Raw genomic sequence first — 121,312 nt, forward strand, 5'->3', positions numbered from 1 at the left:
CTTTCCCAAAACCGTGTATAAGGGACCTATTCCCTTACGGTAAAATTTACTACTTCGTCAAGTAGTGCTCGTTGGTAGCGAACCACTCCGAGCCATTGAGACAATCACGTTATCGCTTTCGCAAGTCTTAACAAGACTAATGACTTAACCCAAAAATACAAGTATCTCTAAAAACTAAGAATACTTGCAACATAAACTAACAATCAATCAAACAAACATTAGCCATGCATAAGCAAGACTAACACAACAACACACAACAAACTAACATGCTTCCTATTTTAATAAATAACAAATAAAACACAACATCAAACAAAACAACTCAAACTCGTCAATAACTACCAATTATTGACTTATAAATAAAACGAGCAGCATAACGGCTATAACGATAGTATAACCGATTATACTAGCATCAAAATACTCACAACAAACAAACACGCAATAATAACCACATCAAACTAAACACACAACAATGATCATGAACTATACCAAAATAGAACATGAACCTAACATGCAACACATACCTAAAGAAATTACGCTAATAAACACAACAACCACACAAAACAAACAATAACCGAACTTATCCTCACACAAAATACGGAAAATAAATCCTAGACATGTGCTACTTCGCATGTGTTCGGTACTCACAAGGTTACGCTGGAACTTGACTTGGTTCACGTCTCCGACTAGCTAGATCCGTGCGAACTCAAAAGCTCTGGATTTTGTATCATCAAGATCCGCTTAGGCTAGGATCTAATAATAAAAGCTAGAAAGGAAACTGAACTAAGACTAGGCTACTTACCTAACAACCTTGCTATCCTTCTTTGAAAACTCCTTGAGCTACTTGGAGACTTTCCTTATGTCCAAGAACAAACTAAGAACTTTAACTAAGGTTTTAGGTGGATTTTGGGTTTACTTAAGCTAATGAACGGTGGGTGGGTATTTATATTCCTCTAGGGTCGGTGATGAGGTTGATTAGTCACCTAAACAAGTGTCTTTCATTCAGTTCTCGGCCAATCACATCTCGACATTCTGTTTTTTGACCATACTTATCCAATTTCTATGCCAACACATAGCATTACAGCTTAACCACGCCCTCATCCTAGATTCTTGGCTAAAAATTGAACCAGTTGGTCTCTTATTGACCAATCAAACTCTCCCAACTGATTCCAAGCCCAACTCTCACAAACCGTTAACCGTTTCTCACTGGAAATATCCCATTTCGACCAGAATTATGTGCCATTGCCCTAAAAATAATTCTTCCAAGAAAACTCTGATTTTTCAAAATAAAATTTTCTCTTTTATCATCCTTAAGCTTCCCTAAAATCCTCAAGCTCAACTAAAATTAACCGTATCACTTTTCCGTTCGGTGATCCGCTAAAAGAGTCTCTGGCGACTTGATTTTCTAAAAGAAAATTATTCTGAGCTTCAACTTGATTTTCTATTTCTTGCTATAGCATCCTCAACTTCTTCAAGGTCCTCTTAATTTATTTTATGCTTGTCCTTAGCAAAAAATTCTAATTCTGCTCCTTAGCGCTCTTCTGAGTAGTTTCTGGATCAATTCTCTGGAAATCTGAAACTGACTGATTCTTCTTGACTAAAACCTTTCAAGCTTCTTTTCTGATTTAATCATATGCCTTAGCCCACTGAATGCTTCATTTTCTTCCTTCCAAACTGATTTTTTAGTCGCTGGACTAATTACCAGAAAAATAGCGTCTCTCGCTAAACGGCTATCAGCTCCTGTTGAACCTTAGCGTTGATCCTTAAATAATCTTTTCAGAGCTTTTTGATGCTAGTCCTCTTGGCTACTGATTTACTCTAGTCTTTCTTAGAAATTCTCTTCTTCAACAATTTCTTCTCAGCTAGGTCGTTCGGCTATCTTACTGCAAAAGACGCAGTCAGATTATTTTTCTGAGTAATAATCTATCGGGACAAGTGCTCTGGATCCCTTCTACTGAGCTTTGATCATCGTTGTTCCTTTGGTTTTTAACCAATCATCCACTCCTTTGGTTTATGTCCCTCGTTGCTCGAAAAGTCTTGTTCGCGTCCTTCCCGTATATTTTCAGGTTTAGTACGGGGTATTACATTCGCCTCGAATTCGTCCCCGAATTCTCCTTAGCTTCGCCTTGGGTCTTCTACTAAGTCAATCTCCTCTTTGGTCTCTTACAATTCGAGACTTCTTCCGTTTCCTTCATTTTCTAGCTTGGTCATTTTCATCTTGGCATTTGATGACAACTCTTGCATTAGCTTGACTGCAGTCTTTTCTTCTGCTTCTTGGATACCACTCTTAATACCACTCTTAAACCCCTTTTTTTGTAGGTCTTGCCAATAGAACTTTGATACTTCCCTCTTCCTCCTTCATCTTTAGTCGCTTCGATTACGACTTTTCTTGGTTTCTCCATCTTCGAAGTCAAATCCTTCCTTTCTTCTAGCAGGGTACTTTGCTTTGTTTTTGGGCTACATGATACAACACTTCGTTTAAATCTTCTCCATTATTTTCTTGCACCCTCTTTGAATTCTTCTGCTCTATACCTTTTCTTCTTAGTTCATAGCTTGCTCGATATTTTTCTTCCTTCTTTTGACAATCTTGGTTGGCTGCTCTCCTTATTTGACAATGGTGTCCCGTTCCATTGGTTACCATCTCTTCTCCTTCGATGCTTTACTTTCTTGAATAAGTTTACAACACATTCCATTGCGTGTAATCTGCCTTTAAAAAGGTTTCCCCTTTGCTGGTCGTAGCTATTCGCCTCTTCTTATTAATTGTAGCTCCTCCTTGATCAAACTTACCCTTAGCTTCAAACATCTTTAGATCTTATGATTTCCATCTCATAAATCTCTCCTTCAAAGATTGATGTTAACTCCCGTCCACTTCTTCTTTTTTTTTTTTTTTGGTGTTTGCTCGTGACTTTTATAGTTTATTAACTCCGTCCTTCGATTTAATAAAAATTCTTTGGCTTTGGCAAAATGATTCTTCTTCTACGGCTTCCACAACTTCTTAGCTAACTGCAACTCTCTTTGTCTTCTTGTCTTCAACTTCTTGCTTTAGGTCATGGCTAAATTTCCATTCTTTAACCACTATCTAAACCATACTCCTAGTTCTTTTTCTTTTCTGATCCATAATGACTTCAACTCTGCTAAATCTATACTGCTCTTCATGATCTTCTTGCAACTCCTTTAAAAATCAGAACCAAACTCTTTTCTTTCTAAAATATTTCTAGGCAATGCACAATGGTCTACTCCTTTAACTTTTCCATTCCTTGGCTTTCACGGGATTTGGATTATGGCGTAGAAACTCCACAGTTCTCTTTCCCTAAGGTTTCTCTACTCCTACAAGGTCTCGGGTTTCCCCTAAAAATCTAGAAACGCTCTCAACTCCTAACGAATAAAACTAACACAGCACAAACACACAAGCAAGCAACCAAGCAATAACAACAAAATATAAACACAAAACACAACCATAATATAATACAGATTTTAAAGATTTGGTTACGTACTACATACATAAAGCTCCTCGTTCAAAATCTACATCATCATCATGATCGTGCCAAAAAGAAATATACATCACCATCATACCTCCCAAAAGGCGTTAGCCAACCCACTAAATATACACATACCAAAAGGGGTTAGCGCCTCACACCTCTCTCACGTCATGCCTACGGAAAGATCCTACCGAGCACGCAACGAGTACACGAACAGTCTGCAAACACAACATGGGGACCATAGCGACTACCGGAACGGGTGCGAGATGAGGAAGCTCCATCGGATGTCGCTCCTGCACAGAAGCTCGATCCTCCAACAAAGGTACCTGAACGTGTCATAGGACAAGATGTAGCGTAATGACCGCGCTCTCCACAATTCAAGCAAACTATACTGGAAGGCATGTACGCCCTGTAGTACACACAGCTCCCTGGATAATGTCCCAACTGATTACAAGTGAAACAATAAGGCTCTCGGTCACTCGGTACAGACGTACGTCCCGCATAACTACCCTGCCCAATAGCCACTCCTCCTCTAGCGCTCAAAGGTCCCTACGAAGGCGAAGTCTCTCTCCCCCAAGTGGAGATGGGACTAAAGGATGGCGTAGTGGGTGATGGGTGATATGGTGAAGCAAGCGGAGATGATGGAGGGTGAAGATCGTACCACTCTGGTACTAGAGGTACATCAAGAACGGAACCGGCAAACGTCAGTGGCGACTTCGGACTCTCTGCAGGCACTGAGTGGCATGAGTAAGAAGAAATACTAATGTAATCCTCCACTATGACCACCTCAGGACTGTTAGGAATGTCCTCCACGATCACACAGTCGTCATCCTCGTCTGCGGGTGCTGGCACAGGTGCGGGTACAGCTGGATCTCCGGCTGATGCTGGGGTCTCGACTATGATCTGCTCCTCCTCGCCTTCGGATGGGTCTGTCTCTATCGGGCTGCAAGGTACTACACTCTCCGCACTCACCATCTCACTATCACCACACACACTACCAACACTCGATGGTATCACCGTCTCAGGAACACTAGGTCCACTGCCAACGTCAACAACGCTTGACATGACCACAGAAACAGAGCTTGGACCCACCTCGTCCATTGCTCCAAGTCCCTCTCGAGTCTCTTGCACAACTGGCTGTATCGGGGCCGCTCGCGGTGACTCGTCAACATGTGCCCGCCAAACTACACCATTCGGACGACCACGCTGATACGCCTCACGTATAGCGAGCATCCTCCTGGTCGGCGGTCCCTAGGGGAGTCCGCCCCTCATCCTCATACCACGTCCACATCTCGTCGTCCGCAGTCACAAAGACACAAACAAAGGGTGAGTTCTAAATCCTAACAAGAAAACTAGACATGCAAATGATCAAAGATAACCAGATTTTCCTAGACAGCTTTTGCGACACATTTTGACTCGATAAAATATTAAAAAAGAAATTCCCATGAGCATGAATAAACCATGCTCTGATACCACGCTTGTAATATCTCCGAACCGTTCTATAACTAAAACAGAACAAGGGCGTCACGTATGACGCCCGTAATCAGTCAACAAAGGTTCCTGGAACGATTCTGTTTGCCCAAATCAACCGATCTCGAGTATCTTTACCTCTCTATCATGGCCTAAGGCTTTTCAACCCATACCACGGTCGCGAGTTGTGTGAGTCCGGACAGGACTAATATATCATTTGAACACTTTCAGGTTTAAATAAAACCGAATCTTATTTACTATAGTATCATACTTTAAATCGTTACAAAACAAGTATAGTTTCCTGGGCCCATAAAGAAAACTATACATAATATATTTATCAAGTTTTTAGCAAAAAGCTGTTAAACATCTAATCTGGGCAGCCTATGATCACCGCGGCAGCTAAGGGTTTACCTAAAGGGAATACCTGCAAAACAAAAGGTAGCATCATGAGTAATCTAAGTTTACTCAGTGAGCCCGCCTAACTAACCTCTAAACAACACCCGAACTTGGACTCTAACAACAAACAAGCAACTAACGCAAGCAACGCATGCATTATGTAAATCAGAGAATCACGCAATCAAACAAATGGTTAAAGAAGCTAAAGTACTCAAATAAAGAGTACCTGCACAACGACTCACATTACCACTTGTAAGATACTAATAAACTTTGCCACTTTGCCTTAAGGTCTTTAATCTTCTGCGATACGGATTTCCCACCAGGCAATGCTTCCCCGACCCTTAGCCACAAAGGCTAGAAGGATCACATCCCTTTCCCAAAACCGTGTATAAGGGACCTATTCCCTTACGGTAAAATTTACTACTTCGTCAAGTAGTGCTCGTTGGTAGCGAACCACTCCGAGCCATTAGGACAATCACGTTATCGCTTTCGCAAGTCTTAACAAGACTAATGACTTAACCCAAAAATACAAGTATCTCTAAAAACTAAGAATACTTGCAACATAAACTAACAATCAATCAAACAAACATTAGCCATGCATAAGCAAGACTAACACAACAACACACAACAAACTAACATGCTTCATATCATAATAAATAACAAATAAAACACAACATCAAACAAAACAACTCAAACTCGTCAATAACTACCAATTATTGACTTATAAAACGAGGAGCATAACGGCTATAACAATAGCATAACCGATTATACTAGCATCAAACTACTCACAACAAACAAACACTCAATAATAACCACATCAAACTAAACACACAACAATGATCATGAACTATACCAAAATAGAACATGAACCTTACATGCAACGCATACCTTAAGAAATTACGATAATAAACACAACAACCACACAAAACAAACAATAACCGAACTTAACCTCACACAAAATAAGGAAAATAAATCCTAGACATGTGCTACTTCACATGCGTTCAGTACTCACAAGGTTAGGCTGGAACTTGGCTTGGTTCACGTCTCCGACTAGCTAGATCAACGCGAACTCGAAAACTCTGGATTTCGCATCATCAAGATCCGCTTAGGCTAGGATCTAAACATTAAAGCTAGAAAGGAAACTGAACTAAGACTAGGCTACTTACCTAACAGCCTTGCTATCCTTCTTTGAAAACTCCTTGTGCTACTTGGAGACTTCCCTTATCTCCAAGAACAAACAAAGAACTTTAACTAAGGTTTTAGGTGGATTTTGGGTTTACTTAAGCTAATAAACGGTGGGTGGGTATTTATACTCCTCTAGGGTCGGATATGAGGTTGATTAGTCACGTAAGCAAGTGTCTTTCGTTCATTTCTCGGCTAATCACATCTCGCCATTCCGTTTTTTGACCATACTTATCCAATTTCTATGCCAACACATGGCATTACAGCTCAACCACGCCCTCATCCTATTTTCTTGGCTAAAAATTGAACCACTTGGTCTTTTACTGACCAATCAAACTCTCCTAACTGATTCTAAGCCCAACTCTCACAAACCGTTAACCGTTTCTCACCGTAAATATCCCGTTTCGACCAGAATTATGTGCCATTGCCCTAAAAATAATTCTTCCAAGAAAACTATTATTTTTCAAGATAAAATTTCCTATTTTATCATCCTTAAGCTTCCCTAAAATCCTCAAACTCAACTAAAATTAATCGGATCACTTTTCCTTTCGGTGATCGGCTAAAAGAGTTTCTGGTGACTTGATTTTCTAAAAGAAAATTATTCTGAGCTTCAAATTGATTTTCTACTTCTTGCTATAGCATCCTCAACTTCTTCAAGGTCCTCTTAGTTTATTTTATATTTTTCCTTAGCACAAAATTCTAATTCTGCTCCTTAGCGCTATTCTGAGTAGCTTCTAGATCAATTCTCTGGAAATCTGAAACTGACTCATTCTTCTTGACTAAACCCTTTCAAGCTTCTTTTCTGATTTAATCATATGCCTTATCCCACTGAATGCTTCATTTTCTTCCTTCCAAACTGATTTTTTAGTCGCTGGACTAATTACCGGAAAAATAGCGTCTCTCGCTAAACGGCTATCGGCTCCTGTTGAACCTTAGTGTTGATCCTTAAATAATCTTTGCAGAGATTTTTGATGCTAGTCCTATTGGCTAATGATTGACTCTAGTCTTTCTTAGAAATTATCTTCTTCAACAATTTCTTCTCAGCTAGGTCGTTCAGCTATCTTACTGCAAAAGACGCAGTCAGATTATTTTTCTGAGTAATAATCTATTGGGACAAGTGCTCTGGATCCCTTCTACTGAACTTTGATCATCGTTTTTCCTTTGGTTTTTAACCAATCCTCCACTGCTTTGGTTTATGTCCCTCGTTGGTCGATAAATCTTGTTCGCGTCCTTCCCGTATATTTTTAGGTTTAGTACAAGGTATTACACTGCTGCTGTCAACTTCATGGTTTTCCAGAGTGGTACTTCGAACAAAAAGGTGGAACTCGTTCCGACAATAACCCGGCTACACGTCCTGTTCAACGTGGTGGTCGTCCGACAAGGGGACTTGGTCGAGGCCGAGGACGTGCTAACACCGAAAATGTGGCGTCCTTATCTGATAGTGGCTCCAATAATCAGATCACACAACTGATCAACCTGCTTGGAGCTCAATACTCCAACACCTCCTCAGAAGAACTGTCTGGTAAAACGCACTTAACTTATGTCGTTTTAGATACTAGGGCTTCTCACCACATGACCGGTGATCTCTCTATTTTGGTTGATGTTGTTGACATTCTTCCTTCACCGGTTACCAAACCCGATGGCAAACCATCTCCAGGCACCAAGTGTGGTTCTCTTCCGCTGTGTTCCGCATATTTGCTTACTGATGTGCTCTTTGTTCCAGACTATAATTGCACCTTAATCTCAGTTTCTAAGCTTCTAAATCAAACTGGCTCCATCGGCATTTTTACTGACACATTGTGCTTCTTGTAGGACCGTTTTTCGAGGACTTTGATTGGAGCAGGTGAAGAGCGTGAGGGAGTGTACTAATTTACCAGGGTCTTGGCTGCTCGGTCTTACAGCGTATCGGCGAATCATCTTTCTTCTGGTGCATTGTGGCATCGTCGTCTGGGTCACCCGTCGGCTGGTGTTTTAGTGTCTTTGTCCGAGTGTGTTACCTCTCCTAGCGATGCTGGAGATATCAAAAGTTGTGACATTTGTTTTCGTTCTAAACAAACAAGAGAGGTTTTTCATGATGGTAGTAATAAAGCTTCCGATTGTTTTTCTCTTGATCACTGCGACGTCTGGGGTCCTTATCGCACTCCATCCACGAGTGGTGCCACGTACTTTCTTACGCTTGTTGATGATTACTCTCATGCCGTATGGACATATCTCATGACTGCTAAGGCAGAGGTTCCTCAACTAATCCAAAAATTTTGTGTTATGTCCGAGCGACAATTTGGTAAACCAGTCAAATCATTTCGCATGGACAACGGCACCGAATTCATGTGCCTCACTTCATATTAAGAACATGGTATATTGCATCAGACTTCTTGCGTCGACACTCCACAACAAATCGGTCGTGTCGAACGCAAACAATGGCACATTCTTAACATTGCTCGTGCATGTCTCATCCAAAGTCACATGCCCGTCAAGTTGTGGGGTGAAAGTGTCCTTACCGCTACCCACTTGATCAACCGCACACCATCATCGGTTTTAAAGAACAAGACCCCATATGAAATATTATTTGGACAGCGCCCATTGTATGACATGATTAGAACATTTGGTTGTTTGTGTTACGCTCATTATCGTTCGCGTGACAAGAAAAAATTTGGACCTCGCAGTCGGAAATGTGTATTTGTAGGCTATCCCTATGGCAAGAAGGGATGGCATTTATTCTACCTTGACACTCAAAAATTCTTTGTATGTCGAGATGTGAATTACAACAACCAGTTGTTGTTGATAATCATTGGACGCCACCGGCAATAGAGGTTGTGTCTACACCTACACCTTTGGTCGAAGTTGCTGCCTCACCGGGTTTTCAACCGCTCTCTGTATTACAGCCAGATGTTACCACTTCTATGACATCTACTACCGTCTCTTCTACTGATGTTGTACCAGTATCCCCTTCTCCTTATCCTACCTCTCCAACACCGGTTTTGGTCCCGGAGGAGGATCCACCTACACCTACAACCCCTGGTCTACCAGAACTTTTGGGCAAAGGACATCGCAAGAAATTTCCCTCAGTTCTCCTTAAAGATTTTGTTGTTCCTCCGTTAGACTCCTCCTCTCACGCTCTCGCACCTGATCTCTCTTACTCATTTTCCTCATCTATGGTATCTGGTTAGGTTTTTTACCCTATCACTAAGTTTTTGTCTAATGCGAGTTTTTCTGCAAACCATATAGCCTTTATGGCTGCGATCCTCGACAGCAATAAACCAAAAAATTTTAAGGATGCCATCAGAATAAAAGAATGATGTGCAGCGATGCAGAAATAATTTGATGCTTTGGAGTCTAATCACATTTGGGATATCACCAATTTGCCACCAGCCAAGAAAGCTATTAACAACAAATGGATTTACAAGTTGAAGTTTCAAGCAGATGGTTCTCTCGAACGTCACAAGGCACGCCTAGTTGCCATGGGAAATCACCAAAAAGAGGGTGTAGATTTTAAAGAAACTTTTGCTCTGGTTGCCAAAATGACAACGGTCCGCTCTCTTCTTGGTGTTGTCGCTGCTAAACATTGGGAGGTTCATCAAATGGACATTCATAATGCGTTCCTTCATTGTGACCTCGATGAAGAAGTTTACATGAAGCTCCCGTCGGGTTTCCAATCAACCAATCCAAATAAAGTGTGTCATCTCCAGAAGTCTTTGTATGGTCTAAAACAAGCTCCACGTTGTTGGTTTTCGAAGCTCTCAACGGCTCTTCGTGATTTTGGTTTGAAACAGAGTTATCAAGACTACTCTTTGTTTACGTTGTTACGCGGGAAAACGATAATACACATTCTGGTCTATGTTGATGACTTTGTCATTGCGGGAAATAATTTGGAGGCTATTAATCAGTTCAAGGATCAGCTTAGCAAATGTTTTCACATGAAGGACCTTGGCTAGCTGAAATACTTTCTTGGTCTAGAGGTTTCTCGTGGGAAAGATGGTTTCTACTTGTCCCAACGGAAATACACCCTCGACATCATTCACGAGGCTGGACTTTTGGGAGCTCAACCAGCTCCGACACCGATGGAACTTAATCGCCAGCTCAGCTCAGTGACTAGTCATGCGTATGACGATCCAGAACAATATCGTCGATTGGTTGGCCGCTTTATATACTTGACTATCACGCGTCCTGATTTGAGCTATCCGGTTCACATTCTGTCTCCATTCATGAAAACTCCGCTTGTTGCCCATTGGGAAGCAGCTCTTCGTCTTGTTCGCTATCTCAAGGGTTCCCCTGCTCAGGGTATTCTTCTTCGCTCTGACAGTCTGCTAACAACTCAACTACCAACCAAGTTGCTGATCTACTGATCAAAGCCTTTCCAACTCCACAATTTCAACGACTTTAGTCCATGTTAGGTGTTCGAGATTTCGTTCCACCAACGTGAGGGTGTATTAGATTTAGGATAAATGTAAATCTTCTGTTTCCTATGATTACGTAGATACGACGATATCTCTTAGTTAGGCAAGTTCTTGTGTATAAATACTTTCTTCCTATCTTGAATAAGACACACACATATTCATCAGTTCAAGGATCAGCTTAGCAAATGTTTTCACATGAAGGACCTTGGCTAGCTGAAATACTTTCTTGGTCTAGAGGTTTCTCGTGGGAAAGATGGTTTCTACTTGTCCCAACGGAAATACACCCTCGACATCATTCACGAGGCTGGACTTTTGGGAGCTCAACCAGCTCCGACACAGATGGAACTTAATCGCCAGCTCGGCTCAGTGACTAGTCCTGCGTATGACGATCCAGAACAATATCGTCGATTGGTTGGCCGCTTTATATACTTGACTATCACGCGTCCTGATTTGAGCTATCCGGTTCACATTCTGTCTCAATTCATGAAAACTCCGCTTGTTGCCCATTGGGAAGCGGCTCTTCGTCTTGTTCGCTATCTCAAGGGTTCCCCTGCTCAGGGTATTCTTCTTCGCTCTGACAGTCTGCTAACAACTCAACTACCAACCAAGTTGCTGATCTACGGATCAAAGCCTTTCCAGCTCCACAATTTCAACGACTTTAGTCCATGTTAGGTGTTCGAGATTTCGTTCCACCAACGTGAGGGGGTATTAGATTTAGGATAAATGTAAATCTTCTGTTTTCTATGATTACGTAGATACGACGATATCTCTTAGTTAGGCAAGTCCTTGTGTATAAATACTTTCTTCCTATCTTGAATAAGACACACACATATTCGAGTACATCGTATTTCAACACTCGACCCTCTAGTTCCTAACGGTGTGTCCGGATTAGTATCTCGGATTCGGCATGTTGCCCAATTGTTTTCGTTTGAAACCGGCTCTACACCTGGCACCACATCAACCTCCACGGTGACTACCTCACTAAGTGGCGTCACCTTGGCTTCTGCAACTTTGGCATCTGACTTCGCTTCTTCGTGAGACACTGCTTTAGCATTGGGCTCTTTCTAGATACTAGTCGCCTTTTGATATTTTAAATCTAAATTTCTTTATAATAGATAATTTAAAATAAAATTAAAATCTAGTTTACTAAAACATAACGTAGATTTTGTAAACTTAATTATCAATATTAATATATTTAACTCTAGTTTTTGCTTTCTATATATGGAAAACCGAAATACAATATTGATAATTTATCTAAACTAACAAACAAAATAAAACATTTAATGATGAATTCATCACTAAGTAAGAGTACAATCATCCTTAAACAATGACCTAACTTGAAAAAAAAAAAAAAAAAAAAAAAAAAACAATGCCCTAACTGTTCAATATATCTACTTTAAGCAAGCCCACCACCATGTGCTCTTATTTATTATTATTGTTTTTGGTTTTTCTATCAATTGTATATTTATTGTTTCGTTACCGACCACCATGTGTTTTTATAACTTTTTTCCAATGATGACCCGAGCGTTGTCCGACTAAAGGAATTTCTAACTATTTTTAAAGTTGTTACCGACCACTATAGAAAAAAAATTTAAAAAGTAATTTTAATATATGAATTATATAATTGCTATTAATAAATGACCTACTTACTTGAAAACAGTAATAACATAATTTAGTTTGTGCATACTTAATTGATTATTAATGTATATATAAATATTATTGGGTCATTTACAAAAATCTCTTTTTTATACCCTTTTGTAAAAAAAAAAATTTGGTCTATTTTTAATAATATCCTTTTTTAATTTACGAAATGATTAAAATCTAAAACTTAAATTCCAAATACTAAACCCTATCCTCTTAAAAATATATTCTAAATGTAAAACAGAAAACCAAAACTTAAAAAACATAAAATTTCATTTAACAAATTATAATTGTGTAAAAGATGTCATAAATGAAAATAGCCAAAAATGATAGTTTTGAGAATATACATTTACAAAAACGTATTTCTATAGATTTATCAAAATTGAAAAAATAAGATATAAAATAATTATCAATCTATAGTAGAACCTCTATAAATTAATATTCGCTATAAATAAATAATTTATTCCGGTTCCGAGTTAGACCGGTGCAAAAAATGACACAATTCGATAAACTAATAAGATAATAATTTTTTTGAAAATTTTATGTAAAAATATGGTCCCATCAATATCATAAATTAATAATAATATAATATATGTATATATATATATTATAAATTTTAGTGAAATATGAATATATTGTTTTTTGCCTATTCTTGAATTTGCATTCTATTTGGAGCTTATTATAATTTTTTTCATTGAATCAAAAACTTTTAGTCTTGTCTTCTCAAATCTTATCTAAAAATTATGGAGAGTTATAGATGCGATTATTGTTTTTTACATGCAACTAGTTGTAAAGGTACCAGTAATTTCTTCTAAACTCTAAGCTTCTAATATTTATCATTTTTACCTTGATAAATCTATTAAACTATTGACATCCATCATATTATGATAGTCAATATTATAAATCAAAATTTTTTTATAAATATGTGAATGATAAAAAAAATATATATCTTTTATCTTATTTTTAGTAGAAATTTTTCAAAACTATGAAAATGAAAAAAACTTCTTTATAAATTAATACTTTATTAATTTATCGATAAATTAAAACCTCTATAAATTAATAAAATTTCATGGTCCCGACCTTATTAATTTATAGAGGTTTTACTGTATTTTTATTAAAACATATAAACAAGTACCATATATATGTAATTCAATACAAACATACAATACTCTCCTTTTTTTGTAAATTTTTTTTCTTTCTAAGTCGTTGCGTTGCTTAATTATTTTGTATCTCTTGGGAGATTTTTTATATATTTAACTATATCTTATTATACATAAAATAGAAGTAACAAGTGGAACAAATCCCAATAGGAATATAGAGAAATCATTTTATTTATAAATGTGACACCCCGATTTCAGGAGCATGTGGAGAGGTTTAAAAGAATTGGCCACCTATGTCACCAAAGTGCATTTATATTTTCGGTCAAAGATATTGAGAGAACTCTAAAGTTAAGGTGCTTGAGATGCAGTAGTCTCAGGATAGGTGACCTTCCGAGAAGTGATTGTCAGAATTGTGCGAGTGAGGACAAAACACTGAGAAATATCATATGGTGATTTGTAAGGACAGTAACAAGTCTTTAAAAACCTCCTTGACGTAGCTAACTCACTATCGGATATAGATGGATTCACGGGCTTAGTGAGAGGACGTATGACCCATTAAGGAAGGTGGACCCACTGAAACCACCGCACCCAGATTACCAATCCTCTCACAGGATCCACGGGAAAACGATCTCACTGGAACCCCATAATTCCAACAAGAAAAATGGCGTAGAAATCGCTCCTTAAAATTTTTATCATAAATATACCAAACTCCACCTCATCTAGTTACTGAGTCGCACAACCAACCACCCCTAGCGACCGAGTAAAAAGAGAGGTGGGCTGAAATATTTGATTCCGTCCAGCCACAGAAAACACTTCCCCACAAATTCTCTGATTCACTATCAAATCCTCTAGTGTCGATCAGCACCTCCATTTGGTGTCGATCGGTACCTCCATTTGGTGTCGATCGGCACCTCCATTTTGGTGTCGATCTTCACCCATCGCACCACTTGCGAACCAACACACATAGCGTCGATCAACACTCTCCTAATGTCGGTCGATACCAACGCCTACAGCATCACCTCCGTCGATAGTTCCTCCACAAGTCCTCAATCCAGTCATTTTCCTACGACCCAAACACACAAGAACATGTTGGTGTCGTTTGACACCCCAACATTCCCACAACACAACCTTGGAACACGTCCATAATAACTCCCGAATTAAACACAAACTAACCGTTCATTCCACATATTCACCGTTGGATATGGATCTTGTAGTACCACGAAGCTCCCCACCAAATGTTAGCCATATTGGACTCTGTTTCATCCTCCAAACGTTGCTACAAAGTAGCCATCTCAGACCAGTCTGTGAAGTCCATCTGTAAGTACGTGTGTTGACCGACAACACCATGGTGTTGAACTACACCAACCCAGAAACCACGACCAGAGCCTTTCGTCGAGCCCCGTTTCGCCACAAAACTCTAATCCTTCACAACTATTGATTCCCTAATCGATTAAGCACATAAACTACGCATTCACAGAGACAATAGCAATAGAAAACAACACATGGATTCTCACAATCCATCTTACCTATCACAAATCCATATTAACCATCACAATCCTCTAGATGAGCACCATAACATCTACTAACCTTGGATTAGGAACGAATCTGGGAAAGGAACAACACTACACAACCAATGGTGCTTCCCTTCCCTCATCCACGTCTCAACAACACATTTCAGCCTCTTTCCTTCCCATGTCCAACCCCAAACAATCTCCTTTGTTCCTCCTTCCAAGAGAGATAGCCACAACTATCTCTTCTCCTTCAAGCGCAGGAAACGGTAGGGAGCGGAACACCCAAAGAAAGAGAGACGTTCTCCTTTTATAGGGAAGGTTTAGGGTTCCCTTCAAACCACACTAAACCACCCCAAACCGGAGATGAAACTAACCAACTAACCCGAAACGTTGCTAGTGTCGACCGACACCCCTTTGGTGTCGACGGGCGTTACAATTCTCTCCCACTAACAATAGATTCGTCCTCAAATCTGACACAACAGCAATCTGACTGCAAAAAGTTTCCACCGTCACAACGGTCCACACAACCAATCACAAGATTGAAAACCAAAAACCTCTGAGGTCTACATCTAGTCACTATGCTTATACTTCACGTTTTAGACAATATTTTCTCCCAACTCATCCACTCTCAGGTCGCAACCTTAGAACCATACCGATCTCACTCTTAGACCACCGTCTCTAAGTCATACCGTCTCACTCTCAGATCACAATCCTTAAGATCTCGGTACCAAGGGAACTATTCATCTTCTTAGGAAGACTAATCATCTCCTTTGACACTCTTAGGACCACAGTCCTTCAGGCTATTGGTATCCAGGGGAACCACCATTCCCTCAGGAGAAACAATAATATCCTGAAGAGTTGTTCAGGACCACATATCCTTAGAGAAAAACACGTCTTAACGTCTATAAGCTTCTCCTGACCAGATATACCTCTCGTGGTCCGAGTACGACATCGCACTGTCATACATGCCCACACAAATTCCATCTCTGGAATATCATCTCATTCATGACCACAAACAAGTCAACAATTTTCACGAGTAGCCTTGTCAGCAAATCCGCAAACAGATCATCTCGGGTCGGAGCATAAACTTGTTATCCAACCGACAGCCTCTAGACCGGCTCACTTACCAGCTACACCGATGCCCCATCGGCCTCACCCTCAGACCCCCTCCTGATTTGTATACGAACTCCTAACATACTCAACAGTTGTACTCCGACCACACACTCGTCCCTAATGGAACACAGACCCAACCACACAACCAAAACAAGAGGCAAATGGAAAAACTTGCTTTTAGGGAAACTTCATCAAGACGGCTAAACCCAAGATAGCTTTCCGCTTAATTGTTGCTCACAGTGAATCGTCCCTACGAGCGTAATAAACAGATAAGTACCATACGTCCGCATATTCCAATTCACTGTGTTGAACGCTTTGCGAGCCGCCAACTTAAGCCTCTTGACTCGCTTCCCCTAACAAGCTTAACAAGTCCTCGAGTTTAGCAATACCGACCATCAGTCAAGGATCTCCCGTGCTTCCAACTCTATGGCTTGCACATCCTACGATTAAACTATGAAGGCTCTCTCTGGACAATAACCTGCGTCTCTTATAGTAATAATGACTCTCAACTCATGCATGTCCCCCGTTCTAAGGTCTCAACCTTCGAGTCTTACCGATTTGCCATTAGGCCTAAGCCTTCAAGCTACGGTATCCAGGAAGTCTCATCTTTCTCGCGGGTTGCCACCCTACAGCGTGCCTTCGGATCGTCACCCGAAGTCGATATACCATTTAAACTCTCAGATCACAAAGTCTTTTAAGCTAAATGGTACACAGGAACCTAACCGTCCCCTCATGAGTTGTTCTAGATCTCATACCTCTAGAGTCATAATACTGAGCTCGTCCGAGTATCACGCTGGCCAGAACTACCTTTATGGCTCTCGCAGGAATATCACAATATCATACGGCCAAACATTGGTCACGCAGGAACATCGCAATGTCCTACGACTAACAATCACCAGAAAAGCCACCACTAAGGCCACAAAAACGTCACAAAGATCATAGAAATGTCCAGTAGGACCGCCACTAAAGCCAAACAATGTCACCGGGACCACCACCATGGTATCCGACGTCACTAAGACCACCACCAAGGTATCCATCATCCCAAGACTACTATCACTAAGAACTCTGTCACCAAGACCACCATCAGGGTACAAAAATCATTAAGACCCCTACCACTAACAAGCATCACCAAGATCTTTGTCACCAAAATTACCGTCAGGGTACAAAACATCACTAAAACTACTACCACTGACAAGCTTCACCAAAACCACCGTCAGGATATAAAACGTCACTAAGACCTCTATCAAGGCAAAAGCGTCACCAAGACCACTTAATAGTTAATACCATGATAACCAATGTCATCAAGACCGCCACCTAGGCAAACATCCCACAGGATCATCACAAAGATCATCACACTTTCCCAAAATAGCAAAGTTCTAATTCCAATAAAACTTTCCATTTTTAGAAACTTTCTATTTATGGAAACATTCTATTTATAGAAACTCCGAGCTATTTTCTTTTCCAAGACATCACAAGTCAAATGAAGAAAATTGTAACGCCCCAACCGCCACCCCTCAGTGGGCCCTATATCCAATCCCAATTCATTGGCCCACCTTCCTTAATGGGCCTCACGTCCTCTCACTAGGACCGTGAGTTTATCAATATCCGAGGGTCGGTTTGCTACGTCCGGGAGACTTCAAAAACTTGTTCCCGTCCCTAAAAATCACCACATGATATTTTCCTGTGTTTTGACCTCACTCGCACAGTTCCGATAATCACTTCCCGGAAGGTCATCCATCCTGAGACTACTCCAGCTCAAGCACGCTTAACTCCGGAGTTCTCTCAGGACCCTTGACCAAAAAGATAAGTACACTTTCGTAACATAGGTGGCCAAATCAATTCTTTTAAACCTCTCTGCATGTCCTTGAAACCGAGGTGTCACAATTCACCCCCACTAACAGATCGCAACGTCCTCGTTGCGCACCAAGACCGTCACCCCCGACGATGTGAGCCCACTCGAGTCCATACTCATCTGGGTTTGGCTCTGATACCACTTGTAACACCCCGATCGCCACCTCTTAGTGGGCCCCATGTCCACTCCCAGTCCATGGGTCCACCTACCTTAATGAGCTCCACGTCCTCTTACTAGGTCCGTGACTCCATCAATATTCGACAGTCGGTTTGCTATGTCCGGGAGGCTTTAAAGACTTGTTCAAGTCCCTACAAATCACCACATGATCTTTCCCTGTGTTTTGTCTTCACTCGCACAGTTCCGACAGTCACTTCCCAGAAGGCCACCCATCCTGAGACTACTCCAGCTCAAGAACACTTAACTCCGGAGTTCTCTCAGGACCCTTGACCGAAAAGATAAGTACACTTTGGTAACATAGGTGGCCAAATCAATTCTTTTAAACCTCTTTGCATGTCCCTGAAACAGGGGTGTCACAATTCACCCTCACTAACAGATTGCAACGTCCTCGTCGTGCACCAAGACCGTCACCCCCGATGGTGTGAGCCCACTCGAGTCCATACTCATTTGGGTTTGGCTCTGATACCACTTTTAACACCCCGACCGCCACCTCTTAGTGGGCCCCATGTCCACTCCCAGTCCATTGGTCCATCTTCCTTAATGGGCCTCACATCTTCTTACTAGGTCTGTGAGCCCATCCATATCCGACGGCCGGTTTGCTACGTCCGAGAGACTTTAAAGACTTGTTATTGTCCCTACAAATCACCACATGATCTTTCTCTGTGTTTTGTCCTCACTTGTTACTGTCCCTACAAATCACCAAAGACTTTTAAACCTCTCTGCATGTCCCTGAAACATGGGTGTCACTAAAATACTCATCTTATTAATCATAAAATATCATAATCGTTGCATTCTCACATCCATAACCACCAGTTGTAGCAGAGGAAGTAGCAGTCAGTGGCTTCTCTTGGGGCCCTACCCTTGCTCTTTTCTTTCTCGGGCTAGCCCATGTAGGAACAAGGATTAATTTCACTTCCCCACCTAGCCACTTTAGGATGGGGGGTAGGTCCTGGCCGAAAAGAAGGAATTGTGCATATTTTTCGTTGGGGATTTCCTGGAAAAAAAGAGTCTTAAACTATGGACCGAGACTACTCTAAGAAACAAGGAAGCTTGACTAAGCAAAGAAGTCAAGGAACAAAGCTGCTTTTCTAATAGTCCCGTTGAATAGGAAGGAATACATAATGAAAAATAAGATACAACGGCACTAATCCCATAACACTCATCTCGAAGGACCGTCACAAAGGTCACACAACTGTCTCGAAAGATGGCCACAAAAGCCACAAAAATGTGTCGAAAGACAATCACAAAGGCCACACAAAGGTCTCGAAAGACCGCCACAAAAGCCACAAAAATGTATTGCAAGACCGCCACAAAGAGCATATAGCAATCAACCCCGCCACTTAGGCTACTTAATCATGTATTTTCCAAAAATAGAAAATTTCTAACTCATCCATAGAAATTTCCATTTATCGAACCACATAACCAAATTGAGGTTGAACCCTCTCAACCTCATATGCCTCGTGTACAACATCACCATGTCATATTTGCACTCAAAACATAGTAACCGTCTACCACATATGTGTCTTTGGCGAATTCCCCAAGTTCACGCAAAAAACAACCACATCTCAATGAACTCTCTAAGTTTTCGTCGATGCAATCTCGTCAAGCATGATTATCCAAGATTCTGAGCAGTTTTTCAAACATCCAGAAAACCTTTGTGGGTACTCGACCCCCAAAGATGTTAACTAGTCATCACAATCATAAGTATTTTCGAGAAGTCTCTTAATCATCAAACAAGTCTTTGGCGTGAACACCTCACTCCCAATCTCTTGCTCTATTTGATCTCAACTCTCCAACCATACTTATACTACTTGTTCCAGTTAACCTATTCACATCTATGATTAGTCCCCTAGTCCAAATATGATTTACTCAATCTGGCTATTTCGTTCCAGATGATCCGACGATGTAAGATCAACAACTATACATCTCCGTCCACACATCTCCTGTGAAGTCTCCCCCACTTCACTTTTCTGAACAACTCATTTGCGTTTACCATTTCGCAGTAAAATTCTCAGTCTCAAATTCTAGAACAACTTGTCATCAGTAATTTCTAGAATCACTAGACCACCGTCTAGATTTTCCGTCAATCGTTCCATTGAGTTTATGATTTCCTTACCCGGACTCACTTGTCCATTCTGACTCTAGAATGTTTGTGTTTTGACTAAACATTCTCTCCATACCTTTGTCGATAACGCAAGTTCCTCGAACTTCAAAACTCATTAATCTAAATGTAAGATCTCCATCTAAACATTCATAAAATTTCACCACAAATCAATTCTCATCCTGGCATTCCATTGCCACCCACATTACAACCAACTTGTACACACCATTTACTTGAAATACTATATATCGATCTAGAAGCTTCATAACATCACTTTCTGGCAACCATTGCCTTAACCAAAAAAAAAAGAATTCCACGAATATTATCATTTGCATTAAATCGCCCTCGACGAATTAAGTCTCCAACTTAACTTCTCTGAACTCCATCCTTGGAGTAATCCATAAAACATTTTCCTTTTGGGTCACTTATGGATCAATCACCTCAACAACACGTCTGTGCTTTTCCTTAACACTTACTGCGTCTCCACGACCAAGACAAGACTATTTCCATTCAATAAAATGTCCTAGAACCGTATACACTCTGATACCAATTGAAACAACTGCACCCATATTCCCAATCCTCTCACAGGATCCACGGGAAAACGATCTCGCCGGAACTCCATAATTCCAACAAGAAAAATGGCGTAGAAATCGCTCCTTAATTTTTTTTATCACAAATACACCAAACTCCACCTCATCTAGTTACTGAGTCGCACAACCAACCACCCCTAGCGACCGAGTAACAAGAGAGGTTGGCTGGAATATTTGATTTCGTCCAGCCACGGAAAACACTTCCCCACAAATTCTCTGATTCACTATCAAATCCTCCAGTGTCGATCAACACCTCCATCTGGTGTTGATCTTCACCCATCGCACCACTTGCGAACCAACACACATAGCGTCGATCGACACTCTCCTAGTGTCGGTCGTTACCAACACCTACAACATCACCTCCGTCAATCATTCCTCCACAAGTCCTCAATCCAGTCATTTTCCAACGACCCAAACACACAAGAACATGCTGGTGTCGACTGACACCACCTTGGTGTCGCTAGACACCCCAACATTGCCACAACACAACCATGGAACACGTCCATAATAACTCTCAAATAAAACACAAACTAACTGTTCATTCCACATATCCACCGTTGGATATGGAGCTTGTAGTACCACAAAGCTCCCCACCAAATTTCAGCCATATCGAACTCTGTTTCATCCTCCAAACTTTGCTCGAAAGTAGCCATCTCGGACCAGTCCGTGCAGTCCGTCTGTAAGTGTTGGTGTCGAACGACACCAACCCAGAAACCACGACCAGAGCCTTTCGTCGAGCCGTTTTGCCACAAAAATCTAATCCTTCACAACTATCGATTCCCTAATCGAATAAAGACATAAACTATGTATTCATAGAGTCAATAGCAATAGAAAACAACACATGGATTCTCCCAATCCATTTTACCTATCACAAATCCATATTAAAACGACCCGATATGATTTTTTTTTTCAATTAATAAATAAAAAATATAAGTATAATATAAACTACAACTAGTGGTCTCATATCCACTAGCCACCTATCCACAACCACAAACAACAGCGGAAATAAAAATACCAATAAATATCCAATAATAAAATAACCAATAGTAATCCATAACAACAATCCAATAATCAAACGTCATGAAACATGAAACCGGCAACCTAACAATGTTTCTAAAGACCCAACTCTAGCACCCTAGCAACGCCAGACAACATATAATCGAGTCCCTAGAACATCCTCCTCTTCATCGCCTTGATTCCACTATCACACTTTGCCTTTACCTGCACCACAAACACATATTGAGATGCATGAGTATTTGATAAACACTCAGTGAGGCAATCCTTCCATCTACTGGGTTATACACACAAGCAACAGTGATACCAAAGTTCCAAACAATCAACTTATAAGACATACAAACCAGGAAATCAAACATCATCTCGCTGGAAGGGAGGTGTCGACAGACACCAGCCAAGTATTGACCGACACTGGCCTTGGTGTCGACCGACACTACCCCACAGTATTGATCGATGCCTAATTTGCTGGTGTCGACCGACACTACCCCACACTCCCTCTGCAACCATGATCCGCTCGAAGCCGAGAGTCGAATCTCGCTTCCCAACCTCTTCCAAATCGTCCAATACTCAAAACTCAAGCCAAATACGTCCATAGGAACCTGTAGCAACCAATCCTAGCAAGAAAAACACACAAAATAACAACAAACAAGGAAGAACAAGAACAGCTAAGAAGATTCAGAGCAATAGCAACGAATCCCACCCTCCTAGCAAGCCTCTAGCTCCTTTCTAACTCCAAATCTCACAAGAACAGCTAAGAAATTCACAAATCTCACAAAAAATCTCAAGAACTCTCTTTTTCGTCTTTTTCTCTCAAAAGCGTTAAACGGCGACAAGAAAAACTTCCCAAAATCCTTCTGGTCGACAAAACACTTAAATATCTCGGTTTAGTGGTTTTTCCTAAAACAAACTGATCCAAATCGATAATTAAATCGAACTGGTCGAACCAGAAAACATTGGTGTCGACCGACACCCCCTTGGTGTCGATCGACACCCTCCCCCAAAACGCACATTTTTGGTTCACGGGTGTTACAATTCTCCCCCACCAACATAGATTCATCCTCGAATCTCAACCAAACATCAATCAAGGACTCCCGTGCCACCGTCTCCACGGCCCGCACTCCTCCGACCGATCTACGAAAGGTCATCTCTAGGCGATGGACTCACGCTCCAGGCATTATTTGCTCTCGACTTTTGGACTTTCTTTTACTCAAAGGCCTAAACCTTGAGTTTTTATTGGCTCCTGATCAGACCTAAGTCTGCATGCCATAATGTTGGCTCCTCATCGGGTCTAAGCCCGCATGCCATAATATATAAGGAAAAATCCAATACTCGTCTCTCGGGTTGCCACCCTACAGCGCGCCCCCGGATTGTCATCCGAAGTCGATATACCAACCATACTCCCAAGCCACAAAGTATCAGAATATGGCGGTACTAGGAGAACCTAAGTTCCCCAAGAGTCGCGAGCAAACAATTCTGAACACGTCTGAGTCCTATCCCTATCCAGGTTTCCTTCCCGTGGCTCGCGTAAGACATCTCAATGTCCTACCAACCACATATCCCCTCACTGGAATACCTCATGAACACACATGGATCATCTCACTGCCACAAGGGCCGCCACAAAGGCCAAACAAATGTCCTAAACAGGACCGCCACCAAGGCCAAACAAATGTCCTAAACAGGACAGCCACCAAGGCCAAACAAATGTCCTAAACAGGACCGCAACCAAGGCCAAACAAATGTCCTAAACATGACCGTCACAAAGACCATCTATCCCGAAGGACCGCCTAAACAGGCACTCTGGCTAAATAGCCCGCCACAAAGGCCACACAATGTCTCTAAAGACCGCCACTAAGGCCACACAATGACTAAAAAGTCTGCCACTAAGGCCACACAAGCCCCTCCATGGCTTTCTCCACTAAAATGGAAAAATTTTAACTCACGTAAAACTTTTCACTTTTTCCACTTTCAGAAACTTTCCACTTTTAGAAACTTCCAATTCAGGAAACTTTCCTCCAAAAACCCCCGCCTCACGGAAACTTTATACCCCGAGCACCACCTCATCTTGTTACTTAGTCGCATAACCAACCACTCCAAGCGACCAAGTAAACAAGAGATATGGGGTGGAATACTCCATTCCCGCTCCAGCCACGAATTATAGATGGGACCAGGCTAGACAAGCACAAGTCGCGGCTTGCTTCTCATACCACTTCTTAAACCTTGCCTTCATCCTCGCCGCAGGCTCCCAACTCTGCTCCTCAACACAATCACAGTCCCAAAGGACTCTCATCAAAGGAATCTTCTTCTTCCGAAGTTCATTGATCCTCCTCCCAAGAACCTTCACTAGTCTCCCCTCCAAAGTCATGTTAGGCTAAAGATCCTCAGGAATCTTAGCTAACAGCTGATCATCCTCACGGAGACACTTCCTCAACATAGAAACATGGAAAACTTTATGGAATGCACGCATAACCTCAGGCAACTCCAGTCTATAAGCCACTGGTCCAACACGCTCAATCACTCTGAATGGACCCATATACCTCAGACTCAACTTAGTCTCAGTCAATGACCTGTTCGGACCCCGCAACATGGCCATCTTGAGGTACACTCTGTCTCCTACCTGAAACTCAAGATCTCTTCTCCTCCAATCGGCAAAACTCCTCTGCCGATCCAGAGCTTCCTTCATGTTCAGCTTGAGAACCTGAATCTTCTTTGAGGTCTCCTGAACAAAATATACCACGTAAATGCTCCTCTCCCCCACCTGATTCCAGCATAACGGTGTATGACACGGCCTCCCATACAAAGCCTCATAAGGAGCCATCTTAATACTCGCCTGATAACTGTTGTTATAAGCAAACTCTACCAAACTCAAATGATCTGCCCAATGGCCTCCCCAATCCAACACACACATCCTCAGCAAATCCTCCAGCGTTTGAATCGTCCTCTCTGCCTGTCCATCTGTCTGGGGATAATAGGTTGTACTCATATGCACCTTAGTGCCCATCTCCGCCTGAAACGCTCTCCAGAACACCGAAGTGAACTTAGAATCCCTATCAGACACAATGCTCGCTGGAACCCCATGCAACCTGACAATCTCCTTCACATACTTCTTAGCCAAGACCGCTGCTCCATCAGTCTTCTTAATGGCCAGAAAATGTGCTGACTTAGTCAACCGGTCCACAATGACCCAAATAGCATCAAAAGTCCTGGACACTGGCAAACCCACCACGAAGTCCATAGTAATCATATCCCACTTCCACTTTGGAATGGGAAGACTCTTTAGTAACCCTCCTGGAACCTGATGCTCAGCCTTCACTAGCTAGCACACATCGCACCTTGCGATCTAACTAGCTACATCCTTCTTCATCCCGACCCAATGATAGACCTCTTGAGGTCACGATACATCTTAGTCGCTCCTGGATGAATATAAAACTTGCTCCCATGAGCCTCTCTCAGGATCTCCTGCCTCAACTCCTCATCCTTGGGCACACAAACCCGACCGTGCACCAAGATAGTACCATTATCTGACACTTGATACTCTGAATCCACATCCTTTGAGGCATTCACCAGCCCCAAATCCTTCTCCTGAGCCAACCACACTCCAATCAGAAGATCTGCTCTATCAACCGCCTCCAAACCCAACGGCTCCTGAGACACAGTACACAAACTCAACGCACCGATCTCTCCTACCAAAATCTCCATCTCCTGCTCATGAGCCGAAGCTACCCTCTTCCGACTCAGAGCATCTGCAACTAATTTAGCCTTACCAGGATGATAGGCTATCTCCAAATCATAATCTGCCACCATCTCCATCCACTGCCTCTGCCTCAAATTCAGCTCGGACTGAGTGAATATATACTTCAGGCTCTTTATGATCTGTAAACATCTGTACTTTTGCTCCATAAAGATAAGATCTCCAAATCTTCAGGGCAAAAACTACAGCACCCATCTCACGCTGCCAAAAAAAAAAAAAAAAAAAACTACACATGCTCAACTTAGCAAACAACGTCTGCTCTCAAATGCATTGCATGCTCCTCGGGACTCTTAGAATAAACCAGGATGTCATCGATGATGATGATGACAGACACGTCCAGAAACTCCTGAAACACGCTGTTCATCAATCTCATAAACGCTGCTGGTGCGTTAGTCAACCCGAAACGGCATCACCACAAACTCATAAACCCATACCTCGTCCTTCTACTTGACGACCAACACCGATGCTTCCCACGTAATAAAACAAATGAATCCCCTATATACCTCCTCAGTTCTACTAGACTAATAATCAAGTATGTTGACATCAACTCACCACCACCCGAATATCAACATCTCTTGTCCATACAAGAACCTCTAGTAACTTGTCTCTTAGGGAAACTTTCACAAGGTAACTTAATCCAAAATTAGCTTTCCGCTTAGCAATTCTCCACAAAAAATCATCAATACGAGCGTAATAAAACAAACAAGTACCAAACGTTCGCATATTCTGATTCGTCGTATCAAATGCTTTGCAGGCCGCCAACTCAACCCACTTGACTTATTTTCCCCAGCAAGCTTACCAAAACCCAGAATCTAGCAACCATGTCCATCTCCAATGAACTTCATCCAGCATCGTCGCAACGATTAGTTTATCCTGCCATGAAGGCTTCTCGTGAAATTATGTATCTGGCAAACATGCCTTTCCCGGTTCAAACCTGCTGCAACTCCCCTTCCCGGGACTCCAGCACCACCGGCCTTACAATCCTGGCGCAACAGCCAAACATTCATAACCGCTCTGGTCATAAAACCCTGATCTATTGGTCAACACATCCAAACCCCAAGATTAAACCACCGTCAATCTCTCGAGGTCTACATTCAATCTTTATGTTTATACTCACGTCCTAGGCATTGAATGCTCCCAACTTTCCACCCTTAGGTCGCAACCTTCGAGCCATACCGATCTCACTCTCAGACCACCGTCTTCGAGTTATACCGTCTCACTCTTGGACCATAATCCTCAAGATCTCGATATCAGAGGAACTAATCATCCCCTCAGGAGAACATCTTCCCCTCTGCCACTCTCGGAGCCCACAGCCCCTCGAGCTATCGGTATTCTAGGAAAACCACCATCCCTTCAGGAGCAACAATCCTTAACGACTACAAACATCTTCTGACCAAAAGTACCTCATGTGGTCCGAGTATAACATTGCAATGTTACACCCACCCACTCAACTTCTAACATCCAACTGGATTAACCACCAAGCAGCAAAAATATCTGCTCCAAAAACATATGTCCACCTATCCGCCTCTCTAGGCTCGGTACCTCTCGCGAAGAATCTCGTACCGGTCATCTACAACTGCTCCATCCTCCTAACATAAGATGGAGAAATCCTCAACCTCCGCAGCCCTCGGCTGCACCCCGGAACATGCGGTACAACTGGAGCCTACACTGGTACCCCTCACGGTCACCGCTCCAACAACACGTCAACAGATCTGCCAAGCGATCATCTCGACCCTGGGCTTCAACCGCTGCAACCCACACCTCGGTTCCCAGCACATCTGGCATGCTCACCGGCTGAAACACCCTCTGGTCCCTCCTGATACGCTTGCGACCCTCTGACATACCTCCTCGTGGAACTCTGGACCACACACTCGCTGGCCTCGGGAACTCGCCCGACCACGGCCACGAAAACGCCCACGTCCACGACCAGCAACTCAACCACCTTTAACCACTGATCTTCCAAGAACAGAGGCTAACAAGCATAGAACAAATCAAAACCACACAAAGAAACATAACAATAACTCACTGTTGAGTCTCATTGAAGGCTCGAAGAGGATGTTCTAGGACTCCATGCCACACACAATTGACTAACTCACATAATCAATCAAGACATGCAATCCCAAACATCACAACAGAAACCTAGTGAACCCAAATCTAGAACCGTAAAGGCTCTGATACCAAACTGAAACGACCCGACCCATTTTTTTTTAATTAATAAATAATAAATATAAGTATAATATAAACTACAACTAGTGGTCCCATATCCACTAGCCACCTATCCACAACCACAAACAACAGCGGAAATAACAATACCAATAAATATCCAATAATAAAATAACCAATAGTAATCCATAACAACAATCCAATAATCAAACGTCATGAAACATGAAACCGGCAACCTAACAATGTTTCTAAAGACCCAACTCTAGCAACCTAGCAACGCCAGACAACATACAATCGAGTCCGTAGAACATCCTCCTCTTCATCGCCTTGATTCCACGATCACACTTTGCCTTTACTTGCACCACAAACACATATTGAGATGCATGAGTATTTGATAAACACTCAGTGAGGCAATCCCACCATCTACTGAGCTATACACATAAGCAACAATGACACCAATGTTCCAAAAAATCAACAAACAAGACATACAAACCAGGAAATCAAACATCATCTCGCTGGAAGGGAGGTGTCGACCGACACCAGCCAAGTGTCGACCGAGACTGGCCTTGGTGTCGACCGACACCAGCCAAGTTTCGACCGTCACTACCCCATAGTGTCGATCGATGCCTAATTTGCTGGTGTCGACCGACACTCCCTCTGCAACCACGATCCGCTCGAAGCCGAGAGTCGAATCTCGCTTCCCAACCTCTTCCAAATCGTCCAATACTCAAAACCTAAGCCAAATACGTACATAGCAACCAATCCCAGCAAGAAAAACACACAAAACAACAACAAACAAGCAAGAACAAGGAAATCAAAGGCTTAGATTAGCCACGGTCATGCACTCACCTCTTTGCAGGAAGATTCAGACCAATAGCAACGAATCCAACCCTCCTAGCAAGCCTCTAGCTCCTTCCTAGCTCCAAATCTCACAAGAACAGCTAAGAAATTCTCAAATCTCACCAAAAATCTCAAGAACTCTCTTTTTCCTCTTTTTCTCTCAAAAGCGTTAAACGAAGACAAGAGAAACTTCCCAAAACCCTTCTGGTCGACAAAACACTTAAATATCTCGGTTTATTGGTTTTTTCTAAACCAAACCGGTCCAAATCGATAATTAAATAAAACTGGTCGAACCAGAAAACATTGATGTCGACCAACACCCCCTTGGTGTCGATCGACACCCTCCCCAATACGCACAGTTTTGGTTCACAGGTATTACACATATTAACTATCACAATCTTCTAGATGAGCACCATAACATCTACTTACCTTGGATTAGGAACCAATATGGGAAAGAAACAACACTACACAACCAATGGTGCTTCCCTTCCCTCATCCACGTCTCAACAACAAATCTCAGCCTCTTTCCTTCTTCTGTCCAACCCCAAACCATCTCCTTTGTTCCTTCTTCGAAGAGAGATAACTACAATTCTTTCTTCTCCTTCAAGCGCAGGAAACGGCAGGGAGCGGAACCCCCACAGAAAGAGAGACGTTCTCCTTTTATAGAGAAGGTTTAGGGTTCCCTTCAAACCACACTAAACCGCTCCAAAACCGGAGATGAAACTAACCGTCTAACCTGAAATGTTTAATGGTCAAAATATATCTTTCATGTAATCTTTATTTCTTATGTAACTTTAAAAAAGTTTTTATAACCGTTTATTTATTTATGTTACTTTATCATACATATCATAATTAGTATGCCATTAAAATTTATTTATAACAGTTTAATCTTTTGGAAATAAATTTATCAGTTTGAAACATCTTATAATTTTGTTCTCCATATTTTTGACGTATATAAAATCAAATTATCGGTGTCATACATGAGTTGTATTCTCCACATTATATTGATTTGAATAAGTATGCAAAATATACAAAAAGAAAAAATATATATTGAAAGCTTAAATAATATAGGAAAATTGTTAATTAATTTATTTATATTTGGGTTAGGATGTGGAGATATTAATTAGTTTTGGTAAATTGATGTGAATGATTAAAAACATTGATAATATATTTTGGTAAAGTTAGATAGCAAACTCTCTCATCTCTCATATATATATATATATATATATATATATGCGCGTTACATTCTAACTTCAAACGCACTTCCTTCAAACTTCTTCCAGTATTAGCTCAAGTACCTTTCGATGGCGTCGAGGCCGGGAGTTCTGACGGAATGGCCATGGAGTCCCCTTGGTGACTTTAAGTACCTCTTGGTGGTTCCGTTAGCAATAGCGAGCATAATTTCGTACATGACAGCGGAGGAGGAGGAGAAGGATCTAGGGCGTATGCTGATAGTGGCACTAATGCTATGGAGAATAGTTCACAGTCAGATATGGATCAGCGTGTCACGTCAGAAGACGGCCAAGGGGACGAAGAAGATCGTGTACAAGCCCATTGAGTTCGAGCAAGTGGACCGAGAACGCTCTTGGGACGACCAAATCATCTTCAACACTCTCTTTATGTATCTCCTAAACAGCAAACTCCCAGGCAGCTCCCGCATCCCCATCTGGAGACTAGACGGAGCCATCCTTATTGCTCTAGTTCACGCTTGTCCCGTCGAGTTCTTATACTATTGGTTTCACAGAGCTCTCCACCACCACTTCCTCTACTCCCGCTACCATTCTCACCACCACTCCTCCATCGTCACCAAGCCCATCACGTGTAAGTACCTTCATCCAACATTTTCTTCTATTTTTATATAATGTGTATATATATTTACACATCAATCCATTCTCAAACGTGTCAGCTGTGGTGCACCCCTTCGCGGAGCACATCGCCTACACAATACTCTTCGCCATACCCATAGTAGCGGCGTCCCTTTGTGGGATCCTCTCCATTTTTTCCGTCATTGCATACATGACATATATTGACTTCATGAACAACTTGGGACATTGCAACTTTGAGTGTTTCCCTAAACGTCTCTTCCACCTCTTCCCTCCCCTCAAGTTCCTCTGCTACACCCCCTCGTACGTTAACACTATATATACTTACACTATTAAGATTTCAGTTCATATATATAAGTACATAACATGGACATCAAATATGTTGAAGGTTCCACTCGCTCCACCATACTCAGTTCAGAACCAACTACTCTCTGTTCATGCCCATCTACGACTACATCTACGGGACGACCGACAAGTGCAGCGAATCCTTATACGGAAATTCGTTGGAGAGAGAGGAGGAATCACCCGACGTCATCCACCTCACTCACCTCACTACACTCGACTCCATCTACCAAATGCGCCTTGGCTTCCCATCCTTCTCCTCTCGCCCCTTGTGGTCTCGATCCCCATGGTACCTCACCTACTCCATGTGGCCCTTCACCCTTCTCTTCTCTTTCGTCCTCACCTCCGCTGTCTCCTCATGCACCTTTGTCTTTGAGCGAAACCGTCTCCGCAACCTCATCCATCACTCTCACCTCCTTCCCAAGTTTGGATTTCACGTAAGCATTTTTAATAACCTTTTAAAGAATACGTAGCAAGAAAATAACACTTTTATTTACACAAAATAACCTTTATTAAAATTTAATACTAATTTTTCCACATAAACACGTGGCGGCAGTATAAATCACAGCGCCATCATAGGTCCATAAACAATATCATTGAAGCAGCTATCATAGAAGCAGATGAAAAGGGTGTGAAAGTAATGAGTCTTGGCCTGATGAACACAGTAAGTTCATTAATTACTTCAGAGTCATCTTATATATATATATATTACTATCTCGGATAAGTAACTAATTAACTCATGATTAATGAGTCGGAGGAGCTAAACGGGTATGGAGAATTGTACGTGCAAAAGCATCCAAAGTTGAAGATAAGGCTAGTAGATGGAAGCAGCATGGCAGCTGCGGTGGTGGTTAACAGCATTCCAACGGGGACCACGGAAGTTGTCTTTAGAGGCAATCTCACCAAGATTGCTTCAGCCATTGTCTTTTCTCTATCTCAAAAAGGCATTAAGGTATACTTTGAATATTTGTGAAAATAGAATCCACTGTTCGGCTTCTCAAATCAAACAACAATTAATGTGTGTGTATGTATAGGTGGTTGTGTTACGAGAGGAGGAATACACCAAACTCATCAAATCTGGGGCCGACGAGAATCTTGTATTGTTCTCAAGCAATAACTGTTACTCCTCAACGGTATGGTTGGTGGGGGATGGGCTAGGGAAAGAAGAACAGATGAAGGCAAAAGAAGGAACCCTTTTCATTCCCTTTTCTCAGTTCCCACCTGATAAACTCCGCAAGGACTGTTTCTACCACCCCACTCCAGCTATGCTTGTTCCCAAGTCTGCCCAAAACATCGACTCGTGTGAGGTATATAGCTTAGAACACTACAAAAAACACCGTGCTTGACGTCAGTTGTTATTGACCTTGACGTCGACACTAAACCCATTTTTAATCCAAATAGCATTAGTTTGAAAAATGTAGTAATAAGGTGTGACATGAAGTATTTTGACATCATTTTAACAAACGACATTTACTTATACGTTTAAAAAAACACAAAACAAAAAAAAAACATCAACGGAGAAGCATAACAAGTGAAATAAGTCTAATGAAATAATAGTTGGTTTACAAACCGACAACATATCCCTTGTTTTCAAAGAAATTTAAGTCGGTTTAGATTACATTGAAAGATGTGTGCATAATCTAGCGAATGAATGGTTTATTCCAGAATTGGCTGGGAAGGAGGGTGATGAGTGCATGGAGAATAGGAGGCATAGTGCATGCCCTGGAGGGTTGGGAGGAGCATGACTGCGGCAACACTTGCAAATTTTTCCGTCTCCATGCCATCTGGGAAGCTGCTCTCCGCCATGATTTTCAGCCTCTCCAGCTCCCACCATCGCATCTCTGATCTTTTCATATTTATATATCTCCCCTCTGTTTATCATATACTTGTCTCCCCTCTATTTACAATCTCTGATATTTTCATATTAACAAATTTGAATTATCTCTTTTATAAAATTGTTAATCAATATAAAATGACATGAGTTAAGATGTGTAACGTGATAATCTAAATTAATTAACAACGACAAAACAAAAAATATTTTCTTTGTTACGCTTGCTTTATATTGCTTCATATATGACAAACAGTTACGTCGATTATTATACAACATTGATTTGATATATTACGTCTTACCTAAATAATATTTGGGTGCATCATCATATCAAGACAGCTACAGAAACTTCGCGAATTACGTTTTACTTAAAATGGTCCTTAGACTCTTTTACAAATGCAGCGTCCACTCGTTACCTACTTAAGGAGCGGCTGGTAACCGTGTACGTACCGGTACCACCAACTACCGAGAATATAATCTGTGCCGGTGAGAGGGATTACTAAAAACAAAAAGTATAGGTACTATTAATGCCCTCATACTGTCATTGTATATAAATCTTTTTTATTTAGCGTTGGACCGACGTCAAACACTTGCTGGCGCTTACAAGTATGATCTTGATTGGCCGGTAAGTATTTGCCAAGCACCATTAGTACTTTAGAGCATTTAAATTGGGAAACTTCTAACGAGTTTCTCAGCATTTAGAAATGAAAATAATAAAATAGTAAGAGTTGGTATATATCTTTCAGATAATAATATTTTGATTCAAGCCTCCAGGCAACCGCTATGGACTCCAGATCCATCAAATTTGTCGTATGTGATACATGCTCTTACAATATTACACACAAATGAGAATGTAATATTTCTTCTGTTTCATAAAAAAAAAAATGTTATTTTATATATTTATTTGAAATAAAAATGTTATTTACAATTAATATATTACATTTAATGTAAAGTTACTATTTATTAAACACTTATAAAATAAGAATAATTTATTAATATAAACTTTAATTTTCAAGGTTAGTCATTAACAAGATATGAGATTTATAGCATGTGTAAGAAAACAAAAAAGCAAAAAATCTAACATGATCGAGACAAATTGATAACATGATCACGTCATATTACGACACGTATAAAAAACAAAATAAATCTATTTTTATTGTTATATATCTTAAAAATACACAATAATTTTATATATGTTATGATATAAAAAATAATAATAATATAGTTTTACAAAATATTGTTGGGGAAACAACGCACAGTTGTGTAGCGGAATAAAGTTTCACCTTAACTTATGTAAACTCGTGAGGAAAATATAATAAACTTGGCAGAGCATAAAATAAATGAGACATAGAATTATATATGGAAAACCTCACTAATGCGAAGAGTAAAAACTACGGGACCGTAGTCCACTCAAAATTCCACTATCACCAATATATTTGAGTACAACCACGTCCTCTCCAGAGATTAAGGCTACAAGTAGCAATCTCAATAAGAAAACAACACAAAAGAGAGAACACAAAAGTCTAAAAATATGCAGTTCCAAACAATCTTAGATTTACTAAGATTCCGGCAACCTATTCAGATCTCCACCGTAAAAATCCTACATAAACAGATCAGGAACAACTCTGCAAAATTTCAGCTCAAACCGAGAAGATCTTACTGTTGGATCTTACAAACAATTACGACAGATGCTGCACAAAAATCTGGAAATTCCAGACACGACCAACCACGCTAAAACTCAGATTTCTCACAAACCAACCATTGAAACAAGATCTCCACAGTCAAATATGTAGAACACTGAGTCACGAAGCCACCCTCCAAAAATCAGCCAGATCGGAGCTTGTTTGAATGTCCAAACGTGCAAAATACCAAACCCTAAAGGTTCTGTTTTTCTCTTCTCCTCTAGATCCGAAAATCAACTCTCTCCTCTCTATTTTTTCTTATGCCAATAATTAGATTATATAGTGTCTCATAACCCAAAGTCCAATATTAATCTCATGGACTAATATAATGGTCCAAGTCCAGGTTTGGTTAACCAAACCCAATTGGTTTCCCCACTAGGAGGAAAACCCAACAAACTCCCCCTCCGACTAGGTAGAGGAAACAGCCATCCCGGCTATCCCTCGGCAAACTTCAAGCTTCCCCCTCGGCAATGACTTTGTCATCATATCAGCTCCATTATCATCCGTATCAATCTTTTCAAGTTCTACTTCTTTAAAAGCAACCACATCATGTATCCAATGATACCTCCTATCAATGTGCTTTGAACGCGAATGAAATGTAGAGTTCTTTCCGAGACAAATTGCGCTTTGACTATCACAAAACAGCACATACTTATTCTGCTTGAAACCGATATCTTCACAAAAACCCTTCATCCACAACAACTCCTTACAAGCTTCAGATGCAACTATGAACTCAGCTTCAGTGGTAGAAAGTGCAACACACTTTTGCAATCTTGACTGCCATGCAACAGCTCCACCCGCAAATGTTACCAAGTAACCCGAAGTAGACTTACTAGAATCAACATCTCCTGACAAATCTGAATCAGTATAACTCACAAGTAATGCATTATCACCTCCAAAGGTAAGCTTCAAATCAGAAGTCCCTCGAAGATATTTCAAAATCCACTTCACAGTATTCCAGTGTTTTCTTCCAGGATTGGAGACAAAACGACTAACAACACCAACAGCGTGATCTATATCTGGTCTTGTACAGACCATGGCATACATCAAACTACCAACTGCAGAAGCATATGGAACCCTTGCCATATCTTCCTTTTCCAACTTTGTTTTTGGACTCTGTTGTTTGCTCAATCTAAAGTCTGTAGGAAGAGGAGTAACAACAGCTTTAGACTTATCCATGTGAAACCTTTTAAGTATTTTCTCAATGTACTTCTCTTGAGACAAGTGAATCAGCTTTTCACCTCTGTCTCTAACAATTCTCATACCAAGAATCTGTTTCGCTAGACCCAAATCTTTCATGGTAAAGGACTTGCTAAGTTGCTTCTTCAGCTCCTCAATTCTGCTCAAGTTCTTGCCCACAATCAACATGTCATCAACATACAACAGCAAGATGATAAAATCATCATCACCAAACCTCTGCACAAACACACACTGATCAGAAGTAGTCTCTTTATAACCATGCTCCCCCATAACAAACTTAAACTTCATGTACCAATTTCTCGGTGCCTGCTTCAATCCATAAAGGCTTTTCTTCAAGCGGCAAACTAAATCCTCTTCACCTTTTTTCACAAAGCCTTTTGTTTGTACCATGTAAATCTCTTCCTCCAAATCACCATGAAGAAAAGCAGTTTTTACATCCATTTGCTCAACCTCTAGATCAAGACTTGCTGCCAATCCAAGTACAACCCGAATGGATGACATCTTCACAACAGGAGAAAATATTTCATCAAAATCAACTCCTTTCTTTTGGCTGTATCCTTTCACAACCAACCTAGCCTTGTATCGAGGTGACAAACTGGTCTCATCATGCTTAATCTTATACACCCACTTATTAAGCAAAGCCTTTTTACCCTTAGGTAACTTCACCAACTCAAGAGTATGGTTCTCTTCAAAAGAATCCATCTCATCACCCATGGCATCATGCCATTTATCCTTGTGTTCATCCTCCAAAGCTTCACTATAGCTTTCAGGTTCTCCCCCATCAGTAAGTAACACATACTCACCAAGATTATACCTAGTCGACGGTATAAGACCTATCTCAGATCTTCTAACAATAGTTGGATTCTTGGTAGTTGGTGTCTCACCATGATCGTCACCATGATCACCAGTACCATCATCATGTGCGGGAGCATCTGCACCAGGTGTATCAACATGAACCTCACCCTCAACCTGACTGTGGACCAATGTAGAAGGAATAACCTCTAAATCAATCAAACTCTCATTATTCTGAGCTGGTTTTCCGGACTTGTTAATGTCCTTTATCGTTTGATCTTCCATGAACACAACATCTCTGCTCCTAATGAGCTTCTTCTCAACGGGATCATAAAATCTGTACCCAAACTCATCCTGACCATAACCAATGAACACACATTGTCGCGACTTCATCTCAAGCTTTGACCTCTCATCTTTGGGAATATGAACAAATGCCTTACACCCAAAGACCCTCAAATGACCATAAGAAACATCCTTACCAGTCCAAACCCTTTCTGGAATATCACCCTCCAACAGAGCACTCGGTGATAAATTCAACACGTGAACAACTGAGCTCAAAGCCTCACCCCAGAAAGTCTGTGCCAAACCTGATTGTGAAATCAAACATCTAACCCTTTCGACAATTGTCATGTTCATTCTTTCAGCCAACCCATTCAACTGTGGAGTCTTAGGTGGCGTGAACTGATGCCTAATACCATGTTCTTTGCAATAAGCATCAAATGGTCCAGAATATTCTCCACCATTATCACTTCGGATACACTTCAACTTCTTTCACGTCCGTCTCTCAACCAATGCCACAAAATGCTTAAAATATCCCAGAACCTGATCTTTCGTCTTCATAGTAAAAACCCACAACTTTCTTGAATGATCATCAATGAATGTGACAAAATATGATGCACCACCAAGAGATTTTGTTTTCATTGGACCACATACATCTGAATGCACCAAATCAAGTACCTGAGGTTTTCTAGAAGTCGCAGAAGACTTAAAAGAGACTCTGTGTTGTTTACCCCGCAAACAATGCACACACTTCTTCAAGTGCAAATCAGAGCTAGTTGGAATAACCTCTTTCTTAGACAACACAGATAATCCTTTCTCACTTATGTGACCAAGTCTCTTGTGCCACAACTCCATGGCATCATCCTCCAAAGCATTAACACTGTCTTTGGAAACCTTAGCCTGCATCCAATAGAAAGATGAAAGCTTCTCACCTCGAGCCACAACCATAGAACCACGTGACAGCTTCCATTTACCACCACCGTGTAAACTATAGAAACCTTCATCATCAAGTTTTCCCGTAGATATCAAATTCATCCGAAGATCTGGGATATGCTTAACATCCTTAAGCACAAGTCTAGTCCCAAGACTAGTCTCCAAGCAAATATCACCAATGCCAACAACCTGAGCCAAACCATCATTCCCCATCTTCACAAAACTATAACTACCCGAAGTATAGGTAGAATACAAATCCCGTTGGGATGTAGCATGAGTAGTAGCTCCACTATCAACCACCCAGTTGGTGTCATGGCATACATTACTGGCATCATTCTCAAGAAGAATGAGAAACTGATCGTCAGTGATTGTCACTCGATCTACTTCTTATTGCTTCCCTTCCTGCTTGTTATCTCTTTTCGACTTCCAGCAATCTTTCTTCAAGTGCTCTTTCTTGTGACAGTAGTGACACTCCATATTCGCAAATTTATTAGATTTGCTCTTGCTCATGTTCTTATCATTCTTGGGCTCTCTAAATGTACTCCTCCCCCTTGATTCAGTAACCAACACATCTGAACGCGAGGAACTAGCATTAGACTGTCTTCTAGTTTCCTCATTCAAGATACTGTTCTTCACTACATCCATCGAAATAGCACCATTCGACGCGGAGTTACAAAGAGACATCCTAAACACCTCCCAAGAATCTAGTAATGTACCAAGAAGCCACAAACCGTGAATCTCATCCTCAAACTTGACTCCCATATCAGAAAGTTTATTAAGCAGCCCCTGAAACACATTTAAGTGATCAGTCATCGGAGTTCCCTCCTGATACCTCAACTCAATCAACTTCTTGATCATGTACATCTTATTATTCCCGGTCTTTCGAGCAGACAGTTGCTCCAGCTTCAACCACAAAGAACGAACATTAGTCTCTTTTCAATATAATTCAACACATTATCATCTACCCATTGCCTTATCAAACCACACACTTGGCCATGCTGCAATTTCCACTGATCATCAGTCTTATCTTCAGGTTTCTTCTCCTCAAAGACAGGAACATAAAATTCCTTCACGAAAAGCAAATCTTCCATCTTGCCTTTCCATAGATGATAATTAGAACCATTCAAGCTTATCATTCTACCCTTATTTTCCATCGTTCACAAAAGCAACCAATAACCAAAGTTATTAAACCAGTGCTCTGATACCACTTTGTTGGGGAAACAACGCACAGTTGTGCAGCGGAATAAATTTTCACCCTAAATTATGTGAACTTGTGAGGAAAATATAATAAACTTGGTAGAGCGTAAAATAAATGAGACACAGAATTATACGTGGAAAACCTCCCCAATGCGAGGAGTAAAAACCATGGGACCGTAGTCGACTCAAAATTCCACTATCACCAATATATTTGAGTACAACCACGTCCTCTCCAGAGACTAAGGTTACAAGTAGCAATCTCAATAAGAAAACAACACAAGAGAGAACACAAAAGCCTAAAAATATGCAGTTCCAAACAATCCTAGATTTACTAAGATTCTGGCAACCTATTCAGATCTCCACCGTACAAATCCTCGATAGACAGATCAGGAACAACTCTGCAAAATTTCAGCTCAAACCGAGAAGATCTCACCGTTGGATCTTACAAACACTCACGACAGATGCTGCAGAAAAATCTGAAAATTCCAGATACGACCAGCCACGCTAAAACTCAGATTTCTCACAAACCAACCGTTGAAACAAGATCTCCACCGTTAAATATGTAGAACACTGAGTCACGAAGTCACCCTCCAAAAATCAGCCAGATCGGAGCTTGTTTGAATGTCCAAACGTGCAAAACACCAAACCCTAAAGGCTCTGTTTTTCTCTTCTCCTCTAGATCCGTCTTTTCTTTCTATTTTTTCTTATGCCAATAATTAGGTTATATAGTGTTTCATAACCCAAAGCCCAATATTAATCTCATGGACTAATATAATGGTCCAAGTCCAGGTTTGGTTAACCAAACCCAATTGGTTTCCCCACTAGGAGGAAAACCCAACAAATATAGGGTTCCCAAATTATAACAAAAAATTGGAAAGAACTTTTATTCTATCATACTACAAAATTTGAGACACTTTCACCTAACCAAAAATATATATTGCAAGATTTATCATATAAGATTAAGATCAAAGGTAGCTCAAATTAGCAACCAGTCAAGTCCTCAAATTTAAGTGTTGATAAGAATCAAGATTAAACTGGTTATAGAATTAAAAAAAAGAAGATCTTTAAGAGAAAAATACACAAAACAATCATGGTATAAATTCTAGCGTTAGAAAACTCTTCTTCAAAAATATTAAAAGAGGACGAGTTGTTTTACTGCGACGTCAAACACCTCCATCTTTCTTAAATAACTTGCTACGATGGTCGGCATCGTTTCGCAACAACTTATAATTATATAATTTAATGCTTATTTTTACATAAATTGAAGAAAAATTTGATTACAATATCAATTTAGAAAATGACTTTTCATTTTTCGTATATATGGTCAGAATTATCATAAAATTGGATCTCTACTCCAGTCGCAGGAGATACCGCTCATGAACTTCATGACCATGTAAATAATCTTGGAAAAAATATATATATATATTATAAGTAAATAATGTTTGACAAATACAAGGAGTCAGTTAAGGTTTTTATAATTGCTCTAGAGATAGATACAAGACTCAACAAGCGAAAAATACTTAATTAAACTAAAAAGTGTTATAGACAATTTGACCTTACACAAAGAGATGAATTTGACCTTCCACAAAAAGACAACATTGTTAGACTGGTTGTTGGTGATATGTCTATCTCTAAGTGTGACTGAGATATAATAATACATCCTAGCTAGAAAGGCTTAACCTCAATATGTTTTTTTATTGTTTTTACATCCATCGTACATGTATGTCACTAAAATATATCCTTTGTTGTTTCAGTGTTTTGAGAAAACTATAGTACTATACCATATATATAGTCCACGAGTAGAAGTTTTTTTCCAAGAAAAATAAAAGTTCAAAAGATATTACTAAAAAATTGTACGCAAAAGCATTTTGCATACCAAATACATACTTAAGCGACATCTTCAAGATCAATAGTACGTTCAGATCGCTTTTCTTATTAATATGTAGTTGAAGTATATACTGCTATCGAACAAAAATGTATACAATTATATGTAATATATTAACGAGAAACTAAAACCAAAACTGTGTATTACACGAGTCCATACATATCTAATATATATATATATATACATATAGTTTTTTATTTTTTTAATTTGTATGTAATATATCAAAATAATATTTTTTGTAAAACAGAAGAAATACTATACATATAGTTTTTTATTTTTTTAATTTGTATGTAATATATCAAAATAATATTTTTTGTAAAACAGAAGAAATACTATACATACAAAAACATCATTACTTTTTGTCAAGTGACTCGACACTAGGGACATATTCAAATTGATTTATGGTGTTGATTCACTAGAATTGTTGTCGCATAGCATTTATAGCACATCTAATTAGTTATGTACTGCCAATTGTAGATTAACACATTAAATAATTTTGCTTCATACATGTCTTTTGATATATTTATATGTTATATATTGTGCCCCATGTTAATTATGTTTCTAGATCCGCCCAGAGTCTTTAAGTTTCGGACAAGGCAGCATGTAGATACTTAAGCTTCTCTAGATCTGCTGGATCATACTTTGTGTTGATCTCATGTTCGATCTTGGCCATAACTTGAGGATGCATAGAAAGAGGCCAGAAGAACTGAGTGAGAGCTGAGCTTGAGGTGTCTCTTCCTGCTATCAACAGATTTAAAACAACATCTCTCGGTTTCAAGAGCTTGTATTTGGTCGTGTCCACATTCATATAATACGTTAACACGTCCATTGATGTCTCTCTTGTTAGTGATAATTGAGTTACGTCATCGTATAGAAATATGTAATTATGTATCATGTATGATCAGTGAAAAATGTGATTAAGGGGCATGATAGTGTTGAAAGGTCGCTTATGTCCAAAAACACGAGTGCATAGTCACGAGTCTAATCCTTCGTCATGTTTCATCATATTGTTAGTCTATAAATAGACGTTGTGATCGTATTGTAAACAGTACCAAGTTTCATGTAGATAAAAATTTCAGTTCTTGTTCTTGTCTTTTCCAAAGAGAAGAGACAAAGTCTCTTGTTTTGTTTCTTTTATTCTTCCTCTCAATATTCTAACATGGTATCAGAGCCAGGTTGGTCTTGGAGCCTGTCCAAGCAGAACAAAAATAAGAAAAATTCTGCTGCAAGAAGAAGAGAAAGATGGAGACAACAAATCAAGGGTGAGAAGAAGAAGAAGAAAATCGAAATAGGAAAAGGTGGTGGTGACAAGATCAGAGAGTACCATCAACCTTCACAAACAGAACCTTCAAGAAGAAGGGCTCCAAAGGGAAGAAGAAAAAGAAAATCTTCTCAAAAGGAAATGGAGTAAACAGATGTGGAGTTGGAGTTGTGAAACTTGTTCGAAGAAGATGTGGAGAAGATTCACGCATTGTAAAAATTGTGAGGTTACACAGATAACCGAAGAAGAGACGTCACAGAGACGTGATGATGATCAAACAGTGAACCAAGCAATAAAGAAGGATGCTTACCTCATAGAAAAAATTGAGCAGGAGCCGGTTGAAGAGTTAAACGAAGACAATGTGGAAAAGATTGCGTAAGACATCATGGAGACATTATGGTGATCAATGAAAGACACCAAGCACAAAAGGAGGAAGCTTACCTCGAAGAAAAATGGAGCAATAAAGGAGGATGCTTACTCAGAAAAAATGGAGCAAAGGAGGATGCTTACCTCAGAAAAAAAAATGGAGCACTTTATGGTGATCAATGGAAAACACCAAGCACAAGCACAAAAGAGGATGCTTACCTCGTAGAAAAATAGAGAAAAAATGGAGCAAAGGAGGATGCTTACCTCGGAAAAAATGGAGCACTTTATGGTGATCAATGGAAGACACCAAGCACAAGCACAAAAGAGGATGCTTACCTCGGAGAAAAATGGAGCATTAGACGGTTGAAAATATAACCAAAGAAGAGGTGAAAACTTTTCACTTCACGCAAGGGACGTCACAGAGATGTGAATGTGATTATGATCAAAGGAAGACGCCAAGCAAGAAAGGAAGCTGAGTTCACGCACAGATTTGGTGAAAGGGTTCACGCCCAGATTTGGTGATCAAGAGGACATCAAAAGGTAAAATCAGAGTGTTCACTTAGAAGAAAGTGAGTGGAAGAAGGTTGACAAAACAACCGGATGAAGACGTGACAGAAGTTCACAAAGGCGATGTGAAGAAGCCCACGTGGAGAAAATTTGAATGTAACAAAGGAGAAGTGTTGAGGGAAAGAGTAACTCAAGAGTTCCTATGTCAAAAGAAAGAAAATAAATAAATAAAAAAAAACCATTGACAAGAGGGTGTCAAATTGTGCAACGTCAAACTGAAGAAGCAACAAGAAAGAAGGAGTTGTGAAGAGAGAAGGAATACACGTCAACAAGGAGTTGGAGTTTGATATGACAAGAAACAAACTTTGTTCAGAGGGTAACTCAATTAAGGGGGAGTGTTAGTGATAATTGAGTTACGTCATCATATAGAAATATGGAATTATATATGATAAGTGAAAAATGTGATTAAGGGGCATGATGTGTTGAAATGTCGCTTATGTCAAAAGGCACAAGTCTAATCCTTCGTCATGTTTCATCATATATATTGTTTCAAGTCTATAAATAGACGTTGTGATCGTATTGTATATAGTAACAAGTTTCATGCAAATAAAAATTTCAGTTTTCTTTCATGTCTTCTCCAAAGAGAAGAGACAAAGTCTCTTGCTCTGTTTCTTTTCTTCTTCCTCTCGATATTCTAAGATCTCTTTCCCCACGTCTTATCTCCTCTCCTCCTGAAGATATGATCTTTGCAAGCATTTCATGGACAGTAAGCATCGAAACTCTCAGCTTCCTCTCAAGACCAATCCCAATCCATTTTTGAAGCTTCCACAAAATCATCGGTTTGAGATATCTATAGAAGATCGCTTCTACACCAACATCTACAGCTTCAGAAAACTCAAATTTTGGCATTTCAATGGATAGAGACATTGGATCATAACCAGTCATTAAAATCGAGAAAATATCAAACATATATCTCTTAAACACATCTTGTAAGTCTAAGATTATGTTTTTTTCAACAGCTTCGTCAAGCAAAGGACAAAGACCCTTCTTCAACTTACTTTAAATTACTACTCACCGCGACCTCAAAGAAATATTTATGGTGAAAAAGGGTGTGATTTGACTTCCTCAGATCCTCCCATAACTCTGAATCAGCGGCTACAGTTCCATCTCCCAAAACATCAAAGATCTTCTTGAATTCAGGTCCTTGAGGGTAATTCTGAAAGTTTGAACTTAGTATGTGATGGATGTTCCTTGGATCAGCCGTGAGTAACAAGTCTGTTCCAGTAAACCAGGCTCCTTTGAAAATAAAATTCAGATAGCTGGCCTCAAGATCCTCAACCATCAAATCATATATCCGATGGACTTCGACGACCAAACCTGGAACCATCCCGAGGAAAGGCCAGTTCTTGAACAAAGGGCTTCTGTGAGATTTCTTGTGGAGGAAGAAACATTGGAAACAAAGAAAAAAAAGGAATGCAATGATGATGAAGATTTCAAGTAAGCTTACCATCATCATTCTTACTCAAATAATATTGGATATAGAAAAAAGAGGTATCTTTATCAAATTTGTTTGCTACAGTGCAAATGGTATGTGTTACCATTCAAGTTTATATATGGAAAATTCAGTGGATTCAATTGGTTGCATGAACGTTGTGGTAGGAGTTATGTTAGAGAGTCAAGGATTAGGTACAAACTCCTCAAACTTAAGTCTTGTTTTGTGATTGTATTAACCTTGTTAACTGAATGCCACATATATGATCTATCGGCTAGCTGAATGCCACATATATGATCTTTTAAAGATTACAACAACTTTTTTAAAGGGAACCTAGTTCATCTATGAAGAGATTTCTTGTGGATGAAGAAATATTGGAATTCAAAGGAAAAAAGAAATGCTATGATTATGAAGACTTCAAGTAAGCTTACCATCATCATTCTTTCACAAAAGGATATTTGGATATAGATAAAGAGTCATTATAAAATTTGTTTGCTATAGTACCAACGCTATGTGTTACCATCCAAGTTGAAATATGAAAATTCCATGGATTCAGTTGAAAGCATGAACGTTGTGGTACTAGCCTGAATAAATCTTGATGACTTTTTAGAGACTCAAGGTCTACTTACCAAACTCTTCATTTTTTTTTTGGGCAACACCAAACTCTTCATTTAATTTGTAATTTGTTGTCTCGCTTTTAGTGTGTTCACTAAGAGCATCTCCAATGGTCCTTTATTTTTATTTCTATAATAGAGATAATCTATAATAGAGAAACTCTATAATAGAGATGAATTTTACTCCAACCCACCTCTATTCTCACTTCTAAAATAGAGATTGCTATTTTTTCCTCTATTTATAGAGGACTCTTTTTTTTTTTTTACAAAGATTCCTCTATAAATAGAGGATAAAATAGCAATTTCTATTTTAGAGGTGAGAATAGAGATAGATTGGAGTAAAACTCATCTCTATTATAGAGTTCCTCTATTATAGAGGAAAAAATAAGAAAAACCATTGGAGATAGTCTAAATGCCACGTGATCTAGTTGGCGAACAAATGTTCTTTGATTTTTTAAATAGTACACGCATCTAAAATCATTTCAGTCCTTGCAATCATTGAACCGTAGGTGATCTGGTTTCCGTAGTTGTGGTTTATTGATTCAATTGACTGCATGAACGTTGTGGTAGGAGCCCAAACAGGTTTTGAGTTATGTTAGAGAATCCAGGATTAGGTATCAAACTCATACTCATTTTAGTTTATCATTGTATGGCACATGATCTAGTCGGCTATGTTCACTGTATTTTAGACATATATCTAAAAATAATATAGATTACAACGGACAAGATTAGGCCGTTTGCTTTTCTGCGTTTTCTAATACGATTATGCAAAATTTATTGATTGGTAAACTTTTTGCACAATCGCATTAGAAAACGCTATTAGGCGTGTTAGCGTTTCAATTTTGGTTGGTCCGTGATAAAAACCATAACTAACCTAACCAATTCGTTGCCTACCCCTACTAGCCTTCTTATTTAGCCCGATAGTATCACATTATTTGATGTTTTTTGTAAGTACCTCTAATAAATCGAGTAATTAAAATATAGTAAAAAACCTGTAGATCTTAACCTTGTAACAGACGCATTACAGTTTAACAAAAGATGTAGCACAATGGTTAAGTCAATTATCTTAACAATACGGTTGAGTTACATTACGGCAAGGTACAATATCCTTCCAAAAACAAAGCCCGAGACTCCAAGGGGCGGACATAAAAGGAGAACCTTAAAGAAAAAGGGCCAAGTGAAGCAACCAAGATAAGACCAGTTTCTCTGTTTTTTTGTAAAACTCGTAGAGAATAAAGATCTCTTGTCTTCCAATGAGAGAGCTAAGAAAAAAGGTTTAGTAAATATGTAAAACTGAAACAGTAAACAATTTACTAAATCGAGATTTATTAGATTACTAAAAAGAATGGAGAATATTATAATATAAGTCAGGTAAACTGTTAGCGATTTGGCTATACAACGCAAGATCCTAAGTCCTAAGCCCTTTCTTCTAAACCAAACAAGTCTAGCAAACCAAAAAAAAAGATAAAGAAAGGGCAAGCATGGTGGAGATTTTCCCAAAAAGTTTGTTTATTATGGTTTTACTTTCTCTTAGAAACTACCAAAATATCACCTTCCATTAGCTGGAAACGAGGCTTGAGCCTGTCGGTTCTCGTCTCTCTTAGCCTTGTCGGCTTGAGCCCTTCGTACAGCTAACAAGATCTGCCTTTCATGTTCTTTCAACATCTCATCCAAGTTCCCTTCTCCTGGAATCAATGGTCCTGAGTATTGAATCCTCCCTCTCTTCTCACCATCATAACTCTGTTTTCACCAAATTTTGATCAGCCACAAAAAATATACAAACACAGAAACCTAACAACAATGTAAACACAGTTTTTTTTTGTTATTACCATTATTGGTTCTTTGCTAGAGGATGAGGGGTCATCTTTCCTGAAACCATTAGGTTTCTCAAGCAATCTTTGAGACAAATTGAAATTCTCAGAACCATCTTCAAGCCAGCGTTGATTCACTATAGCATCTCTCATACTTCCAAACTGTGATCCATCTCTAGTAGGTGCCATTGAGTTTGAGAATCTTGACAATTGGGCTGCCCCGCGTTGGACATAGGACCTTTGTGTTCTCAGTTGGCTTGATCCGTTTGAATGAACGTCTCCGTTTGTGTAGACTGGGTACGGATTTTGCGCAGTATTGCCCTTCAGTGGTTCTATCCGGAAGCCATTACCAGAATCTCCCTCAGGATTGAACTTCTCACTCACACTTGTCTGGTTAGTCTCTCCTAGACGTTTCTTTGAAAACGAAAAATTCAAAGCAATCAGATACAAGCATAGGCATACATACACACACACACACATTCATCTGTAGACTCAGAAGTGACCTGTATTGATGTCAGTAATTCAGCATTAGCACTAGGCGCCGGTACAGCTCTGGACTCTCTAGACAACCGTTTCGGTTCATTCTGTTTACTGCTTGCACCTTTCCTTCTGCACGTAAGCAAATTGGGATATATTTAAATGTTGCCGAGATAATGCTGAGAAATAACTTGTGTAAAGGGTTCGTAGATCTGAATTTTACCTTCTTGTTTCCTCCTCTCGAAGCTTGGCATCAAATTCTTTTCTTGGCGGATATCTTGGTAGACTTGACGGCTCGCTTGGAAAAGGTTTTGTTGTGAAAAACTGTAAAAAAGGAATATTGAAATGTATGTATAAGAGACAACGTTACTGATTTGCATTTCTCAATTAAAACATGAAAATTAGACAGGCAGTGAAAAAAAGGTTATTAACCTCGCTTTGAAGGGCGGAGGATGCAGTTCCACGTGCATCTGGTTCTACAGCTAGAAGAACCTCAAGGAAGGCCAAAGCTGAAGGAGGAAGATCCTTAAATGTATCAGCTACACATCGCTTGTATGGATGTTGAGGTTTAAAGATGGTTGCATGCCGCAGCCGTGATCTTCTCCAATACTCCTCAGAAGGTGATCCGCAGAGTTTAAATATCTTGTGCATCTGCTCTACCTATTCATATAAAAACAAAAGGCTCTTTTGATATTCAATTTCTGCAATGACATGTCTATATGCCTTCCTAATATAACATTTGTGCATCTGTTTGGGGTAATCAAAGCCAACATGTCAAATCATTGAAAAAGGGAAATTTTTTTGTAAAAGAATCCAAACCTCGGTTCTTCCGGGCAGAAGAGGCTTTCCAGTGAAAAGTTCAGCAAGTATGCATCCTGCGCTCCACAGATCAACAGTAACTCCATAGTCAGTTGACCCAAGCAGAAGTTCAGGTGGTCGGTACCACAATGTCACAACACGGCTAGTCAGAGGCTGCTTTCGTTGGCCCCGGTAAAAGTTAGAAAGACCAAAATCACCAATCTTAAGATTATTGTTACGATCCAGCAGAAGATTTGAGCATTTGATGTCACGGTGCAACACACCACAGCTATGGCAATGTTCTAACCCAAGCAGCAATTGCTTCATATAACATTTAATCTAGCAAAAAGCATATCAGATGTTACAAACAACTGATTATAACCACACCAAAGTCATTAACAATCGCATAGCATACACACTTAGAGATTTATCTATTACCTGTGCCTGAGAGAACTTAATCCCAGGGGTTGATGCAAGACCTGCGAGATCATGGTCCATATATTCAAAGATGAGATACATACTTCCTGAAGCCTTTGATATGATCAGCCCTTCAAGCTTCATAACATTTGGATGGTTAAGTCGACGAAGGATGATTATCTCCCTCGCCATGAACCGCACACTCTCAGGATCCATATTAGCAAACCGAACCTTCTTAAGTGCAACTATTTGATTAGTTTCGAGATCACGGGCTCTGTACACACTGCTATACGTCCCTTGCCCAATCTGCAAACGAAAACAACAACAGAACCTTAGCATCATCTAAGATTCAAAGACTCCAAATCTAATTAAAAAAAAAGTCACTCACCATCTCCAACTTCTCAAACGAATCAGCACTACGAGGAAGCCATCCATTGATAGCTTCACCAGCAACTGAAACTAACCATGAAGGCCAACCAGCAATAACTTTAGCTGCTCTATCTCCATTACTAACACTACCAATCCTACTCATTCTAGGCTGCAATGGTCCTACATTATCAACTAACTCCAAAACGTTTGCTTTCTGCAACACAGATTCACAAGCTTTCCTCTCAAAACTAATCTCTTTCTTCTCCTCCTCTTCCTCTTCTTCCACTTCCTCATCCGAGAAAGTGTCCTTGGTCTCATCATTAGGTATCAGCCTCAATGTAGCTTCGTTCCCATTCACACCTGCTTCCTCTGAATCAGATTTTTTCTTTGAAGCTTTAGGATTCTCCTTACCAATACTCACATGATTCGTCTCGATGTAATCATCATTAGTTCGTACTCCTTTTGAGCAAATACAACCCATAATTTTGAATCTTCTTCCTTCCTTCTTCACAAAAACTAATTCAACATTTAAAGATTCAACCTTTTTGAAACCCACAATGCAAAGATTTGAACTTTATATATCCGAAACAACACAATTAATTAAAAGAAGAGAGCTTTTTATAAGAAAGAGTCGAAATTTAAAGAACCCAGAAACCAATTCTGGAGGATATATAGAATCCCAGATCGGCAAAGAAGAAAAAGGTGAGAATTCTGTAGATCTAAACGAACCTTTGAAATTTTCAGATCAACATTGTTGATTACGAAACTAGTCTGACTTGGTCAAGTAAAAGAAGAAAACAAAAAAGCTAAAGGAGAGAGAGAGAGAGAGAGAGATCGTAGAATTTTTGTGAAAAGAGAGTTTTTCGGATCTGAGTTGAGTTGGTTTCATTAGTCCTAGAGTTGAGGAAAATGAAAATTGAAATCAGAGGTAAGTGGGTCGGTTGGTTAAGGGTTTACAAAAGGAAAATTTGTGAGAAAAAGGGAGAAAAGAAAATTTAAAAAAAAAAACCAAAATTGGTGAAGAAGGAAACAAATATAAGCAAAAAAAAGCAAAATAATGAAAAAAAAGAAGCAAAATAAAAAGTCAAAGGTCAGCCAGGATCTGGGATATTATTAATATAATTATAAACTACTAGATTTTCTAAGGTAAATTAATTAATTACAAATACTTTCTTTTAAATTTGCTATTTTTTTGAGATAATTGGAGTTTTAGTACATTTTTAAAACTTAATTGGAGAGTTAGGACATTCACTATTTAAAATTGGCAAAACATTTTATTTACAAATGTGGCATTAAAATTAAATATATATATTTTTTATTAAATTACCCCTTGAATCTAATAACTAAAATAATATTCAATATATATATTTTTGTAATTTTTTTACAGATACAAAAAAATCTATGTTTTTTCTTTATATTTTGATATGCATTTTGTGTAATAATATTTGATAATGTTAAATATTTTATATAAATTTTGTATTTGTACACCATATTAATTGTACAAGTGTCCATACAAATTATAGTGTGTACATATATCTGTACAGATGTCTGTACACATTATAATGTGCACAAATATTAAGTGTGCAAATGAATAATAATATACAAGTTTAACCCGTACAGTTCATTTAGTGTACTTATATATATATATTAATATACATGTTTTTATCCGTACAAATGATATATAATATATTCAATATGAATGAAACAAAAATATTTATATGTGTGTAATAAATGTGTACACTAAATATGTTGTACGGATGTCTTTTATGCAATTACCCTTTTGTAATTTTACAATAGTTTTAAAAATCTCCACCTAGCACCGATTACGCCCCGTAAAATCGCTAGGCCCATCCTCTCCGCCTGGATTAATGACTAATCTCCACCTAGCATCCATTATCCGATTATACCGTCTAATCCGATTAATTCCCGCATAATTTTGTATATACCAATTAGTTTTGGAGCTAAATATAAATCAAATATATATATTTCTGTTATTTAGACATTTAAATTAAGAGTTTATGATGTTTTACAATAACTAATGTACAAACTTTTAATTAAAATCATTCTTTTTCTTAATATTAAGTTTTTATGTTTTTACCGTAATTTTAAAGACAATACTATATCTTTATATTTTATTTGATATTTTTCTTTTCATATAAACATAATTATACATATATTTAGTACTATATATTTTTAATTTACTATTAATTTAATAAAATAACCCAAAAAGTAGTCCCCGTTTAATCTCCGATTTTTTTGCTAGGCGCTAGGCCCACCGCGACCGCCCGACTAGCGCCTAGCGGTTTCTAAAACTGCATTATACCCCACTTTCTTATCTATCTCACAAATAATAAAATTCATCTATTTATCTAATTATAAATAGTAAATGTACTACAATTCCAATTAAGTTTTGAAAATGTATTATTTTGCCAACAAACCTTTTTTTTTTTTTTAAGTTTAGATTACCCTAGTAGTTTTGGTAATATTGTCCATTGGGCAAGCCTATGCACTCCCAATAGATTAAGCAGATGCGGTAATTTGTTCTGAAAATATACCTAAAAAACGTGACTTATTAGAGACGTCTCACGACCTAATAGAGTCACAAACCCAAAACCATATTAAGGCTAATTTTTTTAAAGGATACATTACTGTTCACCTTTACTACTACGTTAAGGAAATATCAATGACATTTGAAGGCCAAAAATTTACATATTATTATCGGGTGGCAAGCACATACTTCATCAGCTTTTGCCTGGAATCGGCTCTGTATTTAATATTTACCAGGAAATACATTGAATTTGTTTTTATTATCTTTATACTTGATAAAAGATACACAAACTATTCTAATTTTCAGATTTCCTACCTCTTATGATTACAGTTTTCCAATGACATAAACATAATCGAAAACAATGTTAGACCTTTCTTCTTTCTTTTAAATCTCTACAACAACAAGATGAAAATCTCACAAAATCATATGTTAAAAAAAAAGAATTGAGTTTTACATTCTTAAGTTTCTGTCAAAATTCTCTAAGCATTCTTAAGTTTCTAAAACTAGAAAATATAAGTTTTTGACGAACTTCTGACAACCACAAGAGTTTGACCAAGTTTCAATATAGTTTGAAAATACAACATAATAATTGTTTTATAGATATGAAATTTAAGAAAAACATATTTTACTATATCAGCATATATATATATATGTGATTATTAATTTATGATATTATTAGGACCATATTTTACATGAGGATTTCAAAAAAAAAATTATCTTATTATCTTATCAAATTTTGTTATCTTTTACACTGTCCCGACTTGGGACTAACAAAATTTATTAACTTATAGTGTTTATTAATTTATAGAGGTTCTACTGTAGTTGGAAATTTGAGATGTTCTTCTGTATATGCTTCAAATCTTAGAGATCAAGATGTCCACTTTCGTAGCTATATTCCTATAAAAACACAAGTATTCTTCTCTCTGGTAAAACACAAACCAATGCAAAAGTGGAAAGAAACACAAACACGAGTCTTTTTAAAGTCATTAAGCTTAGATATTTGACTTAATGATTAGCAATCTAAGAAAAACATACAAATAAGACATTGCTTTTTGTTCAAAATGCAAATTACCAATCATCTAAACTGCAATCATCATCACACTTAAGGGGGGGGTGTATTAAAACTATGATTTTGGAGGATTTTATGGAATTTAGAAAATTTGGAATTTTGATAGATTTTAGGGAAGTTGATATGATTTATAGTAAAATTCTTTCAAATCCCACCTAAAACCATGAAATTTGGATTTCTGTATTTTTAACTAAACAAATCCTCTCAAATCCTTCATAATCCCTAAAACTTATTAAAATCCAAATCTACAAACTATTTTGAATATTAAAGTAGATTTTTAAATCATCAGTTCAATAACAGTGGATTTCAAGAGACTTTCTAAAATCCATGATTGAATAACATAGGATTTGTAACTTTTACACAAATCACCTAAAATGTCAAGTTGAATACACCCCTTCTTCTTTCTTATCACTACACGCATGGTCATCATTACCATCAAACTCATACTCATCCAATTTGCGTCTAAAATAGTTGTTTATTAACCATGGTTTATCATCTTTAAAATAACATTTAAAGATTTATGATTTAATATGATCATGCCTAATGGCCGTGCTCGCAAAGACAATATGGATTCACTTTAGTTTAATTTTTATTGTTATCTATCAATTTATATACCTTTGTACAATAAACAATCAATGAAATATGTGAAAATGATTTTTAAAAACTTCTTTCGGTGAAAACTAACTATTATGTAAGAAAATTGGCTCCATGCAGGTACATGTATATAATATATTGTCATCAATTTTAATACAGAACAAAATTATAGTGTAAACAGTTTAACGTCTAACAAGTAAAACAACTTTAGAAGAAAAAAAACTTACATATATTATTAGGATGTTTGTGTATATATCCTTCAGCTTGATTTTAGATCAACTTCGTATAGATACTGAAAAAACAATTAGATATGAGTCGCACATATAATTCTAAAGCAAAGCATACATCTAAATTTAGACAATCATTTTCAAGTAATCCGATATTTCTTTGATACATATAACAAAGTATCGGTATAGTAACAATTAGTAATTTTTAAAACAATATAGCAAAATTCATGCAAAATTCATTCATGAACTGTATTACAATAAAATGAATGAACCCAGAATCATAATCAACTTATCCAATTAATAGAATTCAGAAGGAGATTAACAAAACCCACAAACCCAAAACTAAATCCACGGAACAAGAAACGGATTATCGCTAGGCGCTACAATACACATCTGCTAGGTTTGCGAATTGCAGACTTGGGGGTTTATGTTTCCAATCGTCTCAGTTAAACTAGGATTGAACCCGCGGTATACTGCGGGACAAAAATTTATTTTTATTGTGTTTTAAATATATTTGAAAACTTTTAATTATTAAAATGTTAGTCGAACTGGTATAAATAAAATACAGTAAAACCTCTATTAATTAATAATGCTGGAACCATGACATTTTCTTAATTTATAGTGATATTAATTTATCTATAAATTAATAATTATTAATTTATAGATATATACTTTAATTTAAAAAATTTAAAAATTATGAATTGAGACAATTTTAGCAAAATAAGACTAGACTTTATGATGTTATCAGTTTAGAATTAAATTTGTAATATTTAAAAAACATTATTAACAATAAATTACAAATACTTTATAAAACTATCAAAATGAAGATGGTGCATATGTAGAAATTGAATTTTTTAAAAAAAATTTAGCTATTTTTATGACATGTTATAGAGTATTCTCTATCATTATAGTTTGAAAAGACAATATAGCCAATATTTATAGATGTGAGTTTTAGACGAAAACTCAAAACCATACATATATCAACATATATATATATATATATTTATTTACATGATTATTAATTTACGATATTATTGGGTTTTACATGGAGATTTCAAAGAAATTATTATCTTATTAATTATCAAATTTTGATATTTTTTACACTGGCCCGACTTGGGACCAACAAAATTTATTAATTTATAGTGTTTATTAATTTATAGAGTATTAATTTATAGAGGTTATAATGTATTTGTTTTTTCTTCGACATGTTTTGTAACATCCATGAACCAAATAGGGTGATTTGGGGATGAGTGTCGATCGACACCAGCTTTTCTGGTTCGACCAGATTATTTTATTTCGTGATTTTGGGTTGGTTTGGTTTATTTTGTTTGTCTAAACCGGGTATATAAGTGGATAAGCGATCCAGGTCGAGGGTATTATGTGTTTTGTCGCCGTTTAGAGAGAGTTAGAGGGAAACAAAACTGTTCTTGAGAGTTTGGAGGCTTTTTGTGAGATTATTGGCTTGGATTGAGAGATCTGTTGCTGTGGAGTGAAGACCTTGTGCTAGGAACAAAGGAGAAGGCTTCTAAGGGTTGGATTCATCATTGTTGAGTCAGAATCTTCCTGCAAAAGAGGTGAGTGCTTGACCATGGCTGATCTAAGCCTGAGATCTCTTTTGTTATGGCTGTTCTTTGTTGTTGTGGTGTTTTGCTTGCGCAGTTTGGTTGGTTTCATGTTTCCTTAGGTTCCTGAAGCAGCAGTGCCACCAGAGGTTGGTGGGCAGGTTCCAGCACTGCCGCCAGTGGTAGGTGGGCAGGTTCCAGCGGTACAGCCTGTGGCGGGTTTGCAGGCAGGTGTGCAGCCGGGGGCCGAGATAGTGGACGCTTAGTATGTGCAGATGATGGTGCAGCTGCAGCGAGTGGGAGCGGGGTCTTTCCCGGGAAGTATGGATCCAAGTGTAGCGGATGAGTGGAGGGAGCGAATGGAGTATCTTTTCCAGTCACTTCGGTGTTTCGACCAGTTTAGGGTGGATTTTGGGTGCACTACTTGTCAGGTGATGCACGTGTGTGGTGGAGGTCGGTGACAGCACGGAGGGTGCAGCGGTATATGACTTGGGAAGATTTTGTGAGGGAGTTTAACTCCAAGTATTTTCCACAAGAGGCTATTGATCGCATGGAGGTACGGTTCTTGGGGTTGATTCAGGGGGACAGTACAGTGCGGGAGTTAGATGCAAAGTTCAGTCGGCTTGTGGGGTATGCAGGCCGGGCTTTGGAGCCAGAATCAACTCAGGTGCGGAGGTTCTTGTTGGCTCTACGGGATGATCTGAGGACTTGGGTGCAGAGTGAGGAGTTATGCTACGAGAGCGGAGCTGGTTGAGGTTGCAGCTGGGTTAGAGGATGACTTGAGCTTGTCTAGCCGGGTCTAAGTTGTAGTCCGTGGCTGGAGCGGGTACGAGGTATTCCGGCCCATATCTCTTGATACTTGGTCGCTTAGGGGTGGTTGGTTGTGCGACTAAGTACCAAGATGAGGTGGTGCTCGGGATGCGTGTTGATTGCTTGGATTGTTGTATCTTCTTTTTTTTCTTATGTATTTTTCATAGAGGTTGTGACGATTATGACATTTTTGAGATTAATAAGATGAGTTTTTTTTTTTCTTTATGTTTGACTGTTGTTGTCATGGGAAAAAGGGAAATAGCTTGGGTTTCTATTTTTTTGGGAAGTTTCCACAAAAAGGAGGTTTCCAGAGTTAGAAAGTTTCTAAAAAGGGAAATTTTTGTGGAAAGTGTTGAGGTAGATCTAGTCGGAAGATACTCGATGGCATCAAAACTTGTTTGCTCAAGGACATGTGGGCCCAACTCTTGTGATACCGATAGCTCGATGGACTTTGTGGCCAGAGAGTAGGAGTGGTATGTTGCTTCGGATGACGATCCGAGAGAGTGCTTTAGGGTGACGACCCAAGAGCAGGATTTTTAAGACTCCCTGGATACCGTAGCTGTGAGCCGCGGCTCGGCAGTGAGCCTGTGTCTCGAGGGTTATGACCCGAGAGCAGGGGGAGTGTGTGTGAGTGACTACTTGGATGCCGTAGCTTAAGGCGGTTGGCCTAATAGCGAGCCAGCATGATTCGTTGGTTGCGACCACGGACGGGGGAAGCACTGAGTTGTGAGAAAATAGTGTCTTGGATGTGAGTATATTGGCTAGAGGGAGACCTCGGAGTTTAGTCGGAGGTGTGCGGACTGTTGCGATAGTTGCACAGGAAACCTTGGCTGACGGTGTTCAGTCCGGTCGGAGGATGTGCGGGTCGTGTTGAAGGTGGCACAGAGGCCCTTGACGGATGGATGGTGCTGCGGGATTTGAAGATGAATTCTTGTTGGTGGGGGAGAATTGTAACATCCATGAACTAAAAAGTGTGATTTGGGGATGGGTATTGATAGCAGATGATAGACCAGACATAGTTGCTAGAATTTTCAAAATTAAGTTGGAGTCGCTAATGAAAGATTTGACAGAAAAGCGGTTGTTGGGAAAAACAAAGGCTGGTAAGTATTGTTAATATATATTTAGACTATGATCTATTTTTTAAATTAAATTGAATCCTCCAGAAAACTCTGCTAAATTAGCTATACACTTGCAGCTATGTATACCATTGAACTTCAGAAAAGAGGAATTCTACATGCTCATATTCTATTGTGGATGGATGCTAAAAGTAAGCTACCAACAGCAGATGACATTGACAAGATCATTTCAGCTGAGATTCCAAATGAAGATGAAGATCCAGAACTTTATGAAGTCATTAAAGATTCAATGATTCATGGGCCATGTGGTGCAGCAAATCCAAAATCACCGTGTATGGTTGACGGGAGGTGGTCTAAACTATTCCCAAAAAAATACGAAGATATAACTAAGGTTGGGTGTGATGGTTATCCTATTTATAGGGGGCGTCGTTCAAAACATTTTGTAGAGAAGAGTGGCATAAAATGTGACAATAGGTATGTTGTACCTTACAATGCTAAATTATCTCTTCGTTATCAAGCTCACATAAACGTGGAATGGTGCAATCAAAGTGGTTCAATCAAATACCTTTTTAAGTACATCAATAAGGGTCCAGACCGTGTAGCTGTCATTGTGGAGCCGTCTAACAAAACCACTAAAGAAGATACTAATGATGGTGGACCAACAGATCAAACTGAAAAGAAGAAGAATGAAATCAAAGATTTCTTTGACTGCAGGTTACTTCTTCTAATTTTACAAGATTGTATATCTCTAATTCATTATTAATCTGCGCAAATATCTCAATGGGTTTATATTATACAGGTACATCTCGACATCGGAGGCTATATGGAGGATATTTAAGTTCCCCATCCAGTACAGATCAACCCCTGTCCAGAAGTTATCTTTTCATGTAGAAGGAAAGCAACCAGCCTATTACGATGAAGATGAAGAAATAGAAGATGTTTTGGAACGTGTGGCTAATCAAGATTCTCAATTCATGGCTTGGATGACTTTTTGTAAGAATAATGCTGTTGGAAAAAATGGAAAATCTGCTAGAGAACTCACCTCTGTAGAAATCCCCGGATACTTCACTTGGGATGGGAAGAATAGACAATTCACTAAAAGGAGTAGTGGATTTTCATTAGGGAGGATTCATTATGTGCCCAGAAAACTAGAAGACGAGTATTTTTTTAGAGTGTTACTTAATATTGTCAAGGGTTCAACCTGTTTTGATGACATCAAAACCTACAATGGTGTTACCTACAAATCATATAAAGAAACATGTTTTGCGCATGGGATCATATCTAATGATCAGTTTTGGATTGATAGTCTAATCGATGCAAGTTACTGGTGTTTTGGTGAGTATTTACGGAATTTTTTTGCAATGCTGATTCTTTCGGACTCTCTATCAAGACCAGAACATGTTTGGAAAAAAACATGGAAGCTTCTATCAGAAGATATTGAAAACAAGAAGAAAGAAGAATATAACAATCCAGGTTGGTGCGAGTTCGTTTTTCAATTAAGCAAAGTGCTTTCATCGTTTTGCAATGCATAGTTTTTTTAAGAGTCAACCATCAATTTTTCTTCAATTCTTTACCTAATATTGTTTCCAATGGTTTTTTATGTGTATGTTGTCATGCTTTGCAGATCTTACTTTAACTGAAGCAGAAATAAAGAACTATGCGTTGCAAGAAATAGAGAAGATAATGCTATCTAATGGAGGATCTCTGAAAAATATTGGAGACTTTCCACAGCCATCTACAGAAGGAATAGATAATACCAACTGTTTAATTGCTGAAGAGATGAGGTAAAATCGTGATGAATTAAAAGAAAAGCATGACGAATGGATTCAAATGCTCATAGATGAGCATAGAGGCGTTTCTGATAAGATAACTGGTGATGTTATCAACAATCTTGGTGGGGTTTTCTTTCTATATGGTTTCAGAGGAACAGGAAAAACATTTATGTGGAAGATACTTTCAGCAGCTATAAGATATAAAAGAAAGATAGTACTTAATGTGGCATCCAGTGGCATTGCTTCATTGTTGTTAGAAGGTGGTAGGACTGCACACTCTAGATTTGCCATAGCTCTCATAGTTGATGACTATTCTCTATGTAAAATAAAGCCTAATTCAGATTTGGCTAATTTAATCAGAAAGGCATCTCTTATCATCTGGGATGAAACACCAATGATGAGCAATTATTGTTTTGAGTCTTTGGACAGAAGCTTTTCTGACATTATAGGAGACGTTGAGAACAAGGTATTTGCTGGAAAGGTTGTGGTCTTCGGAGGTGATTTTAGACAAGTACTTTCGGTGATTAATGGTGCAGGACGGGCTGAAATAGTCTTATCAGCTCTGAATGCTTCTTATCTATGGGATCACTGTGAAGTTCTAAAGTTGACCAAGAATATGCGTCTACTAAAGAAAAATTTAAGTGTTGAAGAAGCTAAAGAGATCCAAGATTTTTCAGATTGGCTTTTAGACGTTGGAGATGGTAGAATTTCATAACCTAATGATGGTGAAGCTCTAATCGATATCCCAGAAGATTTCTTGATTACAGAAGCAGATAATCCTATTGCAGCTATTACTAGGGAAATATATGGTGATCCGGCATTGTTAGGAGATAATCGTGAAGCAGAATTCTTCCAAAAAAGAGCAATTTTAGCACCAACCAATGATGACGTCAATACAATAAACCAGTATATGCTAGAGAAACTAGATAGTAAGTTTTCTGATTTATACACATAATTTAAACTTTTAACATTTACATCTTTAATAATTTATACTGTGATTAATATGTTACTAACACATTGTATGCTTATTAATATACAGGTGAAGAAATGGTTTATCTAAGTGCTGATAGCATTGACCCAACAGATTTGGACTCTCTAAAAAATCCAATAATTACAACAGATTTTCAAACAGCATAAAGTTGTCAGGTTTGCCACAGCACAGCCTGTGTTTGAAAGTTGGAGCTCCTGTGATGTTGCTTAGGAACATTGATCCAAAGGGTGGGTTATGCAATGGTACTAGGCTACAGATAACTCAAATGGCGGCACATGTTGTAGAAGCAAGAGTAATAACAGGCGACAAAATTGGTGTTATAGTCTTAATTCCACAGAATGTTCTCACACCATCAGACATCAAACTCCCTTTCAAAATGAGGCGGCGACAGTTTCCATTATCAGTGACTTTTGCTATGACTATTAACAAAAGTCATGGACAATCTCTAGAACATGTTGGATTATATTTACCAAGACCAGTGTTTTCTCATGGACAGCTATATGTTGCGTTATCTAGGGTAACTTCAATAAAAGGGTTGAAAATCTTAATTGTCAACAAAGAAGGGAAGATCGAGAGGAAAAGAACTAATGTTGTTTTCAAAGAAGTGTTTCAAAATTTATAGATTAATGTTATGAAAAGGTATGTCTTTAAACCAATTTAAGCAACACTATGTAATGTTATATTGATCAGCAACTAACTATATATCTTTTATTTTGTAGGTGTTAGCACCCATTTAAATTTATACCTACAGAGTTATGTTTAGTAGACCCAAGGTCAGTAAACGTCATTTGAAAAGATCACGATCATTGCTAAATGTTTTCGTTTTCTTACTTTGCTTAATATGATCTATTTATATTAACATTTATCAACAACTATGATTCCTAATGGAAGCATATTTATAATATATTATCATATATATAAAAATAAATCACAGATGAAATAAAATATCTATCATAACAATCAAAACTGTTGAATAAATAGAGAACAGAATTAATCAAAGTGTCAAAAGTTACTCACCACCATTTAACCGATGTTAAGCCATTATGTGTGCTTGCTAGCCTTGCATTGCTTCCCTCTGGAATTTTGCACCTATAGACAACAACAAATTACAGTTGTGTTTATTATTACGTAACACATCATCCATTTTGATTTTTTCTATATGCAGGTACTTGATCTATTTTTGATTTTTGCTATATGCAGGTTCTTTTACACCGACGGACAAAAGTGAGAAGGCAAACCTAATACGATGATAGCTTGCGCCAATAAAACCAATTTTTAATTCGCAAATACTAAATTTTCTACAAGCTGATTCTGATTCACAGTTGTTTTTCCTCTTTTCCTTTACCCGCTATTCAAAAACTCTGTTTCACATAACTAATTATTTCCAATTACCCAACAGAAATTTCTGAGTTTCAAGAAAATCAGTAGATACAAACAAGCTGAAATCAAAATTACCTCTATCTCGGTGTCTTTATTAAGACAATTTTAAACATAATCCGAATTATAACCGTGATGATGATAAGTATATAACTTCGAAGATCTTCTGCAGCTCCTGAAATCATAAGACTTACGGTTAATTTTCCAATTACCCAACAGAAATTTCTGAGTTTCAAGAAAATCAATAGATACAAACAAGATGAAATCAAAATTACCTCTATCTCGGTGTCTTTAATAAGACAATTTTAAACATAATCCGAATTATAACCCTTGATGATGATAAGTATATAACTTCGAAGATCTTCTGCAGCTCCTGAAATCATAAGACGTACGGTTAATTGAAGACTGTCTATATGGATCTGAGAAGTTATGTACTCCAATACTAAAAATCTATCGATTCCAAAAACAAATTAAGAATATTGATAACTAGGTAAAGAGATCGATTTACCAACCTTAAATAAATCACCCATTAGAATACAATTGGTTTCAACAAGTAGCCGAATCAAATCTATTATCTATCTTAACAACGATTAGAAGAAGAGACACGAAATTGTTAATCGATTTTGTGTAAATGAATCGTTTCTGAAACAAAACGTTCTGTTTTCTGGATTGTTCTTTCTTTATATGCCGCAGATCTAAACTCAAGAAAATATTATTATATCTGTATTTTTTTTTAACGGTAAGATAATATATTTCTATATCTCACCTTTATTATAATAAATGTTCACATATTAAAATTTACCCGTGGTAAGCTATGTTTTGGGTTCTTTAATTTAGTTTCTGCAACATATTTGCTTTTTTTTTTTACTTTATGCAATCCTAAAATTTTATTAAGAAAATTTATATAAAATAATTTAATACATTTGGATATCTCTAAGAAAATGTATATAGTTCAGCAAATTCATAAATATATATATATATATATAGTTTGTTTGATTAAAAATACTCAAAACATATAATGTATATATATATCCAAGTAACATATGTAATTATTTTGAAACTAAAGAAAACTTACTCAAATATGTGAAAACAAATAGTGAAAGAATAATTTAGAAAAAGGAAAAAAAAACAATTACCCCGTGGTGTACCACGGGTAGATCCTAGTTTGATGGTAAACTCCAAACACGTACTATACCATGGACTGAAGAAGTCAACATTACTGTCTTTTTAGGATGTTTTACTCACACTTGTCATTTGCCTGAAAAAAATAAACAAACGAAAGAAAAAATTTCCAAATCAATAATAATAATAAAAAAGTAAACGCCTTACAAATCAAAGACATGAATCTTTACCACTAAATCATCAGCTCAAAATTACAAAACCACTTCTGTAACTACCAAATTTTTATCCTCTGATCCAATCCATCTTCTGATCCTCCAATGAGATGTATATCCATATTAGTGAGGCAACAATCGTTTTAAAAGACTGTTACACACAAAACAAATAGTCATTAGTGTTGTACCAAAGATATAGTTAAGAAGATACAATGGATTATGGTTAACACTCAAACAAAATCCTGCAAATACTTTCACACTCAAACATGAACCATCATACTAAAAAAAATTATTATATTAGAGAAAAAGAAAAGAAATTAGTACATTTTAGAGTAATTACATATCCAAACGTAAGTTCATATCTCATATTTGGCACTACAAGATAGTACTTTTTGGCAGCCATTTCTCTCGATTAGTGGTTGGATATGCGGTTGTAGGTCTGAGTTGTGAGTGTTGTGATGTTTTGTTTGTGAAGGTAGTATTTATAGATTCCAATATGCTTGATGACCAAGGAATTTACAATGTACTTATTCAAAGCGAGATTACAATAATCTTTGTGTTATTAAAACAGTAATTTTGTCGTTCAATATTTAGTTTCCAAATCTATATATATAGAGAATTAAATATTATTCTTGATGGTAATGATATGTATTTGTTTAGGAATATGAATTAAATCGGCTGATATTAATGCATTTTATTTTAGGAATAGGCTGATAATGGATAGAATCATTGAGATTTGTAGAGATTATAGTAATAAGGTGTGAGAGACTATGGTAATAAAATATAATTATAGTAACCGATTTCTCAAATTGTAGTAATTGTGTAGATTTAAAGTGTTTAGGGATCAATATTGCAAAATAGAAATCTAAATAATCAAAATTAAAAGGGTAGAACCCAAAATGTACTTCAAAAATGTATATATAGATTGTTTTCCATAATTACTATTTAGTGTAGTAGATAGTAGCAAAGGTTTGTGTTTAATCCGTACTATATGTTGAAATGAATGATGTCGAGGGAGAAAAGGGAGATGATGTGTGGGATGAAGAGGAAAAAATAGAAAAAAAAGTCTTTTCTGACATTTACGATTTCACGTGTTGGGAAAAAAAAAACTTTGAAATCATTTTGTGACACATCCCAATTAAGCCTAAATCCAATTTATGAAGATAATTAAATGGCTTTAAATAATGAGAACTATTAAACATATAGATAAATTTGCTATCTTTAAATTTTTTATATTAATCTATAAGTGAAAACAATTAATTAGTGGAAGCCTCCTTGACTCAGTGACTGGCTTAGGGTTCATTAATGCTTCTACACCAGGAGATCTGGGATTCAAGTCCTAGATAATGTGATTTATTATTTATGCAGAGTAATGGAAGCAGATTTACAGACAATTGTCATTGATGTGCAATTATCGCCGTTCGCCGTGATTCTACAAACAACTGAAAGGAGAGCATAGAGTCCATCAAGAACATGGAGCAGGAGAGCATGAGTGTTAGTGAATCTAATATGGTCGGAAGAAATTGTCCATGGTAGAATCATATGTAATAGTTCTCATAATTTGCAATCAGTAATAATAAATCCAGAGTTAAAAAAAACAATTAATTATTTAGAAAATCTTTATATTAATTTTGATAAGTAAGGTTAAAAAGCACATTGTTCATGTATATGAATTGTAGTCAGTTAAAGCCAGATGATTATTTATCATCGTCTTGATTGTTATGAATTTAAGATATAATCGCACTTACACAACCAAATATAAGCAAATGTTATTTCATTAACAATCATTTACCCTCTCAACATATAATTCACTCTTTTTCCTTTCTTTTAATTTTATTATATCCTATTTACTTCACAACATTATAAAACACAGGTTGGATCTTAATTGCAAATAAGAATAACGTTTGGGCAAAATTTGCAAAACTCAAGACTTCAAAAAGATGTGAAATAACATTGTTGTCAGACTAAGGTGTCGCTCGACACCTACACCAGTTTTGTTCTCCAAGTTCGCTTCTTTGGCATAACTTCTCTACATGCTCCAAAGTGCTCCAAATCACTCCTAATTGCTCCATTATACTTTAGTATGTGCCCAAATAGCTCCTAGTTCTACAAAGACTCAAAAAGACCCTAAAAAGAAACCAAAAGACTCTAAAACAAAACTTATATCATGGTTAAAAACCATGTTATATTAGCAGGATTGTCGGTGTTGGATTTCGCCGATATGGAGGCCCATAGGAAAGCCCGCTAAGGAACGAGACACAAGCTTGTTAATGGGCCTAACGCGAGCCCAGGAAGAGAATTTTGGTGTGACGATGAGTTAGGCCGAAGATAAAGTTAAGAGATCGCGGGCGAGATTCGTGGAGAAGGTTTAGCAGAAGTTCGAGATTGTTTAGTTTAAATATTCAAAGCTTTTAAAGAAAAAGAGATAGAGAACTTTATGTAACAAAAAACGCAAGAAAGATAAATAAATACAAAATCCAATTCGTTGTTCTTCATTGTTCTTGTCAATTTACACCGAAAGTCTGCCCAGATCATATTTCTCTCTCCAAACAATCTAGTTGTTGTTTCTCGTATCAACAAGGATCATCATATGATGCATGGGTATTATCAACATTAAGTATATATGATCCTACATTTTTCACTTTACTAGAAGGTGAATATTATTTTGTAGATTAAGCACAATGTAATTCTAAATATTTTTAATGGTGAACAACAACAGTGGCAGACCCTGCAAAAATTATTAGTGGTGGCAGATTGTCACTAGGTGGAGTCGGAGTCTCTACCTTGATCATATTTTAAGTTGTTCCCAAACTATTTTGCCACCTAAACTTCTTTTACCTAGTGTAAATTTGATACATATATGTATATTACTGGTGGCACTTGCCACCAGAAACCATAACGTGGGTCTACCCCTGAAAAACGACAATTTTAATATAAAACATGCATCATATCATTCAAAACAAATATACGAGTCTGGAAGAAAAATAAATGGTGTGAAATGAATCTCAAAATCCATAAATTACAGAAATCGATTATGTATTTTTTCCCTTTCCTCTTTCGAACTACATGTGTATAGATTTCAATCGAACTACAACTCTTAGTAGCGACTGGTTTAAAACGACAGAGTTTTTTTTTTTTTTAAGCTGGGTTGTGTCGTTAATGGCAAAAAAAGATAGAATAGTACAGATCTGTAAATTGCTGGTAACGGTAATTTGATTTGGGTTTATAGATCTGCAAAATAAAAAAAGGAACAACAGTTGCTACTTCAAATTAAAAATTGGGTTGCAGCGACAGCCTCCCGAAAGAGGCCTTTGTCGCTCTTGAGGAAATTCTGGTTTGAGTGTGGGTTCGATGTTCTGGTTCATTTCAATGGACATACATCTTATACGGATTGAGTTATTGGGTTAACTTAAGCAAAAACTGTTAAAACTTTACTACAAAACAGATTTCAAATTGTGTGTGGTTAGGGGGATGCAAACTTTATTTATGTGTGGTTGGTTCTTTACGAAGTTTGAAACTTTTTATTGTTTGAACTTCATTTGGGAAAGTTGGTGGGACTTTCGTTCAAAAATTCGGTGGTGTGATATATTTTTCGGTTTTAAAAATACAAACCTAAACTATTTAAACTATATCCATATACTAATCATTTGGTTTAGTGGTCAATGATTTAACTCTTTCTATTCCAAGTGTACGGTTTAATTCATCAGAGGTTTTATAATGATGCAGCCATGCAGGTAGAACCGTGGGACTCGAGTGTGTCACATAATAGTTCTCCATCCTGGTGTGGTATATAAACTGTCCGTTGTGAATCTATATGTTACGAGTAGAGCTTCGGTTGTGGATTATTCCTTGAAGTCATTCATTATGATCGCATGTGCTACTATCTACTAGCTAGATTCAATCGATTGATCATCATTTTAAGTAGGTACAATTAAGTAGAAACATATTAAGCTATTTTACCTAAATTACTTTCAGTACATCATCATGAATATTCATGATTTAGCACAATTATTCTAGTTTTGTTTTTATCAAAAAAAATATTAAAATTTAAAAAACTTCCACAAGTAAAACCAAAATGTCAAAAAGTTCTAAGAAAATCTATCCGTCACTTGAATAATTGTCTACAATGAAAAATATTAGAGATTTCTCGTGTTCAAATGAAGCCGTGCCATGTGTGTGACTGTGTCCCATGTGACACAAGATACCAAATACGATATGAATCTTGGCATTGTTATGAACTAAAACCACATGGATACCAAATAATAGTACCCTTGATCTTTATCTTAATGACCATCCTCTTTATTTGAACTTGTAATCGGAGAACATACTAAAGAACTTATCTAGTTGAAACTTTTCAGACCCCATATCTTTGATCACATCTTCCGTAATTTCTAGCTGCCAAAGACAGAAAAAACTAAGAACACAAACAACTATTGTTTTCGATAGAGAGAATATGCACTTTAGCCAAATATAATAATGTATTTAGTATGATCTCGTGATTTAGGCATTGACATAACTAAAGGGAAAAACAACTTACCCAATCAATGTCATAGATCTTATCAATGGTGTCGTGAAAATAACGCCCGTCCTCCGAGTCTTCTATCAAACCATTTTCCTTCATTTCATCTACAATTTTTGCTGCCAGTGGTACCTAAAATGTACAAAAGTGTTACGAATAAAATATCAAAGAGACACACTAGGAAAACGCTTATCAAAGTTACTCTCAATTTGGTTTTCTTTGAGTATCTTTTAATGTTCATTCCAAAGAAAAACATTTATATTATATACCTTACAATAATCATCTTGTGATTTACACTCAAATGCGATCAGCTTCTCAAAAAATTCAAATGAAGGCTTAACCCCGACATCTTTATGCAGCAACCGACACATCTCAAAAGCGTTGGCCTTCCCAGGTATATCCTGATTCGAATCAAAACAAGTCAGGAGAGCCACTAATTAGTTTCAAGGCAGATACCAGAATCCCAAATCATCTTATTTCAGTGTCACAGAACCGACCATATATATATAGTAACATTTGCTCGTTTCAATCAAGTCAAACAACGTTTTCGGGTCGATGGAAACAAAGGTATTATCCCTAAACAAGTATGGTGTGCCAAATGACTAAAGATGAACTCTTTGGCTCGAGTAATTTTAATGGACCAAAAAAAAAAAAACATAACTCTGTCACACATTAACTAGTAAAACCTGAATTCAAAAATACCTCACCTTGTTGTATTCGATGCTAATTGCGTAGCTAAAAATGAGGTGTGAAATATACTCATCCCATGCTGCATATAACTTAAATTTAGATTTTAAAAATATAATAGTTTCGTAGATGTAACAAAGATTAGTGTTTTCTTCCATATGCATATATAAGACAACTTACCAGTCCCTTTTAGTTCCCCAAGTATCCTCTTAGCATCAAACATCAAATCCAACCGTCCAAGATATTTAAATATTGGTGTCAATTGGTCTAACAAAGAAGCTTTAGTTATGTCTACAGTCTCTAACAGTGTCGTAAGAAACTCATATTGATATGTCACACAAAATGCTTCCAGGTAATTCACTACAAAATAATCCCAAGAATTAAGTGTTAGATGTTTTTTCTTTTTAACAAGTTTAAAAAACATTAATTCCGTACCTTCCAAGCTCGATAGCTTGTCCCATCTGTCGATGATTCTTCGACCAATCTCCTCGATCTTTTCTTCTTCGTCGAGTTTAATCCACGAAAGCATCTCATAGTAACCAAGTCCCGATGAAGAATCAGGAAACGCCTCCTTGATTGTTCTAATAAGAAACTGAGACTTCTCTTTCCCATGCATATCTATTAATCTACAAAGATCAGTACTATACATTTCTTCTTCTATTGGGATACCTTACTTCTTCATAAATTCGAAAACACTCATGAGCTTTGCTCGATCTTCATTAGAGAGAACGGATTCATCATCTGTTTGTGTAAAGAATCCCCATCTCGTACGGGGTAATATGGACTCTTCTATGTTATGTCCTGCGAATGATTTATAACTTTCTACGCTCACTATTACTCCCAATCTGCGAAGCGTTTCAAGATCTTGATTCCACGTTTCGCTTTCAAGTTTTGGTTCCTCTGCAATGAAGCTGAAGCTATTAAAATTTGGACCAATAAAACCCTAATTTCTTCTGGTTCAAGATGGTACGAAAATATGACGATACCTTGTTTGATGACTGAAGAAGTGTGAAGAAACCGGGGAATCTCAGCCGTTCGGTAAAAGATTCCGGCGTGACTCGCGGCGGCTGAGGCTGAGTTTTGACGATATTTAAACGCGAAGCCGAGGAGGCTGCTTAAGCTTTTAGTCTTTAATGCTGCCATTTTTGGAATCGGAAGCGTTTGAGGAGAGGAAGAAGTGAGGATGAATAGAGAAGTAAACTCAATCAGAGAGAGAGAGAGAGAGAGGGAGAGACGTGATGAACAAGGAGATTTTGTGACGGAATAAAAAAAAGCCTAGGGTTTTAAGGGATACATTTTTTTTATGTGTGTGTATTATAAAACTAGTTTGCCCATTTGACAAAAGGGTTTTAACCCTATAAGAAAAAAAAAAAAAAGAAAACCCAAATTATATATGGCAGACAGTGTAAGAGTCCCTAGCGACAGCATCAGTTGTTGTTTCCGGCTCCGCCGCCGGAAAAACAAAAGAGAAGAAGACTTGATCAGCTCTTTACCTGATGTGATTCTCCAACATATCCTCTTCTTCATTGAGACGAAATTTGCCATCAGAACTTCAGTCTTGTCAAAACGATGGAGGCATGTATGGTGCGATATACCTGGCCTCTCCTTTGATAACGTAAAGGAAGCTGCTTCTACAAACAAAACCCTAACGCAATACACAGCTCTCAAGATGATGAGTTTTCATCTCAAAACCGACATGGAGAACAACGTTCCCTACATCAACAAGTGGATCGAATTCGCCATGTCCCGCAAGGCCGAGAGCATATCCTTGGATTTCTCTTTTCAAAGTGAGTATAAGATTGCTGATAGCTTCTACATCTATTCCTCTGTTAAAGAACTTAGCCTTCAGTCATACTTTGTTCATATGATGCCCAAATGGGTGGTGTCTTGGACATCCCTGAAGAAGTTGTCCATGCGTTGTTGTTGTCTCCAATCCATTGCTAACATTTTATCTGGTTGTCCAGTTCTCGAATGTTTAATATTAAATCAGTGCAAAAATATTAGCTATGTTCTTGATGTCAGCAAAGCGCTGCGGTTGAGAACATTAGAAATAAAGCGATACTCTGCAAGTATAGGGCCAAGGCATATTGTGGCACCACAGATCCATTGTCTCAGAATGATAAACTCTGAGATGCCATGTACTTTGGTTGATGTCTCATCTTTAAACGAAGCTAAAATGGACATTTCCTTCGTCCCGGTGAAATGGAACTTCGAAAAAGTTTTCCCTCGAGTCATTAATTTGGTAGTAGAGATGCTAGAAAAGTTACAGAATGTTGAGAACCTTACTTTTGGGGGGAACTATCTTCAAGTATGTTTCCAACTCATCCTTGAATTACTTATTTTTACTAATGTTGGTCGCTCAGTTAACTGTGTGCTGATGGATTTAGCTTGAATGTTTATATCTGACCAATATGTGTTTCGGTTCACTATCTTTTTGCGCTTTATGTTAGATTTTATCTCTTGCCGAGGTTTCCGATGTTGAAGGCCAAAACTTTGACTCTTGAGACAGTAATCTTTCGGTATGTTATTCCTGGTATAGAAAGATTGTTACAAAACTCACCTGAGTTAAAGAAGCTAACAATACGTGCATGGGACTGCAACACCATATCGGTAAATTTACCATAACCTTCTTTTGATAACCTTGGTCTCCCTTTTAACTATCATCGAGTTAGAATAGTTAATACAAGAACCATTTTTTTTTTTTTTTTAATGTTGTCTAGGAGGAGTATCTTGACAAATATTTGACGTTGCAAGGCTTGAATCCAGACCAATGCTGGAGATCAAAAGATGGGGTGATTTGGAATAGATGTCGTCGGAATGTCGAGTCAAAGCACATAACTTCATTCGTAAAACTTTTGCTTAAAAACACAAAGACATTGGACAAGATGGTCGTACAGTTGGACGAACGTTACCTTAAGTATAAGGTTAAAAAGCTAAAGATTCCAACACTTGCTCACAACAACAATGTCTCCATTGTGCTGATGACATTAAGTGAGTAGTTATTAAGTTTGATTCCTATATTGAATATTTTTACATTAAACCTCATTTGTATTTAAATATAAAATAATTTTTAAAAAACACATCAATTTTTTTTTTTTTTCATGGTTTGACAAAGTCATTTTCACTTTTCACAGAGTAGCCACATGGTGATTTTAGACAATAATACCCTATAACCAAACTATTTTAGTTTAGTTTATCTTCTACCAAATGTAACAGGTTTTTGTTTCAACTAATTAATTTTAATAATATATAAATAAATAAATTGAAGAGAGAAGAAACGATGAAGAAGTAGAGATGATTTGTGGTGAGAAATCCATTGTTCTTCTTCTTTGTGAGAAAAAATAACCACATCTTATTTCTGACCAATAAGGCAATCAAAAGATTATAATTCATTCATTTTCAGAAATTTCCAATGTAATCGACTTAAACCAAAGATTTTTTTTTTATAACTTATGATTTTAAGTTTTTTGAATTTAAAATATATTATATATGCTAGATTTACAAGATTTATGTGTAAGAAAAATTATAAATGTACAAACCAAAAAGATTATAAGAAAACTGTGAATGGTGGCTGCAAAATTTTAGGGTTGCAGAAAAGAAAAATCAGGTTGCAGATGATTGCAAAATTACAAAAACCTCCTTCGTTAAATTTCTTCTATGTACATGTATGCAATTTATGGTATACCTAATATTGATTATAAGTACGTATGTTAGATTATGTACTATTGTGGAGGTGTTGTACACAATATTTAGTTGTACATTAGAAACATTTGGTTGATTTGACTTAAATTTCAGAAATAAACCTTACAAAATTTGTAACTATAGACCCAATATCATAGGATAATATTGTTGTACAATCTAAAGGGTTGTCGGTTGAATTCTTCTTTAGACCATTATCTTCTACAAGATGCAGACATTCCTCTCTTGGTTTGAATATATGATTGATATTTGTATAATTTAAAAATATATGTTTACAAGTCCTTGTACTATTTACATGTTCACAACCAACACAAAACCTATATTGACGTGAGTATGTACACAATACATATATTTTATTTTTACAAGAGTTGTATATGATAATACGAGAATAACGTACATAAACTAAAAAATATGGGATAACTTCTTTAACGTTTCTAGTTTGTTTAAACATAAGTTCTGAAAGTAAAATATCTACTATTTTAATTTTGAAAATGAAAGAGGATGTGATGTTGCATCTCTCATGTACATAATCACTCGTGTACGTATCATAATTTCTCATTGTTTGACTTACATCCTTATTTGTCATTGTTTGACTTACATTTCTACATAACCTTACATAAGGTTGAATTTTAAATATATAGTCACATATGTATATTTATCTACATTTTCAGTCAGCATATTATGATTAAAATTTCATTTTCTTTTATTTGATGTTTCTTTAGTTTTTTCCTATATAATTTATAATACAATATAATGGATCTTAAAACATAGAACAAAAAAAGAATTATAAATTAGCAAAAAAAATCATGAAAGTGAAAAGAGAGAAAATGGAAAACAAGTAAATAATATAAATACGATTATATATATATATATATATCTAAATATATTTATTTCTTGATTTTAATTCTGTTATAGTCAAATATTCTACTTTAGCTCAATATTGTTGTAGACATATATGATGAGATACAAGTACATGAAACTATAGTGTACGTACACAATAATAACTTGTTTATTATTATATACGTACACATAAGTACTTGGTAATGTTATTATGGTATAAATATAATAATACTAATTATAGTGTACGTACACATAAATACACAAGTTATTATTGTGTATGTACACATAAGTATATGGTAATGTTTTCTCAAAGCTAAGTGAAACCATATGTTGCCTATGTTTTATCTTAACTTTTTTAATAAAATCTCCTTGATAGCCCTCCAATCCTTACCCCAAACCATTCATTTCACCTTTACTATACTTTTTGTGATTGTGTACGTAAAAGATTCAGCTTCAAATACTTCTCAGGTACACTAGTAGTTCATGTACATGATGTAGTGATAAATGTATATGACATAGTGATATACGTACATTAGGTATATTCAATACAAAGATGATTTGATTTATCAACATATTCTGCTAAATGTTTTGATGGTATATTTGTAAAATATATGCTGCAAATAATGTTCTGTATGCATAGAAATTATTTTAAATGTGTATGTACACATAAGAACACAGTTTATTACCATGTATGTAGTAATCTTATTATATAAAGCATGGTTTCAAAAGTTAGTAACTCATAAGATCGTGATACGTGTTAGATTAACACAAACTTCTAATTCTAAAAGAAAAATAAATTGTAAAACGAAAAACAATTCAACAAATTAAAAAAAATCATTGATCATAAAATAAATGATAAAGAAAATTTTACAATAAAGATAAACGTAGTTCTAGGCCTACCCCTAAGAGAAAAAGGATAAGTAGTTTCTCCTATCTTTGTCATATATATATAGAGAGAGGGAGAGGTCTGTGACACCCAATTTCTTAGACTTGCGAAGAGGTTTAAAATAATTTATTTGGCCACTTATGTCACCAAAGTGCACTTATCTTTTCGGTCAAAGGTCCTGAGAGAACTCCAGATTTAAGCGTGCTTGAGCTGGAGTAGTCTCAGGATGGGTGACCTTCTGGAAAGTGATTGTCGGAACTGTGCGAGTGAGGATAAAACACAGGGAAATATCATGTGGTGATTTGTAGGGACAGTAACAAGGCTTTAAAATCTCCCAGACGTAGCAAACCGGCCGTCAGATAGAGATGGGCTCGCGGGCCTAGTCAAAGGACATGAGGCCCATTAAGGAAAGTGGGCCCATGGACTGGGATTGGACATGGAGCTCACTAAGAAGTTGCAGTCGGGGCGTTACAAGTGGTATCAAAGCCAAACCCAGACGAGTATGGAGTCGAGTGGGCTCACACCGTCGGGGGTGATGGTCTTGGTGCGCAACGAGGACATTGCGACTTGTTAATGGGGGTCAATTGTGAGACCCCGGTTTTTGAGACTTGCAAAGAGGTTTAAAATAATTTCTTTGGCCATCTATGCCACCCAAAGTCCACTTATCTTTCGGTTAAGGGTTTTGAGAGAACTCCACAGTTAAGCGTGCTTAAGAAGTGGCTGTCGGAACTGTGAGAGTGTGGACAAAACACATGGAAAGATCATGTGGTGAATTGTAGGGACGGTAACAAGTCTTTAAAGCCTCCTGGACATAGCAAACGACAGTCAGTTATGGAAGGGCTCACAGGCCTAGTGAGAAGACGTGAGACCCATTTAGAAAGATGGGCCCATGGACTGGGATTTTACATGGGCCCATTGAGAGGTGGCGGTCGGGGCGTTACAAGTGGTATCAGAGCCGAAACCAGACGAGTGTAGAGTCGATTGGGCTCACACCGTTGGGGGTGACGGTCTTGGTGCGCAACAAGGACATTGCGATCTGTTAGTGGGGGTGAATTGTGACACCCCGGTTTCAGAGACTTGCGGAGAGTTTTTAAAGAATTGATTTGGCCACCTATGTCACCAATAGTGCACTTATCTTTTCGGTCAAGGGTTCTAAGAGAACTCCACAGCTAAGCGTGCTTATGCTGGAGTAGTCTCAGGATGGGTGATCTTCAAGGAAGTGACTGTCGGAACTGTGCAAGTGAGGACAAAACACAAGGAAAGATCATGTGGTTATTTGTAGGGACGATAACATGTCTTTAGAACCTCCTGGACGTAGCAAAACGGCCGTCGGTTGTGGATGGGCTCACGGGCCTAGTGAGAGGACGTGAGGCCCATGGACTGGGATTGGACATGGGGTCCAATGAGAGGTGGCGGTCGGGGCTTTACAAGGTCATTCTAATGCATCAAACTCAATTATAATTTTAAAACATGAGTACTACAGATGGAAACCGAAACTTTGAAAATAATGAAAAATCAGCCAATAAAAGGAACAGAACTGTTATGAATAATGTTCAGATTGTTATGATGGAGAAGGCGCTTATAGATGAACCTCATATGCGGCTAAAACTAGCTACACTTGAGGCATGGGTCAACAAACTAAATCAATGGGTAAGTATAAAACTCATATTCAGCTTCATTTACATATTTTCCAATCATTGACTAATATTATTTTACAAAATATAGGGATCCCAACATACCACTATGCAGCTAAAAAATTGGTAACAAATTCAAAAAAAAATTTAAAAACATTTCCAAAAAATTTCATCTAACAAAAACAGATATTACAGGATTTATAACAAAAGATCAAAAGAGGTTAGAACTAGCAAACATTCAAATCCATCAAATTTAAACACATATCTTGGAAGGAAATCTTACAGAAAGAAGGAAAATTAAAAATATTTTTGATGTCAATCCATCTACTAGAGAATGTATTGGTAACATTCAAGATAATCATGATCTAAACCAAAAAAATGAAGATGTCTCTGATAGTATGTCATTCAATATCCTTTACTAGAATAATTATACCACGAGAAAATTTTAATTTCGAAATTACGAGGGATTTGTTAAGTTACAAGATCACACAATTGATTTATATGGTACGTATGTAATTTTTAAATTTAAAATTATATGAGTCTTATAAGTATGTTTCATATTTTTTAAATACAGATGCAATCAGATATATTCAGCATATGGACAAAAGTGATGTTAGTACTACTACACCCACTTTAATTAATGTCACTATGACTCTATTACTAGAAGAGTAAGTTTGATGCATATATCATTATTATTTTATGTAACTATATATTTTATGAATTTTAATTAAGTTCAGGAGTTAATATTAATTTTTCTTACATGATTAAGTGGAAATGAAATACCTGCAGCATTATGGGCATAATAAGCAGAACTCTTGGAAGACAAATATAGTGGAGAGGAAAATAATAATATCGTACTCATCATGACGAGCATCTTGGTCAAGATATATCAAGGTGAAATATATTTGTCAGCATCCTCAGGCACTAAATTTACTTGAATCATGATTCTGATTCGGTTGATGCGTTTCGAAAGAGGTATTTTCTCAGATCTTAAATTATATTATATATTTATAAATATATTTAATTCATGTTATAAAGTAACTTTCCATTGTAACTTTAATAGTTTGAGGTATGATGGTGAATGTTTGGTTAATTTGGGTGGCATAACTAAACAAAACATACGTCCAAAGACCAATCAATTAATGATATTTGGGAATATGTCTCATCAGATGAACGTAAGGTAAAAGTATTCTTCTTTTTTACTTTATAACGAACATATACTATTGAAAAATGAATAAAATTATTAAGGAAAAACGATTTGTATCCCTCTATAAACTTTCATATAGCACCACAACTACACAGATCATAAATCTTGATTACAGTCAATACAAATGAAAAGTTACAGTCCAGTTTCCCCATAATTTTAAAGTTCAAAACCTCCATCCCCATTAATGTTGGTTAACTCGGTATATGACATAAACCCAGTGCCAAACCAAAAATCTACTAGAATAAACCGAACTGAAACATGTTTAAATAAAATAAAAAAAAGCATCTCCCTTTGTCTTCTTCACTCCTCACATTCGATTTCAGATCTTTTTTTTTTTTGGTAAAAGGTTAAAATTTTATACCAAATTTTCTGTTTTTTCTGTACAAAAGAAAAAAATAAAGAAGCTAGAAAGGAAAGCTAATACAATGGAAGTAAAGAGCTAGAAGCGAATTTGGGGAGGCAGTCGATCCTGGCAGCGAAATAAGGCGATTTCGAATTGTACGATCCACCTTGGCTTGTAGCTTTGCGGAAGGGGTGGAGACGTTAGTGAAGACTCTGGCATTTTGTTCTTGCCACAAAAGGTAGCTAGTGACTTGCAGGACAAGCTTGAGGAGGATAGACACCTTGGCTTGAGGAGGTTGCCGATGTTGAGAAATCCAGGTGGAGACTGCAGATAAATCTGAAGGAGGGGAGGGTGAAATCCGAGAAGCAAAAGCCCCCCAAGTCTCCTTAGAATACGTACATGAGAAAAAAAGATGTTCATGACTTTCTATCCCAGACGAACAGAGGACACAGCCCGGAGGTATATTCATCCCCCACGCTAGTAGTCTGTCTCTAGTAGGTAACCTGCGTTGAAAAGCCAGCCATGTGATTAACGAATACCTCGGAACCGCTGCTTTAAACCAAACCGTCTTACACCAAGGCACTTGAGCAGTAGGAGTTCGAAGTTGCTCCCAAGTTGCCTTAGAAGAGAAGGTGGTTGCATATGTGTCTGCCGACCGTTTCCAGAGATAAACATCATCCCTGCTGTCATCATTTGGAGGAGAGGTGGTCGTAAGAGTGGTCATAAAGTCTTGTTGGGAAACTGATCTGGCAGCAGACAGCCTCCAATCTCCATTCTGCACTGCATCAACTACTCTTGCACTCAGCTGAACTCTGAACTGGCGGGGTCCATTTCTCCCAATGAACTCGATTAACGGGCCATGTTCACACCAAGTATCATGCCAGAAGGAAGCCGTGCGCCCATTTCCAATATCCCACCGCATGAAATCCTTGAGAAAATGTTTGTGTTTTAACATGTCTCTTACCGCTCGAGGGAGTCTTTGAGAGTCTTCCATAAGCCAGAAACTTTTCCGGTGGAAGACGTTGCCTTTCAGCCAAGCAACCCACAGTGAACCCGCCTTTGCAAAGAAGTTCCACAGCAATTTCAACTGAAACACTACCTGGAAGTCCTTCAATCGCCTGATGCCTAATCCTCCTTCTGCCTTTGGTTTACAAACATCAGCCCACGCCACTCTCGCACCCCGAGCAGACTCAGTCTTATTTTTCTTGAGAAAACCAGCACAAAGAGAATCCACCTTCTCGTAGAACTTTTTGGGTAAGGTGAAGACGGAGCTCCAGAAGTTGACCATACCGTAAATCACCAAAGAAATGAGTCTGATCTTACCAGAGAAGGATAAGCTTTTAACGGTCCACGCATGCAGCTTCGATGTTATACTTTCCAAGAAAGGCTGCAAAGTTGCGAAGGAGATCCTCGCGGGGTTGAGTGGAAGTCTCAGATAGCGAGTTGGAAACGACCCCACTTTAATTCCTGATAATGCACTTAAAATATCAACTTGAAGCTCAGAGTAGCCCCCAAAGAAGATTTTTGACTTAGCAGGATTCATATCTAGTCCACGGAGCGCCCTGAAGTGGTGCATAACGTCAGCAATCCCCGTCAAAGAGTGGCGAGCACCGTCCGTGAATACCAAGAGGTCATCAGCAAACAGAAGGTGAGTTACCAGGGGAGAAGAGCAGCGAGGGTGCAACCTGAAAGTACCAGAGGAAACTGCAGCTTCAAGTAACCTCGATAAGAATTCCATGACCATTATGAAGAGGTAAGGAGAGATGGAGTCCCCTTGATGTAAGCCCTTTGCCGCTGAAAAGAAGCCTGCCAATTCTCCATTAATCGCGATAGAAAACCTTGGCGAGCAGATACATTCTCGAATCCAGGAACAGAACAGCTGAGGAAAATCCTGAGCTTCAAGAACCTTTAGAACAAAATCCCAACAAACTGTGTCAAAGGCTTTCCGGATGTCAACCTTAACCATACAACTCTTTGGACAACTTGTCTTTTGGTAGTCTCTTACTAGCTCCGATGCTAGGAGCACATTTTCTCCTAGGCTTCAACCTTTCAAGAATGCCGCTTGGTTTGGACTGATGCATTCGAGAAGAATAGGTTTCATTCTGTTGGCAATAACTTTAGATATGACCTTGTAGATCAAATTGCAGCAACTAATGGGTCTGAAATCACTCAGCCTGCTAGCCCCATGTATTTTAGGGATAAGAGCGATGATGGTGCAATTGAGATCTTTGAGAAACCTACCATTACGAAAGAATTCTTGGACTGCAGAGATTACCGAGGTTCCTACAATGTCCCATGAAGCTCGAAAAAACTCCACCGGAAATCCATCTGGGCCTGGGCTCTTGTTTAAAGGCATTGCGAACACCACTGCCTTGATTTCTTCGGGGGAGACGAACTTCTGCAGGTCCTGAACCTGAGTATCCGAGCATCTAAAAGGCAATATCCCTCTAAGCTCATCCACTGAGACTGGCAAGACTGGAAGCTCAGTGTTCCCCGGAATACCCTTGAAATAATTTGCTGCATAAGCTTTGATGGTAGAAATATCAGTGATCCTTGTTCCATCCTGATCACACAAGAAGTGTATGTGGTTTCTCGCTGCCCGTTGGGAAACAGATTTATGGAAGAATGTGGTGTTCCTGTCCCCCAGATGTAGCCACAAAATTCTGGATTTTTGGCGATAAAACTTCTCCTCAGCAGAGATCAGGGTTTGCCAAAGAGCTCGAGCTTCATGCTCCTCCCTAACAGCTTGAACATCCGGGTTTGATAGCAACAGCCTTTGGAGATTTGCAACCTTATCCGCTTGATTTTTGACTCTCAGACTGATATCACTGTAGTGTCGTTTGTTCAGGAGCCTAAGAACCATCTTTAACTTGCGCACAGCCCTAACAAGCTTGTACTGACAGGTACCCTGGATTTGAAGTGGATCCCAAGCTTGAGAGACTGAGTCCTTAAACTGCGGGTGCTCAATGACATGCTGAAAGAACTTGAAAGGCTTACGAACAGACCTCCTCATAGCGGGAAGATGGAATAAACAGGCAGCATGATCATATTGTAGCGGCTCCAGGAACTCCACATAGGATTCCGGGTAAGTATCCGCCCACGCCTGATTGATGAAAGCATGGTCGATCTTCTTCGAGGTGGGGTTGTCTTCCTGATGGTTCCACCAAGTGAAGGGGGCTCCTTTGGCCTGCACCTCAAAGAGCTCAACTTCCGGAATAGCAAGGTTAAAGTCCTCCATACCTGATAAGTCCACGTCCTGAGTAAGATGGTGAGAGTGCTGAGAGGTTCGCAGGATTTGATTGAAGTCCCCCACCACTGCCCAAGGAACACGACTGACTGGAGTATTGGCATTAAGCCAAGAAAGTTCATCCTAAAGAGGTAGACGCGCTTCTAACAGGTTAAATCCATATGCAAAAGATAATGTAATATTTAGACTAAGCGACTGAATATAGAAGCCGCAAGTGATAAGTTGTGAGGAGACTTGATAAACAACCATATATACCGAGGGGTCCCAACAAACCACGATTCTAGCTGTACTGTAGTGGTCGAAGTTACCAAAAAAATTCCACCCCTAAGGGACTGCTCTAACAACCCTTCCCGCATTAGCCGATAAGATATGCGTTTCCAAAAACGCTCCAAAAAGTGGCCTATGGATTAAAATCCAATCCTTTGTAAAGTCCTGACGGCTTGTACTATTCAGACCTCTTATATTCCACACAAAAAACATCGATACTTATTAATGTGATGTTGTTGTGACCTTGCGGCCACTCTTCCTGCGATTAACCAGGATAAAGGGTGCTTCTGCTTCTGCTTCTGTCAAACGATCAGGAGACGGATCAACAGACCTAGCAGAGATGTTTTTCTCCACAGTCACTATCCCCTCATCCCCAGGGTCTGACTTACGTTCCTTATCAGCAAAGATATCCTGATCCACTCTATCCTCTTCAAGCATTTCCGGCATCAAACCCTTGACTCCCAAATCAGGGACTGGTGCAAGAAGTGTGCCTGATTCCTTCTCTGGAGCTACACCTTCAGAAACTCCTTGAACCTCTTCCTTGCTCTGTGACGCCACAATCGCAGAGGAGAGACCATTCTCTTTGACCTTCCACATAATATGAGGTGGCTTGGTATTCGAGGAACTCTTGGATAGACGTTCAAGTGATCGTCCTTGCCTTGAGCGACGATTTAGTCTAGGTCTGCTCCGCGACCTGTTCCTTCTCCGCATTAGCGAGACAATGGTCGCTGTCATCTTGGGGCATCGAACAATGTCATGACCATAAGCTCGGCACTCAGTACATCGAGAAGGGAGCCATGGATAGGAGACATCCACTTCCACCTCCCGACCATCAGAGAAACCCGATATTACCTTCGATGGGAGATCCTTGGTGAGGTCAACTCTAACAAGCATCTTGGCCACTTCAAAGTTTTCCTTACGCTCTGTTTCGGGTGCTAAAGCTACAGGCTTACCAACTGTCGTGGCTAGCCTACTAAGTCTTTGCCTGTTTAAATAACAGATATGGGACTCCTCTGAATTCCACAACAATGGTCGTTGATGTAATAGGGGGAGATTCGGGAGTAAATTCTGACGACCAAGGAGATACAAACATCGGGTGCCCCGCGATATTCCAGACATTGCGGCCAAGCAAGATTGCTCTGGTCCGAGGATTTGTAACTCGAAGCAGGAAAGCTCCATTCCCTAGATTGTGTACGTATATGCGAGGACCATTTCGAGCCCACAGAGCGTTCACCACGCCAATAACCCGTCCCATATCTGGAGGGTTACCATGAAATTGAGCAAAGATAAAGTCTTTGAATTCCTCCCTGGCCGCTTGTAGATTTTCATCTGGAATGAGAACAAACGGAACACCAGTGATATGCACAGTAGGAGATCCCAACTCCTCAAGCTGGGAGGTGTCACTAAACAAACTAGTCCAACGCTTTTCCGGTGTGGAGGAAGTCGGAACAGAGGATATCGCCTGACTAGGTTGCACAGGAGAAGAACCAGCGATAGCCGGAGATACGTTGCCGGAAACAGGATCCTCAACAGCATCGAGAGAAGAGCAAGCAGATACAGGAGACACCCCAGGTGGAGGAGGAATGCTCATATCCAGATCCGAAGACGAAGCAACGGGAGAACTAGATCTGAAGACGAGATACCTGTAGGGGAAAGAGAGGGAGAGGGGATCTCCGTAGGTTCCGGAGCCTCACCAGCAGCGGTCACAGAAGAGGAGATCTCCAATGGAGTGGGGGAGGAGCGAGATTTGGATTTTGGGTGGTTAACTATCGTCGAGGACATGCGAGCAAACTGAGAAGTACCGGAAAGAGTTAGCCCAGTACGCAAAAAGCCCTTCTTCTTCTTCTTCGTTTTCCTTGCCATCGTGAGATTCTCATCTACCGGCGTGAGGCCGGTAAACGATGACGATTAGGGTTACGAAGCCAATCGCCTTTTTATCGCCTTTTTTGTCCGCCTTAGATTGACGTCATAGCTTTTAGAAAATCTCGATTTCAGATCTTTTGCCTTTGCACAATTCAGAGAAAAAAAAACCTTAAACATGATTGTGTTTGGATTATAGCTAATTTCGCAAAAAAATTACACCTCGAATTTGAGAAACTGAAATCAAAATCTGGGTTTGAAGTCACCACCGCCATGAACTCCTCCGCGACGATGACGAACACGACTTGTCTCCGTCGTCATCAAGATTCTGGATTTCCCGAACATTGTTTTCTCTGTATAAGAATTCTTCTCCCAACAAAATTTATCTCTATATATAAGTAAGTGAATCGATGAAATAGCCAAATCCAGAATCAATTGCAATCACAACTTGTTCCTCCTCCGTCGTTGTTGTCGCCGTTAACGATGGTTTGTTCCAAGTGTTAGTAGTTTCATATTGAGATTTAGGATCCCACGAATCGAAATCAGAGTTTCTTCTCGGAGACATCAAATTCGCAAGCTATCATCAACGCTTCTGCTTCGTTTGTAAGGGACATTGCAAAAGAGATAAATCGGAGAAGACCCATGTTTGATTTGTTTTTTTGTTGTGTGATGCCAACTCTTTAATGTTGTTGCTACTCTCTCGGTGAACATTGTTGGTTTTATCTTTGAACCCATCTTCACCAAAGAATCAAATCAGGAAAAAAATCAGATTTTGAAATTGCAAAGTTACAATTTTTATGTGTTTGAAGACCGTTGTGTGAATGTCATCTTCCAACTTGGGACTGAACTATGAGAGTCGAAAGTGATCAAACACGGAACGAAGAACCCTACAGTGATAAATTTCTCTCGGTTTGATATTGAACTTTGGTTAATCCGGTTTAGTTTTGTTGTTTTATGGTTAATGGTTACCTGGGCAACAGTAAACCAATTGTAAACCATGATTATGTGTTTCTGAGTTTTAAAATTTTAAATTAGGGAAAACCTGGATTGGAACTTCCCATTTGTGTGGACTAAGATCGAGGTTCAAATTCTGTGTAGTTGTGGTGGTATATGAAAGTTTCTATGGAGATACAGATCATTTTTCCAATTATTAATAACATATATTTACAATATTATTATAATTGTAGGAAAAGAAGTTCGTCGTCAAAGCAACTATAACTGAAATAATGCTACGAAAAAGTTGATACTACATTTCATTTTCGAGTTGCTCTGAAAAAGTGTGACACTCCGGTTTCACAGACATGCGGAGAGGTTTAAAAGAATTGATTTGGCCACCTATGTCACCAAAGTGCAATTATCTTTTCGGTCAACGGTTCTGAGAGAACTCCAGAGTTAAGCGTGTTTGAGCTGGAGTAGTCTCAGGATGGGTGACCTTCCGCGAAGTGACTGTCGGAACTGTGCGAGTGAGGACAAAAACACAGGAAAATATCATGTTGTGATTTGTAGGGATGGTAACAAGTCTTTAAAGCCTCCCCGACGTAGCGAACCGACCGTCGGGTATGGATGGGCTCATGAGCCTAGTGAGAGGACGTGAGGTCCACTAAGGAAAGTGGGCCCATATACTGGGATGGGACATGGGACTCACTAAAAGGTAGCGATCGGGGCGTTACAAAAAGTGACAAAATGAGCAATCTGTCTTATATGCACAAACAAAAAGTGTGGTAAATCACGAGCTGTTGGAGTACTAAGGTATATTATTAGTATATTAATATTAAATTTTCTCTAATTTTAATTATTTTAAAATTTTAAATAATAAATAATTTATTATATTTCCCGATTTAGAATTGAAGTAATAATGGATGATGGAGATGTTTCAGCAACTTATGTTATATTTGATAAAGATGCAAAAAAAACCACCGGAACAACTGCAGAAATCGTAAGAAATATAAAGTATATAAACTATTTAATTGTGTGGATAAAAATATTATGATTTGAAATTAACTTAAATATTATTCTATTATTCACATAGAGAAAAATTGATTTGAGCGAACAAAAGTTAGAAGACGTTTCCACATGTATACATTCAATTGTTGGAAATACTTATTTATTCAAGACTCAAGTTAAAAAGTATGATTTTGATTCATCATATCAAACTTTTACAGTCTTGGAAATTATAGACGGAAAAAGGTAAATATATTATATATATATATATTGTGATGTGTTATGTTCGCTAAAGAAAATATATTATTTCACTTAATATATTAATGGTTTATCTTTATGTGTTTAGAAAAATTCGGATGATGTCAATTGTGGAACCAAACGGGAAAAACGTGACGAACGATCCAGAACCAATTGATGATCAACGGAAGAAACCAAGAATTGAGGACTGAATATAATTTTTTGTTTTAAAGTGTATGCATAAAAGACGTTCCCACATGTGTACATTCAATTGTTGGAAATACTTATTTTATTCGAGACTCAAGTTAAAAAATATGATTTTGATGCATCATATCAAACTTTTACAGTCTTGGAAATTATAGACGAAAAAGGTAAATATATATATTATATATTAAGTCCGCTAGTAAACTCTTTCTCTCTCACGAAGAGGGGCGATAATCAATAACCTTTTTCTTAAAGCAATCACCGGCAGTTCTGCATCTCCGGCTGACGCTGGCCTCTCTGGCGTCGGCTGGTTTTCTTCCTTCTTCCCTGTTTCTTTTCTGATATTGTTGTTTAGGTTTTTATTCTAAAACGCTTACCGATGATGATGAAATTGTTTTTCTCATCACACCAAAGGGGTATCTCACTGTTTCCCGGTGGATCTCTGATGGTTTCTTTCGGTTGTTCACTTTTTCTCTATTGGTTCCTGTCCTCACGATATATGTTTCGTCACCGGTGGATTCGAATCATCCGTTGTGTTTCCATGTCCGGCGATTTCGCCGAGAGTTTTCCGGTCTGGTTGGCCGTGCCTTTGTTCATACTAACACATGATGTTAGTTATGTGATTGTTCACGGGCGTCAGTATGTTCTTCTGTGGGCATACCTAAGACTAACACAAATCCCTTCGGATTTGATATGTAATCATCGACCGGCACGTAAACCACCATGGAAGCAATATGTTGAAGAGGAGTTGGAGGCCAAAAGAAGGAGAATCAGAAGATGGTTTATACCATATCAACAAAAATGGGTTTCAAGTGCAACCAAGATCAATGACATTTCTTTCTACGTGAGAGTTTCGACCAATTGGAAGGTTTTGCGATGTAACAGATGGATCGCTGCCTATAATTTTCGAATGCATTATCGGTATTTCATCAGTAAAAAAGGATAAATCCCAAGCAAGAAAGTCACACCAAATTGCCGGAAAAGACGAATACGATTAAGTTTTTGACTAGGAATGCAGAGCGTAATTTGCTTTATCGTTTCTTCGTTACATAATTCATTGGTTGTATCTGTAATCTCATAGATAATATTGTATACTCTGATTCATATCAATAAAGTTTTTAAGATCTTAAAAAAATATATATATATATATTATATATTATGATGTGTTATGTTTGCTAAATACAATATATTATTTCACTTAACATCTTAATGATTTATCTTTATGTGTTTAGACAAATTCGGATGATGTCAATTGTGGAACCAGACGCGAAAACTTGACGAACGATCAAGAACCAATTGATGATCAACGGAAGAAACCAAGAATTGAGGACTGAATATAATTTTTAATTTTAAAGTGCATGCATAAAATAGGTTTTGCTTCTCTTATTTTAATTTGGTTTTAACTAACCTTTAGGATAAGTTTTTTTTATACCAAATAAGCAAATTTTTGGATTTTATGATTGTTTGGTAAATAATTAATTAAATAACATATTATTCAATATTGATCTTAAAAGTTAGCTGATAATATATTATTATAATTTAAAGCAATAATAATAATGATATGTAAATGTAAAACAAACATACATAAACTACGCACATAAACAATTGCAACAGATCATATATGTTTAAAACAAGCATACATAAACAATGAACACAACACTAAAAATATAAGAATTGATGACCCCTAATAAACATATATACATATATTTATCTTCTACAATTATATATTATAATACTAATTAAAGACAAAACCAAGCCCATCCATCGCACGGGTTTATCTTTAGTACTAATATGATATTGTGTTCAATAACTTAATAAGATTCAAAGTTAAAGAATAATAATTCAAAAATAAAAAAGTTATTATAGTAATATGGATCTTGATAGCCCTCCAATCCTTACCCCAAACCATTCACTTCACCTTTACTATACTTTTTTGTTATTGTGTACATAAAAGATTCAGCTTCAAATACTTCTTGTTTCTTAGACAGAATTTTAAATTTAAACTTTAAAATGTTACCTACATGTTCATATTGACTTTGATGTACACAAAACCAAAAAATTAACCCTACTCCATACACGATTACCAGAATTAAAAGTATACAACAACTAAAAAATAAACCCTAAACCGTATACGCACACGATCATATTGGACTTAAAAACGTACATGTTCTTCCTAATTCTTGTTTCTTAAAGCTGTAATTTACTGTCTATTATATCTAGGATGTATAACTAATTGTATAAATCAATTTGATTAAAATCTTATTATATAAAATTGGGTTTTCAAAGTTAACAGGATCATTACACGTGTCACGTATACTAATGAGATGTTGACACATGTCAAAAAATTATTATTTTTCAAAACAACTAATTAAGAAAATAACATTAAATCTACATCAAATTTACATATTTATATCTTAAAAAAATCCTAAATCAAAAAGGAAAATTAACAAAATTAATATATTTTCCATTATACGCTAATTATATTATACATTATTCTTAATTAGATTTTGGCATGTATAAACAGAAAAATAATTCATTAAGTATGTATATTATTATTAATTAGTAAATAGTAAATAACGAATTTAGAAAGAATAACATAATTTATGTTAAAAGAATTATTAGTTTTGAAACGTAATAGAATACCTAATTAAGAAAATAACATTATATCTACATAAAAATTATGTTTATGAAGTGACCTTAGTACAGTGACCATTGGTAAGTCCAATTATAGAAGACACCATCACACCATGGATCGAGTCTGCTCTCTATGAATGAAGGGATTTGGCTAATGGGCCGGCATGTTGTGGCTCAAATGTTGACAAAAAAAAAAATTATATGTCTATATCAAAAGTTTTGATCTTTGAATTTTTTTTTCCGATCTATTGTGTCGGTCTTTGATTCGTGCAGGTTCTTCAATGGAAGCTATCAGATGCAATGAAATGGAATCGAAGTATATAAATCCTTCTAATTTATTCGCGGATGTAGAAACTTATGGAGGTTCCAAAAGTAATTCTACAGTTAGTAGCATTATAAGTTTAAAAGATTAGTCGGTGATTGATGTTTCTAGTCAAAATTAAGAGTTTTCTCTTCTGAATAATCTTGATGATTCTGGTACTAAAACAACAGCTGCTTGATCGAGTAATTGAGAAACGATTTTCAAATTTGGGAAGTTAGAATGTAAACTGTTTTAAAATTGGTTTCGAACCGGATTTATGTGGTTTTCTATCGGATTTGATTTGTCCATCGTCTAAACCCAGATATATGGAGAAATCTATGAACTTTTGATTTAGATAGAAATAAGTTGAGAATTTACGATTCAAGAATATTTGAGACGATGTCATAGTTTTAAGTAGTTTTGGTACAATTCGGTACTTCTGAGAAGTAAATAGGTCGTCGATCCTTAACGTGATTATGACATATGTCATGTTTTGGATTGTTTATAAAGTTTCTATTTTGTATATTTGAATTATCTAAGACTTATATATATCATCGTGATTATAATTCTCAAATTTTTATTTTTATTAGGTTGTATTAACTTTTCTCAGTTTCTCAACTTTTATTAGGTTGGTCATAAAATCATTGTTACAGAGTAGATAATTTTCACCAGTTGTGAATCTATGAAGTGAAAATAAATTCATGGTTGAATAAATTATGTCACAAAACAATTTTAGTAATTATGAAAACTATAATTATGCCAAAATGAAAGTAAAGCAACATAAAATTTGTTTAATCTGTTCAGACGATAATTTAGAGATGGTGATAAAGTGCATACCTAAACAATAAAATAATTTTAGGTGTAAGAACATATTTTTTAATGGTAAAATATTGAGTAAAATTATGCATGCTTACAAATTAGATGTTGCTTTGATGAACTCTTTGCATGTAAAATATTTTTTGAATAAGTTGTGTAATGTTTTAAAAATTTTATAATAATAATATTCGTAATGATGAGTTTTTGGCAAAATTTTTGGTGGGATATAATTTAGCTTTAAATTATTGTAATAATTGTTATAATATATTAGAAATATTTAAATATAAATAAATGTATGAAGGTAAATACAAATATGATTTTTTCTCTAACTAAAATTATTTATGTATTTAATTCAAAAAATAAAATTTCTTTTTATATTTTGTATATTTTTAAAAATTTAGGATTTATTTTCAAAACAATTTTTAAAACCGCACATCGTGCGGGCTCTTATCTAGTTATGTATATTATATTGAATTGTTTTAATCCTTTGCCCAACAAAAAAAAAAGAAAAGAAAAATTAGCTACATACCAATTAGTCAAACTCTACTCCCAACATTAAGGGCAATAGTTAATGACATTGACTTCCATAAACTGTCCTCCGTTGTTACAAGTCAAGTCTACTTTTAGACCATATTTCAAATTTATTCTCTGGAGGGAGCACGTTGTGGCGATGTACCTAGAAGACATAAGGCTATCGAGTAACTTCCTCATCGTTGCACAAAGTATATGAATGCATATATTGGGTTCTCCTAATGATCTATTTGTCCACTTAGCCTATGTTTTTTTTGATGAAATGTGAAATTTATAAATCAATATATATATATATATATATATATATATTCGAAAGGGTATATACCATACATAAGAATAATCTGAAACATCACAAGATTAGTAGGTTCCTCGAGCTTAAACCATCTTTAGGGAAGTAGTCTTGATCTTGGAGAGTCTTGATAACAAAGTGAAACTACACGTTGTTTGAATTATTTTCTCGAAACGAAACCATATTGTGCCTATGTTTTATCTAACTTTTCCAGAAACTTTATTTTATAGGAAAAACTTCATTGATAACCTTCCAATCCTTAACCCAAACCATTCACTTCACCAATATCATACTTTTTGTCACCGTGTATGTAAAAGATTCATCTTCAGATACTTCATCATGTACACAGTTAGTAGTACATTTACATGATGTAGTGATAAACGTATATAACGTAATGATAGATGTACATGAGTATATCAATAGAAAGATGATTTGATTTATAAACGTATTATTTTAAATGTTTTGATGGTATATTTATAAATTACATGCAACAAACAATGTTTTATAAGTAAGATTATTTGAAAAAACACACTTTATTACCATATACATAATACTTTATATGGAATTTTATTCAATAAGATAATAAGATTCAAAGTTAAAAGAATATAGTATAATAATTAAAAATTAAAAAATTTAATATAGTTAAATGGATCTTAAAAGATAGAAAAAAAAATTACAATTCATAGTTAAAAAAAATAATAATCATGAAAGTGAAAAGATAGAAAATGTGAAAACAAAAAAGAGAAAGAAAAAAGGTAATATAACTGTTTTTAATTATTAATTTTTAATTTTTTATGCAGCAGAAAAGGAACTACAGCAGTAAACAAACATAGTTGCATTTAGTTTGATTTAAGGGTATTTTTGTCCAGAATTTGATTGGTGGCTAAACCATTGAAACGACCTGATCCGTTTTTTTTTTAAATAATAATAATAATAAACTACAACTAGTGGTCTCATACCCACTAGCCACCTAACCACAAGCACAACCAACAATGGAAATAACATATACCAATATCCAAACAATAATCCAATAAATAATAACCAATAATCAAATATAACAATACTCCAATATCAAACAACAGGAAACAAGGAACCAGCAACCTAGCAAGTTCTAAAGACCCAACTCTAGCAACCTAGCAATGTCAGACAACATCCAATCGAGTCCCTAGAACATCCTCCTCTTCATTGCCTTGATTCCACGATCACACTTTGCATTTACCTGCACCACAAACACAAATTGCAATGCATGAGTATTTAATAAACACTCAGTAAGGCAATCCTCCCATCTATTGGGCTATACACACAAGATATAGAGATACTCTAACCATCACACAACAATCAACAAACAAACCAGGCACTGCATCGACCGACACAAGGCTTGCATCGACCGACACCAACAGGGAACATCATCGACCGACACATAGTATGCATCGGTCGACACAAGGTTCACTTGCATCGACCGATCCTTCCACTTGCATCGACTGAAGCATGCTCGACATCACGCGGAAACCCTAATTGCATCGACCAACGCCTCCACTTGGCATCGACCGATGCTCCTAGGTCAATCTGCACCGTCCTCGCACTTGCATCGACCAACGCACATAGTGCATCGACCGATGCACATGCCGAGCATTGTTTTCCCCGAAGCTTCTCGCTGGATCTCCGTTCCTGCAACCACAAGAATAGATCCCAAGCTACAAGAAAGCTTCCTAGCGCCTCAAATAACATTCTAACAAGCCTAACAACACATAAACAAACAGATCAGAGGAATCTCCAGCTTAGATAAGCCATGGTCATGCACTTACCTTTGCCAAGACGAATCTGAACCTTAAACCAACAAGAAAACACTTCCAGGAAGCTCCTACAACGATCCCAGCTACAGATCTCTACAGGAACAGCTTCCAACTCCAAGAAATCACCAAGAACATTCAAACAGATCAGAGGAATCTCCCAACTGATCATCCTCACGAAGACACTTCCGCAACATAGACACATGGAAAACCTTATGGAATGCATGCATAACCTCAGGTAACTCCAGTCTATAAGCCACTGGTCCAACACGCTCAATCACTCTAAACGGACCCATATACCTCGGACTCAATTTAGTCTCAGTCAATGACCTGTTTGGACCCCGCAACATGGCCATCTTGAGGTACACTCTGTCTCCTACCTGAAACTCAAGATCTCTTCTCCTCCTATCGGCATAACTCCTCTGCCGATCCTGAGCCTCCTTCATGTTCAGCTTGAGAACCCGAATCTTCTCTAAGGTCTCCTGAACAAAATCTGCCCCGTAAATGCTCCTCTCCCCCACCTGAGTCAAGCATAACAGTGTACGACACGACCTCCCATACAAAGCCTCATAAGGAGCCATCTTAATGCTTGCCTGATAACTGTTGTTATAAGCAAAATCTACCAAGCTCAAGTGATCTGCCCAATGGCCTCCCCAATCCAACACACACATTCTCAGCAAATCCTTCAGCATCTGGATCGTCCTCTCTGACTGTCCATCTGTCTGGGGATGATAAGCTGTACTCATATGCACCTTAGTGCCCATCTCTGCCTGAAACGCTCTCAAGAACACCGAAGTGAACTTAGAATCCCTATCAGACACAATGCTCGCTGGCACCCCATGCAACCTGACTATCTCCTTCACATACTTCTTAGCCAAAACCGCTGTCGTCGGAGCACTCCTCTTGGGACAGCTATCAATCTTGTGATCCTTGCTTCCACAACCGAAGCAACTCGCACCACTCGGCCTCTGCGTAGCCTCCCACCTCCTCTTGGTTCCTTGCGCAGGCTTGCCGCCCCTACTAGAACCACTCTGCTGCTGAGCCCTACTAGGTTGAACTGCTGGACTAACCGCCACTGACTGTGCGCGGATATCCTCCTCAATCCCTGCTGCAATCTCAACCAGCTCTGCACGCGTAGCATAACTCCGCCCTCTACAGTGAACCCTCAAATCATCACGTAGGACCCTCAAAAACCTCCTAATCTGAGCTTCCTCAGATTCCATAGCCCGACCCCTATAACATAGAAGTCGACAGAACATCCAAGTCCAGCTCCCGCACTGACCGCGTCCCCTGAGACAACTGAAGGAACTGCACCTCCAACCGGTCCAACGCCTCTCTCGGAAAGTACTTGCGGTTGAACTCTCCCACGAAGTCGACCCAAGTCATCTCCCGCTGCACTCTCCTAGCAGCCACTGATCTCCACCACAACTCAGCATCACCAATCAAATGGTGGACCCCTATGTCCACCCAGAACTCCTCAGGACATCTCAGAGTATGAAAGTTACGTTCCACACTCGTCCTCCACGCATCTGCAGCAGTAGGATCTGTACCACCCAAAAACTGCGCAGTCACGAGACCCTTCATCTCCTTGAGCATTGACAAATAACGTCCATGTGCTCCTGCATCCGCAGCCACTGGCTGTCGCTCCTCCGCCACCATTGGTGGCATAACCTGAGCCTGAGCCGGTACCACTGCTGGCAACCGCTCCAACAACTGTGCTAGCAAAGCCGTAAAGTCAGCACCAGGGACTCCACCCGCTGGGACTCCCACACCCGGGACCCTAGCATCACCGGCCACTGGAGCATCAACACCGCCCCCTCTGGCCACACTCATGGAATCCTCCTGGACACCCTGCGACTCGCCAACACCCTCAGCTGTCATACTCTGGTCCTCGGTCTCACTAACCACTGGGACTCTGCCCCTACCACGACCACGTCCGCGTCCACGACCACGACCACGACCAGCAATAGCATCACCTCTAGCCATCTGCACTACCATGAACAGAGGGCTAAACACACAATTATACATAACACAAAAACATACACTCACCGTGGAATCACACTGTAGGCTCGAAGAGGATGTTCTAGGACTCCATGCCACACACAATTGACTAACTCACATAATCAATCAAGACATGCAATCTCAAACATCACAACACAAAACCTAGTGAACCCAAACCTAGAACCGTAAGGGCTCTGATACCAAACTGAAACGACCTGACCCATTTTTTTTTTAAATAATAAATAATAAATAATAATAAACTACAACTAGTGGTCTCATACCCACTAGCCACCTAACCACAAGCACAACCAACAGCAGAAATAACAGATACCAATATCCAAACAATAATCCAATAAATAATAACCAATAATCAAATATAACAATACTCCAATATCAAACAACAGGAAACAAGGAACCAGCAACCTAGCAAGTTCTATAGACCCAACTCTAGCAACCTAGCAATGTCAGACAACATCCAATCGAGTCCCTAGTCAAGTCATTGTATCCAGAATCGATCTTGTTGTGAAGTTCTGCGAAACGTTTTGCATTGTCCATAGCAGCGGATGCTTGGTTTTGTATCATCTGCTGAATTAGGCCGTGGAGGTCAGCGTCTTGGGTTTGGTTCTGCGGGCCTTTTTGTTGTTGGAATCCAGGTGGCGCAAGTGGTTGATTGTAATTACCAGAGTATTGCTGCTTAGGAGCATAACCTTGATAGTATTGAACAAAAAGCTTTTGCTGGCCCTGATTCCCTTGAACAGCGGCTGGGTAGATTTGGTCTTGAGGATTTGCAACATTCGGTTACGGTAGGATATATTCGGATTCGGTTTGTAGTTGTTGTACCCTTTGTTGTAACCTCCTTGGTTGTTGATGTAGTTCATATCCTCTAGCTGAGCATTCTCCCCATCTTGTTGCAGAAACTGGTCTTCCTCTGATATAGCATGTACATACTACTGTTGGCTGAAGAGCTTATCCAACTTGTCATTTAGGGCTTTCATGTCTTGCTTATACTTGGCATCGTCCTCGCTATTAGATCGCACAGTGCGATCATATTCCTCATTGTAATGGCCATCAGATTGAGCTAAGTTCTCCACTAGATCCCAACTTTCATCGACATCCTTGTTGAGGAAATTACAATTGCTTGCGGTGTCCAGCAACATCCATATCTTAGGGACCACACCTCGGTATAGTGTACTTAGCAATGAAGCATTGTTGAATCCATGATGAGGGTATCTGGTAGTGTATCCCTTGAAACGTTCCCAAGCTTCATTGAACGTCTCATTGCTCTTTTGAACAAAGCTGGAAATGTCATTTCACAGCCTTGCGGTTCTGGAGTTGGAGAAGAATTTGGCTAGAAACGCCTTCTTGCACGCTTCCCAAGTGGTGATGGACTCCTTGGGGAGTGATTTCTCCCAGATGTGTGCTTTGTCTCCCAAAGAAAATGGGAAAAGGCGGAGTTTGAATCCATCTTCACTAACTCCATTGATCTTGGTTAGGCTACAGAGCCTATCAAACTCATCCAGATGGTCCAATGGGTCCTCCATTGGCAATCCATGAAACTTGTTGCTCTGTATCTTTTGGATGAGACTACTCTTGATCTCAAAGTTGTTGTTCTGGACAGCAGGTGGCACAATACCATGTATTTGAGTGTGAGTAGATGGAGCATCTCCTGCTCCTATGTTGGTCCTCTCTTGAGGAGCTGGTGGACCATTCTGATTGTTCATTGTCTCCTCAATTTTTGTTGGTTTTTGTTGCTGAACTCGTTGTTGTCGGAGTAACCTTGGTCTATCGATGTTGTCAATGAAAGGACTCAAGTGTTGGCTACCCTTGGATCGTGTTTGCATGCACAAGCAGGTGACCGAGTGGGTACACGAAGGTCAACCCAATACAAGTGATCAAGTGACGGGTCGGGTGGATGCTCGGGTTTTACCTGAAATGCAAAACAAACAAACATGAAAGTAAACAAGTCAGTACCGAACCAAAGTGTATGATAGAACTTCATCTAGCAAGTGCTGAAATCCTAAATGTAGCAAATTAAATTCAACCAAATGACAACAACGCTAAATTGATAACAGGATTTTCACCCAGGGTATCAATTCCCTATGCAGTTGTAGTACAAAGAGTTATCAATCCAAACGGTTGTTATGCTAGAAGATAGGATGCAATCAGAAGCAAGTAAGTCAAGCCAAGCAATAAAAGAGGTTTTATCTAACAATCCTAGAATAATAAAAGAAAGAATATAAACAAGAAACCACACGATCTAAGCACTCGATGCAAGCATTCGAGTATAGGATCGGGTGGGGTGATCGAGTAAGCAAGATGAATATGAACAACTCGAAGCTATACTCGAAGAAGGTGATCGTGTACCTGTTCGGGCAAGGGGTCGAGTGATAAATAAAAATGTAAGCAATTACAATACGAAAGCTCCTAAGGATGGGGTAATCGAGTCCTAAGTGTTCCTGACCATTACGGATTCGAGTACAGGATCGGGTGGGGTGATCGAGTAAAGAAGAAAAGCAAGAACAGCTCGAAGCAGGTGATCGTGTACGTGTTCGGGTAAGTGATCGAGTTATGAATAAAAATGTAAACAATCTAAATATGAAAGCTCCTAAGGATGGGGTAATCGACTCCTAAGTGTTCCTGACCAATATGGATGCCCTACATGCCTCAAGCAAATATTCCCTAGACAATGAATCTCTAAAATCTTGTTAAAATACTCTCGTGATAGAAACTGGTCAGGAACAGGTACAGGATCACCTGCTTGGAGTATACCTTCGAGTTGTTCATACTCATCTTGCTTACTCGATCACCCCACCCGATTTTGTACTCGAATGCTTGCATCGAGTGCTTAGGTCGTGTGGTTTCTTGTTTATATTCTTTCTTTTATTATTCTAGGATTGTTAGATAAAACCCCTTTTATTGCTTGGCTTGATTTGTTTGCTTCTGATTGCATCATATCTGCTAGCATAACAACCATTTGGATTGATAACCTTTTGTACTACAACTGCAAAGGGAATTGATACCCTGTGTGAAAATCTTGTTATCACCATACGACTTAACTTCTCTGGCTCCTTTAGCTTCTACGTCCTTGTCCGATAAATTGTCTCCTCCGGTTTACTTGGTCTCCATTTCCTCATTTTATAACCTCCATGTCCTCGATTAACTTTATCTTGGACTTGATCAAATGATCTTGGTAGAAGTCAACAACTTCTTCTACTTCATCGTTTGTCTCCATCTCCCAGCTCCTTGGTCATTCTCCAGACTTTGTCTAACTCCTTCGTCCTCCTACTAGTTTGGTCCGATAGAACCTCACTGGTTTTGCCACTTAGCATAAATTTGCTTCATCTTTTTTGCCAACCCTTATTTTATTGCACCCTCTTTGTCCGCACTTAGTGGATTTCTTTGGCCATGCATTATCTTCTTGTACTCTCTTGCTCGCACTTTGTTGGATTTTCTTCGCAACTCTCTTTGCTATTTTTGATTGATTTGCAATGCTCCTTTTTGTTTGATCTCGCCCTTTGTTCAAATTTTCTAAGGATTTGCCCTAATCCTTTTCATCATTGCTCTCATTTGGTCTTTCTCAAACTGAAATGATTCGCCTGTCCTTGGTCGAATTTCCTCGAACTTCTTCACTTGTCTGATCGCGCTTTGTCTGTGGTGTCTTACGGGAATCCTCAATCAATCATGCTAATCCATTGCAAGCTAATTCTAAAAATTAACTATGCAAACCTACAAGATGCTAAAGCAATCAAAGCAAGCAATTAAACAAGCAAATATTAGCAAGCAACACACAAACAAGTAGATAATCGCGGCTAGAGATTAACACAAATATTTTACACCAAAAGGGAAAATAGATGAGTTCTTCCTCCACCTAGCCTTATATCTACCTTACAGGGTTCAGATCTTCCTAGACAAAATACACAACTGGAGGTTAAGTATAGAGGTTAACAAAAAGACAAACCTATCCGACCCTTACACATAACCCAAAAGAAATACTTCCCTTTTCTCCCCAACTATCTTACTGGTTGTGGTGCTTCCAACACTCCTCACAAGGACACACACATCCTAGCCAGCTCCTCAGGTTGCGGTTTAGCGGGAGATTCGGTTGAGGCAGGGGCAGCAGAAGACGACGACATTCCAGCTCGGTCCATGGGGCTCTCTTCGGCTCGCACAGCTCGGTCTAACGGGTTCTCTCCCGTATGCACAAATTGGTACAGCGGGTTCTCTTTCGATCGCACAACTCGGTCCAGACAGCTGTGAGTAAAGTGTCCAGACGTCCCACACTCGGTACATATGATATGCTCCGGGGTTAGCGGACGTTGCGGCCTTCCCCTCCAACAGTGAATAGTTAGGTGTCTCCCCGCTCCACACAGATCACAAAGTATGGTGTTTCTTAGACGCACTTGACTCGGGTAAATCACCCTCTTCCGGGTAGTGGCTCTGGTTCGCAGTTGGCCTCTCGGCTGTTGAGTCACGGACTGCTGTCCTTGGTCAAAGATCCTTGATCTCTTGGTACTACTCTCTCCGTCTTCGAACCATGCGGACTCCCTGTTCAGTCTCCTTGCTTCGTCCATCTTATCGGTCATCTCCATTATTGGGTCCCTTGGTACTTCCTCTATCTCCCTCAAGCAATTTAGTAACCTTTCATTACTTAGGTCCTCCTACAGCATCCTCGGATCCCACCTTCCATATCTCGAGAGCTCTCCTTCCTCTTGATCGGTTTCTGGCTGCGGCAACACCATCCGCAATGGTATGGCTCGAATCGGACTGTTTTGACTCGGCACAACTTGGTCTGGACTGCTCCTTGGATTAGCGTCCTCTCTTGGTTCCCTACTCTCTTCAGCTCCTGGTTCTTGGTCTCGCGGCATCCTGTCTTGGTTACTCCTCACTTCGACCACTAAGGTCGGTATTCCATCCTCATCATCCGACGACACTGCAATCACCTCCACATGTTCTTCCTCCGACGACACTTCGATCACATCCACGTGTTCCTCCTCCGATGACGTTGGTTCATAGGACTTAGAGTTCCCATCGCTTGAGTGTCTTTCATTCTCGGTCTCCGGTACCACTTTGTCACTACCAGCTTCGTTTGTTGGAAATATCTCGGACAGAAAGTTGAGAATTCTCTCGATCGCCTCCAGGTGTTCTCTCATATATTCCAAGGCATTGGTGTCATCAATCTGATCCTCTACAAGGTCCAACAACAAGTGTTGCAACTTATCCACGATCTGAACGTCTTCTTCTCCATAATCTCCGACTGGGACAGTTTGAAATTTGCCTTGCGCGTCCATCCTGACTTGGATACGACTTGGTTCGCCAATATCTAATACCACTGACTGAGCGTCCTAGTTAACTTCCATCTCCTCCAACCCTTCTAAGAATTCTGATGGATCGGTTTCAACTGACGGGTTCGCGTCATTCTCGTCTAGTAATACGTCCACACTCCATGTCTCTGGATCAATTGGCTCGTTACTGCTCTCTGACTTGGTCGACAAATAACCATTGTGATTCTCGTGACCCCCATGTCTCAGCCACCCTCCTCCTGAACCAAACCCGCAACCTGAGTTACCTGAAGACATCTCAACAAACCCACAAGGATAGGTAAGTTGCTAGACAAGTCTAAGGTTTACACTCAAACTAGACAAGCAAACAACCGGAATTCTAATGTGTTTTTGCGACGCATTTACTCGATAAAAAAGTTTCAAAAGCCCAAGTGTCTGCGGGTACTAAACCCGCTCTGATACCACCATTGTAAGTCCCCCGAACCGCCCTAGGCCCGGACAAGGACAAGGACAGCCAGGGAACGCTACATGATGGGAACCGCACATGGGTGGTCCGACCGAGGGATGGAAGCTGCAACTTCCCGACCACTCCTCCCTGGACACGACTCTGCCCGCGGCCGAGGTTTCTCTTAGGCTTTGCAACCCTCGCGTCGCCTGGCGCATTGTGTTGGCCCGGACAAGGCCAATGTATCATGTACAACTTGTCATGTTTCCCCCAAAAACCGATTATATTACTTATAGTAAATTATTACATTGAAAATAAGTCGCCAAAGTAATATACATAGATAGTCGGAAAACTTTCATAGAATACATCTTGGAAAATAAAGGGTTTTACAAAAACACATGAAAACAATCCCTATCTGGTACCCTAATGTTTGCTCCAGCTCTAGACTCATCCTAGGCTTCCTGCAAGACAAATATTTATCATGAGTAATCTAAGATTACTCAGTGAGCTAGGTACCCCTTTTTCCTAAACATGCATTCTAATTTCCCTGCCCTGACTACCCCAACAAGCAAGGAAACAGACAAAGCATCAAAGTAACGCAAGCAGAAACAAAGCAGAAGCAATAAACAAGCAAGCAAGCAAAGAAGGTTAGTTCAATCAAGACTTGACTCAATAAACCTAGACTTTTCAATCCTGCGCGACACAAAGACGACTAGAATAGAGCGAGGTAACTCGACTACCCTAGACTCTTTTACTTACGCGACAAACAAAGATGACTAGAATAATCAAGGATTACTCGACTACCCTAGACTCTTTCACCTATGGTCCCTCGATAATCTGTTCCGTTCCAAACTACTTTCCATGCTGAAACCACAAAGGTAACCAGCATGAGCCAACAATGCTACAACGTCTTGTAGCTGTCTCTCTAGTAGCTAGCTAGACGTCGACTTTGTCCCGTGTAAGTGGTCGTTGGTAACTTCCCACGAGACAATCTTTCTACACTTGGAACAGAAGATCGACTACTCTATTCTAGCTACGACTCGAGAAAGATAACAAATATAATTCAGGAGACTAGCTAAAAATAAGTACTAAAATTCAAAGAGTAAAAACGCTAAGAATTTAGTACTACAACACAAGCAATTCAAGCAAGAAAATTCAAGCATAACAAGCAAGAAAATCACGCAACAATCAACAAGCAACGAGAATAAAAAATTCAAGCAATCTAAATTGATCTACATGCATGCAACCACCCTATCCGATTTTTAAGCAAGTTAATATTGCAAATAAATATCTACCAATTTAATCATGAATGCAAGTCCATGGTCCAAATTTTAAGCAAGCCAAATTGCTAAAAATGCATCAAGTTCATCATGTAAACATGAGGTTCAATTCACTTCAATTCTCAACATGCATGGTGATTCCTAGCATAAATTCTATGTGATTTAAACATGAATCTAGCATGAATCCTACCAATTTGCGCATGCAACACTTAACCGATTCTAGCATGAACCCTGGTCTAAATGCAGCAAGCAATAGGTGCGTACATGAACCCTAGGGTCCATGCAGCACCCCCACACAACTACCGCAGACTCATAGTGATTCAACAGAGAATTGATTTGATCGGACTTCACGGCACCACTGATCAGACAACTTTCTCTTCGCGTTCAAATGCGTCCAACAGCGTCTGACTGCGTCCAACAGCGTCTAACAGCGTCCAACAGCGTCTCAACTGCGTCTCTCCTCGGCGTCCAGACAGCATCCCTTCGCGTTCAAAGCTCCGATGTCTTCCTTCTTCTTGAGAGAGCAACACTTCGAGAGATTTTGCGGTTCTTCTCTCTTTAGCAGCGAGTGACGAAAATGAGAGATTGAGCTCGCTTATATAGGGGTTTTGGGCTGTGCTACTCGCCAATGCATGGCGAGCACATGCCTTGCTTCCTCTCCACTTCTTTGGGCGCACACTTGGTCATTGCGAGCCACACACTTCCAAGAATCTTCATTATTCTCTTGTCTCCCACTTTTGGTGCATGAGTCCTTATTGGCCAATTCCTTAGGCCACAATGATTGTGTTCCTCCTTTTTGATTTCAACAACATAATGATTACTCCTCAGAGTTGCATGAAATTCTATTGGCTGATTCAAGAGAAAAATCTCTTTTGCGCCGGCAGACAAACGCTCCGCAAAATCCGGATCGCTGTCGGGTCTCGGCACTGCGTCTGTCGAGCGTCCGATACATCCGCAACTTCTCGGCCTCGTCCGTAGCTTCACCGTCAGTACCGCAACTTCTCTGTCAGTAACGCAACTTCTCGTCATTACCACAATTTCTCCGTCAGTACCGCAACTTCTCCGTCAGTACCGCAATTTCTCCGTAAGTACCGCGAACAATCGGTCTTTCCCACGTATACTCGGTCTTTACCGTCTCCACTCTGCATGTGTCTGCCTACTTGGTCCGTGACGTCTCTATTTCGCATGCGTCCGTATTTACTCAGTCTGTGACGTCTTTGTCCGTGTATATTCGACCTGTCCATACCATCTCTGTCCGTGTATATCCGACCTGTCCATACCATCTCTGTCCGTGTACGTCCGATATGTCTGTACCGTCTCCGACCATGTACGTCCATCCGTACCGTCTCCGTCCGTATACGTCCGTCCTGTCCTTACCTTGGCCTTTTTGTGGTTTTTGACTTGGCCATTCTTCTTCTTCGACTTCCTATTAGACTTAGCCTCTTCACCAGCGGCCATTGGCCATCTTCCGACTTGTTGATTTTTCTTCGGACTTCTTTTGGTCATTATTCTTATTTTCCTCTTCTCCTTCTTGCTAAGTCTTTTCCAGGTCTTTTTCTCCAAAATTTTTATTTGGATTTTTACCCTTAGTGAGGGGTCACTACACACATGCTGGGTATATTGGTCCACATATATCTCTTTGTATCCTTTCCAGAAAATTTAAAGTCTCTTTAGTTACTTTGACTGGTGATGGCCTTATAATGAGTTTTCCTTGTGCACATGCTACACACGTAAGATTCTTAGGGATAACTCGTCTCTCTTTTAGAGTGTGCCCTATTGAATTTAAGATTAGCTTACGCATCATGTTAGAACTGGGATGGCCAAGCTGGTCTTGCCATAAAGTGAATTGTTCATTGAACATCTGTTTCATTGCCATATTAGCTTCTATCATATTTATTTTGGCATAGTAAAGGCCAGTAGATAATGTGGGTATAGTCTCTAGGACTTTCTTAAAGCCTTGGGTGATCTCAGTAATGTGTAGGAACTCTTTATTCCCTTCACCCTTAGTTTCAATATGGAAACCATTCAGACGAATATCTTTGAAGTTCAATAAGCTCCTTTTTGAGCTGGGTGAATATAAAGCATCTGATATTTCAAGATGTGTGCCCTTAGGTAAAAGAATATGGGCCTGGCCGTAGCCTTCAATGAGACTAGCTATATCCGCTATTGTGCTAATATTGGCGTTTTTCAAAGTGAGATTCACAAAATATCTCTTATCCTTCAAAATCGTGTGGCTTGATCCACTATCCACCACAAGTATGTTCTTGTCCTCAATCATTTCTTAATATAGACAAGAATCATGTTTTAGACATAAAAGAATAAAGCATAACAAATGTATATTAAAGGTAATAAAACAATTGAATTTAAACCAAAATCATAATTCAATAAAAAACCAAAAGCATAAAACATGGAAATCAAAAATAAATCAAAACAATAGGTGTCTAAATTTATTTATCCTCATTTAGGCAATATGAAGTTTCATAATCCATTTGATCATCTTTCTCATGGTCGAAATCTCCTTCACCATCGAGAGGAAACATGTTAGCTTCTGGATTCTTTTTCACACTCTCTTGATAGATATCAACAAGGTGCTTAGGTGTTCTGCACATCTTTGCCCAATGGTTCCCCATACCGCATATGTGGCAAACGGATTTGGTTTTGTGTTGCGGTTTGAAGATTCCGCAGCCTCTACCTCGACCACGACCAAAGTCGGATCGATTCCCACAGCCTTGACCATCATAATGGTTTCCTTGGTAATTGCCACGACCACCACGTCCTCTACCACGACCGCAACCATGATACTTGTCTCTATGGATGTAGTTAGAATCTTTAGTCTCTTTAGGCCCTTGAGGCTCTTTCTTGGTCATATCAGCTTTGTGGGCTTCTGGTAATGGGGTAGAGCCAGGAGGTCTCATTGCACTGTTCATCAGCAATAACTCATTGTTTTGCTCAGCAAGTAGCAAACAAGATATTAGACTTGCATATGTAGTAAAACTCTTTACTCGATATTGTTGCTGAAGTTGTATGTTATTTGTGTGAAATGTTGAGAATGTTTTCTCTAGCAAGTCTTCCTCAGTAACATCCTTACCACATAGTTTCAAGATTGAATTATGCATGAAACAATCTTGTATTAGCACATGGTTAGTTTATGCATGAAACAATCCTAGACAAAATTGTGATCTAGTATGAATAAGGAAATATCATAGGAATGCAAATAATCTAGTTAGGTTTTCCTCTTTTTTTCCGAATAGGATTATGTTTTTCCTAGGGTTCCGATTTTAAGATTTCAATTTTAGGATTTCATGCAAGATATAGAACAATCAGTTAATAACAATCAATCTATCATAAGCAAACCTCAACCTCAAACAATTGGATTGTAATGTTTTAGAATTTAGGGTTTCAAAAATCGCAGCTTAGGGTTTAGGATATTTAGAGTTTATAGCTTTAGGGTTTCTATTTGTTGATTGTATATATGTAGATTTTATTGTTCAAATACAATTAGGGATCAGATTTGATATATATATATATATGTCTGATGGGATTGATTGTTTACCTTTACCACCGATTGGGTTGAATGGATTGATCCGGGAGCTTAAGACCACAGAAATAACAAGCTCATCACGAGCCTAACCTCCGATTGCGGGTTTGAACAAACAAGAGTTTGATCCGGTTGCGAGCTTGAACGAACAAGGGCTGATGTGCGGTTTTTGGCTATTTTTGAGGTAAGGGGTTTTCTCGAAAACTTTTAGAGTTTTAGAGCAAGCTCGTGCTGATAACGTGTTGTGTGTTGTGAAACTTAAACTTATCTTATTCATTCAATAAAGAGTACATATATATATATGAGTACACAAAGTCCTAAACTTAATAGGATTATAAGCCTATTGGCGGTGGGAATAGATAGAGACAATGGGCCTTATGTACTTGGGCTTGCAGGAATCGGTTATGGAGATCCATTTTCAATGGTTTATAACAGTTTTTTTAAATTTAAAAATATTAGATCAAAATTCAACACTAACATCTAGCAAAGCTGCAGAACAATAAGTGAAACAACTCTGACCTATCATCTCAATTCCACACATAGATCATGCAATTGCATAAGCCAAGAGATTGATGAGCAAGAATATGTTTTCGGAGAGATTTTGTAGTCTCCGAGAGAGAAAGAATCGATATTGTCGAAAAAAGAAACAAACAAAAAAAAATATTTTTTTTTCTTTTATTTCCTCAGCCAATCACAAGCCAACACAATAGAGCCAACACAAGCCAAAAATTAGATCGGACATAATTTTTTTTTCCTCTTCTATTAATTTCTTTGGCTAACAGAAACCGAATTTGAGTCTACTATATAAGAGACTCTCTTATTTTATTTTTTTATCTGATTTATTTTTTTCTTACAAAACACTAAAACCTCTTTTAAAACCTCCCATTGGAAAAGGTCTTAGATGGATTGTCCAGTGGATATGGCCTAATTAGTTTTGATTCTACAGGCCTAATCCAGTCCTTAGAAAGAAAGAAAAAAAGAAAAGGATAATAAACAATTTGCATCTTTTTCCCCCGATTTTTGGGGCTCTCCAAAGCTTAAAAAATGTAAAGATAATTCATCCAGAGGGCATCATAATGAATAATACTCTTTCCCTCCATTTACTCATACCGACGCCTATTCACCTCAAATCCTCACGCGCCGCCTCACCATTCATTTCACGCGCCACCTTACCGTCATCTTTACGCTTCACATCTCCCTTAGTCCCACGCGCCGCCTCGTCCGACGAGTCACAGTCAATCGAAAGCCAAACTCTAGAGGTCCTCAAATGGCGAGCCCTCTGCAATCAGCTCTCTCCCTTCGCCTCCACAACCATGGGCCTTTCCGCCACCAAAAACGCAGAGATTCCGGTGGGAAATTCGCCGGAGGAGAGCAGGAATCTCCTTGAAGAGACGGCGGCTGCGTTAGCGGCTATGGAGATGATGGAGTCGCGGCGATTAGGTCTTTCTGATATCCAGGACTTGTCTGATATCGTTGAGCGCGCTGTGGCTGGTCAATTGCTTACCGTTAGAGAGCTCTGCGCCGTTCGCAACACATTAATGGCGGCTTCATCAGCATTTCAGAAACTTCGAGAAGCTGCCAACAGTGATAAACGGTACCCTGTCTTATCCTCTTATTTGTGGTCTGCTCCCTTATCACTGAGACAATTTGCTTCTTATGTAGACATTGTGATGGATTAACCAACGAGATACTAGTGTTTTTAAGCGTCACTGCCATGTAAAGATGATTGAACCGTGTTGCGATACTACAGAATCAGAATGTCATGAGATCTAGAGTTATTCAGTGTTCTTATTGCTATTAAGAAGCTTATGTCTGTAGCTTTTGCTTCTCTTATATTTGCAGGGTTACTCCCCTTGTAGATATACTTCAGGGTTGTGATTTCAAGGATACATTGCAGCACAAGATTGGTTTTTGTATCGACTGCAACATGTCTATGGTTCTTGACAGAGCTAGTGAAGATTTGGAGATTATTAGATCCGAAAGGAGGAGAAACATTGAGAATTTGGATTCTCTTTTGAAGGAAATATCAACTAGGATTTTTCAGGCTGGTGGGATTGACAAGCCTTTGATAACGCAGCGGAGATCAAGGATGTGTGTAGCTGTTAGAGCTGCGCACAAAAGTTTACTTTCAGGTGGTGTTGTTTTAAGTGTTAGTAGCTCAAGGGCAACATGCTTCATTGAACCAAAAGAGGCAGTAGAGCTTAATAACATGGAAGTGAGGTATGCAAACTCCGAGAAAGCTGAGGAAATGGCAATTCTGAGCATTTTAACATCTCAAGTGTCAGACGCGCAGTGTGATATATTCCATTTGTTGGATAGAATACTAGAACTTGACGTTGCTTTTGCAAGAGCATCACATGCAAAATGGATGAATGGTGTCTATCCCAACCTAACTTCAGAACACACTAAAACACTGGACTTGGGTGGAGACCATAAATCTTTAGCTGTAGACATTGAATCTGCGCAGCACCCGCTACTTCTTGGTTCAGTATTAGGCAGCCCAAGCGATGGAAATATTTTCCCTGTGCCAGTAGACATTAAAGTTGAAAGCCGAGCCAAAGTAGTCGTCATCTCGGGTCCAAACACGGGAGGAAAGACCGCTTTATTAAAGACATTGGGATTAATATCTCTTATGTCGAAGTCGGGGATGTATCTGCCTGCTAAGAATTGCCCTAGGTTGCCTTGGTTCGATCTTATTCTGGCTGACATCGGGGATCCCCAGGTATTACGTTACGAATTTCTTGCAAAGTAACATAAGCTACTAACGTCTCGGTTTATATCTAGGTTTACATGCTACTAACTTTATCTAAAACACCTAAATAAGATTTTTAGTTCGAGTCACACTTTCAAAATTCCTGCGTATTTCTCTTTTCGAAGAATCTTGCTTGATCTCTTGCAAAGCTTCTCTGTTCAATTTTTTTTTGTTTCAAATTTTTATTTGCAGTCTTTGGAGCAGAGTCTCTCAACCTTCAGCGGCCACATCTCACGGATACGTCAGATACTTGATATTATTTCAGAAAATTCGCTTGTCCTACTAGACGAAATCTGTAGTGGAACTGATCCTTCAGAAGGGGTTGCACTTGCTACCAGTATCTTACAGTATATGAAAAATCGTGTTAATGTGGCTGTTGTGTCCACACATTACGGAGACTTAAGTCTCTTGAAGGATAATGAGTCTCAATTCCAAAATGCTGCTATGGAGTTCTCCATGGAAACTTTTCAGCCTACATTCCGAGTACTCTGGGGTAGTACCGGTTCATCAAATGCATTGAGAGTAGCTAAGTCCATTGGTTTCAATAGAAGAATATTAGAGAATGCACATAAATGGACAGAGAAATTAGATCCAAAGCAGGAAGTAGAACGGAAAGGCTCACTCTTTCAGTCCCTTGTGGAAGAAAGGAATAAGCTAAAGCTTCAGACAACCAAGGCTGCAGCATTTTATAGAGACTTGATGAACCTTTACCGCGAGGTATTGCTTCTTTCTACTTGTACGTTTACATGTGTGACTATAGCATGTAGTAATCATAAGAAATGGTCCTCCAGAAATATTATGTTTACTTGACGAGCATAATAACATTGTTTGATACCCCTGTCGAAGTAATGAGAGAATTGATTGTGGTGATAGTCCTGTTGTGTAATCTGACATCAGTTGTCTATTCTTGAATATATTGGTGGTTGAACTATTAAACTTTTAGGTGGTTGAGATTTGCCTTCAAGGGTCCTTTTAGAGGACACATCAGATGGTTATATGTCTCGTCCTCCTCGTATCTGATTCAATTTTCACTCTATATATTCCACAGTAAAAATGGCATTTATTAATTTTGTTTTTGTTGTTACTAAACTCTTGTAACGTCTGTTTTTGTTCCTGATCCTTTTCCCCTATCTTATCCTCAAGCTTGAGCATGAGTCGCATGATCTTGAAAAACGTGAGAGGGCTCTTCTGAAGAAAGAAACCCAAAAGGTACAAGAAGATCTAAACTCTGCTAAATCAAAGATGCAGAAACTGGTGTCTGAGTTCGAAAGTCAACTAGAAATCACTCAAGCTGATCAATACAACTCCTTAATTCTGAAAACCGAAGAGGCGGTTGCAGACATTATTGAAGCCTCCTGTTCTAATGATCTTGTAACTATGAAAGAACCGGACAGTGACTACTCGCCACAAGCAGGTGAAAAAGTTCTTGTAACTGGACTTGGAGATAAGTTAGGAACTGTGGTTGAAGAACCTGGAGATGATGAGACAGTTCTAGTCCAGCATGGTAAGATAAGAGTACGTATTAAGAAAAAGGACATAAAGCCCCTTCCGCGTAGCACAAGCAGCCAAACATCTAATCGTTCTTTACGTTCAAAGAGACAGGTATACATCATTTTCTGATAGACTTTTCAGGTCCCGTTCTTGCAGTATCTCATTATGAAATTTAAGCTACCTAACCATTATTGGTATGTAATCATAAATTCTAGCTTGAAGAAAACTGAACAATGAAAATGTAGCAAAATAGTAAGGGCTATTTGTTAATGTTCAAAATAATGAACGTATGTGTAACAGACAATGAAAATGGTACTGTGGGTCCTGAAAGACTAAACCACCTGAGTTGATCAGTGTTTTTTGTAGCATCTGAGATGACTTCAAACATCCGAAACAAGCTCAACGCTCCCTAGTGGAATTACAATTTTTTGAAAATTTGTGATCTGATTGTAATATGTTCATTTGAGTTTTAACATCAGTTCTCTGTGGTACCTGATACTTGCACAGATAAACATGAAAGAGCTAGGAAGTGTGTTGCAGATTCAGAGCGAACCAGTGCGGATTCAAACGTCAAAGAACACATTGGATCTAAGAGGAATGCGGGCAGAAGAAGCGGTTCACCAGCTAGACATGGCCATCTCGGGAAGAGACTCGGGCTCCATCCTCTTTATTATTCATGGAATGGGGACGGGCGTTATAAAGGAGCTGGTGATCGAGAGGTTAAGAAAGCACACTCGTGTCTCAAGGTATGAACAGGCAAATCCTATGAACCATGGATGTACAGTTGCTTACATTAAATGATGATATCTCTTAAACACATTCTTTGTAAACTTCTCGAAAGTGTGGTCCACTAACTAGTTTCGATAGTGAATCAACGTTCAAATGTAGAAGAAATTGCCTTTAAGTATAGTTATTATTATTGTTCTGTAGAATATAGTAGTTATACTTTTCCACAAACTTCATTGTTTTCGAGGATACCAGACGGACACGACGAGTCTGTGGAAGACCCTAGTGGGAAAAGTACGACTGTGTTCATCCCTTTTTAGCCTAATGATGGCTATGGCTACAAAGCCTACAACGCTTCTATCGGTACGCTGTGTTACTTGCGAAATTAATTGAGCACGGTGTTTAAAAACTTGAATTCGGTCGGATAGCTTAGCGTAGAAAAGAGTAACTAAAGTAGAAATAACTGTTTGTTCAAAAAAAAAAGGTAGAAATAAATAACTAAGATTTAATCCCTAGACAATTTTTAATACAATTATAGCTGAATCAATGTAACTGCTGGTGTTAACAAAATTGTAGAATAATGATTTATTTGTGTTATAGCACCAGATTAAATAACATTTATTTTACATATATAAAATATACACAAAATATTAACATGTTGTGTACCACAAAATCAATCCTAGTTATTATATTTAACATTTATTTATATTTAAAAATAACAATCGCATTCACAGCTTTACAGATTTTTTTTTGGTTACCAATTAGACTTTAACGGTCAAAAAAAATCTCTGCACCCAAAACATTTTCCGGTCAAAGTCTATACAGCCCAAAAATAACTGTCCATACCAGTCATAATATGCATCTGATTTAGAGATGTGTACTAGTGAATTGTGGACAAATGAAAACAAAATGTGTTGTATAAATCTATACTAATAAAAAGTAGGAGCTATAAGCTCCTAAGCCCATCCACATAACATTTTAAACAACCAATAGAAATTTGACATATCACTTATTAACATTTTATACAATTTTCAGAATTTTCTATATTAAAAATTATTTTAAACAACATATCATGATTTGACATGTCATTCATTAACATTTTTTAAATTTACAGAATTTTTTAGAAAAAGGAAAATTTTAAATTTATGGAAATCAAAGAACTAAGCACAATATCCCACATCGGCTAGAAATTTTTTAAACAATGGTTCAGAACCAGTATAAATAAGATTAATATGCTTCCAACAACGAATGAGCAGGAAAACTTGATTTATCAGGCATCCAAGTTTAAAAGTTTTATTTGGTTTGATCTGGTTTTTTATTTGATCAAATTAAAACTTTAAACTGTTTCAAAAAATTTTAAAATATTTAAAAATTTTAAAAGTTTAAATATTATAAATATTGAAAATTTTAAAAGTTCTTAGCTTTTAAAAAGTTTTTAAATATTATAAGTTTTAAATTTTAAAATATAATAAATATTGAAATTTTTTAAAAGGTTCAAATTTTATATTTCGAAACCTTTTAAAAGTTTAAAATATTATAAATATTGATGCAAAACATAAATTATCTTATTTATCTACATTTGTGCTTTTTATTTCTTATGAGTTGTAAAACATATTTTTGTGTATGATTCTATAGATGAGTTGATATTCTTTCATTAATTTTTTATTTTTGGGTCTAAGGAAAAAAGATTGACATCACAAGACCTTAATTTGATGTTTGAGTCAAATTTTGAGGTTTAAATAAGAAAGATGGACGACAAACACACATGTTTTATTAGCTATACATAGGCATGACCAGGGTTACGGTTGTCACGGTTAAGGTTTATTAACCATTGGTTATGGTTAGAAATTTTTGTAACCTTAACCAGAACCGTTTAACAAACGGTTAAATGGTTACGTTTAAATATGGTTACGGTTCAAGCGGTGACTGTTATATACGGTTACGGTTATTTGATAATATGATATGGTTGATATTATTTGATGATATAATATAATTGATATTATTTATTTATAATTAATATGTTCTTATAGTGTACTCATATTTCTATATATCATATGATTCATATTAAATAAATAATTATTAGTATATTTTATTATGTTTTTAAAATATTATAAACCAAGTAAGGATTTTGGTTTGAGAAGTTTCTAAACGCGTGGATCTAAAACCAAATAAGTATATGAATAAAATTGTCAATAATTGGGTGCATGTATTGACTATGCTGGTAATCATGAATTTCACAAATTTTATGAGAAAAGAAATGATTTTGTTCTTGGAGTTTGATGGGTTAACAAGTTGTGTGGTAGTCTAAAAAAGGTTTTCCAGTGGAAGAATGTGAAGAAGTTGATGAGGAAGAAGAAGAAAAAGAGTATAACGAAGAACCAAACGGTAAAAGTTACGATGACAATTAACACAAAATTTGACAATGAAAATGACAAGAAAGAATATGAAAAATAAGAAAACATTGAATAAAAAATACGAAAACATAGGTGGTAGCGATCAATTAAATATGGAAACGAGTTAAATTCATGATTATAAAATTGTTTCGTTTTTCTGGTAGTCAAAGAAAATAGTTTAGGATATGTGAGGTCATCAGTTTGATTTGCCTCACATGGACGTCAATTTAAATTTATGATTTTTTTATCAGATTTGATTTTATAACACAACTGATTTTTATATTTTAAAAAGTTGTGTATCTGAAATTTAATTTTTTTCCTTAGTACTAATTTTAACTTTTTTATGAAATAATATTTTATTACAGTATTCAATCATATATAATTTTTATCAAAATATATCAAATAAACTCACGCGTAGCGTGGATTCAAAACCTAGTATTAGTAAAAGAAAAAAAGAATTGGTGGCTAGTTATTTATATACGCAATATATGTACCAGAATTTCAGTATTAATAAAAAAAATATGATAAATAAATAAAATAGAGAAATAAGGACATGCAAGAGTATAAAAGGGAAAATATGAAACCTACCAAACCAAACGACCCTCCATTCTTCTTCTATCAGCCATTCCCTTTACCTACCCCCACAATTTCTTCTCCTTCTTCTCTTTCTCTTTCACATATTAATTTCTTCATTTATTTCATTTTTAGACAACTCTTCTTCCATATAATCACCACCTACACACGCACGTTACTATATATTTACATAAAATTCATTTCTGAACAAAAAGATCAAGAGAGACTAATCAAACACGTACACATTCACATTCTCAAAAATACAAAACACTTCTTGTTCACATTTCACAATGATAACTGCAGCTCTACACGAACCTCAGATTCACAAACCAACCGATACATCCGTCGTCGTCTCCGGCGATGTCCATCCTCCTCCTCCTCTTTCTCCTACTCCTCGTATTTTCCGGTCGAAGCTCCCAGACATTGACATCCCCAACCACCTCCCTCTCCACACTTACTGCTTTGAGAAACTCTCCTCTGTCTCCGACAAACCTTGTCTCATCGTTGGTTCAACCGGAAAAAGCTACACCTACGCCGAAACCCACCTTATCTGCCGAAGGGTCGCTTCCGGGCTGTACAAGTTAGGTATCAAAAAGGGTGACGTCATCATGATCCTTCTCCAAAACACAGCCGAGTTTGTCTTCTCCTTCATGGGTGCTTCCATGATCGGAGCCGTCTCAACCACGGCCAACCCTTTCTACACTTGTCAAGAGATTTACAAACAGCTCAAATCTTCCGGAGCCAAACTCATCATCACTCACTCTCAATACGTTGAAAAACTCAAAAACCTAGGAGAAGACCTCATTCTCATCACCACCGACGAACCAACACCGGCGAACTGTCTCCCGTTCTCTACACTCCTCACCAACGAGCCATACCCACTTCAAGAAACCGTCCATATCTGCGGTGACGATGCGGCTGCGCTTCCGTTCTCATCCGGAACAACGGGGTTACCGAAAGGAGTGGTTCTGACTCACAAGAGCTTAATCACAAGCGTTGCACAACAAGTAGATGGAAACAACCCAAATCTCTACCTCAAACCAAACGACGTCGTACTCTGCGTTTTACCTCTTTTCCACATCTACTCTCTCAACAGCGTCCTCCTCAACTCCATCCGATCCGGTAACCAAACTACTACGTCGTTTCATACTTGTTCATCACGTAATATTTAATGTGTTTATCTAACTTTTAAATCACTCCTTATGACAGGTGTGACGGTTCTTTTAATGCACAAGTTCGAGATCGGAGCCTTGTTGGATCTGATCCAGAGACACAGAGTGACAATGGCGGCGCTTGTGCCACCGCTAGTGATCGCTCTAGCTAAAAACCCTGCAGTTAACTCTTACGATCTTTCCTCTGTTAGATTGGTTCTCTCTGGTGCAGCTCCTTTAGGCAAAGATCTTCAAGATAGTCTTCGTCGCCGTCTCCCTCAAGCCATCCTTGGCCAGGTATATCTCTGTCTCATCCTCTGTTTTCAGACCTAATACTTTGTTTTACTACAAGTCTACCAATTCGCGGGAATCATTTCGTTATGCATATTTGTTTTTTTTTTTTAAATCAAGAAATATTTTATTATTTTCATTTTGATGAAAATGAATGACTAAAAAAAATTTGAAATAATTTTGCTAAAAGTAAATATTAAAAAAAATGAAAAAAAAAAATGGGAGGAGAATGCACGGGAAGAGAGTGAGGAGTGAGTTACGTCTAAGACATCGGCATAATTTTTGGTTACGTTCGTTTCGCTCCATCTGATCTCAAGCTAATTTCGCATTGCAACTCACCACTTTTTTTCTAATCTCTATTTATTTTTTATTTATTTATATTTTTAATTATAAAACAGTTATTGTTTAGGTTTTGACTTACCAAAGAAAAAGAAAAATAGAATACGGATATGATTTAGGTCGCCGCTGCAATGGATACATTCATACATCTAATTCTATGACCAATCAGAATTTATATTCACATTACTTAATACTTCCTCTTTTTTGCTAAAGATTACTTTCTCTTTATATATATACTTTATAAAGAGTTTTTTGACTTTTTCCCAACTTCTCCAAATGTCTTCTTCTTTATTTTTTGTAAATTAATTTCCTTTATAAATTACTTTGGTCGTTTTGGCCAATAATTCGAAAAATACTCCATATTTTTCTATAATTTTTTATTTTGTTCATAAATATATATAATTTTTTTAAATCAGAAATAAATTATTTTCTATAAGTGTTTAATTACTTGTGATAGCTTTTCTTCTCAAAAATAATTAATACGAGATGTTCTACTAATATTCTTCCTACATAAATACATAACTTTTTTTGAGAGATTTTGGAATAATTTCATTACATTTGACGACATTTATAGTATATATTATCAGAAGCCATGAGACGTTTAAACCAAAAATATTATTACGTACACATTAATTGGTTTTCTTTTGTGCGAACTACTTAATTAAATATCCTTTATTTAGTAGTGGAAAAAGTAGATGGGGTCGTCAAATTATCAAACACGCTTATGTGACGTGGTCACGTTTTCTTTCACACACATCGTTTTTTTTTTTTTTTTTTCTTGTTTTCATTTTCCATTTTTTAGTTTTGATAAGTTAGGACATAAGTCCATTAAACTCCTCTTACAAAGGAGATGACCAGGCTGCTGAACACTATGGGAGGGAATCATTATTGAGTGCCACTAGCCTAAGACACATCTTTTTGTTGAAAACACATCACATGGATCATCAATAAAAATGAATGATATAATAATGATATATATTTCCACACCACAAAGTCAAGTCTATGAAACCTTAAGTTAAATTTAAACGTTTTTTTCCAAAAAGGATATGTAACCTAAAGTATTTAAATAGTTAATCTTTTTGTAGGGAATCCATGTATGTTTATTGGAGAAACCTCGTATAATCGACTAATTTAATCTTTTTGAACTATAGTACAATAGTGCCAAGAATATTCTAATTCTATAGAGAAGTAGTAACGGATAAATTATACGAATAACAGGGATATGGTATGACGGAGGCAGGACCAGTTTTGTCAATGAGCCTTGGGTTCGCTAAAGAACCGATTCCGACAAAATCAGGGTCTTGTGGTACTGTGGTCCGAAACTCAGAGCTTAAAGTGGTTCACCTTGAGACACGTCTATCTCTTGGTTACAACCAACCTGGTGAGATTTGTATCCGCGGTCAACAGATCATGAAAGGTTCGTTTTTTTCTTTTTCTTTTTTTGGGGTGACAAATTTTTTTACAGTGAAAGGTGATACCATAATAGAGATTATAAATTAGAACAAAGTAAAACAAAGAGAAGAGATCATTATTTAATTTATTGGAGAATTTCAAAAAGTATATACCACTCATTTATTTTAGACTGAAAATACTACAAAATAGTTTAAATATCTTCATAAATATTTAAGAATAGTTCCAGAATCAGGTATATATATATATATATATATACATATGATTCTTATGAAGAAGAGAAAGTTGTAATGGTTTCAGAAGAATAATGTTTTATGAAAAAAGAAGAAGCTAAAGTTAGTGAGTTACCGACAAATCTTAACATTAAAATAAAAAGGAATTATACGGCAATTTTTTTTTAAGGTTTGCGCATCATCACATGTTTTTGTACGACATGCATATTATTCCAAAAGTGCATACGTCTCCACGTCCTTTACATTTCCACGTACACGTGACGTGTTTTCTTTATATTTTGTAACTACATTAAGGGGTCAAATTACAAAACGTAACACTGCAAATTAAAGAGTTTGATATATATTAATTGTTAAACAAATTGGTATAAAAATTTTAACGAACTTTTGGCGCGCATGCAGAGTACTTGAACGATCCAGAAGCCACGTCAGCAACAATAGACGAAGAAGGTTGGCTTCACACAGGTGACATTGGGTATGTGGATGAAGATGATGAAATCTTCATTGTTGATCGACTCAAAGAGGTCATCAAGTTCAAAGGCTTTCAGGTAAGTCCACTCATATTAGTTTAAATATAATGAAGATGGTTTATAAACTGTGGTGCGATGATCAAATTTGAACTAAAAAAAACAGGTCCCTCCAGCTGAGCTAGAGGGTTTACTCATCAACCACCATTCAATAGCGGATGCAGCTGTTGTTCCGTAAGTAATCATCTCACACTAACATATACGCATGTTGAGTATAAAACGGCATCGTCTTCTTAAATCTTTCTGCTACATAAATGTGCAGGCAAAATGATGAAGTCGCTGGGGAAGTTCCAGTGGCTTTCGTGGTGCGATCCAATGGAAATGATATCACTGAAGAAGAAATTAAAGAATATATTGCCAAACAGGTACGTAGAAATCTTTCTTTTTTGGGTTTAATTAATTAATACCATTTTTGGTTAACTTATTGAATACATTGTGTATGTTTACTTGTTTTTGTACGTAGGTGGTGTTCTACAAGAGATTGCACAAGGTCTTCTTTGTCCCTTCCATTCCCAAATCTCCTTCCGGAAAAATTCTGAGAAAGGATCTCAAAGCTAAACTTTGTTAAAACTTAAATGTATTTTATTGATGATTCAAACGTTCTTTTGTATCCCACCCACAATACGCGTGTCTTTGTTTACATCCTTTGTCAGTAGTCTCTACTCACAACAGATGTTGGAAATTAATTAAGAAGTTAAGAGTGTTAAAAAACTGAATTATTTTGGATGCGTTTATTTCCATGATTTGTTTTTTTTTCATAAGGAAAAAATTGAAGATGAAATCATATAAATTAATATATAAACATATATTTTTCACAACTCTATTAATTAGTCTCTCAAAATGTAGATTTATCGGAAAAATTGGACCGTCAGCAGACGACAAGTTCCGCTTTGGCTGACCGCTTCAACAGATTCGAGGGACACATTATCTCTTGTTTGGAGGAAATTTCCGGCTCGATAACTGAATTGTCATCTTCCACAGTGCGTACGCTGGCTGGATGGATCTTCTTTCGTTAGAGCATACCACGCGACAACGCGTTTTGGACTTTGGTGGGTTCGTCCCACTATTTACCCCGCAACAAGCGCCAGCTCAAGCGGTAGCGTCCCCACCAGGACAGACAACACTCGGGACTGGAACTTTGCTCCCGAATGTTGCGCAAACCACTGCTCCACCTGCAAGTGAAAATCTCATCTCGGCAGGAGCCATGGCGGCTACTCTTCCGCCTGTTACTGTCTGAACTTTGCCCCCAGTGGGAGGAGGCTTCCTCCGGGGGTCGCATCTAATCCCAAGATCCATAGAATGCAGAATGAGATCTGGGCAATGCAATCCAATGTGCATAGCGCAATCACGTCGGCACGAGACATTTCTCGGGTGATTGAGGAGTCAAAGCGAACACTTTTTTCAGTTCGAATAGCACGAGTTCGCGTAATAGATACGCGGAAGGTTAAATTTACGAGTTACGAAGGTAAAAGAGATCTGATAACGCATCTTAAAACCTTCTTGCTCACGGCAAGTCGGGTAGACCTCGAGCCACACGAGGAAGATGTCGGGTACTACAAAATGTTTGGAGAAACCCTCTATGGACCAACCTTACTATGGTTCACATCTTTAGCATCAGGCTCGATTGATAGTTTTACGGAGCTGTCAACTTCTTTCATGAAACAGTATTCGAGCCAGATCAAAACAGCGGTGACCGGCGCCCAGCTTTGGAACCTAAGTAAAGTGGCAGTAGAATCACTTTGCTCTTATATCACGAAGTTTAAGGAAATCCAGGTCCAAATTCCGGGGTTGTCGGACTCAACTGTCCTGTCAGCCTTGAAGAAAGGGTTGTGGCATGAATCCCACTTCTGAGAAGAACTAACTGTCAATTAGTTCCCCACCATCTAGGACGCATAACATCGAGTTTCAAACTGGATAGTCGCAAAAGAGGAAAAGGTTGCCGCCACCCAGAAGTTTAATGCTGCTTCTAAGTCGCGATTCGAAGCAGTCCCCAAAAAATCACCTTCCCCGATGGCGAAACCCGGGGTGGGGACATTCGTTGTGGATAAGTCTCCGCAGAAGAGTTCCCCCAGGAACTCGGCATCAAAACCCCTTTTTTCACCCCGCTCGAAGAGCGGAGTCCTCTCGAGCAATAAATGGATTTGGGACGATCAACTTGTAGTCGTACTGCGAACTGCGTAAAGCTAATGGGCATTCTACCAGAGACTACAAAAAGCTGTCCACTCACTAGGCGGTCAGTTTTGGCTACTTCATACATATTGGTTCTTCTCCAATATCTTAGAAAACCAAGAAAAAAAGATTGTGAGTATGTCTTCAGCAGAAGGAGAATATCAGGCGATGGCTTATATCACAAAGGAGCTCAAATATTTATAGCGCATTATGCATGATCTTGGTGTTCCACATTTCCAACCAATGCGTCTTTACTGTGATAGTAAGTCCACCATTCACATTGCTACAAACCCATTCTTCCATGAGCGTACAAACATATTGAGAATGACTTCCACTTTGTTCGCGACGAAATCAAGTCCGATAACCTTCATCTTATGCATGTTCAAACAACATTTCAACTGGCTGACATCTTCTCTAAACTGCTTGGGAAGCAAAGCTTTGCAGATTTCTTTTTTACACTGTGCATTTTGAATCTCTATGCTTCATTTTGAGAGAGGGTATTGGGATATTATTCTCTACTGATATCATATCCCATAAGTCTTGTAATTAGAGTTATTTCTTACCATAACCATTCCTGTATATTCGATTAATATCTTCTTAATTTAGGCTTGTTGCCTACACCACTATAATATATATATATATATATATATATATATATATATATATATATATATGTGTGTATACTCGATTATCGATAACACAAAATCATCTTTCACCTTCGTCATCTGCTTCAACAAAGTTGGTTTTACCATGACGTTGATGTTTAAGTTTCTTTTGAAAGATTGAGATTTTGATTTTGATTGCGAGTTAAGAGTGTGAAGATAATTCGAGAAGAATTTAGAAATAGCTACTATATAGATTCCGAACGGAAATTTTGTGTGTGTGACACCTTAGAAGAAAAAAAAACTTGATTTGTAGATTCCATTGTATTCAGATTTGGATATTTACAATCACACATGCGTACATATATATAAACATGTTTTGTTCATCTAAAAGCTTTCAAATTAGGGAAAATGATTTTTCTTCTGCTATTAAGCTTTAGGGAAATTGCAGTCTACAACCTTAAAAAGTTTTATAATTCACCTAATAACCATTCTAACCAATAAAATCTTATATTCTCTATATTTTATATAATAACTAGATAAAGACCCGTCCGATGTGCGGGTTTAAATTTATGTAAATAAAATTAAATTTAATAAAAATATATTAAAATTTATTATATATTATTTATAATTTTTTTGCTATAATACACTTATTTATATCCATATACAAATCTTTTATGTATGTTACCATTAAAAGTATATTTTTTACACCTAAGTAAACTGTATGTTACAAATATATTATTTACTACCACCTAGAAAATGTCTATATGAACAAATTAAGCCAACTATTATATGTCTCTGTACTTTCACTTTTGCATAGTTTCTTTAATCACTAAAATTGTTGGCTCAAAAAATATTTTTAATAAAAAAATAAATTACATAACAATAGTTTATGTCTAACCATGGAGAGAACCTCGGTTCTGACATCCTCCCTTATGGAGAGAACCTTGCGTCTAACCTCCTCCACCGTGGAGAGAACCTTTGCTCTGCCTTCCTTCGTTGGAGAGATAACCTTGCATCCAACCTCTCCTACCTTCCTCCCTTGGGAAGATAATCTTGCGTCCAACCTCCTCTACCATAGAGAGAATCTTGGCTCTGACCTCCTCCTGTGTGGAGAAAACACGTTCAAGTCTTTTACCTATCTCAAAGTGGCTCGCTCTAGCAACCAATGATCTAAAGACCTTTTTCCAATGTCACAAAATCTTTTGATGGTAACTAATGTTAAATTTCTCAATGTATTCATGGAAGTTTCTTTGACACACCATGATGTAGTCTCTGTCTCCAAGCTCTTATATATCTACAACGATTTATGTTTTTCCAATCTATCTATGTTTGTTGTAGGCTTCTGTTTGATTAGCCTATTTTATCCAACCATTAGGTTGATGACCTTCTTTTCTTTACCTCCTTTTGAGATTGAACGAATGGTAACAATAATGTTTGCACAAAAAAAGGTCTATGACCAACCAATTAAGGTTAAAAAATTAGAAGACAATTAATTTGACATAATTAATGAAGTATCAGAAAATTATAAGCAATGTAATATATATGATCTCAAATAATTCAAAGATGAATATATTAATTAAATAAGCAATCTAAAACCACTACAATAAATTTTAAAATACAATATTAGAAAAATAAGATGCATATATTAATCTTCTATTTTTTTGGGTCAACATATTAATCTTACCTATTCCAAACTGAAAAAAATAGAAAGTAGAAGTATATTTTGGTTAAAAAAAGTAAGGAAAATTGTCTTCCCATTAAAAAAGTTTGACTAATAAAACAAAGTTGAAAGCAATATTTTGAACAAAATGCATTTGTGTATTCATAAAAAGCAAAATAAAAGATTAATAAAAAACAAAGAAAAAAATTTTACCGAGAAAAACAAAGCTAGTTGAAATTCTTTTGTTTGGTGAAAAATATGTTATCATCTATTTGCCTATATAAAGGGGTGTATTTACAATCATTTTCCTTTTAAGATTAACAAAGGCTTTATTAATATAATAATATTACAATTATCTTATACACCGTTGTACCAAGTTTGAAAACTGTGATTTTTAATCGTTAAAATTGATATGTGTCACGATCTGACGAGTTACTAACTTTGATATGTGATTTTTGATCGTTAAAACTGACACGTGTCATGATCTGATGAGTTACTAACTTTGATATTTAATCGTTAAAACTGACACGTGTCACAATCCGGTGAGTTTTTAACTTTGATCTATGATCGTTAAAACTAACACGTGTCACAATCGGGTGAGTTACTAACTTTAAGTACCAAGCGTTATATAACAAGATTACATAACTTACCCTTATAACCACCACCACATCCCCTACTACCGCCACCACCACTCCCTACCACCACAACCACCATCTCTACAACCATCATCACCACCACCACCTCCGGCCACATCCTCCGGCCACCACCGCTGGCCACCACCGCCAGCCACCACCGCCGACCACCTTCTCCGGCCAACTCCTCCGGCTATCTCCTCCATCCACCGCTGCCAGCCACCTATCAGACCACTGCCGCCGGTCACCTCCTCCGGCATCTTCGTCGGTTACCTTCTCTGGCACCACTGCCGGTGACCTCCTCCAGCCACTGCGGCCGGTCACCTCCTCCGGACACCTCCTCTGGTTATCACTGCCGGTTATTTCCACCTTCCGTTACCACCAAAACACCATCACGAAAAATGTAATTTTCTCTACGGTCTATCCTAATCTCCTAATTTTTTGAAATTATATGCTATATTCTTAATTTGATTTAAGATTTTGGTTAGTAGACAAATTGGCCCTAAATTTTATCAAAGTAAGGAACAAACTTTTTTGCAAGTCATCTTGCAAAAGATGAATGGTAAATACTCTTCTCACTTCATGTACCTAAATGATTCTTCTATCAAAAAATGAGATCTTGGGTGGAGAATAGATAAAAGTGAGTCTTAAGAGAGAGTTTATGTTGGCAAAACCAAACTTCCAACTTTACTAACTTTAATTTTACAGACTTTAGAGCAACTTGGACTGACCTGATGGATATATCAATGTTGGTAGAGACTCGTAGTCATACACCATATGAACGACACACATGAATGGGATGGCAAGTGTCTTACAATCAAACATCATCAAACAAGACTAATGATTTAGGTGGAATCATATACCAAACACCCAAATGAAAAGATGGTTCTAGAGGACCTCGCTGACAGACGGGCTGACAGACTTGTCAAATCTGCTACCAAACCAAGCCAAATTGTGAGCTATGATGAATTTCAGCTTTTAAAAAATTGGATCAGCCTAGGAAGAAGCCCACACACTTGCTTGATTCATGATGACGTCCCAACCCGTGGAGAACCACCCCGAAGAACACCTAGATCCAAACCACCTGGAAACTGTTATTTTTATTTATTTTGGATACAGTCAAAAGCTTCTTATAGAAACCATGAGAATCTTTAGCTACTTCCATAAGAATATCTCTAGAGAATAACCACGCACAATAATAGCCATTAGGTTAGGCGGACTCAGTCCTATTACTTTTTTCCGTGTTTGGACCTGACTGTCATCAATACACAACAAATCCTTCCTCTTCTAGTCTTCTGTTTATATGTGTGTTAGAACATTACCAAGTGCACTAGAAGCTCTAAGACTACAAAACTACCTCTCCAAGTTACACACCCCCTTTGCCCTATTTGGACCGATTTCACGTACACTTGATAGTCTAAAAACCATATTTTTTGAAAATGTTGCAATTTGTTTATTACTTTTAGCTTTAGTGTGTTTTACCCAGCTCTATATAAGCTGATCTCTTATTCCATTGTAAAACGCTCTTAATCTTATATTTTAATAAAGGTAATGTTTTTAGAGATGTGTCTTTAGTCTAGTGGTTGACTCCATTTGGCTCCACCTTCTCCATCGGTGTTCGAATCAACTAAATCGTGTTACACTGCATAGTAGGGATTTGGGTATGGATTAGGCATTGTCGATCCAA

At 38.1% G+C, this 121,312-nt stretch overlaps 6 protein-coding genes, 2 long non-coding RNA genes, 1 other non-coding gene and 3 pseudogenes across 12 annotated transcripts; 7 read left to right on the forward strand and 5 right to left on the reverse strand.

Moving 5' to 3' along the window:
- The first annotated feature begins 30,005 nt into the window (after positions 1-30,005).
- Positions 30,006-32,936, forward strand: LOC104700905 (protein CER1-like 1). The gene is made up of 7 exons (XM_010416508.2): positions 30,006-30,589; positions 30,675-30,894; positions 30,980-31,370; positions 31,490-31,597; positions 31,685-31,885; positions 31,968-32,240; positions 32,599-32,936. Exons 1-7 carry the CDS (start codon positions 30,073-30,075, stop codon positions 32,776-32,778), a joined length of 1,890 nt encoding a protein of 629 aa, XP_010414810.2. The 5' UTR covers positions 30,006-30,072; the 3' UTR covers positions 32,779-32,936.
- Positions 32,937-41,282: 8,346 nt separating this feature from the next.
- LOC147941152 (alkane hydroxylase MAH1 pseudogene) lies at positions 41,283-44,379 on the reverse strand (annotated as a pseudogene).
- A 1,899-nt stretch (positions 44,380-46,278) lies between these two features.
- LOC104700907 (putative serine/threonine-protein kinase At1g09600) lies at positions 46,279-49,878 on the reverse strand. Of its 2 annotated transcripts, XM_087458134.1 has the most exons (9): positions 49,571-49,849; positions 48,861-49,357; positions 48,494-48,778; positions 48,077-48,394; positions 47,690-47,917; positions 47,481-47,581; positions 47,284-47,389; positions 46,799-47,194; positions 46,279-46,709 (listed from the first exon to the last, which is right to left on the reverse strand). In XM_087458134.1, the coding sequence occupies exons 2-9, from the start codon at positions 49,320-49,322 to the stop codon at positions 46,518-46,520; spliced, it is 2,088 nt and encodes a 695-aa protein (XP_087314260.1). In that variant the 5' UTR covers positions 49,323-49,357; positions 49,571-49,849; the 3' UTR covers positions 46,279-46,517. The 2 variants fall into 2 exon arrangements, with proteins under 2 accessions (XP_087314260.1, XP_087314259.1); XM_087458133.1 differs by having other exon boundaries at positions 48,861-49,878.
- A 2,215-nt stretch (positions 49,879-52,093) lies between these two features.
- LOC147941153 (uncharacterized) lies at positions 52,094-53,367 on the reverse strand. Its single transcript, XR_015560849.1, has 2 exons — positions 53,280-53,367; positions 52,094-52,286 (listed from the first exon to the last, which is right to left on the reverse strand). It is a non-coding gene; the product is annotated as an uncharacterized LOC147941153 (long non-coding RNA).
- Positions 53,368-56,549: 3,182 nt separating this feature from the next.
- LOC147941154 (uncharacterized) lies at positions 56,550-59,636 on the forward strand. The gene is made up of 7 exons (XM_087458399.1): positions 56,550-56,751; positions 56,847-57,441; positions 57,527-58,200; positions 58,352-58,511; positions 58,650-59,200; positions 59,249-59,428; positions 59,539-59,636. The coding sequence occupies exons 1-7, from the start codon at positions 56,550-56,552 to the stop codon at positions 59,634-59,636; spliced, it is 2,460 nt and encodes an 819-aa protein (XP_087314525.1).
- Positions 59,637-60,448: 812 nt separating this feature from the next.
- LOC104700908 (uncharacterized) lies at positions 60,449-61,190 on the reverse strand. Its single transcript, XR_753668.3, has 3 exons — positions 61,143-61,190; positions 60,946-61,042; positions 60,449-60,579 (listed from the first exon to the last, which is right to left on the reverse strand). It is a non-coding gene; the product is annotated as an uncharacterized LOC104700908 (long non-coding RNA).
- A 5,310-nt stretch (positions 61,191-66,500) lies between these two features.
- Positions 66,501-68,597, reverse strand: LOC147941155 (pentatricopeptide repeat-containing protein At4g04790, mitochondrial-like; annotated as a pseudogene).
- Positions 68,598-68,800: 203 nt separating this feature from the next.
- LOC104704520 (putative F-box/LRR-repeat protein At3g18150) lies at positions 68,801-70,406 on the forward strand. Its single transcript, XM_087458400.1, is given in 4 exon segments — positions 68,801-69,715; positions 69,858-69,874; positions 69,876-70,017; positions 70,128-70,406. Coding segments are annotated over 4 exon segments (1,353 nt in total).
- Positions 70,407-84,271: 13,865 nt separating this feature from the next.
- Positions 84,272-84,825, forward strand: LOC109125424 (uncharacterized; annotated as a pseudogene).
- Positions 84,826-93,346: 8,521 nt separating this feature from the next.
- LOC147941156 (small nucleolar RNA R71) lies at positions 93,347-93,453 on the forward strand. The gene has a single exon (XR_015562965.1). It is a non-coding gene; the product is annotated as a small nucleolar RNA R71 (small nucleolar RNA).
- A 9,954-nt stretch (positions 93,454-103,407) lies between these two features.
- Positions 103,408-108,273, forward strand: LOC104700909 (uncharacterized). 3 transcript variants are annotated; one of them, XM_087458136.1, is made up of 6 exons: positions 103,408-104,270; positions 104,519-105,398; positions 105,621-106,145; positions 106,572-107,030; positions 107,427-107,665; positions 107,901-108,273. In XM_087458136.1, the coding sequence occupies exons 1-6, from the start codon at positions 103,753-103,755 to the stop codon at positions 107,929-107,931; spliced, it is 2,652 nt and encodes an 883-aa protein (XP_087314262.1). In that variant the 5' UTR covers positions 103,408-103,752; the 3' UTR covers positions 107,932-108,273. The 3 variants fall into 3 exon arrangements, with proteins under 3 accessions (XP_087314262.1, XP_010414813.2, XP_019083160.2); XM_010416511.3 differs by lacking the exon at positions 107,901-108,273 and having other exon boundaries at positions 107,427-107,813; XM_019227615.2 differs by lacking the exons at positions 106,572-107,030; positions 107,427-107,665; positions 107,901-108,273 and adding an exon at positions 106,488-106,547 and having other exon boundaries at positions 103,632-104,270; positions 105,621-106,150.
- A 2,337-nt stretch (positions 108,274-110,610) lies between these two features.
- Positions 110,611-117,352, forward strand: LOC104700911 (4-coumarate--CoA ligase 3). The gene is made up of 7 exons (XM_010416513.3): positions 110,611-111,733; positions 111,821-112,059; positions 113,611-113,809; positions 114,435-114,580; positions 114,666-114,733; positions 114,822-114,924; positions 115,023-117,352. Exons 1-7 carry the CDS (start codon positions 110,902-110,904, stop codon positions 115,125-115,127), a joined length of 1,692 nt encoding a protein of 563 aa, XP_010414815.1. The 5' UTR covers positions 110,611-110,901; the 3' UTR covers positions 115,128-117,352.
- The last annotated feature ends 3,960 nt before the right edge of the window (positions 117,353-121,312 follow it).

This window comes from Camelina sativa, chromosome 7 (genome assembly GCF_030686135.1).
Source record: "Camelina sativa cultivar CO46 ecotype springtype chromosome 7, ASM3068613v1".
NCBI lineage: Eukaryota > Viridiplantae > Streptophyta > Magnoliopsida > Brassicales > Brassicaceae > Camelina > Camelina sativa.

Excerpts from the sequence above, each read along its gene's own strand:
- LOC104700911 (XM_010416513.3), top strand. The coding sequence starts at position 110,902 with ATGATAACTGCAGCTCTACACGAACCTCAGATTCACAAACCAACCGAT. Across the intron at positions 111,734-111,820 it reads CCTCAACTCCATCCGATCCG|GTGTGACGGTTCTTTTAATG; the intron begins GTAACCAAACTA and ends TCCTTATGACAG. Across the intron at positions 113,810-114,434 it reads CGGTCAACAGATCATGAAAG|AGTACTTGAACGATCCAGAA; the intron begins GTTCGTTTTTTT and ends GCGCGCATGCAG.
- LOC104700907 (XM_087458133.1), bottom strand. The coding sequence starts at position 49,322 with ATGGGTTGTATTTGCTCAAAAGGAGTACGAACTAATGATGATTACATC. Across the intron at positions 48,779-48,860 it reads CGTTTGAGAAGTTGGAGATG|ATTGGGCAAGGGACGTATAG; the intron begins GTGAGTGACTTT and ends TTTCGTTTGCAG. Across the intron at positions 47,918-48,076 it reads TTCTGCCCGGAAGAACCGAG|GTAGAGCAGATGCACAAGAT; the intron begins GTTTGGATTCTT and ends TTATATGAATAG.
- LOC104700909 (XM_010416511.3), top strand. The coding sequence starts at position 103,753 with ATGAATAATACTCTTTCCCTCCATTTACTCATACCGACGCCTATTCAC. Across the intron at positions 104,271-104,518 it reads GCTGCCAACAGTGATAAACG|GGTTACTCCCCTTGTAGATA; the intron begins GTACCCTGTCTT and ends TTATATTTGCAG. Across the intron at positions 106,146-106,571 it reads TGATGAACCTTTACCGCGAG|CTTGAGCATGAGTCGCATGA; the intron begins GTATTGCTTCTT and ends CTTATCCTCAAG.
- LOC147941154 (XM_087458399.1), top strand. The coding sequence starts at position 56,550 with ATGGATGGTGCTGCGGGATTTGAAGATGAATTCTTGTTGGTGGGGGAG. Across the intron at positions 56,752-56,846 it reads GTTGGGAAAAACAAAGGCTG|CTATGTATACCATTGAACTT; the intron begins GTAAGTATTGTT and ends ATACACTTGCAG. Across the intron at positions 58,201-58,351 it reads AGAAGAATATAACAATCCAG|ATCTTACTTTAACTGAAGCA; the intron begins GTTGGTGCGAGT and ends CATGCTTTGCAG.
- LOC104700905 (XM_010416508.2), top strand. The coding sequence starts at position 30,073 with ATGGCGTCGAGGCCGGGAGTTCTGACGGAATGGCCATGGAGTCCCCTT. Across the intron at positions 30,590-30,674 it reads CGTCACCAAGCCCATCACGT|CTGTGGTGCACCCCTTCGCG; the intron begins GTAAGTACCTTC and ends CAAACGTGTCAG. Across the intron at positions 31,886-31,967 it reads TATCTCAAAAAGGCATTAAG|GTGGTTGTGTTACGAGAGGA; the intron begins GTATACTTTGAA and ends GTGTATGTATAG.